At 51.4% G+C, this 141,138-nt stretch overlaps 1 protein-coding gene across 4 annotated transcripts; it reads left to right on the plus strand.

Annotated features, from left to right (window-relative positions):
* The first annotated feature begins 22,798 nt into the window (after positions 1-22,798).
* LPIN1 (lipin 1) lies at positions 22,799-118,046 on the plus strand. Of its 4 annotated transcripts, none has more exons than XM_037812665.1 (22): positions 22,799-22,869; positions 57,212-57,412; positions 58,512-58,607; positions 61,662-61,969; positions 62,997-63,119; positions 65,153-65,260; positions 70,450-70,579; positions 72,707-73,019; positions 74,030-74,123; positions 74,770-74,960; positions 75,681-75,774; positions 76,452-76,521; positions 94,705-94,782; positions 94,909-95,001; positions 98,627-98,706; positions 103,691-103,817; positions 105,173-105,321; positions 105,729-105,815; positions 112,289-112,441; positions 112,557-112,671; positions 113,378-113,481; positions 115,930-118,046. In XM_037812665.1, the coding sequence occupies exons 2-22, from the start codon at positions 57,221-57,223 to the stop codon at positions 116,087-116,089; spliced, it is 2,865 nt and encodes a 954-aa protein (XP_037668593.1). In that variant the 5' UTR covers positions 22,799-22,869; positions 57,212-57,220; the 3' UTR covers positions 116,090-118,046. The 4 variants fall into 4 exon arrangements, with proteins under 4 accessions (XP_037668593.1, XP_037668594.1, XP_037668595.1 ...); XM_037812666.1 differs by having other exon boundaries at positions 65,156-65,260; XM_037812667.1 differs by lacking the exon at positions 94,705-94,782.
* Positions 118,047-141,138: the final 23,092 nt, after the last annotated feature.

A 141,138-nucleotide genomic window follows, 5' to 3' on the forward strand; every position in this document is an offset into this window, starting at 1 on the left:
ACATTCCCATCTTTTGACCTCCAACTTTCCTTCTGGTGACATATATGACTCTGAGCTTCCCCTTTCCACCTCATTCACACACCATTCGGCACTGTTAGTTATTCTCACATCTTGCTACCAACACCGCTGTTCATTTCCAAACATTTAAGTTCATCTAATTGAACATTCTGCTCATACTAAGCAACCACTCCCCATTCTTAAGCCTCATCCTATATCTTGGTACCTTGTATTTCATGTCTATGAGTTTACATATTATAATTAGTTCCTATCAGTGAGACCCTGCAATAATTGTCCTTATGTGTCTGGCTTATTTCACTCAGTATATTGCCCTTGAGGTTTTGTCATCAACCCATTTTTTTTTTTTTTAAATATGGTTTTGTTCACTCACCATACATTCCATCCCAAGTAAATAATCGATGGTTCTCTGCATGGTCTTACATTTATATGTGTTCACCACCTTCACCACTATCTATAGAACGGCATCTACATTTCTTCCACAAGGCAGCAGGGAGAGTCAAAGAAGGTAGAGAGGCAAAAGAAAGAGGAAAAAAAAATGACAGCTAGGAAGCAGCAAAAGGAAAAATAACCTTAAATCAAAGTAGAATAAAGAATCAGACAATACCACCAATGTCAAGTGTCTAACGTGCCACCCCTATCCCCCCCTCTTATCTGCATTCACCTTGGTATATCACCTTGTTACATTAAAGGAAGCATAATAGAATGTTTCTATTAGTTACAGTCTCTAGTTTATGCTGATTGCATCCCTCCCCCAGTGCCTCCCCATTTTTAACACCTTGCAAGGTTGACATTTGCTTGTTCTCCCTCATAAAAGAACGTATTTGTACATTTTATCACAATTGTTGAATACTCTAGATTTCACCAAGTTACACAGTCCCAGTCTTTATCTTTCCTCCTTTCTTGTGGTGTCTCACATGCACCCCACCTTCCTCTCTAAACCGTATTCACAGTTACCTTTGTTCAGTGTACTTACATTGTTGTGCTACCATCTCCCAAAATTGTGCTCCAAACCACGCACTCCTGTCTTCTATCACCCTGTAGTGCTCCCTTTAGTATTTCCTGTAGGGCAGGTGTCTTATTCACAAAGTCTCTCATTGTCTGTTTGTCAGAAAATATTTTGAGCTCTCTCTCATATTTGAAGGACAGCTTTGCTGGATATAGGATTCTTGGTTGGCGGTTTTTCTCTTTCAATATCTTAAATATATCACACCACTTCCTTCTTGCCGCCATGGTTTCTGCTGAGAGATCCGCACATAGTCTTATTAAGCTCCACTTGTATGTGATGGATCGCTTTTCTCTTGCTGCTTTCAGGATTCTCTCTTTGTCTTTGACATTTGATAATCTGATTATTAAGTGTCTTGGCGTAGGCCTATTCATATCTCTTCTGCTTGGAGTATGCTGCGCTTCTTGGATCTGTAATTTTATGTCTTTCATAAGAGATGGGAAATTTTCATTAATTATTTCCTCTATTATTGCTTCTGCCCCCTTTCCCTTCTCTTCTCCTTCTGGGACACCAATGATATGTACATTATTGTACTTTGTTTCATCCTTGAGTTCCCGGAGATGTTGCTCATATTTTTTCATTCTTTTCTCCATCTGCTCCTTTGCGTGTAGGCTTTCAGGTGATTTGTTCTCCAGTTCCTGAGTGTTTTCTTCTGCCTCTTGAGATCTGCTGTTGTATGTTTCCATTGTGTCTTTCATCTCTTGTGTTGTGCCTTTTGTTTCCAGAGATTCTACTAGTTGTTTTTTTGAACTTTTGATTTCTGCCATATATATGCCCAGTGTTTCCTTTACAGCCTCTATCTCTTTTGCAATATCTTCTCTAAACTTTTTGATTTGATTTAGCATTAGTTGTTTAAATTCCTGTATCTCAGTTGACGTGTACGTTTGTTCCTCTGACTGGGCCATAACTTTGTTTTTCTTAGTGTAGGTTGTAATTCTCTGTTGTCTAGGCATGGTTTCCTTGGTTATCCAAATCAGGTTTTCCCAGACCAGAACAGGCTCAGGTTCCAGAGGGAAGAAATATTCAGTATCTGGTTTCCCTGAGGGTGTGTCTTAGAAAATTGCTCCACCCTTTGATGCCTCAGGTCACTGTGCTTTTCTGCCCAGCAGGTGATGCCTGTTAGCCTATAATTCTTGACTGGTGTGAAGAGGTATGGCCGTGTTCCCCCAGGCTCTGGGGTCTGGTTCTGAATGGAAAGGGCCCCACCCCTTTCCTCCTAGAGAAGACAGAGCCCCCAGGTGGAGGTCATTAGCATTTCAGTGGTCTCGCTCTCTGCTTGTGCTGTCTCCACCCTTCCCCAAGTCACAGCCCTGGAAACTGAAAACGACTGGGGCTTTCTCCACTGAGCCAAAAAAGAAACAGATAGTCCCCTTCAGACCCAGTCCAAGGGGACCCTCCGGCTCTCCAAGGTCAGTCGTCACCCAAAGCCTCTGTCTGTTTTTTGGGGATGCGTACCTGTAGTGAGCAGTTCACACTCGCTACTTAAAACCCCAGTTGGGGAGGCGGGGCAAGATGGCAGACTGGTGAGCTGTATGTTTTAGTTACTCCTCCAGGAAAGTAGGTAGAAAGCCAGGAACTGCGTGGACTGGACACCACAGAGCAATCTGACTTTGGGCATACTTCATATAACACTCATGAAAACGTGGAACTGCTGAGATCAGCGAAATCTGTAAGTTTTTGCGGCCAGGGGACCCGTGCCCCTCCCTGCCAGGCTCAGTCCCGTGGGAGGAGGGGCTGTCAGCTCCAGGAAGGAGAAGGGAGAACTGCAGTGGCAGCCCTTATCGGAAACTCATTCTACTGATCCAAACTCCAACCATAGATAGACTGAGACCAGACACCAGAGAATCTGAGAGCAGCCAGCCCAGCAGAGAGGAGACAGGCATAGAGAAAAAAACAACACGAAAAACTCCAAAATAAAAGCAGAGGATTTTTGGAGTTCTGGTGAACATAGAAAGGGGAAGGGCAGAGCTCAGGCCCTGAGGCGCATATGCAAATCCCGAAGAAAAGCTGATGTCTCTGCCCTGTGGACCTTTCCTTAATGGCCCTGGTTGCTTTGTCTCTTAGCATTTCAATAACCCATTAGATCTCTGAGGAGGGCCCTTTTTTTTTTTTTTAATCCTTTTTTCTTTTTCTAAAACAATTATTCTAAGAAGCCCAATACAGAAAGCTTCAAAGACTTGCAATTTGGGCAGGTCAAGTCAAGAGCAGAACTAAGAGAGCTCTGAGACAAAAGGCAATAATCCAGTGGCTAAGAAAATTCACTAAACATCACAACTTCCCAAGAAAAGGGGGGTGTCCGCTCACAGCCATCATCCTGGTGGACAGGAAACACTCCTGCCCATCACCAGCCACATAGCCCAGAGCTGCCCCAGACAACCCAGTGTGACGGAAGTGCTTCAAATAACAGGCACACACCACAAAACTGGGCGTGGACATTAGCCTTCCCTGCAACCTCAGCTGATTGTCCCAGAGTTGGGAAGGTGGAGCAGTGTGAATTAACAAAGCCCCATTCAGCCATCATTTCAGCAGACTGGGAGCCTCCCTACACAGCCCAGCAGCCCAGAACTGCCCTGGGGGGACGGCACTCACCTGTGACATAGCACAGTCATCCCTCAACAGAGGACCTGGAGTGCACAGCCTGGAAGAGGGGCCCACTTGCAAGTCTCAGGAGCCATACGCCAATACCAAGGACTTGTGGGTCAGTGGCAGAGACAAACTGTGGCAGGACTGAACTGAAGGATTAGACTATTGCAGTAGCTTTAAAACTCTAGGATCATCAGGGAGATTTGATTGTTAGGGCCACCCCCCCCTCCCCGACTGCCAAGAAACACGCCCCACATACAGGGCAGGCAACACCAACTACACACGCAAGCTTGGTACACCAATTGGACCCCACAAGACTCACTCCCCCACTCACCAAAAAGGCTAAGCAGGGGAGAACTGGCTTGTGGAGAACAGGTGGCTCGTGGACGCCACCTGCTGGTTAGTTAGAGAAAGTGTACTCCACGAAGCTGTACATCTGATAAATTAGAGATAAGGACTTCAATTGGTCTACAAATCCTAAAAGAACCCTATCAAGTTCAGCAAATGCCACGAGGCCAAAAACAACAGAAAATTATAAAGCATATGAAAAAACCAGATGATATGGATAACCCAAGCCCAAGCACCCAATCAAAAGATCAGAAGAGACACAGCACCTAGAGCAGCTACTCAAAGAACTAAAGATGAACAATGAGACCATAGTACGGGATACAAAGGAAATCAAGAAGACCCTAGAAGAGCATAAAGAAGACATTGCAAGACAAAATAAAAAAATGGATGATCTTATGGAAATTAAAGAAACTGTTGAACAAATTAAAAAGATTCTGGACACTCATAGTACAAGACTAGAGGAAGTTGAACAACGAATCAGTGACCTGGAAGATGACAGAATGGAAAATGAAAGCATAAAAGAAAGAATGGGGAAAAAAATTGAAAAAATCGAAATGGACCTCAGGGATATGATAGATAATATGAAACGTCCGAATATAAGACTCATTGGTGTCCCAGAAGGGGAAGAAAAGGGTAAAGGTCTAGGAAGAGTATTTAAAGAAATTGTTGGGGAAAACTTCCCAAATCTTCTAAACAACATAAATACACAAATCATAAATGCTCAGCGAACTCCAAATAGAAGAAATCCAAATAAACCCACTCCGAGACATATACTGATCACACTGTCAAACACAGAAGAGAAGGAGCAAGTTCTGAAAGCAGCAAGAGAAAAGCAATTCACCACATACAAAGGAAACAGCATAAGACTAAGTAGTGACTACTCAGCAGCCACCATGGAGGCGAGAAGGCAGTGACATGATATATTTAAAATTCTGAGTGAGAAAAATTTCCAGCCAAGAATACTTTATCCAGCAAAGCTCTCCTTCAAATTTGAGGGAGAGCTTAAATTTTTCACAGACAAACAAATGCTGAGAGAATTTGCTAACAAGAGACCTGCCCTACTGGAGATACTCAAGGGAGCCCTACAGACAGAGAAACAAAGAAAGGACAGAGAGACTTGGAGAAAGGTTCAGTACTAAAGAGATTCGGTATGGGTACAATAAAGGATATTAATAGAGAGAGGGGAAAAATATGACAAACATAAACCAAAGGATAAGATGGCTGATTCAAGAAATGCCTCCACGGTTATAACGTTGAATGTAAATGGATTAAACTCCCCAATTATAAGATATAGATTCGCAGAATGGATCAAAAAAAATGAACCATCAATATGTTGCATAGAAGAGACTCATCTTAGACACAGGGACACAAAGAAACTGAAAGTGAAAGGATGGAAAAAATATTTCATGCAAGCTACAGCCAAAAGAAAGCAGGTGTAGCAATATTAATCTCAGATAAAATAGACTTCAAATGCAGGGATGTTTTGAGAGACAAAGAAGGCCACTACATACTAATAAAAGGGGCAATTCAGCAAGAAGAAATAACAATCGTAAATGTCTATGCACCCAATCAAGGTGCCACAAAATACATGAGAGAAACACTGGCAAAACTAAAGGAAGCAATTGATGTTTCCACAATAATTGTGGGAGACTTCAACACATCACTCTCTCTTATAGATAGATCAACCAGACAGAAGACCAATAAGGAAATTGAAAACCTAAACAATCTGATAAATGAATTAGATTTAACAGACATATACAGGACATTACATCCCAAATCACCAGGATACACATACTTTTCTAGTGCTCTTGGAACTTTCTCCAGAATAGATCATATGCTGGGACATAAAACAAGCCTCAATAAATTTAAAAAGATTGAAATTATTCAAAGCACATTCTCTGACCACAATGGAATACAATTAGAAGTCAATAACCATCAGAGACTTAGAAAATTCACAAATACCTGGAGGTTAAACAACACACTCCTAAACAATCAGTGGGTTAAAGAAGAAATAGCAAGAGAAATTGCTAAATATATAGAGACGAATGAAAATGAGAACACAACATACCAAAACCTATGGGATGCAGCAAAAGCAGTGCTAAGGGGGAAATTTATAGCACTAAACGCATATATTAAAAAGGAAGAAAGAGCCAAAATCAAAGAACTAATGGATCAACTGAAGAAGCTAGAAAATGAACAGCAAACCAATCCTAAACCAAGTAGAAGAAAAGAAATAACAAGGATTAAAGCAGAAATAAATGACATAGAGAACAAAAAAACAATAGAGAGGATAAATATCACCAAAAGTTGGTTCTTTGAGAAGATCAACAAGATTGACAAGCCCCTAGCTAGACTGACAAAATCAAAAAGAGAGAAGACCCATATAAACAAAATAATGAATGAAAAAGGTGACATAACTGCAGATCCCGAGGAAATTAAAAAAATTATAAGAGGATATTATGAACAACTGTATGGCAACAAACTGGATAATGTAGAAGAAATGGACAATGTCCTGGAAACATATGAACAATCTAGACTGACCAGAGGAGAAATAGAAGACCTCAACCAACCCATCACAAGCAAAGAGATCCAATCAGTCATCAAAAATCTTCCCACAAATAAATGCCCAGGGCCAGATGGCTTCACAGGGGAATTGTACCAAAATTTCCAGAAAGAACTGACACCAATCTTACTCAAACTCTTTCAAAACATTGAAGAAAATGGAACACTACCTAACTCATTTTATGAAGCTAACATCAATCTAATACCAAAACCAGGCAAAGATGCTACAAAAAAGGAAAACTACCGGCCAATCTCCCTAATGAATATAGATGCAAAAATCCTCAACAAAATACTTGCAAATCGAATCCAAAGACACATTAAAAAAATCATACACCATGACCAAGTGGGGTTCATTCCAGGCATGCAGGGATGGTTCAACATAAGAAAATCAATCAATGTATTACAACACATTAACAAGTCAAAAGGGAAAAATCAATTGATCATCTCAATAGATGCTGAAAAAGCATTTGACAAAATCCAACATCCCTTTTTGATAAAAACACTTCAAAAGGTAGGAATTGAAGGAAACTTCCTCAACATGATAAAGAGCATATATGAAAAACCCACAGCCAGCATAGTACTCAATGGTGAGAGACTGAAAGCCTTCCCTCTAAGATCAGGAACAAGACAAGGATGCCCGCTGTCACCACTGTTATTCAACATTGTGCTGGAAGTGCTAGCCAGGGCAATCCGGCAAGACAAAGAAATAAAAGGCATCCAAATTGGAAAAGAAGAAGTAAAACTGTCATTGTTTGCAGATGATATGATCTTATATCTAGAAAACCCTGAGAAATCGACGGTACAGCTACTAGAGCTAATAAACAAATTCAGCAAAGTAGCGGGATACAAGATTAATGCACATAAGTCAGTAATGTTTCTATATGCTAGAAATGAACAAACTGAAGAGACACTGAAGAAAAAGATACCATTTTCAATAGCAACTGAAAAAATCAAGTACCTAGGAATAAACTTAATCAAAGATGTAAAAAACCTATACAAAGAAAACTACGTAACTCTATTAAAAGAAATAGAAGGGGACCTTAAAATATGGAAAAATATTCCATGTTCATGGATAGGAAGACTAAATGTCATTAAGATGTCAATTCTACCCAAACTCATCTACAGATTCAATGCAATCCCAATCCAAATTCCAACAACCTACTTTGCAGACTTGGAAAAGCTAGTTATCAAATTTATTTGGAAAGGGAAGATGCCTCGAATTGCTAAAGACACTCTAAAAAAGAAAAACGAAGTGGGAGGACTTACACTCCCTGACTTTGAAGCTTATTATAAAGCCACAGTTGCCAAAACAGCATGGTACTGGCACAAAGATAGACATATAGATCAATGGAATCGAATTGAGAATTCAGAGATAGACCCTCAGATCTACGGCCAACTGATCTTTGATAAGGCCCCCAAAGTCACTGAACTGAGTCATAATGGTCTTTTCAACAAATGGGGCTGGGAGAGTTGGATATCCATATCCAAAAGAATGAAAGAGGACCCCTACCTCACCCCCTACACAAAAACTAACTCAAAATGGACCAAAGATCTCAATATAAAAGAAAGTACCATAAAACTCCTAGAAGATAATGTAGGAAAACATCTTCAAGACCTTGTATTAGGCGGCCACTTCCTAGACTTTACACCCAAAGCACAAGCAACAAAAGAGAAAATAGATAAATGGGAACTCCTCAAGCTTAGAAGTTTCTGCACCTCAAAGGAATTTCTCAAAAAGGTAAAGAGGCAGCCAACTTAATGGGAAAAAATTTTTGGAAACCATGTATCTGACAAAAGACTGATATCTTGCATATATAAAGAAATCCTACAACTCAATGACAATAGTACAGACAGCCCAATTATAAAATGGGCAAAAGATATGAAAAGACAGTTCTCTGAAGAGGAAATACAAATGGCCAAGAAACACGTGAAAAAATGTTCAGCTTCACTAGCTATTAGAGAGATGCCAATTAAGACCACAATGAGATACCATCTAACACCGGTTAGAATGGCTGCCATTAAACAAACAGGAAACTACAAATGCTGGAGGGGATGTGGAGAAACTGGGACTCTTACTCATTGTTGGTGGGGCCACTCTGGAAGTCAGTCTGGCAGTTCCTTAGAAAACTAGATATAGAGTTACCATTCGATCCAGCGATTGCACTTCTAGGTATATACCCGGAAGATCGGAAAGCAGTGACACGAACAGACATCTGCACGCCAATGTTCATAGCAGCATTATTCACAATTGCCAAGAGATGGAAAGAACCCAAATGTCCTCCAACAGATGAGTGGATAAATAAAATGTGGTATATACACACGATGGAATACTACGCAGCAGTAAGAAGGAACGATCTCGTGAAACATATGAGAACATGGATGAACCTTGAAGACATAATGCTGAGTGAAATAAGCCAGGCACAAAAAGAGAAATATTATATGCTACCACTAATGTGAACTTTGAAAAATGTAAAACAAATGGTTTATAATGTAGAATGTAGGGGAACTAGCAGTAGAGAGCAAATAAGGAAGGGGGAACAATAATCCAAGGAGAACAGATAAGCTATTTAACGTTCTGGGGATGCCCAGGAATGACTATGGTTTGTTAATTTCTGATGGATATAGTAGGAACAAGTTCACAGAAATGTTGCTATATTATGTAACTTTCTTGGGGTAAAGTAGGAACATGTTGGAAGTTAAGCAGTTATCTTAGGTTAGTTGTCTTTTTCTTACTCCCTTGTTATGGTTTCTTTGAAATGGTCTTTTATTGTATGTTTGTTTTCTTTTTAACTTTTTTTCATACAGTTGATTTAAAAAAGAAGGGAAAGTTAAAAAAAAAAAGAAAAACAAGGAAAAAAAAAGATGTAGTGCCCCCTTGAGGAGCCTGTGGAGAATGCAGGGGTATTGGCCTACCCCACCTCGATGGTTGCTAACATGACCACAGACATAGGGGACTGGTGGTTTGATGGGTTGAGCCCTCTACCATAAGTTTTACCCTTGGGAAGACGGTTGCTGCAAAGGAGAGGCTAGGCCTCCCTATGGTTGTGCCTAAGAGCCTCCTCCCGAATGCCTCTTTGTTGCTCAGATGTGGCCCTCTCTCTCTGGCTAAGCCAACTTGAAAGGTGAAATCACTGCCCTCCCCCCTACGTGGGATCAGACACCCAGGGGAGGGAATCTCCCTGGCAACGTGGAATATGACTCCCGGGGAGGAATGTAGACCCGGCATCGTGGGACAGAGAACATCTTCTTGACCAAAAGGGGGATGTGAAAGGAAATGAAATAAGCTTCAGTGGCAGAGAGATTCCAAAAGGAGCCGAGAGGTCACTCTGGTGGGCACTCTTACGCACACTTTAGACAACCCTTTTTAGGTTCTAAAGAATTGGGGTAGCTGGTGGTGGATACCTGAAACTATCAAACTACAACCCAGAACCCATGAATGTCGAAGACGGTTGTATAAAAATGTAGCTTTTGAGGGGTGACAATGGGATTGGGAAAGCCATAAGGACCACACCCCACTTTGTCTAGTTTATGGATGGATGAGTAGAAAAATAGGGGAAGGAAACAAACAAAGGTACCCAGTGTTCTTTTTTACTTCAATTGCTCTTTTTCACTCTAATTATTATTCTTGTTATTTTTGTGTGTGTGCTAATGAAGGTGTCAGGGATTGATTTAGGTGATGAATGTACAACTATGTAACGGTACTGTAAACAATCGAAAGTACGATTTGTTTTGTATGACTGTGTGGTATGTGAATATATCTCAATAAAATGAAGATTAAAAAAAAAAAAAAAAACCCAGTTGGAGCTCAGCTGAGCTATATTCGCTTGCTGGGAGAGAGCTTCTCTCTGGCACCACGAGGCCCCGCAGCTTGGGCTATGGAAGAGGGGGTCTCATGACTTGGATCCGCAGGTTTTACTTACAGATTTTATGCTGTGTTCTCGGGCATTCCTCCCAATTCAGGTTGGTGTATGATGAATGGATGGTTTTGTTTGTCCCCCCGCAGTTATTCTGGATTATTTACTAGTGGTTTCTGGTTTTTTGTAGTTGTTCCAGGGGGACTACTTAGCTTCCACTCCTCTCTATGCCGCCATCTTGCCCCGCCTCTCTCCCTCATTTTTGAAGGACAGCTTTGCTGAGTAAACAATTTTTCGCTGGCAGCTTTCCTTTTTCAATATCTTAAATATACCATACCACTGCTTTCTTGCCTTCATGGTTTCTGATGAGAAATCAGCATTTAGTCTTATTGAGGATCCTTTGCTAGTGACAAATTGCTTTTCTCCTGCTGCTCTCAGTATTCTCTTTTTCTTTGGCATTTGACATTCTGATTATTATGTGTCTCAGAGTAGGTCAAATAGGTTTTATTCTGTTTGGAGTATGTTGATCATCTTGGACACGAATATCTATGTCTTTCATAAGAGTTGGGACATTTTGGGCCATTGTTTCCTCAAATGTTCTTTCTGCCCCTTTCCCTTTTCTTCTCCTTCTGATACCCACGATGCATATGTTGTGTGCTTCGTGCTGTCACTCAAATCCCTGAGACCCTGCTCAATTTTTTCCATTCTTTATCTGTTCTTTGGACTGTATGATTTCAATTGTCCTGTGTGCTAGTTCACTAATTCTTTTTTCTGCTTGTTCAAATCTGCTGTGAATGTACCTGGTGTATTTTTAATCTCCGTTGTTATGCCTTTCATCCCCATAATTTGTTATATTTCTTTTTAAACTTTCAATTTCTTCTTGATGTTCACATTATCTTCTTAATATCCTTTAGCTCTATATCCATCATTAATTTATTTCTATCCATATTTTCCTTCATCTCCTGGAATTGATTTAGGAGATTTGTTTGAACTTCTTTGATTAGTTGTTCAAAATTCTGTCTGCTCTGAATTTTTAATTTGTTCCCTTGACTGAGCCATATCTTCCTCTTTCTTGGTATGGCTTGTAATTTTTGCTGATGCCTGAGTATCTAACTATTTTGGTGAGTTAATTCTGGAAGTCAGTTTCTCCCTCTTGCCTAGGGTTTTATTGTTGAGTGGCTTCAATGTTGAAACTTGGTCTAACTTATTCTGGAACTTTGGAACAGCCCCTGTTTAACTGTTCAGGTTTTCTAAGCTCTTCTGCACCTGATTCTTGCCCTGGAAATGCGGTACAATTTTTAAGATTGCCCTTTTGTGGGCAACTGTTTCACTTCCAGGAGAAAATTCCTCTCCTCTGATCCTTCCCCAGGGATCTTGATCTGTTTGTTTTTGTGCAGATTTTCTCTCCAGCTCCTATGGTTTGTTTAAATTATCTTTTTCACTCAGGGCCCCCCTTTTACACTGTTCAGTTCTGGGTCCCCCCCATCTTACAGCAGTTCAGTTTAACTCCCCCACCCCACTTTTTTCTGTGAGGTTTTTCTGCCTCTGATTTCTTCCCCACTAGAGTCTCCTGCCCCGGGGAGCCAGCTGGGGTCAATCTATTTTGTGTTACTTGGTCCAGCAGAGACTGGGTGGGTGTGCGCACCTCTTGCCGACAGTCCTGCAGCTGACTCTTTCCACCGGGGCCCTTCTGTGTGCCGCGTCCTGTGCTGCGTGCACTCACCCTGCTCCCTGCGCCGGGGTCCCCGGACCTGGGTAAGGTGGGCTCTGCCTCGCCACTGCACGTGGCTCCAGGGTCTGCACCGGGCTGGAGGGACCCGCCTGCTCCTCCCCGTGGCCCCCAAGCTGCTGGACCGAGGAGGGGAGCAGCCGGACTGGAGGGTCCAGGATGCAAATCCCCTTCCTGATTTGGGTGTTTTGCTTTTCCTTTTCCTTCCATTCAGTGTTTATGGGGTCCTTCTCCAGGCTCTTCCTCCCCCAGAGTTCCCAGCAAGTGGGATTTTCCTTTTAGTAGCCGGTTCTGAGGGGGCACTTTTCCAGGGGAGGTCTTATGGCACCATGTTGATGACATCACTTTACATTTTCGAAACATTTTTGCTGTTTCAGTATAAAACTCTGGATGAACTTTTTTTTCTCTTAGGACTTTTAAGTTGTCATTCTAGTGTCTTCTGGCTGGCTGGTTTATGATAAGGTGTCTGCTGTAATTCTTACTTTGTTCCTGTAATATATTTTTTTCTCTGGCTGCCTTCAAGATTTTCTCTTCACTTTTGTTTTCAATAGTTTGGTTATGATATACGTAGATGTGTGTGTCTGCATGCATGTGTGAATGCATGTTTGTGTGTTTTGATATTTATCCTGCTTGGTGTTCTCTGAACTCCTTGGATCTATGTTTCTCTTTCTGTTATTGATTCTGGAAAATTCTCAGTCATTATCGTTGAAAACATTTCTTCTTCCCTGTTCTCTCTTCTTCTGGTACTGTATTCTAATATTCCACATGTTAGAATATTTGCTATTGTCCCACAGCTCTTAGATGGTTATTTGTTTTTTGCTTTTTTCCTTTGTGTTTCAGTGTGTGTCATTTCTAATCACCTACCTTCGGCTTTGCTCGTTCTTTCCTCACCTGTGTTGAGTGTATTGAAGATCCCATGGACAGTATGTCCCGGAGCAGAAACCGAATGTCCAGTTGTCTTTTCCAGTTTGAATTAGAGGTCTCCATCCAGCTCAGGAGTCTTGGCCTTCTCTGCGCCACGCACCCCTCTGGGAATCCAGCAAAGCCCAGGAACCCTTCTCAGAGTGATAATTTTACATATGTAAAATAACCGACATAAAAAATAAAGGGAACCAATTATATTGAAATACAGTTTTCAAAATACTAAAATAAAATAAATTTTGGAACAGCAATATATGTGCCTCTTTGTTCATACATTAAGTATCCAGATGTAGCAGGGGTCTGACAACAACCGTATTTTTAAGTGGTGATGCGTATATACGATATTGCAAGGTACCTTCTACCTCTTTGGTGGTGAAAATATCAGATTTTTTGTTGGTCACAGTTTTAGCCTATGTTCACAGTTGAAGGAAACTACTAAAATTTCAGTTGGTGGCTTGTGAGATTCAGATGCAATCATTCCTCCATTTGAACCCATGGACTCCTGCTTTCTGTCCACGGAAGCCCCGGATTCCTGCCTCCGGGCCTCGTCTGCAGGGTCCTGGATGTCCGGCATCAGACTCTGCCAGGGAGCCCTCCATTCCCAGGGTGGTGTCGGGCGACTTAATAACCTCCTCTCCTGGAGCCGAGCTTCCTCCGTAGTCGGCAGAAATGACCAGAGAGCCTGCCTCCGCTGTGCATGTGAGGAAGAGGGCCGTGCGGGGCATACCTGCCTCTCCGTGGGGCACACCTGCCTCTCCGTGGGGCACGCCTGCCTCTCCGTGGGGCACGCCTGCCTCCGCTGCGCTCGTGGGGAGGAGGGCCGTGCGGGGCGCACCTGCCTCTCCGTGGGGCACACCTGCCTCTCCATGGGGCACACCTGCCTCTCCGTGGGGCACGCCTGCCTCCGCTGCGCTCGTGGGGAGGAGGGCCGTGCGGGGCGCACCTGCCTCTCCGTGGGGCGCGCCTGCCTCTCCGTGGGGCACACCTGCCTCTCCGCGGGGCGCACCTGCCTCTCCGTGGGGCACGCCTGCCTCTCTGTGGGGCACGCCTGTCTCCGCTGCGCTCGTGGGGAGGAGGGCCGCACGGGGCACACCTGCCTCTCCGTGGGGCACACCTGCCTCTCTGTGGGGCGCACCTGCCTCTCCATGGGGCACGCCTGCCTCTCTGTGGGGCACGCCTGTCTCCGCTGCGCTCGTGGGGAGGAGGGCCGCACGGGGCACACCTGCCTCTCCGTGGGGCACGCCTGCCTCTCCGTGGGGCACGCCTGCCTCTCCGTGGGGCACGCCTGCGTCTCCGTGGGGCACGCCTGCCTCTCTGTGGGGCACGCCTGTCTCCGCTGCGCTCGTGGGGAGGAGGGCCGCACGGGGCACACCTGCCTCTCCGTGGGGCACGCCTGCCTCTCCGTGGGGCACACCTGCCTCTCCGTGGGGCACGCCTGCCTCTCCGTGGGGCACGCCTGCCTTTCCGTGGGGCACACCTGCCTCTCCGTGGGGTGCGCCTGTCTCCACTGCGCTCGTGGGGAGGAGGGCCGCACGGGGCACACCTGCCTCTCCGTGGGGCACGTCTGCCTCTCCGTGGGGCACACCTGTCTCTCCGTGGGGCACACCTGCCTCTCCGTGGGGCGCGCCTGCCTCTCCGTGGGGCGCGCCTGCCTCTCCGTGGGGCGCGCCTGCCTCTCCGTGGGGCGCGCCTGCCTCTCCGTGGGGCGCGCCTGTCTCTCCGTGGGGCGCGCCTGCCTCTCCGTGGGGTGCGCCTGTCTCCGCTGCGCTCGTGGGGAGGAGGGCCGCACGGGGCACACCTGCCTCTCCGTGGGGCACGCCTGCCTCTCCGTGGGGCGCGCCTGCCTCTCCGTGGGGCGCGCCTGCCTCTCCGTGGGGCGCGCCTGCCTCTCCGTGGGGCGCACCTGCCTCTCCGTGGGGTGCGCCTGTCTCCGCTGCGCTCGTGGGGAGGAGGGCCGCACGGGGCACACCTGCCTCTCCGTGGGGCACGCCTGCCTCTCCGTGGGGCACGCCTGCCTCTCCGTGGGGCACACCTGCCTCTCCGTGGGGTGCGCCTGTCTCCGCTGCGCTCGTGGGGAGGAGGGCCGCACGGGGCACACCTGCCTCTCCGTGGGGCGCGCCTGCCTCTCCGTGGGGCGCGCCTGCCTCTCCGTGGGGCGCGCCTGCCTCCGCTGCGCTCGTGGGGAGGAGGGCCGTGCGGGGCACACCTGCCTCTCCGTGGGGCGCGCCTGCCTCTCCGTGGGGCGCGCCCGCCTCTCCGTGGGGCGCACCTGCCTCTCCGTGGGGTGCGCCTGTCTCCGCTGCGCTCGTGGGGAGGAGGGCCGCACGGGGCGCACCTGCCTCTCCGTGGGGCACACCTGTCTCCGCTGCGCTCGTGGGGAGGAGGGCCGCACGGGGCACACCTGCCTCTCCGTGGGGCACACCTGTCTCCGCTGCGCTCGTGGGGAGGAAGGCCGCGTGGGGCACACCTGTCTCCGCTGGCGGCTCCAGCTCCTCTGAGAAGCTGGTGCCCTGCCGGGGCTGCCTGTGAACGACTCGTCAGAAATCCTCCTGTAGGTCCAAGATGCACGTGCCCTGTGCCAAACCACACTCCGCGGCGAAAAGTGTTACAGCCTTAAAAACGCATGAGAAAGTGGCTCACTATTCTTCTTATGTAGAACTTGGGTTCCAAAGATGATAACCAGAATTAGGGTGTCCACTTATGTGTGAGTGTGTGTGGGTGTGTGTGGGTGTGTGTACATAAGGGCCAAAACCAAAACCTGAGGGTCTTCGCGCCCACATCTCAGCGTGTATTCAGCAGGAAGGCAAGGCTCACGCAGGGGAAAGGCCCAGAAGGAGGCTGCTGGCGGCAGCGCTCAGCTCTCCTACTTCCTCTTTAACAATTTCACTCCTTCCCAAACTTGCAACCTGTACTTCACTCAGCAAAACGCATCGCCCCTTGTCTCAGTTCTGCAACCCCATTGCCATTTGAGCCCCCTCCGGTTTCCATGCTGCTAAAGAAAACAGTCCTTTCTGCCTCCCAGTGTTATGTCTGAGAGCAATTGTTGTAAATATATTTTCTCCATCTTGTTGTGTTTCCAGGGACATTTTAGCATCTCTTATACATTGGAGCCTGGGCAGCTGCTCACAAGACTCTGTTCTTACTGCAGCAGGTGTAAGTTTATGGCCACAAAGGGGCACGTCTACACGCCCACACGCCACACCCATGCCTACATGCACACGCATGTGTGCATACACACGCACACACATGCCCACATGGTCTGTGCACACTCATGCACACACACTGGTTGCACACACACATAATTATCCAGTTGCATTACCCTATAGCTGTGCTTTCCCTCCAACAAATGGAGGCCCATAGCCTGTTGCCACTGCCAACAGAGAAACGTAACCACTCTGAGTTCCATTTTATAAAAAATATTAATGGAAGGAATCCAGTAAATCTCCTTTTAAAATAGGTGATCAAAAACTCAAGTTCAGAGTTGTTAGCGGTCTTGACCAGTAAGTGGCAGGGCTGGGACTTACTACTTTGTTCTTTCTACTTACCATACTTAATGAGTCTATATAGGAAAAATATGGTGTGTTTGGCCATGAATTGAAGGGACCAGTTTGTATTGAAATAGATAACCACAAAGTTATATGGCGTTCCGTTCAGCATTCCAAACCTTCTGTTGAAGTAGGAGGGAGCCGGTGAGGGGTCACGTTTTCCCCTTTGCGAGTGAACTCACGGGAAGAGGTAGGGATTGTCCTTGTTAACTCCCTGGCCCGTGCCAGCCAGGCCTGCAGAGTTTCTCCAAGTTGCCCTCAGCTTTCAGCCTTGGCTTGGCCAACCAAGAAGCCATGGAGGCCCGGGTCCCATGGACAGTCTGGTGGGCAAGCAGTGGAGCGACACCGGCACCGTGCGTTCCGTTTTTAGACAGGGGGTCTGAGGGGCAGTGGCCAGAAGGCTCCGAGCATGATCCTCCGGGCACCTAAGAAGAGGAAACGGTGTCCCCCCCCAACTTGGCTCCTTTGGGTGTCTGCCATTTTATTTGTGATCTTAATGTTTTGCTTTGGGTTAAAGGAAACTGTAATTTAGCCTTCCCAACTAGGAAAGGACACGTGCCAGCACCCAGGGAACTGACATGAGCTAACTTACTCAGCCAGCCCATCGCTTCTTCAGTCACTCAGCAAGTTCCGTGGGCTCCCTGTGGACCTGCCACACAGGACGCCGTGAACGAGGGGGAGGATGGGAACTCGTTCTTGCATTCGCACTGGCCGAGGAGACCTGAGGGGCGTGTGCGGAAACTTAGCTCCACCTTGGAAAGTTGTTTCCCGACAGGCAGCTCCTTCGGAGGTGTGGGGAGGCACCGGTTCCAGGCAGGGGAGGAGCCACCACTCTCCAGACACACGGAGCCGTCAAACCCTCAGCCCCAAACGCATCATCCTGCTCCGTCCCTCTGCTGTGCCTTTTCACAGCCAGAAACATCTCCTCCCACTCCACATCCGTCAAGTCTTCTCATTTCAAGGCAAGTCTGATGCCACCTTCTTTGGAAGGTACCCCTAGTAAATAATGCTGGTAATCGTAATTGTCACTGCTGTGACTGCAGCACTCACCAAGCGTGAACCATTTACACTGTGCCAGGCATTGTGCTAAGCGCTTTACATATCTTAACTCCTTCAGTCCTCCAGACAATCCTATGAAAAACATATTTTTCACCCAAATTTTACAGAAGAGGCGACTGAGGGTCAGAGAGGTCACATAGCCAGCAGAGGCAAATCTGGAAATCAACCCTGGAGTTCAGGACTCCGAGGCCCGAGGCTGAGCCTCTCCTCCGTGCTGCCTCCCATCGGGAGCTGTCCTGCCTTCCGGGCACTTCCACCGCATTCTGCTCCCATTTCTCTTAAAGCGCCCACTTATATCCAGGCTGATGATGCTGCACCTGCTACTTATATTTTATACACTCAGAAGGCCTTGAAGGAAGGTGCTGTTCATCTCTCCGTCTCCGTCAGTGGTCGGCCCCCGCCTGGCGCACCCTCGGTGAAGGGGAGAGGACGTGAGCCGACTGAGGCAGTGGGGTTAAAGCACATCTTTCCAGGCCTTGACGGGCGAACAGGATTCCCAAGCAGACCCGTCTTCCATCTGCACTTGGAACTTCCTTTCTTGGCCTCAGGAGGGATTCCTGGTTTCCTCCCCATCTGTCTTCCTTAGAGCTCATTTGGAGGAGGAGATGGGAGAGCCAGTCCGACCGAAACAGAAATGACTGAATGTATCTTCCTCTGGCCTGCCCACCCAGGGGTCAAGGCTGAAACAGTGTACGTATTGATGGCTGGATTTTGGGAGGAAGAGGAGGAAGGAGCCTTGAGTGGGCCCAGGTGCCCAGGGTATGAGGAGACACGAAGGTGTCGTCCTTGCCCACCTGTTGATCCAGGTGATCTGCTGGAGGTTTAGTTAGTCCTGGGGACTGTCCCCGTGGTCATAGTGCCTGTGCCACATGCTCTTCTCTCACCTGGCTGAGCATGTGCCCGCACAGGTGTGCTTGGAGGGTCCGACACCGCCCTGCCCGCGTGGCTCTGGCTGGCCCCGAGGGGCACAGCTCTGCACTGTGAGGTGCGGGGTCCCGATTACCAGCAGGCAGCTTGAGCTGTGTCCGGAGCAGGCCAGGCACCCCGAAGGGCCCATTATACTACCAAGCATGAGATTTGTGTCAATTTGAAAGCTACATTTTTGTCTTTTTCTGTCTTTAAGTTTGAATTACTCATGTCCAGTGCTGACCTAGGAGCAGTAGATGAGGCGGTGTCTACAGATAGATTTGAAATGCTAACAGTGAGCATTTTCAAAATTGGCACTTATGAAAAATTATGTCATGGTTATGAGGTTATTGGAGTAGGACAATTTCCTAACATTTAGAATATTTTAAAATCACTAGTTATTTATTGCCTTTAATTTATGAAGAGCCTTCTCTGTACAACTTGACTCATTTATGCTTTCATTCCACTCCCTGTAATCCAGGACAAGGATGTTGGTTTTAGGAACACACAAAACATTAAGGAATGATTGTTCACATTTTAAAAATCATTCTTTGTTTTACTTCAATGCACCTCTAAATGAGAGGTGGCAGTTTACCCCTAAGTGCTTGTTTAAAAATCAGTAAATAATTGAAAAGAAAGCAGAGAAACCACTCTGAAATCTTAGCTACCTGATAAGTGAGAAATTGAAATAAAATATTACTATTTTTTGTCAAGGGGAAAATGGCATTTCATTCCAGGCGGCTTTTGATGGAGCCCTGTTGTGCCTGCCAGGCCCCCGCAATCGTGTCCAGGTGCTCCGGGGTCGAGCCTGTGACCCGGGTGGGCGAGTGGGTGTGGCGCTCGAGGGAAGCCGGCCCTCCCAGGGGCCCAGGCTGCCCGCTCTGCTTCTTCGTGGGTCAGCCCTGGCGGAGTTGGGGTGCAGGTGGAATGTGCTCCCGTGGGCAGCGCCTGGAGGTTGCGTCCTCCCTGGCAGGCCCACAGATGGTTCTGGGAGTCGTGTGGAGGTTACCGCAGTTCCTTGGTGAGAGCCCCCGAGGGTCTGCGTGGAGACGGAAAGAAAGGGATAGAACTGGTAGAAGTCCGACCGGAGTCGTGAGCCCCAAGATGTGCCCCGGAAATGCCCCCAGAGGAGGCACTGCTGGATTCGGGAGAGCGCAGCACTGGCCCTGAAAGCTCGCCAATTTAGAAACTCACTCTTTCTCGCATACCAAGGGTTATGAGATTTGGTGAGGCTGATGCACATGAACAAAGCTCAAAAGAGACTTATTCAAACCAGACAGCAAGTTTTAAATTTACAATGAAAAATGGGACGGTAAGGCAGACCAGGCTTGTGAATTGATCTGGTATCTCCAGGAGGTCACTATCCAGGAAGTCAACTCCAAGGCGGCTTGGAGACCCTGGAGGCAGGACTAAGGGATATGTTTGGCCTTGAAACCCAAGGCTCCAGTGGCCTGCTGGCCGCCCTCCCAGCTGGAAGGCCCAGGAGCTGCAGCCATCTGGGGACAGTGGGTTTGCATCTGGCTCCGTCTGTCTGCATCGCTCCGACTTCTCCCTCCTCTAACACGCGCTGATCCTTCCAGACCTGCCCAGGCCCACGAGCCATGGTGTCTCTTTACGGAGATTCTGCACATCCTAGGGACATTCCATTGTGTATCGACTTTTTAAAATGTATATGATATTTATATGATGTTTTGGCTTTAGTTAACAGAAATTTTAATTCAAACTGTTCTTGACAATAAGGAACTTTATTATTTCAATTAATTACAAGTTCCGAGGAATGGTGGGTTCAAGGATTTGTTGCTGCAACAGCTGATGCCACAGGTTTTAAGCCCAGCGTGCCCTGCAAGGAGACGGGTTCAGAGGAGGAAATGTGGAGGTGCAGGGTGGCTCGGTTTTTATCGATTGAGGTGCGACCGGTTGAAAATGTGGATCTGCAGTTTGGGGGAAAACTGGCTGAGCACTGGAAAGTTGGTCCTAATATTTTGATATTGCAGACTCCTTTGAGAATGTGGTGAAAAGTAAAGGGCCGCTCTGAAACAATGCACGTTCTTACACTCAGACAAACATTTATGTACAATCTCAGACAGCTTGTGGGCCTTTTTGGGCCCTCAGGTCTCAGGTCAAGAACCCTAAAGTGGTCACGGGGTCACAGAAATTTGAACTTTCCAACATATGCCCCCAAGGAGTGATTCAGACCCTGGAAAAGAACCAAGAAAACAAGGGAGACCCACACCCTCAACATAAATAGAAAACAGAACACACACACAAACACACACTTCCAAAACCCTGTCAGCACATAAAACCCCATAACCTGCGACGTGTGGGTGCTGGCGCAGGGGTCCCCTGGCTGGGAGGGGGTCTGGTAGCTGCTTGAGCAGTAGTCAGTGAGGTGAACTGGGCCAGGGCCGGGGTCCACTGCCAGCCTCTCCCCCTGACCTCTCTGGGGTGGGCTTTTGGAGCCGAGGGGGCGACTGGCCAGGAGCAAGGCCTCCTGGGTTCTTGGCTTGCCTCTCGCCTCCTCCCCTCCCTGCGGACACCGGGCCTCGCAGCCGCCCTCGCCCCTCCGCGGGCCCACAGCCGGGGCTCGGGCTCCCCTGGTGGCTCTCGGGGCCGCCTCTGGTCCCACCAGGCAGGACCACTGCACCCCACCCATGGCCCCGGAGCGGGGCGCCCGCCTGCAGCCCGCCTTGGATCCAGCAGATCCCCAGGGCTTCCTCTGACGTGCCCCCAGCCCCGGCAGAGCCCCTTTAACTGTGTGGGGGGTTGCTCTGGAGAACGGGGCCCCCAGGACGCTGTGGCTGCTGCAAGTGGAGGAAAGCGGGGGAGTTCTCCGCTAGAACCCGGCGGAGGAGGGTTCCTGATCTGAGGCCACAGAGCCGCGACGCAGGGGTGGAGGAGCCCCGCGGGGCTCGGGCGTGCTCGGCGGGCGGGGTCCTCCGGCCCCCTCTCCGGGGCCCCCCCCCCGGGCCTCCCTCCCCGGGTCTCCCCCCCCCCCGGGCCTCCCCCTTCCCCGGGTCTCCCCCCCCCCGGGCCTCCCCCTTCCCCGGGTCTCCCCCACCCCGGGCCTCCCCCCCCCCCGGGCCTCCCCCCCCCCGGGCCTCCCTCCCACCCGGGCCTCCCCCTTCCCCGGGCCTCCCCCCCCCCGGGCCTCCCCCCCCCGGGCCTCCCTCCCCGGGTCTCCCCCCCCCCGGGCCTCCCCCCCCCGGGCCTCCCCCCCCCGGGCCTCCCTCCCCCCGGGCCTCCCTCCCCGGGCCTCCCCCTTCCCCGGGCCTCCCCCTTCCCCGGGCCTCCCTCCCCGGGTCCCGCCCACCCGCTCCCCTCCGACCGTGGGATTGGCCAAGCGCGAGTCGCCCGGGCGGCGGGGCCCCTGCGGGGGACTCCGGAGGGCGGCTCGCGGGCGTTTCCTCTCACGGTCTGTCCGGGAAAGGCTCCCCTGCGGGACTAGGTGTCCTCCGAGCCCGGGGGAGGCCCCTGCAGCCCGCCCGGCCCCGCGTGTCGCCCTTTCGAGCGAGGCTGTGGGGGGTTACGTGTTCGGACCCGCCGTTTCCGGGTTTTACTATTTCAGACGTACCTGAAGCCGCCCGAAGCGGGACGTGGCCGCCTGGAGACCCTCCCCTCAGGGCCGCCTCCGGGTCTGGTCTCGGGGCGCCGCCTGTGCGGGGGCTTTCCCCGCGGCGCCCCGGCCGGGCCGGCCCTGGCGCGGAGGACCCGGAGGCCTGACCCGGCCTGCAGGGCCCTCAGCCTCGGCCTCGCCGCCCGGGACCCCAGCGCCAGGGCCGGCCGCGCGGGAAGCGGAAGCGTAGCCCGAGGGCCCAGCCCACGGCAGAGCAGGGTCCGCGGCGGGACCAGGGCGCGGGCGCCGCGAGCCCCCCTAGCGCCGCCCCGTCGGCTGCGCCCCGCGCGACAGCCGCCGGCCCCGCCCCGCAGGCCCCGCCCAGCGTGACAGCCGGAGGCCCGCTCGGGCTTTGCTCCCAGAGGCGGCCCCGCCCCGCCCGCAGGCCACGCCTTCCAGCAGGATCCGCCCCCGGAAGGCCCCGCCCCGCGCCGACAGCCTGCGTCCCTCTCAGGGTCTGCGTACAAGGGCGGCTCCGCCCCTCCGCTGGCCCCGCCCACATTCACCGCCCCACAGTCCCCCGCCCCGCCCCCTCCGCATGCCCCGCCCCCTCTCGCCCCCAGCCGGCAGCCCGCCGCCCGCTCCGGGTCAGCATACAAGGGCGGCCCCGCCCCTCCTCTGACTCCGCCCCTCACGCCCCGCCCCTATCCCCGCCCCCTGCCGGCAGCCGGCCGCCCGCTCCTGGTCTGCGTTCAGAGGCGGCTCCGCACGCGCGCCGGTGCCGGACCGTAAGTGGATGCTCTTCCCGCTGCCCCCGCGGCCGGAGGCTGGGGAGGGGACGCAGTCCTCGGGCGGGGGCCCGGCTCAGCCCCTCGGCCTCGGAGGCCTTTTCGGGGCCGTGCCTGGAGGGGGGAGGCGGAGACCCACCCGGGCGCCCGGCGGGCCCCGCGCGCTCCCCCGGGTCTCCCCGTAACGCGCGGCCAGGCGGGGCTGGCCTTGAGCGGGGAGGGGTCCCGGGGCGCTCGCGGCGGAACCCCGAGACCAGCGGGCGAATTCTGTCCAGGAGAGGGGCGCTCCGGCCACGGCCGTCGGGCCTGCAGCGTCTCCGGGCGGAGTCAGGGCCCCTGCTTGGCGCAGGGGAGCCCGGAGCGCGGGGGAGCCCGGGGCGCGGGGTGAGGACCGGGGCGCGGGGGAGCCCGGAGCGCGGGGGAGCCCGGGGCGCGGGGTGAGGACCGGGGCGCGGGGGAGCCCGGAGCGCGGGGGAGCCCGGGGCGCGGGGGAGTCCGGGGCGCGGGGTGAGGACCAGGGCGCTCGGTGAGGACCGGGACGCGGGGGAGCGTGGGGCGCACGGCTCTGAGAGGCGCTCCCGGAACCCCGGCTCTCCGGAGGCCTTGAGGGTGGCTCTCTGCTCAGCTTTCCTGTCGTTACTGGGTGTCAGGCCTACCCAGTGCTGCAGATGCTGCCGACAAAGGATTGTACTTGAAGAAGGCCTGGAAACCGCAGTATGAGAAATCATGCTTTGGAAAGCACATGAAGTGCCGTCTAGTAGAGTCCAGGTAACGGCTGGTGGTTCCTGGGGACAGCAGTTGCTGTAGGAAGCCTGTCAGCCCCGTTTGTGAGGACCAGACAGGAACCTTGAGCTGAAACCACGGGGGTGTTCATCCCGAGTGTTTCTACAATCAGCTGTTTCCCACCAGATGGTAGGAATGCTTTGGAAAAGTTAGACTTGTAACAGTTTTTTTTTTATTGGGGGTTGTGGTGGTTGGTGGTGATTGTGAACTTTACTGTTTACTTCTGTTCCATGGTTTGGGGGTCTTGTGAATAACAGGAAGCAATTGAGGATCGTAGAGTAATTGAGAAATACACATACTCTTCTTTTCCCTCCCAAATCCTGAAGCTCTCAGGATTGAAGTTAAGGTTTTGTATTTCAGTGATGCCTCATGTTTGCCAGCGGCTGTCCACATGGGTGGTGTTTGGGAGCCTTCACCCCTGCCCGCAGGTCTGGCTGCAAGGGGCAGTGGCGCCAGCCCTGGAGCCAGCCGGGCCGGAGCTCTGTGGGTCAGGCGGGCTGGCTGAGCCCCGGTTCTGCCTGGGCTGGGGGAGCCTGTGCGGTCCCCTCAGCACCCCAGGTTCCTCACTTAGGGAAGGACGGGCTGCTGCGCTGTCTCACCGGAGGAACTCGGGGCTCGTAGGGACTGGCGGTTCGGGCAGTGGCCGAGGAGGGGTTGGCCGGCCTGGCCTGCTGAAGGGGGTCTGTGGGCCCTGCCTGAGGGCCTGGACCACAGGGAAGGAGGGAGCTTTGGGGAGAGGGAGATTCTCCCCAGGAAGGGCCTGAGGTGGCCCTGCAGCTGCGACTCCGTGCAAAGGACTGGGATTTGTTGTTCCTCTGACCTTGGTGGAAACTGTGGCTTTTGTGTTACTTGGGGCAAAAGACCTGCCGTCTCCAAGCCGCAGATGCTTCATCTGTGGAATGAAGCCCGTGCCCACTTGGGGTCACTTTAAAAGTTGAGAGAGTGCACAGGGCTTCGGGGACGGAATGGTTTGGAGCCAGGACATGACTGCTGTTGCTATTTAAGTGAGGGACACAGTGTGCTGGGGCAGGAGGGCAGCTTTAGGGTTGGGACAGCGCTGCCTCGCTGGAAAACACCCCTCCCTGCTGACCCTCTGACAGGGTGGGCCTTCCTGGGTTCCTCCGGGGCTTCAGTGAGGTGGGCAGGGAAGGCTGTGGGGAGTGATGGGGTGGCTGTGCTGGAGGGGACACTGAGGCTGGTGCCTTGACCCCTTTGCACGCCAACTTCCCCAGTCGTCATAGCATTGGGGCAGGAGAATGCGCAGCTCCTCGGGGGTCAGCGTCGGGGCCTCTTGCTAAGTTCCCTTGCGAAACATGGAGTTCTGCTTTATCAAGCCCTGGTCCTTTCTCATAAAAAGCCCGTTATGAAAGGGATTTGTGGAGAAAGTAGTGGAGGAAGGCTGAACAGCCCCGCAGTGACGGCACCGCTTCTTCGTCCATGACAGGCTCCAGGTTGCTGAGATGCTGCTTTCTGGCTCTCGGGGGACGGTCTGGCGGGCTGGACACCTGGACGTGGTGGCGGGAACGCGCTGGCCCGAGGTGGTCCCGCGCTGCTGGCAGCCTGGGTGCTGGGAGGGTCTGCTGACCCCTGCAGCCACCGGCCCTGGTCCTGTCGGGGTCAGGAGAAACCACCTGCCCACCCTCCTTGCCCTCTTCTCCTCTCTCTGTAGGCGCCACGCCCTCTTCCCCTTTCCTCTGCTCCCATTTTTCCCAGCCGGACTTGAGCAGCAGCCGGGGCTGGGGCAGGTGCTGGTGGAATATTCTGAGGATGACAAACTGGTTTCCATTTGCAGACAGCTGTGGGCCTAAGCACAGGCCGAACGTTTTCAGGGTGCACGTTGGGACCCCCTAGTCCTGAAACCCGCCCAGTCGGCTGAATGAGGGAGGCAGAGGGAAATGAGTGGTCATACCCACCTTCAGACGTTGATTCGGAAGCTCGTTTTGGTTGTTTTGTGTGTGCTGGGCCCAGGGCGGGGGTCCGGCCGTGAGGGGCTGGGGTAGGAGTGGGGGTAGGGGGTCTGGCCGGCAGCACTGCCCCCTTCCTGGGGGTCCCTCACAGAAGGCCTTTCGCCCTTGGAGGGGCGGGACCGCACGTGGTTTCCGTTGTGGGTCCCAGTGAAACTGTGACAAAGGAGGGGCAGGTGCTCTCCTTTCCGCGAATCTCCCTCCACATTCCTGATCTCACCTTGGTTTACAGAAGACAGGACAGAAAGGTGTGCTCGCCCAGGACCCTTTTGGCAAAAGAGCTTCCTGCCGGTGAGCTCTGCAGGCTCCCAGGGTGCTGCGTCATCGTGGGGCTGCCTCTGGGCTCAGCCTGTGAGCAGACGGAAATTTATCAGTACCCTGTTGGAATGTCTATATACCCTTTTAATGTTTCTTTACCTTTCCTATTTTTGGAAAGTACAATTTAAATGGTTAATACGTGCAGAGCACTCTCAGGCCAGAGATTTAATTCAAAGCCCAAGTCTGAACAAGGCCTGAAACAATTTATAACCACAGAATTAGCACCTGACCTTTTCATTTTTTTACAGCAGTTTTGTTGAGATATATTCACACATCCTCCATTCCAGCCAAAGTGTACAATCCATGGCTCGTAGTATATTCACAGAGTTGTGTATTCATCACCACAGTCAATTTTAGAACATTTTCATTTCTCCAAAAAGAAAAGCCCCCCACCCCCTTTTCCCCCTTATTCCACACATTTAGCCTTCTTGTGGCACCTTTGTAACAACCAATGAAAGAATATTAAAATGTTACTTTTAACTATCATCCATACTTGGCATTAGTTGTATTTTCCCCCATATACCACCCTATTAGCAACACCTTGTAATAGTGACATACATTTGTTATAGTTGATGGACAAACATTCTTAGATTTGTGCTATTCAACACAGATAGCGTCGACCTCAGGGTTCTCTGTGTCATACAGTCCCATGTTTCCCCCTCTGGCTTTCCTTCTAGTGACATGCACGCCCCAGACTTCCCCTTTCAACCACATCATGCAGTCAGTTCATCACTGTTGATTATACTCACCATAATGTGCTCCCATCACCTCTATCCATCTCCAAACATTCACAATCAACCTAATTAAAATTCTGTACAAATTAAGCATCAGCTCCCTGTTCTCTACCCTCATTCTATCTCCTGATACCCTGTAGCCTAGATATTTTTTTAATAATTCAATTTTATTGAGCTGTATTCACATACCATGCAGTCATACAAAGCGTACCATCATTTGTTCACAGTACCACCATGTGGTTGTGCGTCCATCACCAGAATTAATTTTTAAACAGTTTCATTACCACACACACAAAAGTAATGAGTAAAAATTACAGTGAAAAAGAACAATTAAAGTAAAAAAGATCACTGGGTACCTTTTTTTTCCCCCATTTTTCTACTCATCCATTCATACGTTGGACAAAGGGGAGTGTGGTCCTTATGGCTTTCCCAATCCCATTGTCCCCCCTCATAAGCTACATTTTTGTACAATTGTCTTCAAGATTCAAGGGTTCTGGGTTGCAGTTTGATAGTTTTAGGTATTTACTGCTAGCTATTCCAATTCATTAGAACTTAAAAAGGGTTATTTATATTGTGTGTAAGAGTGCCCACCAGAGTGACCTCTCGGCTCCTTTTGGAATCTCTCAGCCACTGAAACTTATTTCATTTTATTTCACATCCCCCTTTTGGTCAAGAAGATGTTCTCCATCCCACGATGCCAGGTCCAGATTCCTCCCTGGGAGTCATATTCCGTGTTGCCAGGGAGATTCACTCCCCTGGGTGTCTGATCCCCTGTAGGGGGGTGGGCAGTGATTTCACCTGCCAAGTTGGCTTAGCTAGAGAGACAGAGCCACATTTGAGCAACAAAGAGGCATTCAGGAGGAGACACTTAGGCACAATTATAAGCAGGCCTAGCCTCTCCTTTGCAGCAACAGTCTTCCCAAGGGCAAGTCCCGTGGTAGAGGGCTCAGCGCATCAAACCACCAGTCCCCAATGTCTGTGAGCACATCAGCAACCATTGAGGTGGGGGAGCCCAACACCCCTGCATTCTCCCCCAGCAATGTTCACATTAGTGGTAGCATATAATATTTCTCTTTTTGTGCCTGGCTTATTTTGTTCAGCATTATGTCTTCAGGGTTCATCCAAGTTGTCATGTTTCATGATGTCGTTCCTTCTTACTGCTGCATAGTCTTCCATTGTGTGTATATATCACATTTTATTTATCCACTCATCTGTTGAAGGACATTTGGGTTGTTTCCATCTCTTGGCAATTGTGAATAATGCTGCTATGAACATTGGTGTGCAGATATCTGTTTGTGTCACTGCTTTCAGATCTTCTGGGTATATACTGAGATGTTCAATTGCTGGGTAACTCTGTATCTACTTTCCTAAGGAATTGCCAGACTGACTTCCAGAGTGGCTGAACCATTATACAGTCCCACCAATAATGAATAAGAGTTCTAATTTCTCCACATCCTCTCCAGTATTTGTAGTTTCCTGTTTGTTTAATGGCAGCCATTCTAATTGGTGTGAGATGGTGTCTCGTTGTGGTCTTAATTTGCATCTCTCTAATAGCTAGTGAAGCTGAACATTTTTTCATGTGTTTCTTGGCCATTTGTATTTCCCCTTTAGAGAACTGTCTCTTCATATCTTTTACCCATTTTATAATTGGGCTGTCTGTACCATTGTCATTGAATTGTAGGATTTCTTTATATATGCAAGATATCAGTCTTTTGTCAGATACATGGTTTCCAACAATTTTTTCCCATTGAGTTGGCTGCCTCTTCACCTTTTTGAGAAATTCCTTTGAGGTACAGAAACTTCTAAGCTTGAGGAGTTCCCATGTATCTATTTTCTCTTTTGTTGCTTGTGCTTTGGGTGTAAAGTCTAGGAAGTGGCCGCCTAATACAAGGTCTTGAATATGTCTCCCTTCATTATCTTCTAGGAGTTTTATGGTACTTTCTTTTATATTGAGGTCTTTGATCCACTTTGAGTTAACTTTTGTGTAGGGTGTGAGGTAGGGGTCCTTTTTCTTTCTTTTGGATATGGATATCTGACTCTCCCAGCCCCATTTGTTGGAAAGAGTGTTATGTCCCAGTTCAGTGGCTTTGGGAGCCTTATCAAAGATCAGTCGGCCATAGATCTGGGGGTCTATCTCCGAATTCTCAATCTGATTCCATTGATCAATATATCTGTCTTTGTGCCAGTACCATGCTGTTTTGACAACTGTGGGTTTATAATAAGCTTCAAAGTCAGGGAGTGCAAGTCCTCCCACTTCATTTTTCTTTTTTAAAGTGTTCTTAGCAATTTGAGGCATCGTCCCTTTGCAAATAAATTTGATAACTAGCTTTTCCAAGTCTGCAGAGTAGATTGTTGGAATTTTGATTGGGATTGCATTGAATTTGTAGATGAGTTTGGGTAGAATTAACGTATTAATGACATTTAGCCTTCCTATCCATGAACATGGAATATTTTTCCATCTTTTAAGGTCCCCTTCTATTTCTTTTAGTAGAGTTATGTAGTTTTCTTTGTATAGGTCTTTTACATCTTTGGCTAAGTTTATTCTTAGGTACTTGATTTTTTTAGTTGCTATTGAAAATGGTATCTTTTTCTTGAGTGTCTCTTCAGTTTGTTCATTTCCAGCATATAGAAACATTACTGACTTATGTGCATTAATCTTGTATCCTGCTACTTTGCTAAATTTGTTTATTAGCTCCAGTAGCTGTATGATCAATTTCTCAGGGTTTTCCAGATATAAGATTATATCATCTGCAAATAATGACAGTTTACTTCTTCCTTTCCAATTTGGATGCCTTTTATTTCTTTGTCTTGCCGGATTACCCTGGCTAGCACTTCTATCACAATGTTGAATAACAGTGGTGACAGCGGGCATCCTTGTCTTGTTCCTGATCTTAGAGGGAAGGCTTTCAGTCTCTCACCATTGAGTACTATGCTGGCTGTGGGTTTTTCATATATGCCCTTTATCATATTGAGTAAGTTTCCTTCAATTCCTACCTTTTGAAGTGTTTTTATCAAAAAGGGATGTTGGATTTTGTCGAATGCTTTTTCAGCGTCTATTAAGATGATCGTTTGATTTTTCTCTTTTGATTTGTTAATGTGTTGTGTTACATTGATTGATTTTCTCATGTTGAACCATCCTTGCATGCCTGGAATGAACCCCACTTGGTCATGGTGTATGATTTTTTAAATGTGTCTTTGGATTTGATTTGCAAGTATTTCGTTGAGAATTTTTGCATCTATATTCATTAGGGAGATTGGCCTGTAGTTTTTTTTTTTTTTTTTGGCATCTTTGCTTGGTTTTGGTATTAGACTGATGTAGCTTCATAAAATGTGTTAGGTAGTGTTCCATTTTCTTCAGTGTTTTGAAAGAGTTTAAGTAAGATTGGTGTCAGTTCTTGGAAAGTTTGGTAGATTTCCCTTGTGAAGCCATCTGGCCTTGAGAATTTATTTGTGAAAAGTTTTTTGATGACTGATTTGATCTTTTTGCTTGTGATGGGTTGGTTGAGGTCTTCTGTTTCTTCTCTGGTCAGTCTGGGTTGTTCATATGTTTCCAGGAAATTGTCCATTTCCTCTACGTTATCCAGTTTGTTAGCATACAGTTGTTCGTAGTATCCTCTTACAATTTTTTAAATTTCTTCAGGATCCGCAGTAATGTCGCCTTTCTTGTTCATTATTTTGTTTATATGGGTCTTCTTTCTTTTTGATTTTGTCAGTCTAGCTAGGGGCTTGTCAATCTTGTTGATTTTCTCAAAGAACCAACTCTTGGTGTTATTTATTCTCTCTATTGTTTTTTTGTTCTCTATGTCATTTATTTCTTCTTTAATCCTTGTTATTTCTTTTCTTCTACTTGGTTTAGGATTAGTTTGCCATTCATTTTCTAGCTTCTTCAGTTGCTCCATTAGTTATGTGATTTTAGCCCTTTCTTTCTTTTTGATGTATGCATTTAGTGCTATAAATTTTCTCCTCAGTACTGCTTTTGCTGCATCCCATAGGTTTTGATATGTTGTGTTCTCATTTTCATTCGTTTCTATATATTTAGCAATTTCTCTTGCTATTTCTTCTTTAACCCACTGATTGTTTAGGAGTGTGTTGTTTAACCTCCAGGTATTTGTGAATTTTCTAAGTCTCTGATGGTTATTGACTTCTAATTGTATTCCATTGTGGTCAGAGAATGTGCTTTGAATAATTTCAATCTTTTTAAATTTATTGAGCCTTGTTTTATGTCCCAGCATATGATCTATTCTGGAGAAAGTTCTGTGAGCACTAGAGAAGAATGTGTATCCTGGTGATTTGGGATGTAGTGTTCTGTATATGTCTGTTAAATCCAATTCATTTATCAGATTGTTTAGGTTTTCAATTTCCTTATTGGTCTTCTGTCTCGTTGATCTATCTATAGGAGAGAGTGATGTGTTGAAGTCTCCCACAATTATTGTGGAAATATCAATTGCTTCCTTTAGTTTTGCCAGTGTTTCTGTAATGTATTTTGTGGCACCTTGATTGGGTGCATAAACGTTTATGATTGTTATTTCTTCTTGTTGAATTGCCCCTTTTTTTAGTGTGTAGTGGCCTTCTTTGTCTCTCATAACATCCTTGCATTTAAAGTCTGTTTTATCTGAGATTAATATTGCTACTCCTGCTTTCTTTTGGCTGTAGCTTACATGAAATATTTTTTTCCATCCTTTCACTTTCAATTTCTTTGTGTCCCTGTGTCTCAGATAAGTCTCTTTTATGCAACATATTGATGGTTCATTTTTTTTTTTTGATCCATTCTGCGAATCTGTATCTTTTAATTGGGGAGTTTAATCCATTTACATTCAGCGTTATTACTGTGAAGGCATTTCTTGAATCACCTATCCTATCCTTTGGTTTATGTTTGTCAGATATATTTTTTCCCTCTCTCTCTTATTGTCCTTTAATGAACCAATATTGAATCTCTTTAGTACTGAACCTTTCTCCATCTCTCTCTCTCCTTTCTTTGTTTCTCTGTCGGTAGGGCTCCCTTTAGAATCTGAAGTAGGGCAGGTCTTTTATTAGGAAACTCTCTTAGCATGTGTTTGTGAAAAATTTAAGTTCTCCCTCAAATTTGAAGGAGAGTTTTGCTGGATAAAGTATTCTTGGTTGGAAATTTTTCTCTCTCAGAATTTTAAATATGTCATGCCACTGCCTTCTCGCCTCCATGGTGGCTGCTGAGTAGTCACTACTTGTTTTATGTTGTTTCCTTTGTATGTGGTGAATTGCTTTTCTCTTGCTGCTTTCAGAACTTGCTCCTCTTCAGTATTTGACAGTGTGAACAGAATATGTCTTGGAGTGGGTTTATTTGGATTTATTCTATTTGGAGTTCACTGGGCATTTGTGCTTTGTGTATTTATGTTGTGTAGAAGGTTTGGGAAGTTTTCTCCAACAATTTCTTTGAATACTCTTTCTAGACCTTGACCCTTCCCTTCCCCTTCTGCGACACCAATGAGTCTTATATTTGGACATTTTATTTTATCTATCATATCCCTGAGGTCCATTTCAATGTTTTCAATTTTTTTCCCCATTCTTTCTTTTGTTCTTTCATTTTCCGTTTTGTCATCCTCCAGGTTGCTGATTTGTTGTTCATCTTCCTCGAGTCTTGTACTATGAGTATCCAGAATCTTTTTAATTTTTCGACAGTTTCTTTTATTTCCTTAAGATCATCTATTTTTTTATTTACTCTTGCAATTTCTTCTTTATGCTCTTCTAGGGTCTTCTTCATGTCCTTTATATCCTCTGCCATGCTCTCTTTGTTTGTCTTTAGTTCTTTGATTAATTTCTCCAAGTACTATGTCTCTTCTGATCTTTTGATTTGGGTGTTTGGGTTTGGGTTATCCATATTGTCTGTTTTTTTCATATGCTTTAAAGTTTTCTGTTGTTTTTGGCCTCTTGGCATGTGCTTTACTTGCTAGGGTTGTTTTAGGATATGTGTGCTAATTTAAAGGCTAATCTCTTAATTTGTTAGATCTACAGCTTGGTGGTGTACACTTTCTCTAACTAACCAGTAGATGGCGTCTGTGAGTCACCTATTCCCCTCAAGTCAGTTCTCCCCAACTTTGTTTTTGTGGTGTGTGGGGGTTTGGTTCTTGTGGGGTCCAAGTGGTGCACTAACTTGGGTTGTTGTTGGTGCTGTCCGCCCTGAATGTGGGGCGTGTGTCTGAGCAGTTAGGGATGGAGGGAAGCTTTAATACTCAAACCTTCCAGGTGTTCCTGGAGATTTAAGGCTGTTGCAAGAGTCTGAACCTTCATTTCAGTCTTGCCACAGATTGCCTCTGCCACTGACCCACAAGCCCTTGGTATTGGCATATGGTCCCTGGGATTTCCGAGGTCCCTCTTCCCAGCTATGCCCTTCTAGGGCCTCTGCTGAGGGAAGGTTGTCTACATAACAAGTGCACGTCATTCCTCAAGGGAAGTTCTGGGCCGCCGGGCCGTGTAGGGGTGTTCCCAGCCTGCTGTAAGGATGGCTGTATGGGGCATGCCAGTTTCCCCCTTTTCGCACAGCTCTGCCTTCCCAACTCTGGGACAGTTAGCTGTGGGTGCGTGAAAGGCTGTTGTCCATGCCTGATATTGTGGTGTGTGCGCACGATGCTGGAAACACTTCCCATTGCACTGGGATTTTTGGCGTGGCTCTGGGCTGTGGCGCCGGCGGTGGGCAGGAGCCTTCCCAGCCTGCCGGGAAGATGGCTGGAAGGGGCGTGGGTATTTTTCCCTTTTGGCTCACCTCTGCCTTCCTCGCTCCAGAGACAATTAGCAGTGGGTGCACAAAGGCTACTGTCCACGCCAGATATTGAGGTGTACCTACAGTCCATTCCTGCTCGCTTCACTGTGCGGTTCTCACTGCCATATCCACAGCCGCTTTTGGGTTTGTTAAAAAAGAACTAGTCAGATTCCAATCGCCAACCCACAGTTTCCCCACACCTCAGCCTGGCTGCTGGATATTCAGCGGCTTACTCACTCGTTTCAGAATGCAGACTCCCAGTTTCACCAAGTGCACGGTCCCTGTGGATTTAGCAGACCTTGTCCAGCTGGTGCATCGCTGGAACTGGTGTTCTGGGTCACTTTCTGGCTTTTATCTAGTAATTTTCACGGAGGTGTTTTTTTGCCCTTCTGAAAGTCCCTGTAGTCTAGATTTTAACTTTATGAATTTGCTCATTATAGCTAGTTCTTACCGGTGAGATCATATAATATTTGTCCCTTTTGTGTCTGGCTTATTTCACTCAACCTAATGTCCTCAGAGTTCATCCATGTTGTCACATGCATCAGGACGTCATTCCTCCTTAAAGCTGAATAATATTCCATTGCATGTGTACTCCACGTTTTGTATATCCATTCTTCAGTTGAGGGACACTTGGGTTGCTTCCGGCTTTTGGCAATTGTGAATAATGCTGCTGTGAACATTGGTGTACAAATGTCTGTTCAAGTCCCTGCTTTCAATTCTTACATACCCGGTAGTGGGATTACTGGGTCATATGATAATTCTGTACTTACCTCCCTGAAGCACCACCAAACCGTCTTCCATGGTGGCTGGCACCGTTTTACATTCCCACCAGCGGTGAATGTGTTTTCGGTTCTTCCACATCCTCTACAACATTTGAGTTTTCTGCTGTTTTTTTTTTTTTATGATAGTGGCATTTAGTCGATACGAAATGATATCTCATTGTGGTTTTGATTTGCATTTCCTTAATAGCTAGTGAAGATGGCATCTTTTCATGTGCTTTTTAGTCTTTTGTATTTCCTCGTTGGAAAAGTATCTATTCTAACCTTTTGCCCATTTTAAAATTGGGTTGTTTATCTTTTTATTCTTGAGTTGTTGGATTTCTTTGTATTCTGGATATTAAATCCTTATTGGGTTTTCTCCTGTTGAGTCAGCTGCCTTTTCATTTCCTTGACAAAATCCATTGAAGCACAAAAGTATTTAACTTTGAGGAGGTCCCATTTATCTATTTTTTCTTTTATTGCTAGTGCTTTGAGTGTAGGATCTGAGAAGCTACCTTTTATCACTAGGTCTTGAAGATGCTTCCTTATATTTTCTTCTAGGAGTTTTGTGGTCCTGGCTCTTATATTGAGGTCTTTGATCCATTTTGAGTTACTGTTTGTATGGGGTGTGAGATAGGGGTCCTCTTTCATTCCTTTGGATGTGGCTATCCAGTTCTCCCAGCCCCGTTTGTTGAAGAGACTGTTCAGTCCCAGCTGAGTGGACTTGGCAGCCTTGTCAAAGATCAATTGGCCGTAGATATGAGAGTCTAATTCTGAACTCTCAATTTGATTCCATTAGTCAGTATATCTATCTTTATACCATTACCCAGCTGTTTTGGTCAGTATATCTATCCTTATGCCAGTACCATGCTGTTTTGACCACTGTAGCTTTGTAATATGCTTTAAAGTTAGGGAATGAGAGTCCTCCACCTTCATTGTTCTTTTTCAAGATGTTTTTGGCTATTTGGGTCCTCTTACCTTTCCAAATAAATTTGGCAATTGGCTTTTCCATTTCTGCAAAGTAGGCTGTTGGAATTTTGATTGGGATTGTGTTGAATCTGTAAATCAATTTGGGTAGAATTGACTTCTTTACAATATTTAGTCTTCCAATCCATAAACACAGAATATCCTCCTAATTATTTAGATCTTCTTTGATTTCTTTTAGCAATGTTTTATAGTTTTCTATGTATAGGTCCTTTACATTCTTGGTTTAATTTATTCCTAGCTATTTGATTCTTTTAATGGAGTTTTTTTCTTGATTTCCTCCTCAGATTCCTGATTACTGGTGTATAGAAACACCACTGAGTTTTGCGGGTTGATCTCATGTTCTGCCACTTTGCTCACCTTGTTTGTTAGCAGCGCCTGGTTTTTATTTGGTGCTTTTGTGGCACTTTTAAAAGCATTTTCAGTCTCTGCCTGACTTAATCCTCACAACAGCCTTTTGACGTGGGTGCTTGTAGGGCCCCCCATTTTACAGACAGAAACTGAGGAGCACAGAGACCAGTGACGTGCCCGTGCCCGCAGCATTGGTGTGCCCTCCTGTCTACTCTGTTATACGTCTCCTGAATTCACCCGGCTGATTGCCGCAGGAGTGGGGGATCCTGCAGAAGGCTTCTTAACAGAGGACCCTCGCTAGGATGGACGGGGGACGCCAGGTCTGCACGTGAGGGGTCTGCTAAGGGAAAGAACTGCCCCATGCTCAGTTAGTGGGTTAAGCAGGTAAGAGCCGCGAGTCTGTCTCCACCCTGGGCTCTTTCCGCAAGCACAGCTGGCCTCGCTGGGATCTGATGTCGCCAGACCCCAGCCCCAGGCCTTCTGCACTCCTTGCACGGACCAGGAACTCCAGTCACGTGGGTGTGTCCGGTCCGAGAATTTCAAAATCTTGAAGCCGGAGGAGCTGAGCGCTCACCTGTCCGACCCTCCCACCCCAGCAGGAATCCCTCCCCTACCCCTCCGTTATCTCAGCGGTTTCGGGGGTGGGGGGACCCTGAGATTGAGTGGAACCGAGTTTTCCATCCCTCATCTAGTTCTTCGCGGTCGTTAAAAATTGGTATTGGAGAAACATGTCCATGTGAAAAACAAAAGCAAAGCGCTCGAAAGGACACCGTGGGAGACTTCATGATGAAAAGTGGAAGGTCTCCTCCAGCTTTCCAGGCCCGGGCCAGGGGCAGTCGCTGGGAACCTTCTTTGGTATATAAATCGTTCCAGGTTTCTTTGTGCATAGAAAAATATATGCAAATGCACTTCTTTAAAAAGTGGGTTCTTATAATATGTATTTAATTCACACCTTTTTTTCACTCAATACTCATCTTCTCATGTTAGTATTTATGGAGTGTCTCTCCTTCACCCCGTTTTTTTAAACCAGCCTCATAATATTCCATTATATGGTGCAGATGGTCCCTTACTTATTTCTGATTTTCCCTATTACAGTCAATGCTGCAGTTAATATCTTCGTGCATAGATCTTATTGTATTTGTAGATAAATTCCTAGCAGTTAGAATTGTTAGTAAACTGTGGTTTACTAATACATGGAAAAACTGATGGATATTTCGACAATGTCTTACCAGCTTAGCCCCCCAGTGGTGGGAGGTGGGCGTGTCTTTCTCCCCCATTCTTCCTGCCCCTGGGGTTTGTATGAAATGCTTTGGCTTCTGGCCACGAGGAAGGTCTCGATGACTGAGGCTGAATGTCTTCCCATGTGTCATTGGCTGTGACAATTTCTTTCTCTGTGAACTCGGTATTTGTGCCGGTTTGAGTGTATTGTGTCCCCCAAATGCCATTATCTTTGTGGTCTTGTGTGGGGCAGAAGTTTTGGTGCTGGTTGGATTTGCTTGGAATGTGCCCCACCCAGCTGTGGGAGATGATTCTGATGAGATGTTCCCATGGAGGTGTGGCCCCGCCCATTCGGGGTGGGCCTTGATTGGTGGAGCTATATAAATGAGCTGACTCAAAGAGAGGAAAAGAGAGTGCAGCTGGGAGTGATGTTTTGAAGAGAAGCAAGCTTGCTGGAGAGGAACGTCCTAGGAGAAAGCCGTTTTGAGGCCGGAGCTTTGGAGCAGATGCCAGCTGCCTTCCTAGCTAACAGAGGTTTTCCGGAGGCCATTGGCCATCCTCCGGTGAGGGTACCCGATTGCTGAGGTGTTACCTTGGATGTTTTGTGGCCTTAAGACTAACTGTGTAGTGAAATAAACCCCCGTTTTATAAAAGCCTGTCCATCTCTGGTGTTTTGCATTCTGCAGCATTAGCAAACTAGGACAGTATTTCACCCGTTTTTCTGTTGGGTTGGTCTGAGGCCATCTGGACTGGACCTGAATATTCTAGAAGTGGATGGTGTAGCAGCACCTGTGGGGTTGTGAACGCTACAGCAGGGATTTGGAATTTTTGGCAGGAGTTCCAAGAGAGCGGTGTTTCTCGGAAATTAGTGAAGCCCAGAGAAGGATTATGCCAGTTTTGGACTAATTGCTGATTTCCCTAGCGTAGTGGCACTGCAGTTCTTTCTGGAAGCATTTAGAGCCGGGGCCCTCCCTGCCGTCCCTGTCTGTGCACCCCGAGTTTTCTGGGGTCCCACCGTCCTGGTCACTGCTGGAGGTGACAGGGCCCCTCTTCCCTCGGCTCCATCCCGGAGCCGAGCCACGATGATCCGAAGCCCTGGGTTGACTCAGAAGGGCTTTGGTGGGCCCTCGTGCCTGCTGTTTCCGGCTGCTCTTTGCTCTGTGGGAAGCATTGACCGGAACTGCAGGCTTTATTAAAGATGTAGAGCTTGCCCAGTGGATCTTCTTGCTTTGGACCAGAGCGTCTCCTGAAGAAACAGGCTTGGCAAGGGAGTCCCGAGTCCCAAGGCCACGGCTGACACCAGAGCTTGCTCTTGTTTATGAGGCTTGTCTCGGCTACCTGCTTGGGACGTTGTGGCCGTGGGCAGCTGGTGGACTGCCCAGTGTGGAGTGGACGGGAGACGGCTGGGCGAGCTGTGCTGCGGGCAGGGCCGGCGCCGTCTCTTGGCGCCCAGGCTGCTGTCCTCTTCCCTGCGTCATGCTGCATCTAACGGGGCTCCCCTGTTGGTCAGTCACATGTCGTCTGTCACCCTCAGCAACAGGGTTCTGCATTAAAGCTTCCTCTTTGCTGTCAGTTTATCACAAAATGAGAGCAATGCTGTTTATAAGCCAATTTCACCTCCGCGTCTCAGCATTTGGAACAGCCCCGGCTCGTCTGATAAACCTGCAGGGTGCACGGAGCCGGTCCGGGCGGTGGTCGCCGGGGTTGTGTCTTGGCTGGTGCTGGCCAGACCCCATGTCTGGTGTGACCTTGGGCAGCCTGGAAGGGGTCGCGGGGGCGGCCGGTGGGGCATGAGGGGCAGGTGAGGGTCGGCGTCGGGAGGTGGAGGCCACGGGGCAGCCGGGTGTTCTCTGGCTTTGGAGGCCCCGGGGAGAGAGGCGGGAGGCGGGTTTTGACGAAATTGGAGGAAGGAGGGCTTCAGCACTTGTGCCGGGCACGCGCTCTCGGTTTTCAGAAGGCGCCGACGGGCTTGGCCGCGGGAGTTAGGAGGGTCCCCGGGTCCTCACGCAGGGCCAGGCGGGCATGTGGGCAGGTGACCCCAGCGTCGTTCGCGGGGGCTGGGGGAGGAGGCGGACGGGGCTGCTGCCTGAGCGCTCACGGTCTCCTCGTAAGATTACGTGGCCCTTTGCTTCAGGATCCAGAAGTAACCACACCCGTTGCCGATCCGCCGGCCGCCCGCGGGCCCCGTCGCTCCGCGGAGCAGACTGGCCAGTTCCCAGCCGGATGCGGGCCTGGGGAAAGACAGGAAGCTATGAAAACGCACCCCGGGGATCCCTCATGCTGGACCCGCGAGGTGTCGCGTCCCGCGGCGTGTGGAGGATGCGCGGCTATTTGCACACACGGGCTGGGACGTCAGGCACGCAGGAGGCTTTGGGGCGTCACGTCCTGGGTTTGAATCCTTCTCTATCCCTTAACTAAGTGGGATTCCAGTGAGTTCCCTAAACTCTAAAGCTCTGTTTCCTTCTCCGTGAACTGGGAAAATAACATCCTTTGCATCATTATGGTAAACAGGTGAAAACTTCTGCCAACACCTTATAGTGTACCAAAGCTGATGGATATAAAAACGGGCAGTGGATTGAAAGGGTGAGAAAAGTTTGGAAACAGCCCATCCTGGCATGCAGGGAGGTGGGTGAGTACTGGCTGCCTCTCGTTTCCAGGGCAGAGGTGCAGCCGAGAGGTGGTTTTAAACGTCCGATTTAAGCAGCTGTGCCAAGTGTGTCCTCTCCTTGAACCCTGGCTGTGCGGCTGGGGTGTTGCCAGGAAGGCTCCGTCTCTGTGCCTTTCTTCACCTGCTGGTGAGCGCAGCGGGCAGGCAGAGCGGGCAGAGCGGACAGAGTGGGCAGCAGAGCAGGTGGGCAGAGTGGGCAGCAGAGCGGGGCAGAGCGGGCAGCAGAGCGGGGCAGAGCAGGGAGAGCGGGCAGCAGAGTGGGGCAGAGTGGGCAGCAGAGCAGGCAGAGCGGGCAGCAGAGCGGGGCAGAGCGGGCAGCAGAGTGGGGCAGAGCGGGCAGCAGAGCGGGCAGAGCGGGCCTTCCGCCCCAGATCCTCTGCAATTACTGTTTTCTCAGACTCTTGCCCTTTGTATTTTGTGGCCTATTTGTTGGCAAGAAACACCTTAGGAGCCTGTTACTTAAACTGTGTTCGTGGTGACTTTTGTTTGGGACCTTGTCTTTGCAAGCTTTGTTTCTAGAACAATTCAAATGGTTTTAATTTCTTCTAAGTTTTAAATGTCAGCACTTCCCCCCCTTATACCTAATATTTCTGGGCTTTTTACAGCCCCATCAAGTTCTTGAATTCCCTCTACAGCTCTTTGCCAAGTGCTGTGTTTTTGATTACTCCTGTGGATGGTGCACTCACTCCCTCTCAGGAGCCGGCTTCCCTTGGATGCCTGGTCTCTTGTCTGTGCTTTCCACCCCAGATCTGGAGCTGCCTCTGTACGCTCCATTTACGAGCCTGGCTCTGCTCTGCATGCTCTGTTCACTGGGCCCAGTTCTGCTCTTCACCTTCTGTTTACTGAGCCTGGTTCTGCTCTGCATGCTGCGTTCACTGGGCCCGGTTCTGCTCTGCAAGCTCTGTTTATGAGCCTGGTTCTGCTCTGCGGGCTCCGTTCACTGGGCCTGGCTCTGTCCTGCACACTCTGTTTACAAGCCTGGTTCTGCTCTGCACGCTGCGTTCACTGGGCCCGGTTCTGTTCTGCACGCTCTGTTTACGAGCCTGGTTCTGCTCTGTGGACTCCGTTCACTGGGCCTGGTTCTGCTCTGCACACTCTGTTTACGAGCCTGGTTCTGCTCTGCAGGGTCCATTTACCAAGCCCAGTTCTGCTCTACAGGCCGCCCAGCCTATCCGAGCCGTCCCCGTTGGCTTAAGGTGTGGACGAGGCAGGGCGCGTCCATCTGCGTCTCTCTTGCCCCTGCTGGCCGGACGGCGCCCTCCACTTCTCAGGGCTGGGGCCGGGCCGAGGGTGGAAGGGATGGACCCGGCCATGCCTGAGGTTCTTGGGCCACAAGTGCCTTCTCGTAAGATGGGGACGGGGCTGACTGGGGACCTCGGTGCAAATACTGGTCCCATCTCCGGTCACGGTTGCCTTTACTTGGTGACTCTTAGGCTCCAGTCACCATCTGTGATAATTTACCCAGCATTGAGCACCCTGTTGAACGTGTGCTGAGTGTTATTTGATGTTCAGATGGCTACGAGCTATTTTGCTCTTTTCATGGTGCTGATTTTGCTTGACTGGGCCGTGCCCGTTTGTACCAGTTTATCTCCTGAGATGGAGGAGGCAGCCCCGTGCCCAGGAAAGCACAGCAGACTCTCAGTGCAGCCCAGGCCCCCATCCGAGCCGGACCCTGTCTGGTGTGCTGCCCTCCGGCCTCTGGTCTCCTTCCGCGTCAGGGGTGGGGGTCCTGACGGTCAGCCCTGATGAGCTCGCGGGACCCGGTGGGGCCCCACGTGTGCAGGTGTCCGTGCCCCGTGGGACACCCCGAGACGCCTTTTTCCCTGCATTCCACCAGTAGCTGTGCGTTAATGTCTCAAGAGTAAACACTATGGGCTGGGGGTGGCCTGAAGGCTCAGCAGCAAGCTCTGAGAAGCTGGCAGCCACACGTGTCCTTTCTCGAAGCTCAGCTGCTCTCTGGTGATGGTGATTTAATCCTCCTCACCTGGGGCCCAGGTGCTCTGCCGCCAGGTAAGCACGTGCCCACCTGGGCTGCACCTGCGGCTTCCCCAGAGCTCGTGGAAACAGGGACGGTCTCAGGGGCCTGTGCTGAGGGAAGGCACGTAGCGGGGTGCCCTTCCCAGGGCCCGGGAGCCTCCTGTGCTCTGGACATCCCTCCAGGGTGAAGAGGGTCAGCCCCTGCTGAGCTCGGGGTGCAGTCGGAGCATTGTTCTCCGTGACTCTCCGTCTGCTCTTAGTCTCCCGGTGCCTGTGGGGTTGATGGCCCCACCTGGGGCAAGGTAGCCTCCTCCGCCGCTCGGAGCCGCGTCCCCCCCACCACGACCCCCACCCTGGCTTTGCCACAAATCGTCCCCAGAAGTGAACAAAGTTCACTGGGGCCCTAGTCCTTCACTCTGGGGCGTATGTTTGTTTTTTATTTGTTTTTGAAAGCTATTGATATTTATTTTGTGCTAAATGCTAAAAGTTGACAAGCAAAACAAGTGCCGTCAATTGTTTAGTGCAATAATAACCTATGTTAGAAATTTGCAAATGGTGAGGTTTTATGTATTTTTATAACATTTTCTTCTGTGTATCCTAAATATTCACATGCTTTGTTCGTTCATATAAATTGCAAGTATCTGTTTGAGAAACATCTTCTCTGGCATCAAATGAGCAGAGAAAAGCCTCTGGGCCGAGTTCTGGCAGACTTGGTGGTGTAACTATGAACAGTTGTGGGTTTCTTTTAAAATACTCTAATTGTTTCTTTTAACTGGTTCTTACATAATGTCAAAAGACCATTTCTGTCACTGTTGAAAACAGCTGTTGTATTTGTTTATAACATTGGACAGTGACTACTACAAGCTGCAAAAGATAGCGGTGCAGCGTGACACAGAGGGGTGTCGACATTTAAACCACGTTTCCCTGGGGTGGCTCTCTCGGGAAGCCTGTCCGTGTGTGCTCGGCTCTGGACAGTGGACGCACAGCACAGCCCTGAAGGCGGCTGCACCTCTGTGTCCTCCGAGTCAGCGTGTCCACCGTGCGGTCGGGGCAGCTTCAGGCAGAGACGAGGCCTCCAGCCGCACCCAGGGGCATCGGGGGCAGGTGCGGGGTCTGAGAGCAGCCCCCAGGTCTCGGGCTGCAGGGCCAGGACCTCATCACCACGTGGCCTCTCTCAACACGGCTCTTCTCAGCGAGTGGAGAAAGTTCACCTGGGGCTTTCCCCAAGTCCTGGGAGCACACACAGCCTTTCCAAGCCTTTCCAAGCCTCAGTGTCTCCATCTGTGCAATGGGCCGGGATCAGCCCTGCACCTTCCTCGCAGGGCTTCCAAGGAATTGCTTCCACTGTGTTCTCTGGGTTCTGAGAAGAGAGCGTTTAGAGTCACACTTTTTAAAGCCCTTTGCAATGGGTCACAGAGCTCTGGCTTTAGAAACCGGCAGAGCTGGGCAGACGCAGGCTCTGCCTCCTGGCAGCGGCCCGTGCAGCTCCACGCTGGGCGGAGGGCCGCACTCGGCCGCATTTGTCCCGGGGACCAAGCACGCCTGTCCCTCGTTTGCTCAGCACGTGTTCGTCCATGGAGAAAGCGCACGCTCCATTGTAACCGCGCTCCTTTGTGGCCGCGCTCCTTTATAACTGTCCTCCATTGTAACCGCGCTCCTTTATAACTGTCCTCCATTGTAACCGCGCTCCTTTGTGGCCGCGCTCCTTTGTAACTGTCCTCCATTGTAACCGCGCTCCTTTGTGGCCGCGCTCCTTTGTAACTGTCCTCCTTTGTGGCCGCGCTCCTTTATAACTGTCCTCCATTGTAACCGCGCTCCTTTGTGGCCGCGCTCCTTTGTAACTGTCCTCCTTTGTGGCCGCGCTCCTTTATAACTCCGCCTTCATAGCCGTTACAGCCGCACGTCTTTACAGCCGCACTCCTACCTGTACTCCAGGCTTTGACTTAGGAGTCACTGTTTGTGTAGTCCCACGGGATTGTTTCTTAATTTTTTTTCTAATAACATATATACAACCTAACATTTCCCCTTTCACCACATTCAAATATGTAATTCGGTGCTGTTAATTATGAATATAATTATGAATACAGCATTGTGCTACCTTCACCACTATCCATTACCGAAACTTTTCCATTGTCCCAGATAGAAACTGTGCATTTTAAGCCTTAACTCCCCATTCCTTACCCCTACCCTGTCCCCTGGTACCCTTTATTCCAGATTCTGACTCCATGAATTTGCTTATTCTAATGATTTCGTATCAGTGAGATCATACAATAGTTGTCCTTCTGTGTCTGGCTTGTTTCACGCAACATGATGGCTTCAAGGTTCGTCCACATTGTCACAGGCATCAGAGCTTCATTCCTTCTTACGGCTGAGTATTAATTCCATGTTACTTTACCACTGACTTTTCCAGCTCTGCAAGGAGTTCCGTTGGAATTTTGATTGGAATTGCATTGAATCTGTATATCACTTTGGGGTAGAATTGAAATCTTAACAATATTTATTCTTCCAATTATGAACAAAGAATTTCCATTTATTTAGGTCTTCTTTTATGCCTTTTAGCAATATTTTGTAGTTTTCTGCATACAAGTCCTTTACATGCTGGATTAGATTTATTCCTAGTTATTTGATTATTTTAGTTGCTATTGTAAATGGAATTTTTTCTTGATTTCTTCTTATTGTTCATTGCTAGTGTATAGAAACATTACTGATTTCTAGTAGTTACTGGTCTGTTTAAATATTCAGTTTCTTCTTGAGTCAGTGTAGTTTGTGTGTTTCTAGGAATTTATCCGTTTCATCTGGATTGTCTAGTTTATTGGCATATAGTTGTTCATAGTATCCTCTTTTGGTCCTTTTTATTTGAGTGGGGTTGGTAGTAATGTCCCCCTTTTCATTTCTGATTTTAGTTATTTGTGTCCACTCTCTTTTTTGTCAGTCCAGCTAAAGGTTTGTCAATTTTATTGATGTTTTCAAAGAACCAACTTTTGAATTTGTTGATTCTCTCTATTGTTTTTTTTTTTTTTTGGACTCAATTTCATTTATCTCCACTCTAATCTTATCTTTGTTATTTCCTTCCTTCTGTTTGCTTGGGGTTTAGTTTGTTCTTCTTTTTCTAGTTCTTCTAGTTTTGAGGCTAAGTTTCTGATTTTGAAATCCTTTTAAATGTAAGCATTTAGAGCTGTAAATTTTCCTCTCAGCACGGCCTTTGCTGGATCCCATAAATTTTGGTATGTTGTAATTTCATTTTTCTTTCATGTCCAGATATTTCCTAAGTTCCCTTGTGATTTCCTCTTTAATACATTGGTTGTTTAAGAGTACATAGTTTAATTTCCACCTATTTGTGAATTTTCCGCTTCTCCCTCTGCTGTTGATTTCTAGCTTCATTCCATTGTGGTCAAAGGAAATGCGTTGAGTAATTTCAATATGTTTGAGTTTTTGAGACTTATTTTGTGACCCAACATACGATCTGTGCTGGAGAATGAGCCACGTGCACTGGAGAAGGTGCACTCTGCTGCCGGGGGCGACGTGCTCCCCGTGTGTCTGTGAGGTCTGGTTGGGTTCGAGCATCGTTCAGGTCTTCTGTTCCCTTCCTGATCTCCCTAGATGTTCTGTGCATTACTGAAAGTGGTGATTGAGTTTTCTCAGTACTAAGGTAGAACAGTCTTTTCTTCCCTCAAGTCTGTCAGTATTTGCTTCACATATTTTGGGGCTCTGCTGTTAGGTGCAGACATATTTATAATTGTGTCTTCCTGTTGAATTGTCCCCATTATCAGTATAGTATGACCGTCTTTGTCCCTCGTAACAGTTTTTCATTTAAATCTATTTTATCTTGTATTAATATAGCTACCTCAGCTCTCTTTTGGCTTCTACTTGCATGGTGTATATTTTTTCCCATCCTTTCACTTTCAAACTACTTATGTCTGAATTTAAGGTGAGTCTCTTATAAACAGCTTAGAGTTGGGTCATGCTTTTTTGACCTTTCTTCCAACCTCTGCCTTTGGACTGGCGACTTTAATGCATTTACGTTTGAAATCACTACTGATGATGTAGGACTTCCTGCTGCCATTTTGCTATGTGTTCTTTTTTTTTCATTCATTGAGCATATTTTTATTGATCACCTACCATGTACAGCAGACAATGATCTAGGTGCTAGTGACACAGAAGACACAACAGACAAAAACCCTTCCCCTTACAGAGCTTGTGGCGCTTACGTTATAGTGAAATAAAGATAGGAAAACTAGTCCCTGGAGAAATAACCAAGCTAGGAGCCAAAGAACAATTCATCTAAAAAGGAACAAAAGTGATGTCCTATTACTTAAGTCAAAAAGAAGCAAATCCCTGAGGGGAACCCCAAAAGAGGGTTCTGCTGTGCTCACTGTCTCTCCCTCCCCATAACACCGTCTTACGACAGAGAGGACAATGGACGGGGCCTTTGAAGGGAAACACGGGAATTTTGAGTTTATCCCCAAACCACCAACATTCCCAAATAATAAAGCAATGGATGAATAAATTATTCTCACAAATATGAAATTCAGTGAAGGAGAACATAACCTGTAGGTAATCAAAAATAAAGAGCCATGAAGCTAGAATTAAAATATTTACAGCATATTAGTTTAAGATATTAAAATGAGAAAGTAGGAAATATTTTGCTTAGGAAAATATTTAATCCTTAGCCCAAAAAGTAATAAAATGGAAACTTACTATAAAGTAATTTGGCAATTTAAAAATGCAGGCAGATAATTTCTGATTTAAAAGGTTCTGGTTTTCTAAGCTAAGACAAATTTGAAACTATTTAGTCAAACTTGGTTTTATACAATTGTTTAATGTACAAAGATTTGTAGGAGTCTTTGGGCCTTCACAGAAGAGAACAGGGCTAGGAGGTTGTGAATGAAACAAACAATTCCAGAACCAAACAGAAATAAGCAAACTACATAGTAAGTTGCACTGAGAGAAAAATAAGCTACAGTAAAACCTCATTAATGAAAATTCGCTAGGGACAAGGTTGAGTTTGAATAGGTGAAAAATGTAAACCAACTGAGAAGAAAAACTATTTAAATTCTCCACAAAATACACATGTATATATTTCAAGAATAAACAGTAAATTGAATGTATCTAAAAAAAAGTGAGGCTTTCCAAGAGACCTCAAGGAAGGCATTTTAATATAATTGAAAAGAGTGATTGCTAATTGGCATATCAACTATAAATGGGTGCTTTTTAAAAAGAGTTTTAAAATAATTTCTTAAGTCCTTCACATAGGCTATTAATTTGCTTCTTGCTGTGTATTCTTTTTAAGTCTTAAGTCTTTGTCCCCCAATTCTTCTGTTAATGCCTCTTTCACATTCATTTGGTTTTTTCTGTGTTGTGCCATCTTGAGCCCCTTGTTGTTTCTGTCTGGATGTATTTTTCATGTATTTTCCTGTGGTTACAGTGGGGTTAAAATATAACATCCCAAGTGTATAACCGTCATTTGATTTGGTGCCAACTTGACTTGAGTAGCATCTGCATGCACTGCTCTAATACCCCTCCGTTCCCCACATTTTTTTGTACTTGTTAAAAATTATATCCTTGTACATCATATGCCCAAAGCCATAGATTTTTTATGGGTTGCATTTTAGCCCCTGTGGGAAGTAAGGAGTGGAGTTAATCCCACACAGTGCCACGCAGTAGTGCTGGCTTTTGTAATTACCCAGGTGGGTGCCGTTACCAGATGTCATTATTTCTCAGGCTACTTTGGGCCTCTGTCCAGTGTCCTCTCCCTTCTCTGGCGTTGCTTGTAGGGCCGGTCTGCTGGGGACAAATCCCTCAGCTGTTGTTTGCCGGGAGTGCCTTAACCTCTCCCGCATTTCTGAAGAAGTCCCGCTGGATGTGACCCCGGCTGGCAGGTGTTTTCCGTCAGCACTTGACGCCTGTCCCCCTCTGCCCTCCTGCCTGAGCAGACGTGTGTTTGTAATGCTGTAGGAGTGGGACAGGTCGGCTGGGTTGTGAGTCTCTATTTCCACTGTGTCTGTGGAAAAGTGTTCCAAGTCAGTAAAGCTGTTTTCAGTTTTGGAAGACAATCACCATGCAGATTTAATTGCCATGAAATCATTCCAGAAGCACCTGGCTTAATAGACCAGGGATAAGGTGAGCCTCCTGGCACATGGCAAACGCTTCTGGGGCTGCCGTGACGTGCCAGGCAGCTCGCGACAGGCTGAGCACCCCAAGATGAGCTAGAGCCTGGCGCGGAGGGCGGCTGTGTGTCCGTCCAGCCACCCAGAGCCTCCACGCGGACGGCAGGTGGCTGTGGCAATGCCATGAGAGCGCGGTGGCAGAGCTCTTGAAAGAGAGGGTGGAGGAGCAGAGAGAGAACAGTGAGGAAGAGAAGGACGTGACAGAAGTGGTGATTGTAAGAGCTGTGTTTGTTGTGGAGACGGTTCCGTGTTGGTTTTGACTTCTCTCATCACTGAGCCTGGGCTACGGTATTTCGATGTTGCGTACCATGCCGTCATTTTATTTCCAAAGAGCGACCCCAGTAGTAAAATGGAGAAATGATTGTTTCCTAGATAATGTGCCTTAGAAAACGTTCTAGCTGAGAGAACTGGAAAGGAAATTAAAATCGCTGGTACCTGCTTGTGTCATAAATGAGCAGAACAACTGGCTCTTGATGTGATGATTAAGGGGCTTGGTCTAAAATAGTTCAGATCCCACGTTTAGTTTCAATAATTGATGTGGTTAAAGTTGAACATGCTGTTTATTATTGACATTGTAAATAGGATGCCCAGTGGAAATATGCCTTGGATTTTTAGGCTCCTTTGTGTTTATCTAATTGGGTCTTAATACACGTGCCGTGGTAGTTTCTAACATGGGGAAGGTTATCTGGAAGATGGTAATCCAGTAGGATGTAGTAACCTCAGAAAGCATCATTCCAGAGGGTGAGGCTGGACGATTCCACATCAAAACATACAGCGTCAGTCACTGTGCAAACCCACTGCATGGCTGAGAGGGACCCAGTTTTGCCCAAGGATTTTTGCGAGGTTTGGTTCAGTTCTTCAGAGAGTGGTGAAATCCTGTGCACTTGGGGAGTGAAGCCAGGCAGGCAAAGTTTCTTGCCAGATTTGGAGATTAAAATCAATAGATTTGAAAGTAATTTGGTACGGGGTGGTGAACAGCCATGTCTCAAAGCTGCTCCACTGGAAATTTAAGCATTTTGTTTGTTCTTTACCGACTTTACTTCTCTTTTGTCACTTGAGGTATTTTCCTCTTAAAAGCAAATGCTGCATCGCTGCCTGGTGCTGTGGCATCTGAAACCAGCAGGGTACTGCAGCTTGTGTCGGGCAACTTCCTTGTGGGACTGCTTGCCTGGCTCTCCGTGTTCAGAGAAGTCAGATTGTCTCCTCGAGCCTTTGAGTTGGGAACTGAGGACGTGGAACCCAAGCTGGAGCCCAGGGGCTCTGCTCCTGTGTTTGTTAACTGTTTGCCTGGCATTTATTTGGGAGCAGGAGCGGACGGAGAGCCCTGGAGCCCCCGCCTGCTGGGGAGTGGCGTTCCCCTCCACCCCAGACTCTCTTTCAAAGATCTTTTTTAACCAAATGATATTCATCTCCCTGCAACAAGCACTGCAATGTTCTCCCTTTTGAAAAATTTCCAGTGACGCTTTGGAGTCCAGTGATCTCGAGAGGAGACGGTCGCAGGGCCGGGGGTCCGTGGAAAGCTGGGGGCTGCCCGTTGGAGGCCAGGGCCTCCGCTAAGCAGGGTTGAAGCTGAAGCCTGAGCTGTGGTCACCGGGTTCTCAGAGGCCAAAGGACAGCAGAGCCCGGGCACGAGGAGCGGGAGCATGATGACCAGGGAGCCCAGAGCTGGGCAGGGAATTGGGGCCTCCCCAAAGGGGCAGTGGATGGGGACGGCAGCGGAGCCGGGCCGAGGCCACCACTCAGAGCTGCAGAGCTTGGCAGGCAGAGGCCGGGGTCAGCGGGCCTGTGGGCTCCCCGGGCTCACCAAGGCTGAGAACCAGTTCCTGACCCAGCTCGCCACTTGGGAAGGGGCTCCCCCAAGCCCCCCGGGTCTGAAGCTCAGTGGCTGGGGGTGAGGCTCGGTCACAGGTCCAGGCCCCTTGTTGCTCGCCGCTGGCTTACCTCGGACCAGCACCGGTGGGCTCTGATGCTCGGTTTATCTGCAAGTGGAATTGTACCCTGGGGTACGGGCCCAGTGTTGGCGCTTTCTGTAAGTGGACACCCAGCGGTTCTCAGAAACCCCGTCTGGGCAGGGCTGTGGCAGCAGGGGCGGGTTACAGGTCCGAGGGGTCAGGCGGATGTGGTGGCACGTTTGGAGGAGCCTCGGTTGCCGAGCTGAGCTGTTCGTCCTTTAGAGAGTGGCACCGGTCTAGGAGGGCCTGGAGCTCTGCCGCATTTCACTCAAAAGCAGTTGAGGGCAGCAGTTCTCGGGGCGCTGCCTGGGGGCCTGTCCCCCTCGGCGTTCGGCTGGCAGCAGGCTCACGTCTGGGGGCCTCTCTCCATTGTGGAGGGGAGGCAGGGGCCATCCTGGGCCGGAGCGGAATCTGTTCTGGCCTGGTCGCTTGGCCTGTTTGTGGTGGCTGGAAGCTCCGGAAAGAGACTCCTGCTGCGTTTATCCTGTAGTGCTAAACCTAGCGGTTACTGCTGGTCTCTCCATTTCTTCGCTCCATTGCATCCAATCGTCACCTCCTGAAACGCCTCCTGCGGCGGCCCCAGGTGCCGCCAGCTCCTCCTGCCCCCGGCCCGCCGTCCTCCACCCGCCCTGGAGCGGTTCTTAAGACCCAAGTCAGATCCTGCGACTTAAAGTCTGTGCCCAAAGCCCTTCAGGGGCCTCCCAGGTGTGAGAAGAAAATCCGCGCCTCTCCCCGTCCTCCTTGTGATTTGACGTGAGCAGCAGGTGCCCCACAGCCCCTCTCCGTTTCTCTCCACTTCTGCGCCTCGGACCAGCTGCAGCCCCTTCCCGGCCCGGCTCCCCCGAGCTCCCTCCACAGCCGCTCAGCTCCTGCAGCCTCAGCTCACGTAACCCCTGGGAACACGTCTCCCCGGGTGTCCTCACTCAGGCAGCTCTTGCTTTCCTGGCTGTTCTCGCATCTCTGTCTTTCGCGGCGCTTACCGCCGTCCCCAAGTTCTTACTGTCTGCATTTCCCACGTTGTCGGTTATGTTTACTGCTGTAGCCCCAGCGCTGAGATGCTCAGAGACACACATTGAATGCACGCGTGACCTTCCCCCGTAAGCCTGGGGACACTCGTGAGGACTGCCGCCACGGGGACACTGCGAGCGGGTCTCGGGGAGGCGGGCGTCCCTGGGCCTGGGCTGCGGAGCACAGCTGTGTCCCCCAGGTCCCTGCAGGGCTCCGAGGAGCACGTCGCCAGGTGGGGCCCTCAACCCTGTCGTCTGTGAAGATTCAGAGTGCATTTCCTGCTTCAGAGACAGGTATTTTCAGGTCTGCAGATGACTTTAATGGACGGACTAGCTCCAGCTATCAAGGTATGCGAATCTGAGCTGAAGACACCAGAGCACTGCCTGATGCTTTGCAACAGGAAAACAGACGGCGCCGGTGGCTTCCTTCGTGAGCCACAGGCCTGGAAGGCGGGAAACCCGCGTCGCCTCAGCCGCTTCCTGTTTCTGGGCTTATTTCTGTGAATGAGGTGTTGGGGCAGCTCACGAGGATCCCGTGGGAAGGCCTTGAATTTCCTGCTGGAACGGGGAGGGATGAGCTGCCCTTGCTCAGGTGAGTGAGCAGCGTTTTGCTTACATTGCTAAAGCCCTGGGCCGGCCATCTCGTCACCGAGGCCGCGGGCAGCAGGCTCCTCACGCCGTCCAGCCTTCTGGATGTGGCCCTTGGAGCCGCAGGGGCGGCCGGCCCGGGGCTCTCCCTGCTCCAACGGCCGCGGAGGGCGAAAGGGGGCGCGGCAGACAAGGTGGGCACTGCCTGCTCCCCAACCTGGCCCCCACCAGCCGGGGGTCTCGGCCTTTGCTGCGTCGTTTCCTCATCCTGGGGTGGTGGCGAGAACCATGTGAGCACGAGGCCCCGCGACGGGGAAGCAGTTGTACGAGATGCCATCAGCATGGCCTGCAGATCACCGTGTGTGTGTGTGTGTGTGTGTGTGTGTGTGTGTGTGTGTGTGTGTGTGTGTGTGATTAACTCGAGGTGAGCACAGCGGGTTACAAGCAGGTTAACATCGAGGGGAGATTTGTTTCATAAAGTGAAACATGAGAAGATGCATCAGGGTTATGAAGAATCATTCTTTATATTGTGCATCTTTTCAGGAACCTCTTGCCTTGGAAAATGTCCGCTCTTTTGCTCCCCCTGCCCCTTGCTCTCGTTCTCCCGTGCTCTCTCACTCTCTGACTCACTCTCTTTCTCGCTCTCGTTCTCCTGTGCTCGCTCTCTCTGACTTGCTCTCCCACTCTCTCTCTTGCTCTCTCTCTCGCTCGCTCTCTGACTCCACAAGCCGGGCAGATGAGGTGGAGACAGCACAGTGGTGGTGTCCGTGGGAAGGAAGCAGCCTGTGGCCGTCTCTGCACGTCTTAGGGAGGAGTCTGCTTGTGTCGGCCTGTGGCCGTCTCGGGGTGTGCTGTGTCCACGCGGGGGGGGGTGTGCTGTGTCCACGCGGGGGGGGTGTGCTGTGTCCACGCAGAGGGGATGTGCTGTGTCCACGCAGGGGGGGGATGTGCTGTGTCCACGCGGGGGGGGTGTGCTGTGTCCACGCAGAGGGGGATGTGCTGTGTCCACGCAGGGGGGGGGTGTGCTGTGTCCACGCAGAGGGGGGTGTGCTGTGTCCACACGGGGGGGGGTGTGCTGTGTCCACGCGGGGGGGGGTGTGCTGTGTCCACGCGGGGGGGGGTGTGCTGTGTCCACACAGGGGGGGTGTGCTGTGTCCACGCGGGGGGGGTGTGTGCTGTGTCCACGCGGGGGGGATGTGCTGTGTCCACGCGGGGGGGGGTGTGCTGTGTCCACGCAGAGGGGATGTGCTGTGTCCACGCAGGGGGGGATGTGCTGTGTCCACGCGGGGGGGGTGTGCTGTGTCCACGCAGAGGGGGATGTGCTGTGTCCACGCAGGGGGGGGTGTGCTGTGTCCACGCAGAGGGGGGGTGTGCTGTGTCCACACGGGGGGGGGGTTGTGCTGTGTCCACGCGGGGGGGGGTGTGTGCTGTGTCCACGCGGGGGGGGGGTGTGCTGTGTCCACACAGGGGGGGGTGTGCTGTGTCCACGCGGGGGGGTGTGTGCTGTGTCCACGCGGGGGGGGTGTGCTGTGTCCACGCGGGGGGGGTGTGCTGTGTCCACGCAGGGGGGGATGTGCTGTGTCCACGCGGGGGGGGTGTGCTGTGTCCACGCGGGGGGGGATGTGCTGTGTCCACGCAGAGGGGGATGTGCTGTGTCCACGCGGGGGGGGATGTGCTGTGTCCACGCGGGGGGTGTGTGCTGTGTCCACGCGGGGGGGATGTGCTGTGTCCACAGCGGGGGGGGGTGTGCTGTGTCCACGCAGAGGGGGGGTGTGCTGTGTCCACGCAGAGGGGGATGTGCTGTGTCCACACAGGGAGGGGTGTGCTGTGTCCACACAGGGGGGGATGTGCTGTGTCCACGCGGGGGGGGTGTGCTGTGTCCACGCGGGGGGGGGGTGTGCTGTGTCCACGCGGAGGGGATGTGCTGTGTCCACGCAGGGGGGGATTGTGCTGTGTCCACGCGGGGGGGGGTGTGCTGTGTCCACGCGGAGGGGGTGTGCTGTGTCCACACAGGGGGGGGTGTGCTGTGTCCACGCGGGGGGGGGTTGTGCTGTGTCCACGCGGGGGGGGTGTGCTGTGTCCACGCAGAGGGGGGTGTGCTGTGTCCACACGGGGGGGGGTGTTCTGTGTCCACGCGGGGGGTGTGTGCTGTGTCCACGCGGGGGGGGGTGTGCTGTGTCCACGCGGGGGGGGTGTGCTGTGTCCACGCAGAGGGGGGTGTGCTGTGTCCACACGGGGGGGGTGTGCTGTGTCCACACGGGGGGGGGTGTGCTGTGTCCACGCGGGGTGGGGTGTGCTGTGTCCACGCGGGGGGGGATGTGCTGTGTCCACGCAGAGGGGATGTGCTGTGTCCACGCGGGGGGGGTGTGCTGTGTCCACACGGGTGGGGGGTGTGTGCTGTGTCCACGCGGGGGGGGGGGGGGGGGTGTGCTGTGTCCACGCAGAGGGGATGTGCTGTGTCCACGCAGAGGGGATGTGCTGTGTCCACGCAGGGGGGGATGTGCTGTGTCCACGCAGGGGGGGGATGTGCTGTGTCCACGCAGAGGGGATGTGCTGTGTCCACGCGGGGGGGGGGGTGTGCTGTGTCCACGCGGGGGGGGTGTGCTGTGTCCACGCGGGGGGGGTGTGCTGTGTCCACGCAGAGGGGGGTGTGCTGTGTCCACGCAGAGGGGATGTGCTGTGTCCACGCAGGGGGGGATGTGCTGTGTCCACGCGGGGGGGGTGTGCTGTGTCCACGCGGGGGGGGGTGTGCTGTGTCCACGCGGGGGGGGGTGTGCTGTGTCCACGCAGAGGGGATGTGCTGTGTCCACGCGGGGGGGGATGTGCTGTGTCCACGCGGGGGGGGTGTGCTGTGTCCACGCAGAGGGGATGTGCTGTGTCCACACAGGGGGGGGTGTGCTGTGTCCACGCGGGGGGGGTGTGCTGTGTCCACACAGAGGGGATGTGCTGTGTCCACGCAGGGGGGGATGTGCTGTGTCCACGCGGGGGGGGTGTGCTGTGTCCACGCAGGGGGGGAGGTGCTGTGTCCACGCGGGGGGGGGTGTGCTGTGTCCACGCAGAGGGGATGTGCTGTGTCCACGCAGGGGGGGATGTGCTGTGTCCACGCGGGGGGGGTGTGCTGTGTCCACGATGGGGGGGTGTGCTGTGTCCACGCAGAGGGGGGTGTGCTGTGTCCACACAGGGTGGGGATGTGCTGTGTCCACGCGGGGGGGATGTGCTGTGTCCACGCAGGGGGGGATGTGCTGTGTCCACGCGGGGGGGGTGTGCTGTGTCCACGCAGAGGGGGATGTGCTGTGTCCACGCGGGGGGGATGTGCTGTGTCCACGCGGGGGGGGTGTGCTGTGTCCACGCGGGGGGGGTGTGCTGTGTCCACGCGGGGGGGGTGTGCTGTGTCCACGCAGAGGGGATGTGCTGTGTCCACGCGGGGGGGGATGTGCTGTGTCCACGCGGGGGGGGTGTGCTGTGTCCACGCGGGGGGGGGATGTGCTGTGTCCACGCGGGGGGGATGTGCTGTGTCCACGCAGAGGGGGGTGTGCTGTGTCCACACAGGGGGGGGGTGTGCTGTGTCCACGCGGGGGGGGGTGTGCTGTGTCCACACAGGGGGGGGGTGTGCTGTGTCCACGCGGGGGGGGGTGTGCTGTGTCCACGCAGGGGGGGATGTGCTGTGTCCACGCGGGGGGGGTGTGCTGTGTCCACGCGGGGGGGGGTGTGCTGTGTCCACGCGGGGGGGGGTGTGCTGTGTCCACGCGGGAGGGGGTGTGCTGTGTCCACGCGGGGGGGGATGTGCTGTGTCCACGCGGGGGGGTGTGCTGTGTCCACGCAGGGGGGGATGTGCTGTGTCCACGCGGGGGGGGTGTGCTGTGTCCACGCGGGGGGGGGTGTGCTGTGTCCACGCGGAGGGGGTGTTCTGTGTCCACGCGGAGGGGGGTGTGCTGTGTCCACGCGGGGGGGGTGTGCTGTGTCCACGCAGAGGGGGGCTTGCGGATCAGCCCAAGTGCTTCATTAAACATTTGGGGGAGCATCAGGGCTTCTGTGTCCTCTTCTCCTGTGCGCGTTGCTAATGGCTTTCCGGGCTCCGGTCTGTTCTGAATTAGAATTACACTGACAGCTGTTTGCCCACAACTGCCTCGGTTTCTCATTTGTAAAACGAGGGGATGGATACCGTTTGGCAAATGGGATGGTTTGTTTTTTAACTTGGAAGGACACGGCTTGGTCCTCGGCCTCGAGGAGAGTGTGGCTTTGCTGAGTGACAGGAGAACCACGTGGGACAACAGCAAATCAGAGATGCGGAGCAGGAAGAGTGGAGCTGGGGCTCAGTGACCCCTGCCACCAGGGCCGGCGGGTGACCCCAGCGGGTGGGACGTGGCGAGCTCTTGGGATTGGGAGAGTGCGTTTAGCAACTCACCCGCGTTCAGCTGGTGTTAGAGGCCCTGCAGTCCCACGAGCCCACCGGAGGTCGGCGTATACAGAGGAGAGAGGGTCCGGGACTGGCCCGAGGTGCACATGTGGCTGCGGCAGGAGAGGAGACGGCGTGCAGGGGAAGCCGCCGAGATGGGGCCGCATCCTGGAGGGACTCGGAGCCAGGAGAGCGGCCGGCCCAGGCATCCGGCGCGGGGCGGTGAGAGGGCCCCGCTGTGCGAGCGGTGGCCAGTGGGCACCCACCCCGAGCGGGCAGCCGGGCATCCAGACCAGGGCCTCGCGCCGTCACTCCGTTTCTCCCGTCAGTGTCTCCCTTGAGACCAGCTCGTGGCCAGTCTGCTCCGCTGTCACGGCCACTGTGTCTGTCTGCCCGCTTTGGCTTGGCGTCCCCGTCTCCCCTGCATTTTCACTGTGAAGCTTTTCCTAAATCGTGGCGCTGAGGGTTGTGTGGTTATTGCTGAATCGGCTGGCTTCCTTGCGCAGTTTTCAAGACCCCACACTTCTCCCCAGCTCGTTCTCCCTTCCGGCAGGGCCCCCTTCATGCCTGGGGCTCTCCTTGCACGTGCCTGACCCTCCTGTGTGCGCTTTGCTCCACCGTCTTACCTGGAGGTGCTGTGCCGGCTCCGCTGCGCCACGCTCTTCTCTCTCCTTGCTCGTGGCTCCCTTCATGCTTAGCTAAGAGCAAAGGGCAGACACGGCCCTGATGTGGTTCAGTGACTGTGTTCTCCTCTGGCCCTGAGCCTGTGAGTCTGCAGGGGAGAGGCTGCGTCTTCTTGGTCCGGGCCCCACACCTGCCTGGTGCAGAGCGGAGCGCTGGACCATGGCCGCGGGCCTTGCAATTGCTTCCTGGGCAGGAAACGTGGCCCGAGCCCGGGCATCCCTGCAGCGGCGGGAGGGGACAGGGCAGGCAGGCCGAGCAGCCCCAGATGGAGGCCGCCCGAAGATCATTGTCATCCCCTCTCAAGTCTAGAATCGTTATTTCATTTCAGCAAATGTCAATAAGTGCCCACTCTAGCACAAGGAAGACATCAGAAGTACGTAAAAGACGGTCTTTTCTCAGGAGTCGTGAGGTTCGGTTACTAAAGCCATGTTGACAGTGGCAGAACAGGACGGGTGGTGGCGAGCGTGTTGAGGACGGGGTTCGTTTCCCAGGGCAGCCGGGGGCTTGAAACAGCAGAGGTTCAGTGTCTCCAGAAGCTGGGGATGAGGAGTCCCAGATGAGGGTGTTGGCCGGGCCACGCTCCCTCCCTCCTGCCCACAGCTCCCGGGGGCTCCTGGCACCCCTGTGGTTTCCGCACTCCTGGGGGCTCCGGGGCTTGTGGCCACCTCATGCCGTCCCTGTCCCCATCGTCCCCTTCTCACAAGTAAACCAGTCGTTGGATTTCGGGGCCCCTGATCCAGGGTGATGTCACCTTAATTACATCTGCAAAGGCTGTTTCCAAACAAGGTTACATTCCAGGTTCTGGGTGGACGTGAATATGGGGGTCGCCATTCAGCCCCCACACCCAGAATTCCAGAGCTTCTTGGAGTGGGGGCGTTTGGGCCCCAGAGGGTGGGGATTGTGGGTTTGCTGCTTGCAGGGAGATGTTGGGGTTGAAGGTGGCCATTGTGTGTCCGTTCTTGGGAACGCACATGGTCAGCGCGTGGCCTGAAGTGTGTGGCTGCAGCCGGCCTCCCCGGCAGTCACGTCAGCGGGCCTGACTTTGTTCTCTGCTCTCCAGGCTCAAACCATGAACTACGTGGGGCAGCTCGCGGGCCAGGTGTTTGTGACAGTGAAGGAGCTCTACAAGGGGCTGAACCCCGCCACGCTGTCGGGGTGCATTGACATCATCGTGGTGCGCCAGCCCAATGGGACCCTGCAGTGCTCCCCTTTCCACGTCCGCTTCGGGAAGATGGGGGTGCTGCGCTCCCGGGAGAAAGTGGTAAGCATGGGGCCCCCGGCCTGCGGGGTGGGCTCGCCGTGGAGCAGGGCAGTGTGCCCGTGGCTCCATGTGGGCGTCTGCAGTTGGAACGGCTGGTCACTAAATCGGGAGCTACCGGCTCAGATTGCTCTGGTTACTATGGCTGTGTAAATTGCTCCGAGATTTAGTGGCCTGGGCCAATTCTTTATGTCGTGCTGTGGGTTCTGTGGCTCAGGGTCAGGCAGAGCGCAGCAGGGACCGTGTGGCTGCTCTGTGCTGCCCGCAGCTTCTCCTGGGAGAGTCGGAGGCTGGGCCGGAACGAACAGCCCTGCACACGCACGTGTCTGGGGGCGACCCGGCTCTGGCGGCACCTCGGCTGGAACAGCTCCCGCGGCCGCTCGTGGGGCCTTCTCGGCGTGTGCTCGCTTGTGTGGGCCAGCAGAGCCCCCGAGAGGGGCAGCGGGATGGCCGTCCACTCAGGACCCGCCCTCAGTGACTTTCGGCCACTTCCCTCGTGCCTCACGCGTGGGGCAGTCACAGCCTGCCCGGGCCCCGGGGCGCCGGGTGGGCTCCACTTGTTGGCGTGCGTGGCCGGGTCCCGGAGGAGCTTGCGGGACCAGCAGGGTCGAGGTTCCATTTAGGAAATAAGAAATACTTGAAGGTAGGTTGTGTGTTTTGTGCCCTTACTTACCCTGGAGTTTGGAAGGGTGCCTCGTGGTCAGTCCTTTGAGTTCCGTTCAAGCGAGAGCTGCTAGCTCAGTGTCTAGAGGGGAGGGATCCTGGACCTCATTCCTCAGGCTGGGGGAGGAACCCTTGACCGCAGTGGATCCTGCGCTGCCCAGCGGTATGAGGCCCTCCCCGGGGCCGCTGTCTCCCGGCTGGGCCAGGTGGTCTTGGAGGCGCATTCGGTCCTGGGTTCTGAGGTTCTGTCCTTCGCGGAGAGCCCAGGACCCTGCAGCTCGAGCCGCCTCGTCCCCTGGGCCGGCCGCCTGGGCGGGGCACTGGGAGGTGTCGGGACGTGTGTGATTAAAGGGTGCGGTAGACACACGCCGCCCCCACGAGGTCTCCGGTTGTGGTGAAGACAGATTATTGTTTTCTTACAAATATGTTTTTTCTGCAGGTTGACATAGAAATCAACGGTGAATCTGTGGATTTGCACATGAAATTGGGAGATAATGGAGAAGCGTTTTTTGTTCAAGAGACTGATAACGATCAGGTAAGGGGAGCGGGGCTGAGATGGCTTCCTCGTGTGGCGCCTCGAGCGGTGGTCAGGGGACGCAGCGGGGGCCTGGGGGGAAGGCAGTGTCGCTGCCCGGCCGTGCGGCGACCGAGTGGGGCACAGCAGCCCCTTCCCCTACGAGGGCCTCTCCCAGGCAGGGGCCCTGGACCGCTGGACGCAGGGGCTGCACTGCTGCCCACAGCAAACAGTTACCGATGTGTCTAATTTCGGATGGCCAGGTGTTCTGATTTTTGTTCAGTGCGGGAACAAACAGCTTGCATTACTTTTTCGTTCGCGCAGAAGCCGTTGCTCGGTGAGGGCTTCTTGGGCCGGCTCCTTGTGGGAAGGTAGCCGGAGGGAAAAGAGGCTGCTCCAGGTGGCCGTCTCAGGATGGCTCCCGGCCCTGCCCGTGCTTGCTCAGCCCCACGCTGCAGCCGTCAGGGAGACCTGGCTGGTGTCCACGCCTGGGGGCGGGTCCTGACCCTACAGAGACCCCCTGGTGTCCACGCCTGGGGGAGGGTCCTGACCCTACAGAGACCCCCTGGTGTCCACGCCTGGGGGCGGGTCCTGACCCTACAGGGACCCCCTGGTGTCCACGCCTGGGGGCGGGTCCTGACCCTACAGAGACCCCCTGGTGTCCACGCCTGGGGGAGGGTCCTGTCCGTACAGAGACCTCCTGGTGTCCACGCCTGGGGGCGGGTCCTGACCCTACAGGGACGCCCTGGTGTCCACGCCTGGGGGAGGGTCCTATCCCTACAGGGACCCCCTGGTATCCACGCCTGGGGGCAGGACCCGACCCTACAGAGACCCCCTGGTGTCCACGCCTGGGGGAGGTCCTGTCCCTACAGAGACCCCCTGTGTCCACGCCTGGGGGCGGGTTCTGACCCTACAGGGACCCCCTGGTGCCCATGCCTGGGGGCAGGTCCTGACACTACAGAGACCCCCTGGTGTCCACGCCTGGGGGCAGGACCCGACCCTACAGAGACCCCCTGGTGTCCACGCCTGGGGGAGGGTCCTGTCCCTACAGGGACCCTCTGGTGTCCATGCCTGGGGGAGGGTCCTGTCCCTTAAGGGACCCCCTGGTGTCCACGCTTGGGGGCGGGTCCTGACCCTACAGAGACCCCCTGGTGTCCATGCCTGGGGGAGGGTCCTGACCCTACAGAGACTCCCTGGTGTCCACGCCTGGGGGCAGGACCCGACCCTACAGAGACCTCCTGATGTCCATGCCTGGGGGCGGGTCCTGACCGTACAGAGACCCCCTGGTGTCCACGCCTGGGGGAGGGTCCTGTCCTTACAGAGACCCCCTGGTGTCCACGCCTGGGGGAGGGTCCTGTCCCTACAGAGACCCCCTGGTGTCCACGCCTGGGGAGGGTCCTGTCCCTGGTGTCCACGCCTGGGGGAGGGTCCTGACCGTACAGAGACCCCCTGGTGTCCACGCTTGGGGGCGGGTCCTGACCCTACAGAGATCCCCTGGTGTCCACGCCTGGGGGCAGGTCCTGTCCCTACAGAGACCCCCTGGTGTGCACGCCTGGGGGAGGGTCCTGTCCCTACAGAGACCCCCTGGTGTCCACGCCTGGGGGAGGGTCCTGTCCCTGGTGTCCACGCCTGGGGGAGGGTCCTGACCGTACAGAGACCTCCTGGTGTCCACGCCTGGGGGCGGGTCCTGACCCTACAGAGATCCCCTGGTGTCCACGCCTGGGGGCAGGTCCTGTCCCTACAGAGACCCCCTGGTGTCCACGCCTGGGGGAGGGTCCTGTCTCTGGTGTCCACGCCTGGAGGAGGGTCCTGTCCCTACAGAGACCCCCTGGTGTCCACACCTGGGGGAGGGTCCTGTCCCTGGTGTCCACGCCTGGGGTAGGGTCCTGACCCTACAGAGACCCCCTGGTGTCCACGCCTGGGGGAGGTCCTGACCCTACAGAGACCCCCTGGTGTCCACGCCTGGGGGCGGGTCCTGACTCTACAGAGACCCCCTGGTGTCCACACCTGGGGGCGGGTCCTGACCCTACAGAAACCCCCTGGTATCCATGCCTGGGGGAGGGTCCTGTCCCTGGTGTCCATGCCTGGGGGAGGGTCCTGTCCCTACAGGGACCCCCTGGTGTCCACGCCTGGCGGAGGTCCTGTCCCTACAGAGACCCCCTGTGTCCACGCCTGGGGGCTTGTCCTGACCCTACAGAGACCCCCTGTGTCCACGCCTGGGGGAGGTCCTGTCCCTGTGGACCTGGGGGCAGTGGCTGCGGGAATCGGGGTGCCTGTGCCTGCATCGTGAGGTGAGGGGCCCCTCCACAGGTCTCCCTCACTGCAGAAGGCTGAGAGCCTTGTTTTCGGCGCTTGACCGCTGACCCGGGGCCTGTGTTTCTTCGTCGTCTGGCCCAGGGGTTCCTCTGAGGAGCGAGCCGCTGACGCCCCCCCCCAGCCTGAGGCTCAGTGTCTCAGACAGAGAGTGCACGTCTTTAGCATATTTGATGCTTTTTATACCAATTTAAATGAACAGCAGCATATTTCTGTTTATCCCTTTTTAATATATTTTTAATATAATATATTGTTAAAAGTTTTATAATCAACGGATTATGAATTAATAAAATGACTCCTATAATTTAAAAAATCCTGGTGAAGCCTTATCAAAAAACTATTGAACGTTTTTCTTCTGTTTTTAAGGAGATGGTCAACATCTAATTACAACCTCTGCTGCCATCCACAAACTTGGGTGTGCTCGGGCGGCACCCGGGGGCCCGTCAGGTTCTTTTTAAAATTGTTACTACCCTAGTTGAGTCACATTGAGAACACCCACCGTGCACCTGCCTGTCTTTCCTGCACACCTTCCACGCTGGAACGCAGAACTGAAGTCAGGCCCCAGGACAGTCTCAAACCCAGGCCCTCCTCCCGGGTAGCGCAGACAGACTTGAGTTGTGGGGCCTGAAACCGCATTGCTGCGTCGCTTTGCTCTGGTTCCACGTGGGGTCGGTGACCATCGGGGTTTAACGGTCTGCTGGTCCGGGGCCCCCGCAGGGCCGTCGGCCTTGTCCCTCCCGACACCCGTGCTCTGTCCCTCAGGAGGTGATCCCCACGCACCTGGCCACCTCCCCGATCCTGTCCGAGGGCGCGTCGCGCATGGAGTGCCAGCTGAAGAGGGGCTCAGCCGACTGGACGCGCGGCCTGGACCCCGGCGCCGCGGCCCAGGCGGTGCCCCCGCTCGAGGCCTCCTCCAGCGGCTCGCTCGTGAAGAAGAGAAGGAAACGGAGGAGGAAGCACCCTCGGGACAGCCTGAGGAGGGACGAGCCCGGCAACACGTCCGAGGATGAGGACATGTTCCCCATCGAGATGAGCTCCGACGAGGAGCGGGAGCTTCTGGACGGCGGCAGGTGGGTCCCTCGGCTGGGCACCTCCCAGGCCAGCGCGTGGACTCGTCTTAGAGAGCCGCCCTCCCCGCCAACTACGCATTCTCTTGTAATGCACTTCAGATTTGTTGTAGCTCATGACTCAGCTCCCTTGCTGAGAAATTCTGTTCAGAATGAGAACAACAAACGGGAGCTGAGAAGTGTAACAGTCCGTGAGCCAGGCCGTTTTCCCAGGACCGGCTTCTGCCTTTGGGCTGATACCTAGATTGGGGCTACATAGACGTGGACACGTGGGTAGACTCGGGGCTGGAAATGAAGGTGGATCCTGACCCGACTCCGCTGCGGCCAACTCTCCCCTCTTTCGGTTTCCATCAGGCCCACGGACATGGTAGAAAGCTAAGAAGCTCTCAGCAGTGCATTGAAATTCTGTTTGTATGTATTACTGTTTTGGTGAAAAGTGGCAGTTTTAAAAGATAGAACCCGCTTGTATGTTTGATATTTCAGAGTTTATGTATTTGGTGTAGTTTTGTTAACCTTGTTTATATCTTGTTAAAATAAAGCTGGAATGGGCATGTCAGGAGTACCCTCCTGCTTTATTTTTCAGAGTAGATTGTGGGGTTTTTATTTTTGGTTAAAAATAAAGGGAACTTGGCAATGTTACTCTCCCTAACTGCCTTCCCTGTGAGACTTCAGCTCAGGACCCGGTGGCTATTTCAGGAAACATCCGAGGTGCAGACAGACGGCCCCGGGTGGCTAGTGGTGCATTGTGCTCTGTGGCGAGCGCGTGGCCAGCTGGTCGTGCACTGTCTTGGAGCTCGCAGAGCGGTCGGCGCTCGGGGCACCCAGGACCCAGCAGGGCTCCCAGCACAGGGGCGGGTGTGCGTTTGCATCTCGCTTTCCCTCCCCGCTCACTGCCTAGAACCTGGCTGTGCGGGTCACAGAGGCCCTGTTTTCTGCAAAGCACTTAGAGGTAATCAAGAAACAGTTGATTGCTAAGTTGATTATGACTCTTTGCCAGGTGGTTCTTTGACTCTGAGTCTGTTTCTTCCAGAACTCTTCCTAATGATAAGCCTGCATTCCCAGATGACGTTCCTAAGGAACAGCTCTGCTCAGCCACGACGCACGCCCTGGCCTCCTACCCTGGTTCTGATAGAGACTGGTCATCCAGCCCCAGGTCAGTCAGTGCCCCAGGCAGTTACGGAGTCGTGTCTAATCAAATAGTATGATGCAGGCAGAAAACCAGAAATAATTAGGACTAGAAAAATAAAACATAGAGTGGTAGATGCAGACCAGGACAAAAACAGAATATGCAGATCATAAACTTCTGTACGTCATAATCTATCTGCCCCTGGCACTTAGCTCCCTGGAGAGGGGGGATAGTAAACGGAAAATAAATGCATGTTCAGTTTGCATAATGCTTCTTGTTAACAGAAGAAAACCATAGCAAAGCCTGTACCCGGTAAACTTGGCAGGCGCCACTGCGGTGATTCTATAGGAAGATGCTCTGCTGAATTCAAGAATACTTTACTTCTCTGAAATGGACTCACAAGTTGCCACTAGTGTAAACCTGGAAACATAGAGCTGTCTCAGTTTTGCCAATTTGCTGTACTAAAGACTCCAGAGACTTTTTAAATCAATGAAACCTGGGAAAGCCATATGACGCCCTTCTGTGCAGTTTTCTTTAGTTTTCAAATGGACCAAAGGACTGGGGGGGGAAAGTCAGAATAGTGATGCATTCTCCATGTGAGTGGTATTGCCCCCAATGGGGTGGTGAAAATCAGTTCTTGGAGCATACAAATCTTAGTTATTGCAATGGCTTGTGGGCCCTCAAAAGAGTCATGGAACATAAGCAGATATATACATACATATGGTTTTAAAATTTCGTGGTGGGAAGAGGAAGGCTTTTTGGAAAAACACGTCTTAAAAAAGCCCGTTGGGGGTGGGGGGAGTGGTAATGAGAAAAGGTTAGAGCAGGAGCCCTGATCTAAACGACAGTGATGCTCTCGGATGAGCTGTGCCCAGGGCTCAGGTGTCTCTGGTTTAAAGGGAAACACTTGAGCCCCGGCTGCTCTGACTTGTGCTGCAGGCTGTGTGCCTGACGCCCTTCTCTACGTGTCACTCCCAGTCCGGCTGGATCATGGTGGGCTCGTGGACGAGATGGCTGCAGGGGCCTGTGCTGAGGTCGAGGGTGGAGAACGGACGTGTCCCGTGCCGGTTCCCAGCCACAGCTGTGACAGTGCATGTCTGTGCACTGGGGGGCTTGAGGTCTGCCTGCTCAGGGACCAGCCCTGCCCAGTAGAAAGATATCACCATTTACACACTTAATTTAAAATATCTTGGTAGCCATATTTAAAAAGTAAAAAGAAACAGATGAAATTAATTTTAATGGTAGATTTTATTTGACTCAGCATATCCAAAATATTATCATTTTGGCAAGTAATCAGTTTTAAAAATCATTAATTGTATATTTCACCTTCTTGTTTTCATACTGAATCTTTGAAATCCGTTGCTTGCGATGTGGACCAGCCACACTTCAAGTGCTTGGTGGCCACACGTGGCAGTAGCAGGTGTGGACCCTTCCAGAACCTCACACATGTGTCCCCAGGCCTATGGACGAGGCCCCAGGAGGGAAAAGCACAGTACTCTGGAGCAGAAGTTACGTGGGATACTTAGAAACCACTGGTCAAGTGGACAGTCTGTTCAAAAACAAATACTAATTTTAAGAATTTAAAACAAATGATTTAACCTCAACCCTGGATTCATTTTTCTGTGTTTTGCTTTGTGTATCCAGAATGACTATGTCAGATGGAATTACAAATTAGGATAGATAGATTCATTTCTGTACTTGGAACAATGTATTTTCTTTGAGGAGGCAATTGACAGCACAAATGGTCAAGTCTTTGGAGTGTGCAGTTTGATTAAGCACGGAGCTGTGACCAGAGGAAGACATTCTCCTGTGGGTACACGGGTAAAGTAGAAAGTGAAATGGATATTTTGGCAACTTCCTGTTTTTGTGGTTCGGAAACATCATGGTGATTTCTTAGTGATTTCAGTATAGAGTCCTGTGCTGTTGTCAGATGCCTAAAAGTATTTTCATTTTCTTTCAAACCTGATTGTTGACAGTAGTCAGATAAACACCATGAGACTTCAGTTCACTGAATTGACCTGTGGGTTTTTCTTTCTTTGAATGTGTCACGCGGCACCCAGCAGCCTGGTGGATCGCAGAAGGGCCCCCCCCCAGCTGGCTGCCGGGGCCGAGGGAGGCCTTTCCAGCTCGTGTCCTCCGCAGTCATCCCACTTCCACTCCTCGGAAAGGTACGCGCGCGTCCCCTTTCCAGATGAATTCAGTAGTGGAAGGCACAACACTCACCAGATCACCGTAAGCAAATACATGCAGGTTATGGTTGCGTGAAGTCAAAATTTTGATCTCTCACAAACCTATTCTATCACTAACTGAATTTCTTATGAAGAAAATACATACAGTTTACATTCTCCTTTCATTTTAAGAAAATACATACAGTTTACATTCTCCTTTCATTTTAAGCATTTGTAGATTATCAGGTTTTTTCCTTAAGTACTAAATTTGATCCTTTGGAAATTATGGTCAAGTGTATATGGGCCAGTTTGGATGTATTATGTCCCCTAAAACGCTGTTATCTTTGATGCGATCTTGTGGGGGAAGACGTATGAGTGTTGAGTAGGCTGGAATCCTTGGATTGAGTGTTTCCATGGAGATGTGATTCAATCAACTGTGAGTGAAACATTTGATTGGATAATTTCCATGGAGGTGTTACCCCGCCCACTCGGGTGGGTGTTAATTGGATCACTGGAGTCGTATGAAGGAGCTCACAGACAAGGACCCGAGAGCAACTGAGAGTGACATTTGGAAGAGCAGCTGCAGCTAAGAGAGGACAAAATGCCCCAAGGGCAACATTCTGGAGAACACCATTTTGAAACACAACCTGGGAGCAAGGAGACGCCAGCCACGTGCCTTCCCGGCTAACAGAGGTTTTCCGAATGCCAATGGCCTTTCTTCAGTGAACGTACCCTATTGTTGATGCCTTACCTTGGACACTTTATGGCCTTAAGACTGTAACTTTGTAACCAAATAAACCCCATTTATAAAAGCCAATCTATATCTGGCGTTTTGCTTAATGGCAGCATTAGCAAACTGGAACAGTGTAATTCTGCCTAATTCTTTGGAGTGCTTTGAAACAACAGAATAATGATAGATTGTATGTCTAGGGTTGTTCAATAATAAGTTCACAAAGTAGTTTTATGATGTCTCTTTAATATAGGCCATTATTATTATAAATATTTAAATAGCTTTAAAGGCTTTCTGAATAATGGATTCAGACAATTTCAATGGCATTTGTAAAACAGAATTTTGGACCTTTACTTGGCATTTTCATCTGGTGCAGTTGTTTTGGGTTTCTGCCTTCACCCCTCAATTTTGCCCAGTTTTGACCTGCCTACATTGTGGGCTTAAATTGTTTATTTATAAATTTTAGCAAATGAAGCTATGATTCCTTTCTACAGAGAAAACTTTTTTCTTTTTGGTTAAACAACTAAATCTCAGGCTATAGTTCATTTGGAGGTTAAATGAGTAGAAAAAAGCCCCTTTTAAAATGAAGCCCACTAAGTTTTAAGCATTTATAAGTGATTTGCCTGATTGGGGCTGGCAAAAATACTGAAAACTATTATAAGGCTAATACTTACATTATTTGTGAAAATCAGCAACTTTGAAAGCTTACTTTTTTGAATAACCCTTTGAATTTAAAGTCTAATATTTGATAATGTGACATTTTGGGGTCACCTTTTTAATAAGCCACACTCAGCACTGGGATGTCTTCTGCAGCCTGAACTCCTCACTAACCGTTGGTAGAACGCACATGTGCATTTCCACACAGGATCCCGAGAAAGCGGGCGTGGCCAAGTGGTGGAACACACATGGGCATTTGCACACAGAATCCTGAGAAAGCAGGCGTGGCCGAGTGGTGGAACGTACATGTGCATTTGCACACAGAATCCTGAGAAAGTGGGCATGGCTGAGTGGTGGAACACACATGGGCATTTGCACACAGAATCCTGAGAAAGTGGGTGTGGCCGAGTGGTGGAATGCAAAGTGCATTTGCACGCAGGATCCTGAGAAAGTGGGCATGGCTGAGTGGTGGAACACACATGGGCATTTGCACACAGAATCCTGAGAAAGCGGGCGTGGTCAAGCGGTGGAACGTACATGTACATTTGCACACAGAATCCTGAGAAAGCGGGCGTGGCCGAGTGGTGGAATGTACACCTGCACTTGCACACAGAATCCTGAGAAAGTGGGCATGGCCGAGTGGTGGAACGCGCATGGGCATTTGCACACAGAATCCTGAGAAAGTAGGCGCGGCTGGGTGGTGGAACGTACGTGTGCATTTGCACACAGAATCCTGAGAAAGCAGGCATGGCCAAGTGGAATGCACACGTGCATTTGCACACACAATCCTGAGAAAGTGGGCGTGGCCGAGCAGTGGAACATACATGTGCATTTGCACACAGAATCCTGAGAAAGTGGGTGTGGCCGAGTGGTGGAACCTACACCTGCATTTGCACACAGAATCCTGAGAAAGCGGTGTGGCCGAGTGGTGGAACGCACATGTGCATTTGCACACACAGTCCTGAGAGAGTGGGCGTGGAGGAGGGGTAGAATGCGCATGTGTATCTGCACACAGAATCCTGAGAAAGCGGGCGTGGCCGAGTAGTGCAATGTGTATGTCCGTTTGCACGCAGGATCCTGAGAAAGCGGGTATGGCCGAGTGGTGGACTGTGCACGTGCATTTGTGCACAGAATCCTGAGAAAGTGGGCATGGCCGAGTGGTGGAATGCGCACGTGCATCTGCACACACAGTCTGAGAAAGCTGGTGTGGCCGAGTGGTGGAATGCACAGTGTATTTGCACGCAGGATCCTGAGAAAGTGGGCGTGGCCGAGTGGTGGACCGTGCATGTGCATTTGCGCACAGAATCCCGAGAAAGGGGGTGTGGCCGAGTGGTGGAATGTGTATGTCCATTTGCGCACAGAATCCTGAGAAAGCAGGCGTGGCTGAGTGGTGGAATGTGCACATGCATTTGCACACAGAATCCTGAGAAAGTGGGCATGGCCGAGTGGTGGAATGCTCACGTGCATCTGCACACACAGTCTGAGAAAGCTGGTGTGGCCGAGTGGTGGAATGCACAGTGCATTTGCACACAGAGTCCTGAGAAAGCAGGCGTGGCTGAGTGGTGGAATGCACGTGTGCATTTGCACACAGAGTCATGAGAAAGCGGGTGTGGCTGGGGGGGCCAGTGCTTGTTCGGTGGCACCTTCAGTGCAGGAGGCGAGAACTGCAGCTTCCTTAGGCTTTCCCGTAGGACTTGGTTTTTGATGAACATGGCTCTGACAAACTTCAGTGCCCTGGGGACAATCTATGGCTCGTGGCTCTTTGGGAAAAATCCGTGTGCTGTGGATCCTGGAGTGGAAAGCAGCAGGAGAACTGTGTTGTGCGTTTCCACCCTTTGAGCGCGGGGGTTGGCCAGTGCCGCCACCTCCTGCTTTTGTAGCTGATCCTCCGCTGGAACACGCCGGGGCACCCCCACGGGCACTCCCACGTTACCCACGGCTGCTTTGTGAGACACGGCAGAACTGAGTCATCTGACAGAGACCGTTTGACCCACAGAGACTAAAATATTTCCTCTCTGGCCCTTTTCAGAAAGTTTGCTGACCCCTCGTCTAGAGCCCTCCTCTAGAGCAGGGTAAAGTCAGTCGAAAGGGCTTACTTAATTTAGTGGCAGTGGGTAAGACAATTTATTGTTCCATAGCACTCGTAACGATGCTTTCGTGTGATAAATTATATTTTTTGTGATAAAGTTTAATAACCAGAGCTTTTTACACAGATGATCTGAGGAAGGTGGGGCACCCGTGGTAGTGGACTCTAGTGATGGCTGGAGAGAGGACGGACCCAGGTGCGGGTGCTGAGCCGTTCACGTTGGAACCTCCCTGTCCACAACTCTCCAGTTCTGGCAGTGCCGGGAAAGCATCGGCCCTTTGGAGAGAAGTTCAATTGTAGATGGGAGCAGGGGCAAGTGCAGGGTCAGTGTCCTTCTCGGGCTCCACAGGAACGAGCTCTCAGCCTGCACCCTCAGCCTCTCACCAGAGCAGCCTCATTGTAGACAGGTGGGGGGCAGGTGGTGAAGGGAGGGCAGCCCGCGCGTTCCTGTGTGACAAGGGTGCGTCCGGCCCGCGCGTTCCTGTGTGACGAGGGTGCGTCTGGCCCGCGCGTTCCTCTGTGTGGCCTGGGGGGTGTTCGGCCCGTGCATTCCTCCACGTCACGAGGGGGGTGTCCAGCCTGTGTGGTCCAGCAGCTCGGCCGGGAGACGCTGGATGGTTCATCACAGGTTGGGTAACTTCAGTGGGTGCTTCTCGTACTAACTGAAAAATTGCTTTTAGGCCCAGTGGAGTTTTAATCTAAATCAAACATATCAATGAGACCAGCGTGTCAGTGCAGGTTCTCTAGCAGGTTGTGTCAGATCTTTGACAGCGTATGCAGAGGGGAAACCCTGGTAGCTTTGCTCTTTGCTCTACTTGAAAACTGCGCCATCGTAATCACAGGAGAGGCAGTGAAATGGGACAATACAGATGAGAAAGGACCGAATGGGTTTTTGTTCTTGTCTGGATGTGAAATTTAGGAACCAGTGCAAATCTCTTGCATGCGTTGGTTGCTTCTGGCCAGTTGGGTTGGCTGATGGAGTCGCTCAGATCTCGAGAGAGAAAGTGTAGAGCATGTGGAGGTGAGGCCGAGAAGTGGGCCTGAGGTAAACGCCGAGGGGCCTCTGCACACTAGCCAGTCCCTGGGGTGTCCTGGGAGCCACTGCCCCTCCGGCTCTCAGCCTGGACGCCGCCACGCCAGCCGCTTGCTCGCGGCATTCGGCATCTGTGGTGACGTCGGGACGTGATTGTGCTTCCCCATTTTTAAAGCCACTGCTGATTTGTAAATATTTTAAACATGGATTATATGGGAGCTTGTCACAGATGACCAAGGCCCTTTTGCAGCTGCCTGGAAGTTGGAAGAGTTTATTTGAAAGCCGAGGGTGCAGGAGACGTGATGTTGGGGCTGAGGTGGGAAAGGGGGGTGGTTTTGAGGTAAGAACAAACATTTTTTTCCTTTGTCTTTTCATTACGTTTGTTTCCACTTTCCTTTTCTTGGCTCCTCTCTTTTCTCATCTTCTCTACCTTCTTTGAACTTGGCAGCAGGTTAGGGTGGGGTTAGCCTCACTGGGAGAGGCTTGCACATGGGCATACGGACACACAGACACACGGACACGTGGACACGTGCTGTATGGACCCCGTGGCTGCAGCAGGGATGTGGTGTGGAGCCAGCTGATAAGGGCGCCTTTTACGAGCTTTTTGAACCATGGATTTGGGCTAAAAATGTTTTTTAAAAGCTTATTTTCCCACTTTAATCGTGGGTTTGTGCTTCTTCAAGTCCCTCAGCCTCCCGGCCCTCGACGCCCAAAAGCGACTCCGAGCTGGTCAGCAGGTCCCTGGAGAGGGCAGCGCCGAGGAACAACCCAGAAATGCTCTGGCTCTGGGGGGAGCTGCCGCAGGCCGCAGAGGTAAGGGGGCTGCGCCCGCCACGCTGCGGGTCCCTGCGACGGCTCATCTGAGTAATGTGGAGTCAGAGTCATGGCGTGGCCGAGGACTGTAACTTCCAGCAACTCTAGGCAGGTAAACATGTAGCCGGTTAGCCAGGAGCACCAGAATCGCTTTTTTTTGCATTATCGATTTTATCAAGAGTTTTCAATTCCTTGGTGTGTTTTAAACATGCAAGGCAACCCTTACGTTAGCATTTCCACTTACATCGCAACAAAATGCAAATTAAATTTTCAAAAATACAGCGTGTACACAAATCTTGGCACACTGAAGCTTCCAGTCAAAATGCCTGGCGCTTGACTGTGAGACATGAGTGACAACTAGTGTGGGCCACTCGCTGGGCCTTGAAGCTGGGCCCACGGAGGCAGGGGCCGAGAGGGCTGAGAGCTGGAGTTTACAGGTGCCCATGTCCCTCACGGTGCTGGCAGTCAGGAGAGCGACAGAAGCTAATAGAGCAGAAATGGGAGATCTGGGCCTAACCAGTTAAGTTGGGGAAGTGTAAGGCTTTGATCCTCAGGAAGTATTGGACCCTCTCTGTTGATGGAGTCTGGAGTTGGCCCTGTCGGGGTCTCCAGAAGGAACAGAGAAGCCGCTGAGCGCAGCAAGGACACGGGAAGTGGACTGCCTGGGTCTGTCTCCACTCCCCACTTGCTAGAGGATGATCCTGGGCAAATCCCTGGACCTCTCTGAACCTCAGTGTCTTCATCTGTAAGATGTGAGAGAAGAATAGATCCCACTCAGAGTTGTCAGGAGACTAAATGATACCACGTGCAAAGCGTCTGGCACATGCCAGGCTGTGCCGCACACCTGCTGTCTGCCCGGAAAGCCCCTGTACCTGGGCCTCAGCGTCCCTGTCTGAGAAGTGCAGTGAGCTCCTGTGCAAGCACAGAGTGGGTGTAACAGATTGGGTTCAAAAAGCGTGAAGGGATATAGTCTCCTCTCTGAAGAAATTGTGTTTCCTCTTCTAATGTGGTACAAGCATCTTGGATTACGTTCTATTCCAAGCTTCTTTTTAAAAGACTCCAAGGTCCTGGGAAGGTGCCCCAGTCTCTTGCATCGCCGTGCGTGTTCAGACTGCGAGTGCGGGAGTGAGCGAGTGAGCGAGCGGAGGACGTGCCTGCTGGGCCAGGAGGGGCAGCCTCGTGGAGAGTGGGTCTGCTGCGGCCAAAGCTGTGGGTTCATTCCACTCCTAGGTTATATTTAGCTTTCTCAGAAAACGCTGACCTCAGTGCCCACAAGCAATGGTGCTGACCCAGCCAGCTCTTTATGATGGTTGCTGGAGAAATGGGGTGAGTGCGCTAACCCATCACTATTTCTAGCAAAACAGTTCTAACCCCAGGTCTGCTGTTGTATTATTTTCAGGTGATGGAAGCTGTGAAATTAAATATAGACGCAAGTGCTCTCTCCTTACTTTCTGACCCATGAGTTACATTTGAGTAAATCCTTTCCGTAGTTAGAAGTTCTTTATGAGAGGTAGAATCAGAAATGCAGTTTTCCCACTCATTTATTTGTTCTCTCCCATTTTTGGGGTGAACTTTATTGAAATGTAAGAGACACACAGAGCACTGTACAGTTCATGAATGTGTAGTCCAGTAAGTTTTCACGTTGTGAACGTATCCGTGCACTTGCACCCAGGTTAGGAAACAGGACGTGACCAGCCTCGGCAGCGCCTGCTCTCCCCAGTTACTGCTCAGCCTGCCGCCCCCGCCACGTCCCTCCCGAGAATAGGCACGATTGTGACTTCTGGCAGCAGAGATGAGTTTTGCAGGATCCCTCCACGTGTTTGTTTTTGTACAACACAGTGCTCCATCACGTGAATGTGCTTTCTGTTTTACTGGATGTTTGGGTTGCTGCCACTTTTGGCGACTGCTGATCTCACGTGCTTCTGTCTGGCAGTGGCTGTTGTGTAGGAAAGTTCGGTTGCTCTGGGGCTGTCCTGGGCGGGTATGGAAATCACCAGGTGTCTCCCGCAGAGGGCAGTGGATGGGAATGACCAGAGTGCTGGCGATGGCCTGTTTTCCTTGGTTAACTCGGTTTTTCTATTTGTTTTGCTCTGGTTTCTCTCCTCTATCTACCCTCCTTTGGTCTAGTCATCTCTACACAAGATGAAAGACTCCAGCCCACTGAGCAGCAGAAAAATCTCTGAAAAAACGTACTTTCAAGCCATACAGAGTGAGTCTTCAGATACCCTCAGCGACCCGTCCCCAGCTTCGGCCGGGGGTCCTGCTGGGCAGTCACTCCTCGGCCGGGACAAGCCCCAGGTGGAAATGCAGTTTGTGAATGAAGAAGATGCGGCGGCCATGGCAGCAGCAGCTCTGCCTCTACCTTCCAGCGAGGAGCCCAGGCCCCAGGCTGCTGGCGTTGCCCAGACGGCGAGCAAGACGGATTCTCCTAGGAAAAAAGGTGGGGATGCTGGGGCCATGCCAGTTCTTATTCCGAATGGGGGCAGCAGTATCAGGCTCACTACCAATTGATAGATGACGGCTGTTTCCATCAAAGGCTCAGGATGAGGCAGAGTAGAAACTGAACTCTGACATCCACCATGTTCAGCCTGTGAGCTTTTGCTGAGCACACTAATTCTTGGAATCTCAGCCACAGAACCTCAGATGGCTGGCGGCACTGGGGGTCATGTAACCCACCTCCTCATTTCACGGGCTGGGGAGACTGAGGTCCAGAGGGGTTAACGTGCTCACAGCCCTTGGCCAGAAGTCCTCTTGGTCACACTGTGGGGCTCATAGAAATGAAGTTTCAGGAGTCCACTGTTAGCTGGTCCTGCTCGTCTCCTTCCTTGCCCACAGCTGCTCTCTCTGGCCTGTTGCCCGGTTCCAGTCTCCTCACACTGTTGGTCGTCATTTCAAATGATCAGGAATGTGCTCCTCGAGGTCGAGAACCTTCTCTTAGATCACAGGGCACAGTGAGGTCCATGGCTGCCAGCTTAGTGGGTGGGACGTTTGTGAGGATGTGAAAAACAAGCTTTGCTGGCTGTGCAGCTTTTTGGGGTTTTCTAGAACTGGGTGAGTCAATTGCAGCATTTTCCTCCAAAAGTAAAGAGGAAATCTAAACCCTGCTGCTCGGTGACTGGCAGGCACGATGTAGGGTGCCACTCTTTTTCTGGAGCATTGGTGGGGAAGGGCTTAATGCATCTGTTATCATGAAGTGACTGCTGACGATGATGATGATGGTGATGATGACAGGGCGCTACAGGCAGGTCAGTGAGGCTCACACAGCCGGTGGGAGACGAGCCTCCGGGCTCCCTGGCCGTGCTGCACGGCAGACGTCCGACGTGGGGCTCTTGGTGAGCACACCCACACAGTGTGCTTAAATGCTGTTTCCAGAGGTGCAGAGAAGTCCACAAGGTGGTTTCTGGAGGAACAGCTTTCTGAGTGCTGGGTCCGTCTGCTCTCTCGTTTCAGACAAACGAAGCAGACACCTCGGTGCGGATGGGGTTTACCTGGACGAGCTCACGGATATGGATCCTGAAGTGGCTGCGCTGTATTTTCCCAAAAAGTACATCTTTATTTTTATTCCTCCTATCATTTTCTATAAAGTGAATATTACACTGTGTGAATCCGCTTTTCCTTATGTTCGGTTATAAAATGAGCGGGGACGGGGGCTCCCACTTTACCGTGAAGTACACCAGTGAGGAGAATCGGCTCTGTGTGCACAGACAAGTGTGGGCCGTGCACGTGGCTGGCTGGAGTGCAGGCCCCAGGCTCTCCCGTGGCGAAGCTCCTGTCTGCAGTGGTCAGTGGACCACGAGCCAAAGAGCGGGCAAAGGTGGGCAGCTGCAGGGCCCGTTCCCCCTCCAGGAGAGCCTCCGCCGTGGCCCTCGCGGTCCCTTTGCAAGTCCTGTGTTTGCAGGAGGGGCTGGTTTCTTAGAGGACAGTGACATCCTGTGGACGCTGCTGGATCTTCAGTTTATTTTGCGTGGGTTTGGGAAGGGAGCACAGAGATGTAATAGGCTAAAAGAATTATTTTGTGTCCTAAGGTGAATTTATGTTATTTCTGTCCTTTGTTGAGGTGCAAAAGGAGAAGTTGGTCCTTTGGTGAAGTCATTTGCTGTTCTCAGGGGTTGTTAGAGAGCATTTTGATGCCAGTGAAAGAACCAAGAAAGTTAAAATCCTCAGAACACTCTCCCTGTTTTTCCTCTCAGTGGGGACCCTTCTGGGCTCGCAAAACACGGAAATGACAGTGGCTCCAGGTCAGCCAACCAGTCCCCGCACTCCGTGGGCAGCTCCGGCGCCGACAGTGGCATGGAGAGCCCCTCAGACGGCACACGAGACCTGCCGTCCATCGCCATCTCCCTCTGCGGGGGCCTCAGCGACCACCGGGAGATAACCAAAGGTGCGGCCGCAGCCCGGGGGGCAGGGCAGCGGGGTTTGCAGCCACGCGCCCTCTGACCGCAGCTGCTCAGCAGGCCTGGACGGGTGGCGGCAGGTGCAGTCCTGCCCCGGCCTCCGAAATTCCCTCCTCCCCGAGCAGCTCTCCGCCCGGCTGCGGTTAACGAGCACACACAGCTCTGTCGCTTCAGGACCCAGGCGTGCCTGGTTTGCGGCAGGCTGTCCTGAGTTCTGTTGGCCACGGCAGATTTGTGGGCTGGGGGCACCCAGTCGTTCGTGGCTGGACAGCGCTCGCTGGACACGGCTGTGCGTCCCGGTTCCGCCCGTAGCCTGGGAGCAGAGTTGGGGCATTAAAGCACAGCGCTTTGTGGGTGGGTGGTTGTCACACTCATGTCACCAGTGGGCGGCTGAGGCCAAACCAGTAGCGGAGCCGCAAACCAAGGACATTTGTCTTCAGAACATCTGCTTCTGCAGGGGCCTGCATGTATACATGCTATTTCCACACACCGACTCCCTGCATAACTGTATATGCCCCAAATAAGGGGTCGTCCCCCTCGTATCCTCAGACACTGCCCCAAACAAACGGAATCCCCCTCTACAAATGCATGGTCCAGAACTGACCTCAGTGGGCATGTGTTACTCTCAGCAAACATTTGTGGTGAGCGAGTGAAGTGTGCCTCTTTTTTTGAAGCTAGTCTCCTCTTTTGCTGTTTGCCTTCAACAGATGTATTTCTGGAACAGGCCGTATCATACCAACAGTTTGTGGACAACCCTGCCATCATCGATGACCCCAATCTTGTGGTGAAGATTGGGAATAAGTAAGTGCCTCCTGAAGGTCGACTTGGTGGGGGCACGGCACAGTTTCAGCTCCATTTTCAAATACAGACACCCAGATGTGAGGCCTTAGAAATAGACACGATGAGGTCCTTGTTGGACTTAATTGTCATCTGGGTCCCCTGCGGCACTGGAGTGCATGGCTGGGTCCTGTGGATCTCAGTATTCGTCTGTACGAGAATTCGTCATCGAATTTGTAGCATCACGATGCTTGGCCTTGGGGCTCGGACCCCACAGAGCACAGGGCAACTGCCTGCTCCACCCCCTTTAAAACTTTATTTGAGGGTGAGGGAGGTGCAGGCATTTTTGCGGAATGTTAGGGAAGTTTCTTCCTGAGATGAAGCTGGGTTACCTTAGGGTGCCCAGGTGTCTTTTCCTCAAAATGTGGCAGGAAGTGCCCCCGGCACGCCGGTGGTTTGGTGCCGCAACTGTGGTGGAGCTGGGGCTGCACCTGGCAGCTGCGGCGTCTGCGGCTCGTCCTCTGGCTGCGGCCAGTGGGGCTGGTGCAGGAGCGGAGCCCCCGGTGAGGGCTGGGGCCTGGGGAGGCCTGGGGGATGTTGGTGCCACTACTGGGTTCTCCGAGGACCTGGCTGGAGGCCTGGAGCTTCCTCTGACTGCTTCTCCTGACAGTACAGACGTTCTGCCTGTTGTTTCCCCTTAGATACTACAATTGGACGACGGCCGCTCCACTGCTCCTGGCAATGCAGGCTTTCCAGAAACCTTTGCCAAAGGTGAGCTCTAACTTGAGAAAGAAAAGGGGCACCAAAAATGATGGATGGTTTCGTATGGGTGGTTGGCATTTAACTTCTGTGTTAGAACCTGTAAGCTTGATTGCATTGTGCTCTTCTGAAGTTCTTGGGCATAAACTTGAGGAGATTCAAGGCTGTGCCTCTTGCTCCTTGAATGTCCTCCCTGCTCCCCTGGTGCTGGCCGTGCCCCTGACACCTGCCCCTGACACCTGCCGTGCCCCTGACACCTGCCGTGCTGGCAGCACAGGTGGGAGGAGAGCGGACGGGGCCTGGACGGAGGGGCCGGTTGGAGGGGCCGAGCGCAGGGACGCCGTTCCTCAGGCGCCAGGGGCTGGCCGGCCCGCCAGGGAGCGCGGGAAGACGGGGCTCCTCCTGCCGCACCGGCGTCTGGACGCAGCTTGCTGGCTTGTCCGCGCTGCGCTGCCCTGCTCGGCTGTACCCTCCGTAGCGCCGAGCGCGCTCTGTGCTGCCCGGGAGCTCAGGGCCTCCTCCAGACCCAACTGTGCCCAAGTCTGTCTCTTACTCATCGCTCACGTAGAAACAAGGGCCACTTTTCTCCTGGTTAAGTTAATGGTTTAAGGGAAAAGACAGAAATGTTGTTAATTAAAGCCGATCTTTTAAGAATAATCAAAGTACTTGGTTGCCATTGAATTGATGTTATCTCTTACCTGGAAGAGCTGTACTTGTGAGGAGGTTGGACCCTTGTCTGGTTCTGACTGCCCATGTGGTGCTGTCACTCTGGCTGCAGAGTGAGCTGGGATCTGCTGGAGTCGGTTCTCCTACCTTTCAAAGAATCCTGACTCTTGGCTCTTCTCTCTTCACATGAATTTTAGAATCAGTTTATGGGGTTATGATTAGAATGTCTTTGGATTTATAGTCTAATCTGTGGGAAATAGCCATATTTGTTACAGTGACACAACACTGATTAACATTTTATTTTCACTGTTTAGTTGGGTTTTCCTCTGTGACTTTTGATACTGCTTTGTAAGTGCAGTGGATTCACGATGGAGTAGAAGAGAAATTGGAGGCGGCAAGTCCAGACAGTTCTTCCAGAGAGTCTTTCTGTAAAGGAAAGAAAACAGTTAGGATATAGTGCTTTAGCTGTATTATTAGAATTGTTTTTAACTAGCAGTACTTATTACTTATCATCGGGGATATTGGTCTGTAACTTTCTTTCCTTGTGGTGTCTTCACCTGGCGTTGGTGTAAGGGTGACACTGGCCTCATGGGACGTGTTGGGTAATGTTCCGTCTGTTTTTTTGGGAGAGCTTGAGCAGGACTGGTATTAGTTCTCCTTGGAATGTCTGGAAACTCCACCAGAGAATCTATCTGGTAGGGGCTTTTCTTTTTTGAGATTTTTTTTTTAACTGCCATTTTTATTGGGACATATTCTCATACCTTATAATACAAAGTATATAGTCAGTACCTCCCAGTGTCAGCACCTAGTTGTGCAGTTGTCGTCACATTTAATTTTAAACCATTTTCTTTGCTCCAAAAAGAAAAATAACAAATAGACATAAAAAAGAAAACCCCAAACACTCCATGGCCCTGCTGTTGGCCCCAGCACTGGTTGGACAACTTGTTACTGTGGGTGAAAGGACATTAAGATGTTACTGTTCACTGTCTGTAGCTTGCGTGGGGGACTTCTCCCCACAGACCAATCGATTACTAACTCTTAGTACAAGTGTCGTACATTTTGTACTATTCATATTTGTGGTGTTAATCTTAAACAACACCCACCTCAAGGTTCACTGTTTATACAGTCCCATATTTAAACCTCTAGCTTTCCTTTTGTGACATACATCACTCTAAACAACCCCTTTCAACCCAATTCACCTACAATTCAGCACTGTTACTTATCATCCCAATAACAAGCTGCCATCACCTCTATCTGTTTCCAGACATTTAAGTTGAACCTTGTTAAAAATTCTGTGCATTATGGGCAACCGCTCCCTATTCTCTAGCTTCAATCTATCTCTTGGTAACTGTTTTTCTGTTTTATGACTATGAGTTTATTTATTATATTTAGATCATACAGTTAGTTCATAATCATATAGTATCTGTCATTTTGTGTCTGGCTTATTTCACAGTGTTGTGTCCTCAAGGTGTGTTTCAGGGCCTCATTCCTTTTTACTGCTGAGTAATATTCCATCGTACGTGGACACCACATTTTGTTTATCCATTCATTGGTTGATGGACACTTGGATTGTTTCCATTTTTTGGCAGTTGTGAACAATGCCGCTGTGAACATTGGTGTGCGAATGTCTGTCTGTGTCCCTGCCTTCAGATCTGGGTATGTAGTGAGCAGTGGAAGTGCCAGGTCATAGGGCAGCTCAGCAGTTTCTTGAGGAACCAACAAACCGTCCTCCACAGCAGCTGCACCAGTTACGCTCCCACCAGCGGTGAATAAGTTCCTGTTTCCCCCCATCCTCCCCAGCACTTGTAGTTTCCTGTTTGTTGAATAGCAGACATTCTTACAGGTGTGAGATGGCATCTCATTGTGGTTTTGATTTGCATTTCCCTAATAGCTAATGAAGATGAACATCCTTTCATGTGCTTTTAGCCATTTCTTATTTCCGCTTTGGAGAAATCTCTATTCGTGTTTTTTGCCAATTTTATAATTGTTGAGTTGTAGGATTTCTTTCTGTGTACTGTATATCAAACCCTTATCAAATAAAGATTTCCTGTTATTCTCTCCCATTGAGTTAGCTGTCTTTTCCCCTTTTTGATAAAGTCCTTTGAAGCACAGAAGCATTAAAACTTGAGGGGTTCCCATTTATCTATTTTTTTCTTTCATGGCTTATGCTTTGGGTGTAAGGTCTGAGAAGCTACCTCTTATCACTAGGTCTTGAAGATGTTTCTGTACATTTTCTTCTAAGAGTTTTCTGTGTACAAGTCCTTACCATCCTTAGTTAAGTTTTTTTGTTTGTTTGTTTGTTTTTTAAATCTTCATTTTATTGAGATATATTCACATACCACGCAGTCATACAAAACAAATCGTACATTTGATTGTTCGCAGTACCATTACATAGTTGTACATTCATCACCTAAATCAATCCCTGACACCTTCGTTAGCACACACACAAAAATAACAAGAATAATAATTAAAGTGAAAAAGAGCAATTAAAGTAAAAAAGAACACTGGGTGCCTTTGTCTGTTTGTTTGTTTCCTTCCCCTATTTTTCTACTCATCCATCCATAAACTAGACAGAGGAGTGTGGTCCTTATGGCTTTCCCAATCCCATTGTCACTCCTCCTAAGCTACATTTTTATACAATTGTCTTCGAGATTCATGGGTTCTGGGTTGTAGTTTGATAGTTTCAGGTATCCACCACCAGCTACCCCAATTCTTTAGAACCTAAAAAGGGTTGTCTAAATTGTGCGTAAGAGTGCCCACCAGAGTGACCTCTCGGCTCCTTTTGGAATCTCTCTGACACTGAAGCTTATTTCATTTCCTTTCACATCCCCCTTTTGGTCAAGAAGATGTTGTCCGTCCCACGATGCTGGGTCTGCATTCCTCCCTGGGAGTCATATTCCACGTTGCCAGGGAGATTCACTCCCCTGGGTGTCTGATCCCACGTAGGGGGGAGGGCAGTGATTTCACCTTTCAATTTGGCTTAGGTAGAGAGAGAGGGCCACATCTGAGCAACAAAGAGGCATTCGGGAGGAGGCTCTTAGGCACAACCATAGGGAGGCCTAGCCTCTCCTTTGCAGCAACCGTTCTTCCCAAGGGTAAATCCTGTGGTAGAGGGCTCAACCCATCAAACCACCAGTCCCCTATGTCTGTGGTCATGTTAGCAACCATCAAGGTGGGGTAGGCGAATACCCCTGCATTCGCCACAGGCCCCTCAGGCTCTACATATTTTTTTCCTTGTTTTTTTTAAACTTTTTTTTTTTAAAATCAACTGTACGAAAAAAAAAAATAAAAAAAAAACATACAATAAAAGAAGATTTCAAAGAGACCGTAACAAGGGAGTAAGAAAAAGACAATTAACCTAAGATAACTACTTTACTTCCAACATGTTCCTACTCTACCCTAAGAAAGTTACCTAATATAGCAACATTTCTGTGAACTTGTTCCTACTATACCCATCAGAAATTAACAGACCATAGTCATTCCTGGGCATTCCCAGAATGTTAAATTTACCCACGATAGCTTATCCGTTCTTCTTGGATTATTGTTCCCCCTTCCTTAATTGCTCTCTATTGCTAGTTCCCCCTACATTCTACATTGTAAACCATTTGTTTTACATTTTTCAAAGTTCACATTAGTGGTAGCATATAATATTTCTCTTTTTGTGCCTGGCTTATTTCGCTCAGCATTATGTCTTCAAGGTTCATCCATGCTGGTCATATGTTTCACGAGATAGTTCCTTCTTACTGCCGCGTAGTATTTCCATCGTGTGTATATACCACATTTTATTTATCCACTCATCTGTTGAAGGACATTTGGGTTGTTTCCATCTCTTGGCAATTGTGAATAATGCTGCTATGAACATGGGCGTGCAGATATCTGTTCGTGTCACTGCTTTCTGATCTTCCGGGTATATACCGAGAAGTGCAATCGCTGGATCGAAGGGTATCTCTATATCTGCTTTTCTAAGGAACTGCCAAACTGACTTCCAGAGTGGCTGAACCATTATACAGTCCCACCAACAATGAATAAGAGTTCCAATTTCTCCACAACCCCTCCAGCATTTGTAGTTTCCTGTTTGTTTAATGGCAGCCATTCTAATTGGTGTGAGATGGTATCTCAATGTGGTCTTAATTTGCATCTCTCTAATAGCTAATGAAGCTGAACATTTTTTTCATGTGTTTCTTGGCCATTTGTATTTCCTCTTCAGAAAACTGTCTTTTCATGTCTTTTGCCCATTTTATAATTGGGCTGTCTGTACCATTGTCATTGAGTTGTAGGATTTCTTTATATATGCAAGATATCAGTCTTTTGTCAGATACATGGTTTCCAACAATTTTTTCCCATTGAGCTGGCTGCCTCTTTACCTTTTTGAGAAATTCCTTTGAGGTGCAGAAACTTCTAAGCTTGAGGAATTCCCATTTATCTATTTTTTCTTTTGTTGCTTGTGCTTTGGGTTGTATGTAAAGTCTAGGATAGTGGCCCTGCCTAATACAAGGTCTTGAAGATGTCTTCCCTACATTATCTTCTAGGAGTTTTATGGTACTTTTCTTTTATATCTGAGATCTTTGGTCCATTCTGAGTTAATTTTTGTTGTAGCGTGTGAGGTAGGGGTCCTCTTTCATTCTTTTTGGATATGGATATCCAACTCTCCCCAGCTCCATTTGTTGAAAAGACCATTATGACCCAGTTTTAGTGACTTTGGGGGCCTTATCAAAGATCAGTCGGCCATAGATCTGGGGTTCTATCTCCGAATTCTCAATCTGATTCCATTGATCTATATGTCTATCTTTGTGCCAGTACCATGCTGTTTTGACAACTGTGGCTTTATAATAAGCTTCAAAGTCAGGGAGTATAAGTCCTCCCACTTCGTTTTTCTTTTTTAGAGTGATCTTTAGCAATTCGAGGCATCTTCCCTTTCCAAGTAAATTTGATAACTAGCTTTTTCCAAGTCTGCAAAGTAGGTTGTTGGAATTTTGATTGGGATTGCATTGAATCTGTAGATGAGTTTGGGTAGAATTGACATTCTTAATGACATTTAGCCTTTCCTATCCATGAACATGGAATATTTTTTCCATCTTTTAAGGTCCCCTTCTATTTCTTTTAGTAGAGTTATGTAGTTTTCTTTGTATAGGTCTTTTACATCTTTGGTTAAGTTTATTACTTAGGTACTTGATTTTTTTAGTTGCTATTGAAAACGTGGTATCTTTTTTCTTGAGTGTCTCTTCAGTTTGTTCATTTCTAGCATATAGAAACATTACTGACTTATGTGCATTAATCTTGAATCCCGCTACTTTGCTAAATTTGTTTATTAGCTCTAGTAGCTGTATCGTCGATTTCTCAGGGTTTTCCAGATATAAGATCATATCATATGCAAACAATGACAATTTTACTTCTTTTCCAATTTGGATGCCTTTTATTTCTTTGTCTTGCCAGATTGCCCTGGCTAGCACTTCCAGCAGAATGTTGAATAGCAGTGGTGATAACGGACATCCTTGTCTTGTTCCTGACCTTAGAGGGAAGCTTTCGGTCTCTCACCATTGAGTACTATGCTGGCTGTGGGTTTTTCATATATGCTCTTTATCATATTGAGGAAGTGTCCTTCAATTCCTACCTTTTGAAGTGTTTTTATCAAAAAGGGATGTTGGAGTTTGTCAAATGCTTTTTCAGCATCTATTGAGATGATCATTTGATTTTTCCCTTTAGAATTGTTAATGTGTTGTAATACATTGGTTGATTTTCTTATGTTGAACCATCCTTGCATGCCTGGAATGAACCCCACTTGGTCATGGTGTATGATTTGTTTAATGTGTCTTTGGATTCGATTTGCAAATATTTTGTTGAGGATTTTTGCATCTATATTCATTAGGGAGATTGGCCGGGTTAGTAGTTTCCTTTTTTGTTAGAATCTCTGTCTGGTTTTGGTGTTAGATTGATGTTAGCTTCATAAAATGAGTTAGGCAGTGTTCCGTTTTCTTCAATGTTTTGAAAGAGTTTAAGTAAGATTGGTGTCATTTCTTTCTGGAAAGTTTGGTAGAATTCCCCTTGTGAAGCCATCTGGCCCTGGGCATTTATTTGTGGGAAGATTTTTGATGACTGATTGGATCTCTTTGCTTGTGATGGGTTGATTGAGGTCTTCTATTTCTTCTCTGGTCAGTCTAGGTTGTTCATATGTTTCCAGGAAATTGTTCAATTCCTCTACATTATCCAGTTTGTTGCCATACAGTTGTTCATAGTATCCTCTTATGATTTTTTTAATTTCTTCGGGATCTGCAGTTATGTCACCTTTTTCATTCATTATTTTGTTTATATGGGTCTTCTCTCTTTTTGATTTTGTCAGTCCAGCTAGGGGCTTGTCAATCTTGTTGATCTTCTCAAAGAACCAACTTTTGGTGGTATTTATCCTCTCTATTGTTTTTTTGGTTCTCTATGTCATTTATTTGTGCTTTAATCCTTGTTATTTCTTTTCTTCTACTTGGTTTATGATTGGTTTGCTGTTCATTTTCTAGCTTCTTCAGTTGATCCATTACTTCTTTGATTTTGGCTCTTTCTTCCTTTTTAATATATGCATTTAGTGCTATAAATTTCCCCCTCAGTACTGCTTTTGTTGCATCCCATGGGTTTTGGTATGTTGTGTTCTCATTTTCATTCGTCTCTATATATTTAGCAATTTCTCTTGCTATTTCTTCTTTAACCCACTGATTGTTTAGGAGTGTGTTGTTTAATCTCCAGGTATTTGTGAATTTTCTAAATCTCTGATGGTTATTAACTTCTAATTGTATTCCATTGTGGTTAGAGAATGTGCTTTGAATAATTTCAATCTTTTTAAATTTATTGAGCCTTGTTTTATGACCCAGCATATGATCTATTCTGGAGAAAGTTCCATGTGCACTAGAGAAGTATGTGTATCCTGGTGATTTGGGATGTAATGTTCTATATATGTGTGTTAAATCTAATTCATTTATCAGATTATTTAGGTTTTCAGTTTCCTTATTGGTCTTCTGTGTGGTTGATCTATCTATAGGAGAGTGTGATGTGTTGAAGTCTCCCACAATTATTGTGGAAGCATCAATTGCTTCCTTTTGTTTTGCCAGTGTTTGTCTCATGTATTTTGTGGCACCTTGATTGGGTGCATAAACATTTATGATTGTTATTTCTTCTTGTTGAATTGCCCCTTTTATTAGTATGTAGTGGCCTTCTTTGTCTCTCAAAACATCCCTGCATTTAAAGTCTATTTTATCTGAGATTAATATTGCTACACCTGCTTTCTTTTGGCTGTAGCTTGCATGAAATATTTTTTTCCATCCTTTCACTTTCAGTTTCTTTGTGTCCCTGTGTCTCAGATGAGTCTCTTGTATGCAACATATTGATGGTTCATTTTTTTTGATCCATTCTGCGAATCTATATCTTTTAATTGGGGAGTTTAATCCATTTACATTCAGCGTTATTACTGTGAAGGCATTTCTTGAATCAGCTATCCTATCCTTTGGTTTATGTTCGTCAGATATATTTTTTCCCTCTCTCTCTTATTGTCCTTCAATGAACCAATATTGAATCTCTTTAGTACTGAACCTTTCTCCATCTCTGTCTCTCCTTTCTTTGTTTCTCTGTCGGTAGGGCTCCCTTTAGAATCTGAAGTAGGGCAGGTCTTTTATTAGGAAACTCTCTTAGCATTTGTTTGTGAAAAATTTAAGTTCTCCCTCAAATTTGAAGGAGAGTTTTGCTGGATAAAGTATTCTTGGTTGGAAATTTTTCTCTCTCAGAATTTTAAATATGTCATGCCACTGCCTTCTCGCCTCCATGGTGGCTGCTGAGTAGTCACTACTTAGTTTTATGTTGTTTCCTTTGTATGTGGTGAATTGCTTTTCTCTTGCTACTTTCAGAAGTTGCTCCTCTTCAGTATTTGATAGTGTGAACAGAATATGTCTTGGAGTGGGTTTATTTGGATTTATTCTATTTGGAGTTCACTGGGCATTTGTGCTTTGTGTATTTATGTTGTGTAGAGGGTTTGGGAAGTTTTCTCCAACAATTTCTTTGAATACTCTTTCTAGACCTTGACCCTTTCCTTCCCCTTCTGTGACACCAATGAGTCTTATATTTGGACATTTTATCTATCATATACCTGAGGTCCATTTCGATTTTTTTTAATTTTTTCCCCATTCTTTCTTTTGTGCTTTCATTTTCCATTGTGTCATCTTCCAGGTCACTGATTTGTTGTTCAGCTTCCTCTAGTCTTGTACTATGAGAATCCAGAATCTTTTTAATTTGGTCAACAGTTTCTTTAATTTCCATAAGATCATCTAGTTTTTTTATTTAGTCTTGCAATGTCTTCTTTATTCTCTTCTAGGGTCTTCTTGATATCCTTTGTATCCTATACTGTGGTCTCATTGTTCATCTTTAGTTCTTTGATTAGTTGCTCTAGGTACTGTGTCTCTTCTGATCTTTTGATTTGGGTGCTTGGGCTTGGGTTATCCATATCGTCTGGTTTTTTCATATGCTTTATAATTTTCTGTTGTTTTTGGCCTCTTGGCATTTGCTTAACTTGATAGGGTTCTTTTAGGATTTGTAGACCAATTGAAGTCCTTATCTCTGTTTTATCAGATCTACAGCTTCGTGGAGTACACTTTCTCTAACTAACCAGCAGGTGGCGTCCACGAGCCCCCTGTTCTCCACAAGCCAGTTCTCCCCTGCTTTGCCTTTGTGGTGAGTGGGGGAGTGAGTCTTGTGGGGTCCAATTGCTGTACCAAGCTTGCGTGTGTAGTTGATGTTACCCGCTCTGTATATGGGGCGTGTGTCTGGGTGGTCAGTGAGGGGCGGTGGCTCTAACAGTCAAATCTCCCTGGTGTTCCTGGAGTTTTAAAGCTGCTGCAATAGTCTTATCCTTCAGTTCAGTCCTGCCACAGTTTGTCTCTGCCACTGACCCACAAGTCCTTGGTATTGCTGAATGGCTCCTGAGACTTGCGAGTGGGTCCCTCGTCCAGGCCGTGCACCCCCTGGTCCTCTGTTGAGGGATGACTGTGCTATGTCACAGGTGAGTGCCGTCCCCCCAGGGCGGTTCTGGGCTGCTGGGCTGTGTAGGGAGGCTCCCAGTCTGCTGAAATGATGGCTGAATGGGGCTTTATTAATTCACACTGCTCCACCTTCCCAACTCTGGGACAACCAGCTGAGGGTGCAGGGAAGGCTAATGTCCACGCCCAGTTTTGTGGTGTGTGTGGATTATTTGAAGCAGTTCTGTCACACTGGGTTGTCTGGGGCAGCTCTGGGCTATGGGGTTGGCAATGGGCAGGAGTGTTTCCTGTCCACCAGGATGATGGCTGTGAGCGGACACCCCCCTTTTCTTGGGAAGTTGTGGTGTTTAGTGAATTTTCTCAGCCACTGGATTATTGCCTTTTGTCTCAGAGCTCTCTTAGTTCTGCTCTTGTCTTGACCTGCCCAAATTGCAAGTCTTTGAGGCTTTCTGTATTGGGCTTCTTAGAGTAATTGTTTTAGAAACAGAAAAAAAAAAGATTAAAAAAAAAAAAAAGCCCTCTCTGCAGATCTAATGGGTTATTGAAATGATAAGAGACAAAGCAATTAGGGCCATTAAGGAAAGATCCAGGGGGCAGAGAGATCAGTTTTTCTTCGGGATTTGCATTTGAGCCTCAGGGCCTGAGCTCTGCCCTTCCCCTTTCTATGTTCACCAGAACTCCAAAAATCCTCTGCTGTTATTTTTGAGTTTGTCGTGCTTTTTTTTTTTCTATGCCTGTCTCCTCTCTGCTGGGCTGGCTGCTCTCAGATTCTCTGGTGTCTGGTCTCAGTCTATCTATGGTTGGAGTTTGGATCAGTAGAATGAGTTTCCGATAAGAGCTGCCACTGCAGTTCTCCCTTCTCCTTCCTGGAGCTGATGGCCCCTCCTCCCACAGGACTGAGCCTGGCAGGGAGGGGCGCGGGTCCCCCGGCCACAAAAACCCACAGATTTCGCTGATCTCAGCAGTTCCACGTTTTCATGAGTGTTTTATGAAGTATGCCCAAAGTCAGATTGCTCTGTGGTGTCCAGTCCACGCAGTTCCTGGCTTTCTACCTACTTTCCTGGAGGAGTAACTAAAATATACAGCTCACCAGTCTGCCATCTTGCCCTGCCCTTGGCTGGATCCTTAGTTAAGTTTATTCCTAGGTACTGCATTCATTTAGTTGCTACTGTGAATGGACTTTTTTTCCTTAATCGCCTCCTTGGTTAACTCGTTCCTAGTATATAGAAACACTACTGATTTTCGCAAGTTGATCTTGTATTCTTCCACTTTGCTGAATTTGTTTATTAGCTCAAGTAGCTTTGTCATAGATTTCTCAGGATTTTCCAAATATAGGATCACGTCATCTGCAAATAATGAGAGTTTCACTTATTTTCCAATTTGGATGCCTTTTATTTCTTTCTCTTGCCTAATCGCTCTGGCTAGAACTTCTAGCATAGTGTTGAATAACAGTGGTGACAGTAGGTACCCTTGTCTCGTTCCCAATCTTAGGGAGAAGGTTTTCAGTCTCTCACCATTGAGTATGATGTTAGCTGTGGGTTTTTCATATATGCCCTTTATCATGTTGAGGAATTTTCCTTCGATTCCTACCTTTTGAAGTGTTTTTAGAAGGAAAGGATTCTGTATTTTGTTGAATGCTTTTTCAGCATCAATCAAGATGGTCATGTGGTTTTTCCCTTTCGATTTTTTAGTGTGTTGTATTACATTAATTGATTTTGTTGTGTTGAACCACCCTTGCATGCCTGGGATAAACCCCACTTGGTCATGGTGTATAATTCTTTTAATGACTGTTGGATTCAATTTGTACATATTTTCAGAATTTTTGCATCTATACTCATTAGAGAGATTGGTCTGTAGTTTTCCTTTCTTGTAGTATCTTTGTCAAATTTTCGTATTAGAGTGATATTAGTGTCATAGATGAGTTAGGTAGTGTTCCCTTTTCTTCAATTTTTTTTGGAAGAGTGAGCAGGATTGGTATTAATTCTTCTTAGAATGTTTGGTAAAGTTCTCCTGTGAAGCCATCTGGTCCTGGGCTTTTCTCTGTAGGAAGCTTTTTTGATGACTGATTGAATCTCTTTGCTTGTGATTAGATTGTTGAAGTTTTCTATTTCTTCTTGAGTGAGTGTAGGTTGTTTGTGTGTTTCTAAGAACTTGTTCGTTTCATTGAAGTTGTCAAGTTTGTTGGTTACAGTTGTTCATGTGTCCTCTTAGGATCTTTTATTTTTCATTGGGGTCCGTGGTAACGATCCCCCCCCATTTCTGATTTTCTTTATTTGCATCTTCTCTCCTTTTGCCTTTGTCACGCTAGCTAAGGGTTTGTCAATCTTATTGATCTTCTCAAAGAACCAACTTTTAGTTTTACTGATTCTCTCTTGTTTTTTTGTTCTCCAGTTCATTTATTTGCACTGTAGTTTTTGTTATGTCTTTTCTTCCACTTACTTTAGAGTTAGTTTGCTGCTCTTTCTCTAGTTTCTTCAGTTGTTCAGTTGGGTCTTTGGTTTTAGCCTTCTTTCTTTTTAATGTAGGCACTGAGGACTATTAAATTTCCCTGTCAGCATTGCCTTCTCTGTATCCTGTAAGTTTTGATATGTTGTCTTCTTGTTTTCATTCGTCTCCAGATATTTCCTGATTTCTCTGCAATGTCTTCTTTGATCCACTGATTGTTTAAGAGTGAGTTGTTTAACCTCCATGTATTTGTGAAATTCTGGTTCTTCAGCAATTATTGATTTCTAGCTTCATTCCATCATGATCAGAGAAAGTGCTTTGAATAATTTCAATCTTTTTAAAATTATTAAGACCTGTTTTATGCCCCAGTATGTAGTCTACCCTGGAGAATTTTCCATGAACACTTGAGAAGAATGTATATCCTGCTGTTTTAGGGAGTAACAATCTATATATGTCCGATAGTTCTAATTCAGTTTTTGTGTTATTTAGGTTCTCTGTTTTCTTACTGATCCTGTCTGGTTGCTCTATCTATAGAAGAGAGTGGTGTGTTGAAGTCTCCCACTATTATTGTGGAAACGTCTATTGCTCCCTTCAGTTTTGCCAGTGTTTGCCTCATGTACTTTGGAGCTCCTTGATTGGGTGCATGAATATATATATGTTTGTTATTTCCCCTTTTATTAATATATAGTGTCTTTCCTTGTCTCTTGCAACCTCTTTGTGTTTAAAGTCTATTTTGTCTGATATTAGTATAGCCACCCCAGCTCTTTTTGATTATTGCTTGCATGGAATGTGTTTTTCCATCCTTTCCCTTTCAGCATAGTTGCATCTTTGGGTCTAAAATGAGTCTCTTGTAAACAACATATAGATGGATCATATTCTTTTTATCCATTCTGCCAATCTGTGTCTTTTTATTGGGAAGTTTAATCCATTAACATTCAATATTATTTCTGTAAAAGTTGTCCTTACTTCAATCATTTTATCCCTTGGCTTTTATTTGTCAGATCTAGTGTTTCTCTCTCTCTCTCTTTTTTTATCCCTTTAGTAGTTACCCTTACTGATAAACATCACTTCTATGCTCTCCTCCAAGCCTCTCTTCTGTCTTTTTTTTTTAGCTGACAGAACTCCCTGTACTAGTTCTTGCTGGCCTGGTCTCTGGTTAACAAATTCTCTCAGCATTTGTTTATCTGTGAAAATTTTAAGCACTTCCTCACTTCTGAAGGATAGCTTTGCTGGGTAAAGAATCCTTGGCTGGCAATTTTTCTCTTTCAGAATCTTAAGTGTATCATACCACTGCCTTCTTGCCTCCATTTGTGCTCGATGTGTAGTCAGTGCTTAATTGTATTTGACTTCTCTTGTAGGTGGTGAGTTGCTTTCCTCTTGCTGCTTTCAGGATTTTCTCCTCTTCAGCATTTGACAGTCTGATTCATATGTGTCTTGGAGTGGGTCTATTTGGATTTATTCTATTTGGAGTTTGTTGGGCTTCTTTGATTTGCATATTTGTGTCTTTTATAAGGGTTGGGAAGTTTTTCCCAGTTATCTCCTCACATAATCTTCCTAGCCTTTTACTCTTCTCTTCTCCTCCTGGGACAGCAATGATTTTTATATTTGTGTGATTCATATTGTCCATAATTTCCCTAAGGTTCAATTCAAATTTTTCCATCTTTTTCAACATTTGTTCTTTTGTGAGTTTGAATTCAGTTGGTCTGTCCTCTAGTTCATTTATTCTGTCTTCTGCCTCCTTAAATCTGCTGTTGTATGTTTCTAGTATATTTTTAGTTTGATCCACTGTATCTTTAGAGATAGACATGCTATCTATAGATAGAGCTCCTATTTTTCTACGTATTCTTTCAAATTTTTCTTTTTGCTCTTCTTGTGTCTTCTTGATGCCCTTTATCTCTTTAGCTAGCACATTGAAGTTATTTAGGAGGTTTGTGTGTACATCTTTGATTAGTTGTTCCAGATTCTGTGTCTCCTCCGGCTTTTAAATTTGGTCATTTAGCTTGTCCATATCTTCTTGCTTCTTCATATGGTTTTTGATTTTTTGCTGGTTTCTTGGCATTTGATTACCTTGATAAGGCTATTTTGGAAGTCGGTCTCCCTTGCTCCTCTAATATTTTGTTTTTGCTTGGGTTTGTGTTGAAGGTCTCCTTTGGCCCTTGGCTTGTCAGTTATTCCCAGCCAAAGCAAGGCTGGGACCTCACATAGGGGGTGCAGCCCTTTTCGTAAGTCTGTTAGAGGATGGGCAGAAAAGCAGTTTGCCAGACTGCACTTTCCCCGTCTTCCCAGCAGGTGGTGCTGTTGGATCCCTCTTCCCCTCAATCCTGCTTCTTCCCGGCTGTGGCAGCCACCGGGCACAGTCCACACCAGGTGAAAATCCAGTCAAGGCTGGAGGCCTCCCTGTGCCCTGCTTTTCACCAGCCAGCGAGACCCAGGCTGGTGGGCATCTGTGGGCCTTGGAGGTGGGGAGGGTGCTTGGTGCTGCGGTGTGGCCCTCTTGCCCCTCATGTACATGGTGAGCGCCCTGAGCGCCCGTCTACAAAGGAGTGGGGCAGCGGGACCCAGAGTGTCCTCTCGCTGGCCAGCTGTCAGGTCAGCTGTGCCCTGTGTCCCCCTCTTACCGGGGGAAGGGTCCCCCAGTGTCCCCAAGTCCAGGTGCCCGCAGCAAGGTCTGTGGATAAAACGAGTCTTCTGGCTCCCAGGCGGGAACTCCAGGCTGCGGGACTGAGAGGCTGACCACCCCAGCTGGCCACCAAGGTGGGAGAGCCACTCCTCGGCCACCTGAACGACCAGTGTGCGGTGGCAGGCCCCAGGGGAGGCTGTTATCCAGCACACTCACCCTACCTCCCAGCCGTAGCCTCTCCGCTTTTCCTTCAGGTCCTCCCTCTACAACACAGAGCCCCTGGTCCCCGAGCCCGGAACCCCTGCTTTGGACGGTTTGTGCCTGTGCATCGGGGGTTTGTGGTGGAGGAGTGGGCTCTGCCTGTCCCATTCCTCCATCTTCCTGGAAGTCCCTCTTGTTGGCAGTTGTTTTTTTTTAGCATTTAACTGTTTTGTCCCACTGTCTTCTGGCCTCCAAGGCTTCTGATGAGAAATCAGCACTTATCTTACTGGACCCCCTTGCAGGTAACATGTTGTTTTTCTCCTGCAGCTTTCAGTCGTCTCTTGATTACCACGTGTCTGGCCTTGGTTCTCCGCGTTTGTCCTGTTTGGGGTTCACTGGGCTTCTTGCATATGTGTATGCATGACTTCTGTAAATTCATGGGCTTGTAGCCACTGTTTCTTTCCCCTTCTCTCTCTCTTCTCCCTGGACCCCATGGTGTGTATATTGGTGCACTTGATGGTGTCCCACAGGTGTCTTAGGCTCTGTTTTCTTTTTTAAAATTCTTTTCTCTTTTAAGTCCTAGCCCAGATCACTTCAGTTGTCTTGTCTTTGAGATCACGGATTCTCCTGCCAGCTCCCATCTGCTGTCAGAACCCTCTGGGAACTTTTCATTTCAGTTATTGTGGTCTTCAACTCCAGTAATTTTGTTTGGTTCCTTTTTAAGATTTCTGGCTCTTTACTGAGATTCCCATATTGTTCATCATTGTTTTCCTCAGCTCCTTTAGTTTCTTTCTCCGTGTTTTCCTTATCTCCTTGAGCATGTTGAGGATGATTTTTTAAAAGTCTTTGTCCCGTGTGTCTGAAGTCTGGTCCTCTTTGTTGATGGTTTCTGGATTTTATCTTTTCCTTTGGAAAGGGCCTCGTTTCCTGTTTTCATGTTTGTCTTGTAATATTCTGTTGCGCACTGTACATTTTCTTATTTTAAAGTGTGTGCTCTGGGATTTAGTCCCTGAGCTGTCTGTTCCTTAAGTTTGTACACACCTGGTTATATGATGTTAGATGACAGAGATTTCCTTCAGGACCAGGAGCTCACAGAGACAAACCAACCAAAGTGAAAGCCCCTTTCGTGGCCTAGGCTGGTAATCTCCAGAGCTCCACCTGCCTTTGAGGAAGGTCAGCCTGAGCGACTGCGACGCGCAGGATCCTCTGTCTTTTCTGAGTCTGCATCGTCTCAGGCTTTGCTCGCTGGTGGCCCTGCTCACAGGAGTTCAGGCTCCCTCAGCTCCCCATGCGGCCCACCTCCTCCCTCCCTGGGATCCCTGTTCTGCAGCTTAGTGGAGGCTGTGCTTTGTCCCAGGCCGCTTTGACTTATTTATTTCATACACCGTTCGTTTCGGGTTCGGTCACTCAGGCCCCCCAGGGTGTGCGGCGGTCACTCTGCTCCCACAGGAGCAAGGCCGGATCCCCCGCTGGGCGTGCAGGCAGCCCCACCCGGCGCCACGGGCTTTGCCTACTGTTCTTCAAGCTGCATTTTCCTGGTCTGGCACTTGCTCAGTTACTGTGACCCTTCAACCGTTTCTGGAGTTTTTAGGAAGAGGGCTCTGCCAGGTTTTGCTAGATGTCCACGATTAGGGGGGCCATCGGCACCTGGAGCCCCTTGGTTGACCAGAACTAGAAGTCTTTGATCCACTGGATTTTATTTTGGGAGTAATGAATGGTTCCGATCCATTTGGATTTTATTTGAGTGCAGTGAGTGGGGTATAAGGAACCAATTGCTTGTCGAGCCACTTAGGATGCTTTTGGCTGCCCGAAACAGAATGACCAAAAGGCTAAGGCAGTAGGGTTTATGATGTTACATCGTAAGAACCTCCGCAGTCAGTAGCTTCAGGTTTTATTAATCTGGCTTAGTTTCTCTGTGGATTTCAGCTCTACCATCACTTCCTCGCACAACCACATCTGGAATAGGAGGATGGGGCAGCCTTCTCATATCCCGTCGGCCAAACATTGGCCACGAGACCGACCCTAAACCAGTTTGGTCAACGCAGTGTAATGACGTGAACAGCCTGGGCTGGTTGAGGTTCACCCCTGGGGTTGAGCCCAAGCCCTGAGCAGAGTTTGGGAGCTGTTGGTGAGAAATTAGGGGATAATGCACGTGGGGAGGCCTCTGACAGGTCCCAGCTCAGCAACTTAACTATTGCAATGCCTTTGGTCAATATCCCTTTTCCCTACGCATCAGATATTAAATTTCTGTATAAGTTTGGACTTATCCGGACTTTCTCTTCTGCTCCATTGTTAATGATTATGCAGTTCCCACGCTACTTGCTTTAAATTGCTGTAGCTTTTAAATATATTTTGATATTTGGTAGGGCTTGTGCCTACTTAGACCTTTCTCTTTCAGAATTTTCTTGGTTATTCTTTTTGGTTTTTGTTTTCAAATGAACTTTAAAATCAGTTTGTCTAGGTCTGAAAATAATCCTGTTTTTTTCTTATTTTTTTCTTTTTAAATTTGGATTTATGGATGAGTTTTAGGGACTATAGGAGAATTGGCATTTTATGAATTTTCCTATTCATGAGCAAAAAGAGTGCACATGGTTTGCATTTTAGCATATTCAGAGTCTCTTTTGTGTCCAGGATATTTTACTTATAAAAGGAAGCATACTTCAGGCTAAATAGGTGCATTATTTATCTGTCCACTTACCTGCAACCTAAGTTGAAAGACTTGCTCTTTCTGTCATTACTAATTGAGGTTTAAGTTTCTTGATAGCTCTATAAACTGAGGAAGGGAAGTCAAATAATATTTACCTTGGTCCTGGAATTAGTCCTCAAGTAGATGTGTAGTACTTTGGAAATGCTTAGAAAATTATTAATTAGTATTTAATCTTACCCCCATCAAACTTTCATTTATTTTAAGGCAAAAGTCTAGGAGTATGAATTTTCTTTTTAATACTTGCGATTTTAAATCAAATGCCTCTATTAATGTTCAGTTTGTCAAAATTTGGAAATTTACATTTAATTAAATGAGCCTAAACATTTTATCTTTTGTTAAAAACTGTTTTATCCTGTACTCCATATTAATCATTTCATCTTTAATTTTATAATCATCATATTGAGGATAACAATTACTATGTTAAAAATAAGCTGCTTTAATTTGAAAGCTCCTGGTGTTACTAATCGCTAATGATTTTTTAATGCTTTCTTTTTCTGTTGTTGTGTTGTTTTTTATTTGTTGTTTGTTTATTCCTTTAACATCTTCTTAAGTCTTCATGCTTAAGTTATCTTAATGTAATTTTGGATGCCATTAGGTTTTGCTTCTCTAAAGTTTTTAATCCACAAACAGTATGTTGCACTTTCCCTGATTTTTTTTAATCTTACTTTAATTTGCACGTGTGTTTTTTTGGTTTGGATGTGCTGAGTTGACCTTTTTTTGGCTCCATTATTTATGTTGCCGTCCGTTTGAAACAGGCCACTGTGGAGTCCATCGTGAGGGACAAGATGCCCAGAAAGGGCGGCCGCTGGTGGTTTTCGTGGCGTGGAAGAAACACCACAACCAAAGAGGTGAGCACACGGACAGCCCGTGCTTCTCCTGCGCTCGGCAGACTGTGGTTCCGAGTGCCGGAGCTCTCAGGCTCCTCTCGCCCGGCACTGGGTGTCCACGGGCTGCTCTGTGAGCGAGCGGGAAGCTGGGTGCACGCCCGGCTCTGCCACCCGTACGCTCGGGGCCTGTGTGCGCGTATCCCCTGCTCCAGAATGCCCCCTCGTCTGCAAAAGTGCAAAAGGAAAGGATTTAATGTGACAGTTATGAGCAAGCATCCTCTCAGCTTTAAGGTTTTAAAATTAAATATCTTCTTGCTGCTTATAAGGATAATTTTAATACGGTATACTTGCAACAGCAGACTAATTCTCATTTGTCATTTCACTTAAATGGCATGACTAAATATACATGGTTTCGTTTCCCTCTATATAAACGTCTATAATTTTTGCAGGTCTCCTTTTTCTTGACCCCTCAACCCATTTCTTGAAACACTTCCTTTGCTTGGCTCCCATGCCAGTGTGTTCACCTGGGTCCCATCCTCCTCCTCCCCTGACTAAGCCCCTCTAGAAGACCACTTAATTTTGTGTTTCATTAAGAGCTGGCTTAGGGCCTTCTCTTCTGTTTTCCCTTAAGCTCTTCGCAGGCAGTCTGCTGAAGACTCCATTTAATTTCCAACCAGACCTTCCTCGGCTCTGCAGGCTCCTTCCCACGTAGCCCCTGAGCAGACGTCTCCTCTTGGGTGCTCAAGGGCGCTTCAGACTCACCATTTCAAACACTGAACTCCTGGTACTTGTGAGTTCTTCCTTTACTGGGGCCATGCTCAGAAAATGTGGTGTCCTGTTTTCGAAAGCTGCCAGAATGCAAAATACCAGAAATGGGTTGGCTTTTACAATGGGCGTTTATTAGGTTGCAAGTTCATAGTTCCAAGGCCGTGACAATGTCCAAATTAAGGCACCAAGAGGAAGATACTTTCTCTGAGGAAAAGCTGCTGGCATCTGGGGTTCCCCTGTCACATGGGAAGGCACATGGCTGGCTCTGCTGAACTTTCTCTCCTGGGTTTAGCTTCTGGTTTCAGCGGCTTTCTCTAGTGTTTCTGGGCTTCTCTCTTAGCTTCTCCTGGGAGCAAACTCTGGATTACATATCTTAGCTTCTCTCTAAAATGTCTCTCTCAGCTTTTCTTGGCTCCTGTGGGTCCCCCTTGCTTCTCACAGGTTGTGTTGCTTTCGGCTTCTGATTCCAGTGGCTTCTCTCTAAGCATCTGGGGGTCCTCTCAGCTTCTTTGGAGCAAACTCTGGGCTTCATCTCTTAGCTTAGCATCTCCAAACATCTTCCTGTCAGCGTCTCTAAGCGTCTGGGTCTGTGCTGGCCCCTGAGCTCTCCTAAGTACTCCAGTAAACTAATCAAGACCCACCTTGAATGGGTGGGGCCACACCTGCATGGAAATAATGTAATCAGAAGGTCTCACCCACAGTTGGGTGGCTCACATCTCCGTGGAAACAACCTAATCTAAAGAACCCACCCATAAAAAGTCTGCCCCCACAAAACTGGATTGAAAGAACATGGCTTTCCTGGGGACATAGTAGATTCAAACCAGCACATGCAGGTGTCACTGCCCATCCACAGGCCAAGTGCTTGCTTAGCCTGGATGCTCCCTTTCTGGTCACTCCCCACATTTAGTCCGTTACCGAGTCCTACCAGTTTAGTACCCAAAATGCTTCTCAGTTTTGTCCATTTCTCTCCACTTGCCTTCGCACTGCCTGCCCCCCAGGCTTGCTTCCACACGGGCCGTGTGTGTCCTTGCTTGTCCTTCTCCTCCATGCTCGGTGCTGTGGTTGGCTGGGTCTGTTTAGGGTACCAGTCAGCTCTGCCAGCCCTGCTTGAAAGCTTGTCCTGGTTTTCCGGGGCTCTCAGTCAACACCAGCATCCCTGACGTGGCCTGCGGGCTGTGTTCTGCCCCCGCCCCCTTCTGCCTCACCTTTGCCATTTTCTCCTGCATCTGCTGGAGCTTCCCTGGCTGAAAGGGGTGTTCACCGCAGGCCTCCGCCTGGGCCACTTCTCTCTGCCTCGTTGCTCTTGGGCCTCTGCGCCCTCTTCCCTTAATTACAGGCCGCTCAGCAGCCTGGCCAGGCCTGCCCTCCCAGCTTCCGTCGTCCTGGAGCTTTTCCTTCGTGAATCTCACCTGCGCTCGTGCGTGTGGTTTTGGGTTGGCATCTCTCCTGCTCTCTAGAGGTGAACTCTGCGATGGCGGAGGCCTGCGGTGCGCCGTGGCCCGTCTTGGGGCCAGGGTAGGGGTTTGGCAGATGTTTGTGGGGAGACGACGCAGTGTGAGAAAAGCACCAGGACAGCGGTTGGTTTTTGTAACCGTGAAGGAACCCCAGTGGGACTCGGTATGTGTGCTGTTGGTTCACAGGAGTTTAGTCAACATTAATTGTTCCTTGACATTTTCTGTCAGCAATCCTGAGCTTTACCGATTGTCCTGTTTCCTCCGAGGGTATAAACAAGCTAGAGCAGACACGTGTACTTTGCTTTGGGGCAACTTAAAGTACAACAGGCCTTTCTAGTTGCCTACTAGTGAGCAGAATGTTCTAGAATTTAAGGCAGGAGGCTGTTTCAAAGACATTTGTATTGTAGGTTATCCAAATTATCACTAGTATGCACTGAGGGAAATGCAGTCATGAGATTAAGTATCTCATAAAAGAAGTGAGTGTTTTAGTTTCGATAGATGTATCTTCCTGAACTATCTAATGGAGAAATGTGGCGGCAACTAAGTTACCTTCTTCAATTGATGGATCAGAATGACTGGGTGTGTCATCACGCCGACGGTGCGCTTATAAAAAGCTAAAGGCACTTAAAAATAGTTTGTAGTTATCGTGTGTTGACAATCACCTCTTATTTTGTTTAATAGTCGTTTTTTTTATTAAAGCTGTGCAGTGGAAAACAGTAACCTACCTGCTGAGCCAGTGGCCACAAGTAATGAGATTTAGTCTCATTCGCTTTGTCCTCTGACGTTTCCCTCTGGCCTCCTACACTCAGAGCGAGCGTCCTGCTCTTCCCGGCCGGCTCTGGGTGCCCGTCGATCCCAGCAGCAACCCTGTGGGATCGTGTTGTCACCCCGTTTTGCGGAGGACATGACTGGCCCAAGGTTCATCAGCTGCAGGACTGAGCCTGGGTCTTCTCCAAGAGATCTGAGGCTCTTTCTATACCTCAGGAGCATTTTCTATGAAGAAAATGTGGTATTGCAAAAGAGAAACCACTTTTTCCCAAGCAAAATGTGGTGTGAAAATATTTCCAAGCATTTCTATGAGCAATTATAAGAAAACATTTTGAAAGCCCTCAGGTATCCAAGCAGGCCTTGATAAAGCATTTGTATAAGCTACAGTGATTAAGGAGTTTGATTTGGTGCCACAAACACTTACGGATAACAGACTCATTTTTGTCAAAAATATTTCTCAGCTGAATTTTATATTTCTCAGCAAGGGATTAACTAGAACCTGCCCACACGGCTGTCTCCAGGGCTTCCCAGGGCCGTGCCGGGGGCGCGTGCCTCTCTCTCCTGGCCCAGGGGAGCCACTGTGGACCATGAGCTGTTACTTTTACTCAGACCCCTTCCCTTCAGTACTGTCCCTGACTTCCTCCTTTCTTCTCCAGGAAAATAAGCCTGAGCAGTGCTTGGCTGGAAAGGGCCTCAATACCGGAGAGCAGCTGCCGCAGCTTGGCAAGTCCCCCAGGTACAGTGCCAGTTCCCCGGGGGGCTGCAGCCCACCTGCGGGCCTGGCCCCGCCCTGCCCTGCCACACCTCACCTGGCGCAGTTCATTCACCGTGGTTTCTCATTAGCAAAACGAAGGTGGTTGCTCCTAGGTCTCCAAACCGCACGGTAAATGTGAGGGTAGGTGAGATGCTGTAGCTAGAGAACGTCTCGTGTTGGCCGCCCTCGGTGGTCAGAGGACGTTGACAATGAACCACCGCCTGGACGGTGGCGCAGGGCTCCCCTCCGAAGGAGCTTTCTCTGTCCCAGTTCGCTGGGACGCGTGTTGCTTCTGGTCTGATGTGGACTCATGTTGGTGTGGCCTGGCATGGCCTGGTGTGGCATGGCGTGGCGTAGCGTGGCCTGGCGTGGTGGGGATGAGGTTCTGAGCACACTGCCGGCCCTGGTGCTGTTGCCTTTGGGGTGGGATGTGCATGGGGCGGCGGCGGCCATGCTGGGGACCCCATTGCTGGGCCGAGGCCGTCACCTGCTGGGGCGGGTGAGCGGAGCCACAGCTCGAGGCTGCTCGGGGTGAGAGCCACATCCTTTTCATTTTTCTATTGTGGAGGCAAGCCGCTGCCTGCGCATAGTAGGTGTGCACGCTGCTGAACTGCTGCAGGACGGACGAGCTTCTCCCAGTGTCTCTTCACCAGTTTATGGGAGACGCAGGCCGGCTGCAAGCCCCCCTGCCGGAGCGCCCGCTCGCTCTGCATGTATATAGTTGTGCTCATTAGAGAAGTTGTAGGTTTACGTAAAAATGATGCATAAATCACAGAGTTCCCATGGACCACTCTATTATTAACACCTTGCATTTGTGTGGTATGTTTGTCACAATTCATGAAAGAACATTTTTATAATCGTTATCAACTATAGTCCATGGCTTACGGTAGGATTCACTGTGTTGTACGGTTCTATTTTTATTTTTAATTTTTATTCTAGTAACATATACATCCTAAAATCTCCCCCTTTAACCACATTCCAATATGTAATTCAGTGCTGCTAATTACATTTACGGTGTTGTGCCACCGTCACCACGTAGCTCTATATTTTAAAGTATTTTATTTCTAGAATTCATTGTGGGAAAAAGAAACACAGGCATTATTGCATGTGGCGGGTAGGAAAACTCTGATTTCTTTCCTGTTTTCTGCAGAGAAGAGTAGGGTGTTGGAGTGGGCAGGGCTTTGGAAAATGGATTTTGAACTCAACGATGGCCCCAGGCGGCTTCAGGTCGTGCCCCGTCCCCCTGCCGCCCGGTCCTGACGCGCCCACAGCCTCACAAGGGCAGGCAGGGCGGTGGGTGAGCTGCTGTGTTTCCGTTCTCTCCATACCGCCATCTCTGCCTCCTCCTCTCGGGAAGGGCCTGCAAGCAAGAATACTTGGTGGGCTGGTTTGAATCTGCTAGGTACCCTGTAAAAGACTATGTTCTTTTAATCCACTCTTGTGGGGGGCAGACCTTTTGTGGGAGGTTCTTTTGATGAGATTTTTTCCATGTGGATGTGACTCGGCCCCTTTGAGGTGGGTGTTAGTTGGTTCACTGGAGTCCTTAAGAGGCTCAGGGAGAGAGAGAACTCAGAGCCAACACAGAGAGGTGCTTGGAGATGTGGACAGAGGACGTTGGGAGATGCTAAGCTGAGAGATGAAGCCCAGGGTTTTTCCTGGAGAAGCTAAGTGAGACCCCACAGATGCTTAAGGAGGAGCCACTGGAATCAGAAGCTGAAAGCAAAGCAACCCAGGAGCAAAGGACCAGCAGACACCAGCCGTGTGCCTTCCCAGCTGACAGAGGTGTCCAGATGCCATCAGCCTTGCTTCAGTGAAGGTGTCCTCTTGTTGGTGCCTTAGATTGGACACTTATGGCCTTTAACTGTAAATTTGTAACCTAATAAATCCCCTTTAAAAGCCAATCCATTTCTGGTATATTGCATTCCTGCAGCTTTAGCAAACCGAAATGCTTGGCTCCGTCCCAGCCTGGAATGTTGAGTTTGACTTTGGGTGACCTTGAAGGGAAAGGCAGGTGTAAGGTGAGCCCAGCTGGAGTGGGTTGCCCTTTGAAGGGAGCAGCACAGATGTGGTTCGGAACCCTTGACCTTGGGCAGATGACCTGACGAACCTGAGCAGAGAGAAAGGAGTTACGCTGCCGCACAGCACGCCGGGAGGAGGCTGCCAGAGAGGGGAGCTCGCGAGAAGCCACACGAACAAAGATCCGAAACTGTGTGTCCAAACAGCACAGGGATGTCCTGCTTTCCGGGGATGCTTTTGAAGAACCCTCTTTGTCCTAGCAATAATTTCCAAACGTGAGCTGTGGCCCCGTGCGGGTGTCAGAGCCGGGGCCTTGTCAGACAACCCCCGTGAGATCTTTCCTTCACGTGTGAGGCCGGGATAAGAGGCTCAGCTCCGCTTGTTTAATCTCATTTCGTCCTCACCACAGCTGTGTGCGAAGGAGCCGGGCAGGTGACAGGTGCCGGGAGGGGACAGGTGGGAGGGCAGGTCTGGGGTGACCTGAGGACACCTGCTCAGGCTTAACCCATTCAGTGCAGGGTGTTTTAAAAAATATTCTGTGGTCACAAAGGATGTCTGGCCACTTCAGCCCGCGATATGCTGTGAGAAGAAGGAACCGCGGACGTCAGCCGGCCGGACAGAAGCGCCCAGCGGCCACATCCCTGCTGACGTCGGTGCCCTCACCTGGGGTGTGGCGTCCGGGAGCCTGGCAGGTGAGCCGGACGGAGCAGCGGCACACTTCCGTGGCGCCTTCTGAGCTGGCGCATTGCCTGCTAAATCAGAGAAGCCCTCAAGACTGTTCGCCTTCCTGCCTTAGTCATGCTACATCTCCTTGTCAGACCTGGAAAATGAAGAATTGACTCTTGTGAAAAGGAATTGAGACTTTGGAAAGTATTAACATAAAGTTCTCTCGAGAAGTGTGAATCTTCTGATATCAACATCTTAGACTTTTAGTGTCCTTGAGGAATTACTGGATTCATATATTTGCCTAAGAAAAGTGTGGGAGTGTTTTCCTAACTGAAAGGCTTGATTGGCGGGACGGCCCCTGACGCCCCAGCTTGTCACCAGACAAATAATTAAAATGCCATTTCCGAATCGTGCGCTGACAAGTGCTAACGCAGGTGTTGGCAGGAGTTTGTCTGAACATGGATTCTCGAGCGATGTGAACCCCTTTGCTTTGCTCCGTTGCTTCTTGCAGACGCTGTGAAGCAAGCACCGTCTCTTGAGCTCTCGGAAGTGTGGGGGCGTCCTGCACGGGAGCCCGTCCGTGCCATGCAGGGGTAAAATCCGACTGCACCCTCACAGGAGCTGCCAGCTGCTCATGCAGCTCCCTTGGTTTCTGTGCCCGTGTCCCCGCCAACACTGCAGGCTGTGCAGTTCGCTCATGTATTTTCTAAGCAGCACTTGGGGGTAGCGTCGGTTCCGCTTTGCCCCGGTGTCCCTGAAAGAGGCATCTGCTGTCCCTCTGCTTCGCTCCACATTTTGTCTCCAGTTAGGGAGACTGCAGCTTCGCTCTGTGTTTGCTTGACAGGGGCTCTCCCACCCAGCTCCACGACTAAAATGCTGAAACCCACCAGGTGCTGGGTTTTAAGAGCCGATCCTGCTCATCGGAGCCTCAAATGGCAGGACTGGAAGGGAGTTTGGGGGGGCCGTGTCATTTTCCAGGTGCCTCTGAGGCCCCCTGAGTTCTCTCGCCACGAGGCCTCCGCTGGAGCTCAGCCACGTCTCCCTCCCAGGAGGCTGTCGCAGCGGTGCGGTTGCAGCTGGCTCCTCTGCGTTTCAGGACAAGGAAACCAGGGCTGGGGGGAAAGCAGGGAAAGCAATGAAGCCACGGGTCACCAGCCAGCGTCCAGCCTGACCTTCCCGACTCGGCCGGTGCACCCCGCTGTCCCTTGGCACGCGGCGTGGCCCGGCCCCTGCATTCCGCTGTCTCCCTTCTCACTGGTGGTCTCGGGCCGGCAGCTCCCACCCTGGTGCAGCTGCTCTCCGGCATCCCCATCACTGCCTGTGCCCCCTGGGAGCAGGTGTTGGTGAGCTCAGCCGCTGGCTCCTGCCCCCGGGGTGGCTCACGCCAGGGATGGGAAGACCGGGCCCCCCAGTGCGGTGGAAATAGGAGGGTGGGGCCTGCATGGGCACCCCGCTCGTGTTCCCCAGAGCGGGGCGGTGCTGGGACAGCGTCCCGAGTGCACAGATGTGGACAGAAGACGCTGCCCTGCCCGGGGACGGCCGACAGTGTTCTGGGGGAGGGAAACGGGGCAGGGGGCAGCTGACAATCGGGGCACCCACGATGGGAGGTCGGGCTCACCCAGCGAGGAGACCGAGGGGGCCCACGCTGTGAGTCTTGGTAAAGGGCCGTGCCGGGCCGGGAGGCAGCGCGGCTGCGGAGCTGGGAGGCCATCAGCCTGCTCCGTTCCGTCTCTCACACGTTTGTTAGGCGCGGTGGGTAGCGCGAGGCGTCTGAGGAAACGGGCATGCGGAGCAGAGCAGCACCACTGGCCTGCGACCCCGTCACGCAGGATTTTAATTGAGAGAGGAATTAATTATTGATATGTTTTCCATGAGCTATTTAAAGGAAACGGACACGGTTCACACCCTCCACCTCTACTTCCCAAAGCTAGAAATTACCGAGGAGTCGGGCACTGTCCGGTGGACTCTCAGCGGGCGGGTGGCTTGGTGGCCCTCACTCGGGCAACAGCGTGGGTTCCGGAGGGGAACGGCTGAGACGTCTGCTCTAAGTCCTAGGAATGCTCCGGTGTTTGTGACTGTGTCGTTGGTCTGGGCTTGGGGCGCGTCCCCCCCGGGCAGGGGCTTGGCTCTCCCTGTCCCTGTTTGCGTGTGGTGGCTGGTGAGCGGGCGAGGGGAGGGGACGGCGAGGGGCATGGAAGGCTGCACAGTGGCCGGTGTGGGGCCGTCCACCCTCAGGGCCTCCAGGTGTGCTGTCTAACTGGCGCCGTGTCCCCGTGTGTCCCAGAATCAAGCACGAGTCGTCCTCCAGCGATGACGAGCCCGTGGCCGCCAAGCCCCCGCACTCGGGACCCCCACCACTGGCGTCCGGCGTCGGCTACAAGAAGACGCTGCGGCTCAGCTCACAGCAGCTGGTGAGTGCCTCGGGGACCTGCCCAGCTCCCAGGCCAGCGGCCCTCAGGGTCGGGCAAGGGGTCTGCTGCCCCCACCTCCCGCACCCCCGTTTCAGTATCCGAGTGCCTTCTGCCCTCATTTTGGTTCCGCACCCCAATATCACGTCCCCTCTTCCTTCCATACTGGAGGCTCCTGTTGTCCACCTGTCGGAGGAAAGCATTCCTAGTGGACTGGTTTATCCCAAGGCAGACAGCTCGGAGCTCTCTCAGGGGTGTTTCCACCTGGAGAGAGAGGCTGCGGCAAATGCTTCCCCTGGATTCGTGGGAATCAAGCCGCTGGGGTGGGATGTAGAGGGCTCCACACGGGCCGGGCATCACATGCTCACAGGCCCTTTTTGAGAAGGTCCCTGCCCTCAACCCTCTTCCCCTGACTGGTCATCGAGCAGATATCCCTGTCCCTTTGCCAACGGCATCTTTTCTTATCCTCAGAGTTAGTGGACCGGGAGATTTGGTTGCAGTGGGTTTAGTGTAAAGATGGTGGGTCCAGACCACCACTGGTGCCACGTGGGCGAGGCCCTCGGCCACTGCCCTCAGGTCGTCTGGCTCCCCCAGCTCCTCCCAGCACCCCAGGTTCCCCAAAGCAGCCCCGGCTCCCCCACCTCCCCTGGACTCCCCAGTTTCCCCAGTTCCCCACGGCACCCTCGGCTCCCCCCCTGGCACCCCCGGTTCCTCCCAGTTCCCCACAGCACCTCCGGCTCCCCACCGGCACCCCCGGTTCCTCCCAGCTCCCACAGCACCCCGGGCTCCCCATGGCTCCCCCAGGCTCCCCGTGGCAGCCCCCCATGTCGGGCTGCCGTGTCAGCCTGCAGAGTCAGCGTCCTTCAAAGACAGAAGAGAGGCACAGCCGCCCAAGCTGATTTGCTCTTTGAATCTGGTGTGGTGTCTGTGGGTTTAGACTTACTCCTCTGGATATTAATGGGGAAGAATAACTGAGACTGTTTTTTTCAATTTGTCTCAGTACAGTGATCATTAAAAACTCGGCTTTCTGGAGAAGCGTTTTCTCGCTTGATAATTTGTCCCCCAGGTCATGAGCCTCAGTGTTTAGTCCCGGGGACGTGGGCCGGCCTCTGGTGAGACGGGGTCCTCGTGGCTGGTCGTCCGACCCTCTGTGATTCTCACGTGGAAAGGCGGGCGCAGGCCGGCAGGGCCCTGGGTGGGCTTGCCCGGTGTGACTCCGAGAGAGCCCCCGTCTCCCAGGCAGGGAGAGCGACGGGGGCTGTTCCGGTGGCGGAGGGTGACTCTTAAGGCCAGTCCTGCTCCTGTTGAACAGAAGCCCGTGGCTCTCCCCACACATGGACAATGTTGGTGTTTTTCAGAAAAGCTTGAAGCTGAAGAACGGCCCCAATGACGTGGCGTTCAGCGTCACCACCCAGTACCAGGGCACGTGCCGCTGCGAGGGCACCATCTACCTGTGGGACTGGGATGACAAGGTTGTCATCTCCGACATCGACGGAACCATCACCAGGTGTGCTGCGTCCGGGCCTGCTGGCCCTGGCTGCTCTCCAGCCCTTCTCCTGCTGGCTTCGGTCCGGCTTCCGGGGCTGCAGCTCTAGTGCCCTGAACCGAACAGGCCTGCAGGGGGATTGGCTGGAGTTCCTGACAGGGTGCTGCGGCCTCGCTGCCCGCCCGGACGCCCCTTTCCGAGCGGCCCTTCGCGGCACTTGGTGTGACCCTGCTGCCGGCGAGGTCAGCGAGCCTGTCCCCCCCTCAGCTGGCACAGCTTTCCCAGGTGGCAGAGCTGCGCGCCGCGGCCTCGGGCCTCCACCCAGAGGCGAAGTCCCGGTCTCACCGGTGTCTTTTCTGAGATGTCTGTGGCGCCATGAGCATTTCCACTTTAGTTTACATGTTTCTCTTATTTCCCACCCTGTTTAGATCCGACACTCTTGGCCACATTTTGCCTACTCTTGGGAAGGACTGGACACACCAGGGGATTGCGAAGCTGTACCACAAAGTGAGCCAGTAAGTGCGGCCCCCGCCTCTGCCGCTGCATGCCCCCTCCCCCTGCCGCTGTGTGCCCCCTTCTCCTGCTGCTGTGTACCCCCTCCCCCACCACTGCGTGCCCCCTCCTCCCCGCTGCGTGCCCCCTTCTCCTGCTGCTGAGTACCCCCCCACCTGCGGTGCCTCCCCCACCCCCACCGCCCTCTCCCTCCCTCCCCACACTCCACCACGGCCCCTCCCTCCCTCCCCTGCACCCCGCCGTGCCCCCCACTGTGCCGCACCCGGGCTCGGATTAGGCTCAGAGCTCTGCCTGCAGGGGTGGGTGCGGGACCCTGAGTGTGGGGGAAGCCCAGCATCCCCAGATTTGATTCCTCATCTAAACAAGATGGGGAACGGAGGTGGGTGGACGTGGACAGGAGAGCAAGGAAGGGGGCAGTGATGGGGGGCCCGGGGCTCGGTGCCCTCTGAGGACAGCCACAGGCGCTGGAGGAGAAACGATGGAGACCGTGCCTTGGGGGAAGGCACGTCTGCAGCCACGGTAGGTCCCCCAGTCGCCGCTCTGGGCACGCCTGGTCCATGGCCGAGCAGGAGAACACTCCGGAAGTGAAGCTGCCACCTCGGCCAGGCACAGGGGCTGCTGTGCTTAGATCTTACAGGAGTCCTGAAAGCGAGTGTGGGGCGTTTCTCCTTTTGGGAATGAAACGAACCCAGAGAGTTAAAGGGCTTTGTCCAGATTCCCACAGCTGCCGACCGGCGGAGCTCAGGGCCCTGCTCGCTCCACCTTTCAGCGTGTCAGGCCTGCTGTGTGAGGCCCAGGAGCCGGCCTGGGGCAGGGGCTGTTGGACCTGCCATGCTCACCCCCGCCCGTGCAGGCAGGGACACTGGGCTATTGCCTGTGCTCTGTGGACAAGACAGATACATTTTCCTGGACTTCGTTCATTCATTTACGCGGCATCGGAGCTGCATCCTGCGTGCTGCTGTGGCAGGTGCTTGGATGTAGTGAACTGTATGCGTGCTCTGGCTTCAGGGCCTTCGTCGGCGGCTGGGGTGGCCCAGAGAGGGGTGCACTCCATCCCTGCTGGGGTTAGAAGCTTCTGATTTCTTCTTAGATGCCCAGCTCACTGGACTAACCTTATTTTTTCCAGATTTCATCCTTAAAAAATTTATAAAAGTAATACAGGCTTCTTTCAAAGAGAACAAATGAGGCAAATATTACAGGAATTTAAAAGTACAAAGCTTGTACCTTCTCTCTGCTGCCCTGTCCCTAAGCTGAGCCTTCCCTGGAAGTAGAACAGCCATCGGCGATTTGGACTTCAGGACGTCCTGTCCACGGCACCACCCTTGTGTTCTTGATAATGTCATGATTTTCTGTTTCATGACTTGCAAGATTTACCTCATTCCGTTCAGTGGCTGCACACAAGTCTATTGTGTGGGCTGTGCGGATGCACCACGCTTCGTTTCACTGGTCCTCTGGGGATGGACCTGGATTTCCAATTTCTTCACCATTTCGAGTAGTGACGCAATAAGCATTTTGCACAGAGTGTTTAGTGTATAAGATATTCACACACTTGGGGATGAAGTGCTGTAAAGTGGATTTCCAGAAGCAGAGTTGCTGGGCTGAAGGAGGGGTCCACGTAAAGGTTTGATTGGCGTCAGCGAGTTGCCCTCCGTAGGTTCCCCACCTGCACCCCGGAGCCCATGCCTGTCCAGGCCCCCTCCCCCCTCTCAGGGGGAAAACTGCACTTACCTTTAGCCAAAAGAAAGCCTCCAGGATCAGGACACTGAGCAGCTTGGCCTGATTCATTTTGGGCTTAGAACAGGAATCTAGTCCTGTCCTTTCTGTGACAACAGCGTAAATGCATAGTTGCATTTTTGTCTCGATCTGTGTGTCTCGAATTTTCCCAGAAGAGGATCTTCTTGCTAAGTGAAGTGTAGCTTGCCGGAGCACACCTGATGGGTTGGTTCAGGGTGAATGTGGACTGCTGGTCAAGGCAGCGGGCACTTCTCGTGTTACCCTTTGGCCTTTGCTTGCTCCCCGGCTTTGCCGTGTGCAGTCGGGTGCCTCGCGGTGAGTCAGGTCTCCCGGAGCCCTGGGCCAGCCCTGCAGTGCCTCTTCCTGGGGGTCCATCTTGGGCCCCTGCAGCAGCCTGGGTTTCCCACTCCTTCCTGCCCTTGCTTCTGGGCAGGCATCTGCCTGACATGCCCGGCCTGATTTGGCCTCTCAGTATCTTGTTTATCCTCAGTTGCCCAGCTTGGATGTGGCAGCCTCACAGAGCGTTTCCGAGGCCTCGTCTGCTGTAATCTCTTCCTTCTCTGGGCTGCTGGGCCCTTCACTATTACCTGTTACCTGTTACCCAGGTGTGCTCGCCGTGGTCCTGGGGTGGGGCTGGAGCACGGGGTGAGCCCCTGGCTTCCCTGGATGTCAGTGAACCCTGGGCAGTGTCTCGCAGGCACCGCGAGTCGGGCAGAGCCTGTGGCTCCCCATCCCCTCCTTCTAGGCCATTCTTTTGACGTGGGCTTTGTGACGACCAGAGAAGGGCTTAGTGTACTGGGGCTCGAATGGGCCACTTGTGCCTTACTCTGCTCCCTGAGGATCTGGGCACCTCCTGAGTTGTAGGCTCTGCTGTATTTAATTTAATAAATTACATAAAATTTAATTTATTTTGGCTGAGTCTGATTACTTGTTTGAGTACGGTCAGCCTGGGAGAGATTATCTGTGGCTGATATTCACCTGATTCGTATAGGTTGTTGATTTAAAAAGAACTATATAAGTGGAAAACACTTGAAACTCCTCCAGTATTCAAATATTTTCAGTTTCTAGAAGGAAAGTAAGGAAGGAGTATTTCCTAATATTTCTAGATGGGGGGAAGGCTAAATCTGGATCATAATTGGCTCTAGTTTTCTACCTTATTTGGTGCATATTGTTACTTTCACGTAAGGGAAGTCAGTGACCCCTGAGGTGGCTGGAGTGGGTGGCTGTTCAGGGCCTCCACAGGTAAGTTGGTTCATGTCAAGCCGGAAACACTGAAAATGGGAGATAATCACCAGCAGACGGCTGGGACCCATTTCCTTCTCTCGCCCACAGCGGGGACTTCTTTCCTTCCCCTTGTGATGGTTCCGGGGCGGGTTCCACGCCCAGCTCTGCCCGGGAGGCACAGAAGGAGCCTCGGGGAGCGTCGGGGAGGACGGTGGGTGTGGGGGCTGCCGTGTGGGGGGGGCTGCGGAGGGACTGTGAGGGGCTTTGGGGGGCTGTGGGGGGCTGTGGGGAGGCTGCGGGGGGCTGCGGGGGGCTGTGGGAGGCTGAGGGGGGCTGTGGAGGGTTGAGGGGAGGCTGCGGGGGGCTGTGGGGGGCTGTGGGGAGGCTGTGAGGGGTTGTGAGGAGGCTGCGGGTGGCTGTGGGGGGCTGTGGGGGGCTGTGGGGGGTTGTGGGGAGGCTGCGGGCGGCTGTGGGGGGCTGTGGGGAGGCTGCGGGGGGCTAACGGGCTGCGGGGGGCTGCGGGAGGCCGTGTGAGAAGCTGCAGGGGGGCTGTGGGGGGCTGTGGGGTCTGTGGGAGGCTGCGGGGGGCTGTGGGTGGGGTCTGTGGGGGCTGCGGGCAGCTCTCCTGCCGTTGGCTGCCCGTCTCTGTGGGGCGCCCTGCACTTTTGCTCTGAGCCTCCCGTGGGGTCCTTGGGAGCGTCTGAGGCTCCCACCTGCTGCCAAGTGTCCGCTCACCTGGACGTCCCGGAGCTGATGTTCCAGCTCAATTTAGCAGTGGCCTTTGAGGCCTAACACTTGCTTGGTGAGAACAACTCTGTGTCTTGATCAAATTCAGAAGCATATTTGAAAATCAAGTTTTGAATAAAATTGGCATCTCAGACCCCTGCAGATGGCAGCTTTTAGGACTTTGATGGGAAGAGCTATATGTGGAAATAGTGATTTTTTTTGATTTGGCATTAAGTAGAGAGCTAAAGCACAAAGACGTCTAACTGAAAAGGTGATTTGATTTTCAGATGCATTCCCATGTTCTAAACAAGCTGATACTTCCAGAATCTTTTTGTCTGAAAACTTTTCTGTTTCTTGGTTTTAAAGAAAGCTTCATTAAGGCAGAGGCAAGTGCTTTGGCCCCCGGAAAATGCCCGAGGTGGCGCGGTGCTCGGCGAGGACGGCAGGGGGGACCGGCTCCTCCTCGGGGGTCCGGCCCGGCCGCGGCGCTGGGACACAGCCGGAGCGAGGCCAGGCGGCCCCGCGGGGACTGGGAGCGGCCGAGACGGACGCCGGGGTCGTGGCTCCGGTGACCGGGCCGGGCGCGCCTGTGTGTGTGGAGCAGGCGCCGCTCTGTGCGCGCGGGAGGGACGGGCCCGCCGGCCGGGGGGTGGTCCAGGCAGGGGCAGGAGCGGTTACGCCGGGAGCCGGGGAGGCGGGCGCAGCGGGCAGGGGCCGGGGCCTGTTGGCCTCCTGGGCCCCAGCAGAGAATTAATTGTGTCCTGAGAGGGATGGCAACCATGGGGGGCTTAAATTTAGAAACTTAAATACTTTTAGGTCCTGTGTGGAGACTTGTTTGGGGTGGGAGTGAGGCTGAAGAAACGGCCGGGGAGGCCAGGGCTGCGGTGGCTTGGGCCTTGGACGCGAGGACGGTGGCAGGGGCTGGCCAGGGCTGCTGTCGATGGTGGAGCCGAGAGCACAGGCTGGGGGCAGGAGAGGGGGTGGTCCTGGGGTCGTGGGGGGCAGGAGAGGGGGGTGGTCCTGGGGGTCGTGGGGGGCAGGAGAGGGGGGTGGTCGTGGGGGTCGTGGGGGGCAGGAGAGGGGCGTGGTCGTGGGGGGCAGGAGAGGGTGGTTGTCCTGGGGGTCGTGGGGGGCAGGAGAGGGGCGTGGTCGTGGGGGTCGTGGGGGGCAGGAGAGGGTGGTGGTCGTGGGGGTTGTGGGGGGCAGGAGAGGGGGGTGGTCGTGAGGGTCGTGGGGGGCAGGAGAGGGGGGTGGTCCTGGGGGTCGTGGGGGACAGGAGTGGGGGGTGGTCCTGGGGGTCGTGGGGGACAGGAGAGGGGGGTGGTCGTGAGGGTCGTGGGGGGCAGGAGAGGGGGGTGGTCCTAGGGGTCGTGGGGGGCAGGAGAGGGGGGTGGTCGTGGGGGGCAGGAGAGGGTGGTTGTCCTCGGGGTCGTGGTGGGCAGGAGAGGGTGGTGGTCATGGGGGTCGTGGGGGACAGGAGAGGGGGGTGGTCCTGGGGGTCATGGGGGGCAGGACAGGGGGGTGGTCGTGGGAGAAGCGGGGCCAGGGGCGGCTCCACGCCAGGGTCCGGGAGTGCCGTTTGCCGAGACGGGGAGGAGCTGGCTGGGCGCGCTCCGTTCGGAGAGTGTGTGTGTGCGATACGGTCACATGTCTGACAGGTGATGTGGACTTGCAGTTGGATGTATGGGCCTGGAGCCTAGGAGAGAGACTTAACTGGAAATATAAACTTGATAGATAGAAGTGTAAAGGTGGACTTTAAACCATTTTAATATACTTTATTTAATTCACTGTACTCAAAACATTTAAACGTGTAATCAGTGTAAAGATCATTAATGAGATATCTTATGTTTTTTTATGCTGACTTTAAAACCTCATATGTGTTTTATACTTGTAGCACATCTCATTTTGGACACTGATTTTTGACAGTTTAAAGTGAGATGTAGTCCTCCTGAAGCAGTGGAGCTGTGTTTAATGAAAACATTTTACGTGGCATCAGTTTAAAGTGTGGTTGGAGCCGCGGAAGTGGGACTGGGGGTCCTCGGCCTGGCGCTCAGCACCTCCAGCGTGCAGAGGCCAGAGAGAAGGGGAGCTTGCCCGTGAGGAGGCGGGAGCTGGGGACGCAGGGTCGGCTACGCCAGATGCTACCGAGAAATTCAATCCGAGGCCTGAGCATTGGCCACGGTATCTGCAAGATGGATGTCCTCTTTACAAGGGCAACGAAGACGTGAGAAGAAAGCCTGGTTCGAGTGGGTTTAGGAGAGAAAGCAGAGGGAAGATGAAGTGAATATGAATAATTCTTTGCAATAGTTTTGCTGTGAAGGGCGAGAGAAGGGCTGTACTGGAGAAGGTCTGAAGAGGTGTCGTTTGTTTGTTCCTTTTGGGTGGCAGTGGTGACCACGTGTTTTCCTTTGCTGGTAGGAATTGTCCAGTAGAGAGGGAGAACCAACGGTGTGTGGTGAGGGGGCAGCTGGGGGGTCCCGGGCACAGACGGGCCCTTAGCTGGGAGCAGGTCGACCAGTCGGACGCCTCCGAACCTGTTTCCCTCACAGTGAAACGGGGAAGATCCCGACAAACAGTGTAGTCACGAGGTTTAGAGCAAGTGGTGAAAGTGCTTAGTAAATGCCTTTCATCTTCTTTCCCTATTGAAAATAAGATTTTGTGTAACGGGGTTGTTATTTGCAGTGGTGCTTACAGTGACTCCGTTTTTCATGAACAGGTATCGGTCAGGGTTTGTGCATACAGAAGTTTCCCTCTTATGGAGCCTTGAATTGGAATATTTTGTCTTCTCCAGGAATGGATACAAGTTTCTCTACTGCTCCGCGCGTGCCATCGGGATGGCGGACATGACCAGGGGGTACCTGCACTGGGTGAACGAGCGGGGGACGGTGTTGCCGCAGGGGCCCCTGCTGCTGAGCCCGAGCAGCCTCTTCTCTGCCTTGCACAGGTAACAAATCCGTATGGAATTTTTGGATATAGGAAAATGTTCTCCGTGCCCTGGCGTCTCGGAATTAACGAAGTACGTCCTCTCCCTCTGATACATTATTTGTTTATTTTAACAGAGAAGTGATTGAAAAGAAGCCAGAAAAGTTTAAAGTCCAGTGTTTGACAGACATCAAAAACCTGTTTTTTCCAAACACAGAACCCTTTTATGCTGCTTTTGGAAACCGACCGGCTGTGAGTAGTAGATTGGATATTTATCAGCTCCTGAAATTACTCTCTTGTCTGACAGCCATCACTGTAGCCTGGTAAACAGCCGCTTGCCCACCTCTAAAGGAGAGGAGACTGTGAATTATTTCATGCCTCTGGTTTTCTTTCAAGCTGGGCAGGTTGATTTCATTTTAAAGCTTGAGATATGGACTAGCAACTCCAAATTCCAAATTACTTGCTAAATAAATAAGACAGACAGGAGTGTTAATAGAATTAGACCTTTTCTCCCAGGAGGGAACCACGAAGGGGAATTCAGAATCTCAATATTTAGGATATTGTGTTGTTTCATGTTAGGAAGCAAATGCTTTGAGATTTTGCATGTCCAGTTCCTGGAATGCTCAGGTCCTAATTGCCTGATTAAAATGTTCTCTTACTTTGAAAATCAAGGCAGAGGAAACAGGCCCGAGAGTAACGGCAAGGAGAGGTAGCGTTGCAGCGACGTGCTTGTCGTCTGCTCTTTCACCCAGTTCTTACCCAGATGAGACATGAGGCCCAGGGGGGAAACCGATCTAATAGTTTGACCTCAGAGTGTTCTTTCTTTGAACCACTGGAGGGGCAGCCCCGGTTAATGAAAATCTTAGAATATTGCATCAACTCAGAAGTACCAGGCATTTGTTGATACAGTGATCTCTCTTTTCTAATTAACTCTTTAAACCACCTTCACCAACTATAGGATGTATATTCATACAAGCAAGTAGGAGTGTCTCTGAATAGAATATTTACCGTCAATCCCAAAGGAGAACTGGTCCAAGAACACGCAAAGACCAACATCTCATCGTGAGTGTTGTGAATGTTTGTTATTACTGTATTGTTTCCGTTAATGCTTCCCCTTAATCTTGGCGTGGTGTTTTTATGGTTTACAGGACTCTTTTTTTATCCTTTGCTGCCTATATTTTAATCTTTAATTCTTATAAGGAAAAATATATTTTCATTTCTTATTTCTTTTCCAAAACCTAATTTTTGGCCAGTTTTAATTGAATCAGATTTCCTCCGGCTCTAAAATTTAAACTAGTGATTAGATTTTGCCTTGGAAGGGAATTGGATGAATTTGAAAAGTTGTGGTTTAGAGTTACATGTTAGGTTTGAAAGCCTAGCAGGTGAATTAGAGATCTGTCCAGGTTGAAATGTCTTCATGCAGCTGTGTTTAAGGGTGAGGAACTGTGCATCTCTCGACACACCGGCCTGTGAGGACGTCTTACCAGGAACGGCTGTGCTGCTGGGAGATGATCTTTCATGGTTTTGGTCAAAACCCGATTTCCCCATGAAAATGTAGGCTCAGTCGACCTGCGGCTCTCGTGAGCGGCTGTGGAACCACTCGAGATCCTGTCCCGTCTCTGGGCTCCTAACTTCCTGGGATGGCGAGAGCTTTCTCGCTGGAGGGGTGCGCGGGGAGTGCTGACCGTGGCCTCTGCTTGTCCGTCCCGGGTCTGCCCGCGATGGGCCCAGCCTGTGCTGACCTGGAAACAGCCTCTGCCCGAGGACCCCGGGGGCCTGGGCGGGGCGTGGGGGTTCTGCGGGTGTCCTCGAGGGCCAGGGTCTCTCCAGAGCAGGTGCTCACCTTCAAGGTGACCCTTGTTCCAGTTGGAGTGTAATTCAGCTTAACTGGGGCAGTTCCAGGCTGGGAGCCCCGGGCCTGCCCCGGACAAGCCCCCCCAGGTGTGTGGGAGAGGGGTGAGGGGCCGAGAGACGGTCAGGCGCAGGCTGCTTTCGGCCTGGTGGGACCACCACAGGCGCTGAACCCCTCTCCTAACTGGTCCTGGCAGCTTGCGCCCTTGTTTTCCCAAACGGCCACCCTGAAAGCGTCCTGGTTCCATCTCCCCATCGCCCCCAGGCAGCACATTCCCACACGGAAGGGCCTCCCCAGGACGGAGAAGATCTGGTTTCTGTCTCTGCCTGGCCTGGGCTGGGTCTCCACACGGGAGAAGCTTTGGGGCGCCCGACTGTCCCCATGGGCGCAGGGCCTTCCCGGCACTGGCCTGGGGGTGTCCGTGGCCGAGCCAGGTGGTGCCCCCGACACTGTCCCTGAGGCGCCAGGTGAGCAGGGGCCTGGGGCCGCTCAGCTCCGTGTCCTTTATTTGTGAGCGTGGCCGGGGTTTGGCACGTCTGGGGTTGGCACAGCCGTGGTGCCTGGGGGCCTGGATCCCAGCGGGGAAATGGCTTTCTGTGGGGGGACCCGCCTTCCCCAGCCACAGAACTCAAACAAATGGGCCTCAGAACTGGGAGGGTTTCCACAGCTTGTTGATTTTAAGCCTCAGAAAAGACATAGTTCTTGCTTATTTGGAGATATTTTTCCCATATTGTGCAAGTAGTTTTTCTTATGAATCCTTCGGAGGTGCTTTATTAAAGACACACATTCATCCTTAGGTAATGAGATATTTTATGCCTCTGAACGTACTGATTCCTGGAGCTTGGATTCTGAAAGTGCCTTCTAGGTTCTCAGCAGGTTGGAGCTGGGAGGGGACACGGTGGCTGTGGAGATGGGCCTTGTGTGTGGTTCCTGCAGGTCCGAAGATGCTCAGTGTAGCAACTCCTTCCATCGTCAGGCCACAGAGCGGGCGACGGAGTCACTAACCTGGTCCCCACCCTGTGCTCTGTCCCAAGACAGAGATGAGGGGCCCGAGGCCCAGAGAGGGCAGGTCACCTGCCTGAGGCCCCCAGCGGGCCCCAGGCCTTCTGACCTAGCCAGGGCCTTTCCCCTAAGGCTGAGAACATTGTCAGGAAGGCTCCCGGGTGCCCTGAGTGGGCATCGTTTGGCTTACGTTGTCGTATTTAATGCTCACCACTAACAGTGTGGCCGTTTCCATTACCTGCTTTCACCAGGGAGGGAATGGAGGCTCAGAGCGCATCCTTTTCCTCAGGGTCACGCAGCTGGGATGAGGCAGAGCCGGAGGTCAGAACCCGGGCTCGGGGCCTTTCCCTCGTGGTCCCCGGATGGTCTCAGCAGTGGCTCTCCCTCCTGCCCGCTCTGCCCCTCACCATCTGTCTCTGTCTTTCCTTCCTGGCTTCCTCTCTGGCTTCTCCTTTACGTACTTTTTTTTGGTGTCTTCACTGTTTCTTCTTTGTCATGTGGGGTGGGTGGGCAGCTTTGGGGGCTGGCCTGCGTCCTCCCCACCACGCGGGCTCCAGCGTGTGGCCAGGGTCCCTTGTCTGGGTCGCTCGACGGGTTGCTCGTCCGGGTCCCTCGTCCGGGTCCCTCGGGCAGTGACGGTTCCCTCTCCCCCCCAGGTACGTGAGACTCTGTGAGGTGGTGGACCACGTCTTCCCGTTGCTGAAAAGAAGCCATTCTTCAGACTTTCCCTGTTCAGATACGTTCAGTAATTTCACATTTTGGAGAGAGCCGCTGCCGCCCTTTGGAAACCAGGACGTCCATTTGGCCTCCACATAGCATGTCCGAGCTGCTCCTGCCCTCGACGCTGCGGCGGCCACCGCACATTAAAGGATAGGTTTGGGGGACGTGGAGCTGGAGTCCGCAGTCTGCCGTGCCCTCATTTGCTAAGAACAGAAAGGATTTGGAGGAGGTCTCCCCCACGCACCCCAGGGGTGACCTTCCAGGGGAGAGGGGTGTCTCTGTAGGAAGGAATTGCCGGGTGAGGCGGCTGGGTGTGCCCTAGGTGAAGAGCGGGCGCGTTTCCGTTAACTGCGACGCCTCTGCAGCCACCTGCCTCACGGGGAGCTCGGGCAGGGTCGGGCCGGGGGCGCTGGGCCTTGCTGCACGAGGTCCCTGCTGTTTGCTGCTGCCCTGGCTCTCGGGGTACCTTCCTCTCCACTCGTCAGGTTGGCGATGCCCGAGGGCTGTGTTTCCCCTCCTCCCTGCGGCTGGAGGTGGCTGCTTATGCCCTGACGCAGCTCTGGGGACATCTGCCAGGAAGTGCCAGGCCCAGCCCCGTGCCCAGCGGCACCTTCGGTTCCGCCGGTGGCAGCAGCGGCCTTGAGGTGTCTGCAGCGGCTCTGCTGGCGGCCGGGGCTGGAGGGTCCTCGAGCAGGGTCTGTGCCACGGGACAGTGACATTGGTCCTAAGAAAATAGTGTCAGCAGGTTTAAATTATATCCTTAGGTGTTATTTATTCCGTTACTCTGATTGAGTTGTTATAAATATCTTAGACATATCCTATTACAACTGCTATTAATGCATTAAAAAAATACACGTTGGACTGTCCACAGAGCCTTATTCTGTATATCTCATAAGACCGATTCTTTTGGAATTTAAGAGTGATACTTTTCTTCTCCTTAACCTTTTTCCCTCAAATTAAGGGCAAATGGATAAGTAGTAGTTTGAGTGACATTATGCCTGGAGGGGCCTTCATGTGTTTATTAAATTGGCTTGTAGATGGACAATGTGAAAAGTGAAAGAATTATTTTAGTGAAAGATTTTGCTTTACTTTTTGAAGTATTATTTTTTTAGTGTTCTACTCCAGTGACTGAAATATTTTCATATTTAAAGAGCATTGTTAGAGCCGTAGAAGAGAACAAAAGTGGAACAGTTTACTGAACGTTTACTCTTTCCGTGAAAGACGCCCCAGCAGTGCCGCCGGCGCCGCGATGGTTGGGGCCTGGTGTCCACCCGCGACGGTGCGTGTCCGAGAGGCTGCGCTAACCCGACAGGCTCAGTGCCACGGCGCGTCCCAGAGGCTGCGCTAACCCAACAGGCTCGGCCCCTTGGGGCTGCAGTGGCCGCCTGGACTCCTCCCAGGTGAGGGATTTTGGTGCGAATTCTGTCGTGCACCACGTGTGGCTCACAGGCTCTTGGAGGTGTCCCGTTTCTCCTGGCGCAGGGAGTGCATAGAGGAGCCCTCGGGCAGTTTGTCCGTCTCAGGTCGGCCGGCTGCAGTGCATGCTGCACATGAGACTTGGAGCACGCAGCTTCGGATGCCTCGTTTCGATGTACCGTAAAATCGCAGCACTGCAGGCCATCGCATCGCCTGCTCTCTGAAAGCCATGCTCAGGGCTGTGTGACATTTCACCTGCAGCTTCTGGAAACCTGATCCACACACGGACCTCGCTCACGCACGTTCGCACGCATTTCTATCACCCAGCAGCCCTGCAGCTCTGCACTGGAATGCCACGTGTGCAACACACACCGCAAAGCCGGCCTGTGGGAACACAGCACTCCTTAGCAAAGTCATTGTGTGTGCACCCAGGCGATGAAGAAAAATGCTTACTGCACAACCTTCAAAGTCTATTCCCTTTTCAATTTAAGCCTTAGATTACCATTTAGGTAATTTATGTATGACTTCTGATCTGCATTTGTATATGCCAGTGCAATGATAAAAATCACTGTAAAAGTTCATTGCATTCTGCTGGATGCAAAGTTAGAAAATACAATAAATGAGACTGATGAAAGAATTCTCTTTCAAGTGTGTGAATTTTAAATTGTTCTTCGTAAGTTAAGTTGCTGATTTTCTAGTGCGTGTTATCAAGCATGTTGTTTTATTCTCTATTAACAAAAAAATTCAAGGAAACAAACCGTTCAATATTTGGTGTGTGTAGATTTAAGGTGGTAAAACTCCCACTCTGGGCACTTGGGAGGGAAGGGGCCAGGGGAGGTCCACTCCCTGACGGGCTTGGTGGGCGGCTCAGGGCAGGCCCCAGAGCTGGGTGCTGGGTCGCCTGGGCCGGGCCATGTCTGATGTGAGCCGGGGCAGGAGGGCCCTGGCCTTGCACCCACTGTCCTTGCTTTTCTGACTCTTGTCTTCTCTCTGGGACACTCCAGATTAGCTTTTCACTTCTAACCAAACCATCAAAATCCACGACTTGTTTGTGCATATAAGCTGAAAACTCGTCCTTCCTATTAGTTCCGTGCACCACGGCCTGCCACATCCCGCTGACTCACCGCAGCAGCCCAGTGTCAGGGGACACACGGCAGGCGCTGGCTCCCCCGGGTGTCGGGACGCACGGCAGGCGCTGGCTCCCCCGGGTGCCCGCCTGCCTCCCTCGTGGAGCCAAATCCAAGTCGGTTTGTCTCTGGGCACTGTAGACCCAAGGCTCACGAATCTTAGAACTAGCCTTGCATTTAGTTTTCGACGTCCTGGTCCTATTCCAACTTGTCCTTTGGTTTGTGGACTCTTTTACCCAAGAAATACAAATTAATCTTGCTCTGCCTGCAGCCCGCCACCCACACCTCGGGGCCCTTCATCACTCTGGTCCTCAGGGTCACCACAGCTTGCTCAGCCCTCGTCACCAGAATATTTAAAACCAGACATGGCACCACCTGCCTCAGCGCTGCTTCCACGGGGAGGCCGGGGACGGCAAGGATGTGGCTGCCCTGGTGCACACCGGGGACAGAAGAATAGTTGTTGAGGAAAGTTAGGCAGGCTCCATTTTTTAAAAAAAAAATCAAGAAATAAACTTTCTGGAATCTGATTTCCCTCATTCTAGAAGTCCCCTGACCAGCTGTTCCTGGAGAGCTGCATTGCACCGTGCATCACATCTTACTCCGCTTTGTACACCTGTATCCTATCTTTGGACTACAGGAGTGGAGTGGGAGCTTCCATGGGGGTCGGGGGGAGCTTCCTGACTGTGGCCCGGACTAGGAGGAGGTGGTTAGAAGGCCGCCGTGTTTCCCCCTTCCCACCTCGGACCTTTCCAGCAGCCGCAGCAGTAAGGGCGCTGGTGAGTGTCCATGGTGCAGGGTCTGCAGCTCGGCCGAGGGCTCGGGGCCTGAGGGAACAGCACAGGACCCTGCAGACGCTGACCCTGTTTTTCTTGGCAGCACAGTTCGCAAACACCTTTGCGCGTGGACGTCTCCCGTGGGACAAGCTTTGCTTGGAGACAGCGGGTTTGGCTCAGAGGACGAGGAGTCACGGGCTGCCGGCTGGAGGGGTGCATGGCCGGGGGCAGCGCAGCTTCGGGGAGCACAGCCGGGCTGCACCGGCCCCTGCTCACCTGGGCCGTGCGGAGGGGCAGGCGGCTGGGTGGGAACACATTTTGGCCCCTTTGCTGGCCTTGGCCTCTGGCCCTGACTCACCACTGCTCACGGCTGACCTTGAAAGTGCCCGAGGTGGGGGGACGTGGGGCAGGGCCCCCACGGGAAGGCCCCGGAGAGGAGACGGCCCGGAACCCTGTGCGGTCCCGAGGTGTCGCCGTGGCCCTGCCCTGCTGCGCCCGGCCAGGTGCCCCGATCCCAGGTGAGCGGCCGCGGGGCCTCCCTGTGTCCTCTGGGGGGAGAGTGCGTGGGGGGCGCAGCCCCGGGCCTGGGTCTTCACTCCACTCTCCCAGCGGTGGCAGCCGGAGGGAAGCCCTCGCACCCACAGCGCTTTCCATGAGTTTTGCAAGCCAGGGGCCTCATCCGGTGACTCATTCTGCCTTTTGTGCACCGGAGATGTGGTTAAGTTTCACGTTGGAAAGTAACCACTCTGCTGCTGGAATCCGAACAAGTTGCATTCATTTTGCAACAAAGAAATGTAAATGCAAGAGAAGCCAGTCGTAGTTTTGTTCTGATTGTAAAAACATCCTTTTCTGAGATGGGTGACAGAGCCAACCTAAGAAATGGTTTACATTTTCAAGTATCAATTCCTTTGGGAACTTTGTATTTTTCCTTCCAGCGTGGCTTGAGAGTTTTGCTTTTGTTCTTTGTCTTCTTGATTTATGCTTAAGGGATGTTCTAAAAATAAACAGTATTTGTTGATTGAGTGTAGTTAACCTCTGATTTACTGATAGAGATTTAATTTCTGGATAAAAAGTGGTGTTCTGGTTTTCATGCAGTACACAAAGGATGATGACATAGAATAAATTTCTTGTACAGTAAAATATTTTTTAATCTGAACCGCCATAAAAATCAGCTCATGGTGTCTGAAGAGATGCATTTTTTGGGATTAAAGCACCTGTGTCAAGTGAACAAATGCTAACGGCATTGTGAAAGCTGAATCGGAATTGCGTTTGCAGACTGGTGTTTTATTTGGGACACTGAAGTTTTGCTGCACAAAGGATGCCAGAATGGAAGGAGAGTCGGGGTCTAGGGGTGGCAAATGGTTTTACAGACATAAAAAGGAAGTTAGCTTGACTCATTTTCTGGACAGGGTTTGTCCTCTTGTGGCAGGTTTAGGGCAGGTGGGCTTTACTTTGAATTGGGTTATCTGAGTCAGCTGCCTTGGAGGGGATTTCAAATGTCAAAAGATAAAGAGGAAATTCTAAAAGGGAGGTAGGGTATGGATATGTTTTTTTTGTTTTTGTTTGTTCGTTTGTTTGCTCTGAGGAGTCCCCAGGGCTTTTTCTGTACTATTTTATCAACTTCCCCTGTTTTGGTCAAGCCCTTGATTATGAAGTCCTGACCAAAGTTGCTAGTCTCTCCTCGTCTATTTCACAGATTAGCTGAAGTTTGAAATTTTTGTCCTCCCATTCAGGCTGGTTTTGTATCCTCAGATGTATCATTTGTTGCTACATAGTGGCTACATAGTAGCATTTAGGAGTAGAGAGATGCAGCAATGCTGGAGGGAGATTATGAGTATGATTAAGAGGATGGCAGGTGCCCCTAAAGGACATCTCTGAGCCAAGGCTCCCAATACCAAGTCTGTTCAGATTTGGGGTGTGTGTGAGTGACTCGGCTGCTTCTCCTGCCCGGGCTTCCACTGCCCCTGCTCGGTGAACCTCCTCTTGACCTGCATGGACGCACAGCACTGGGCCCCACTGGCGCACACCTCCGTGGGAAGCCAGAACAGTCTGATGCCATGTGGTTTTGTAGAGCCATTTTGCGAAGTTCTGGTATTTCCTCAGCTGCTGAGCCGATGGCCTGCCCTCGGTGGGCGATTATGCCCAAGCTGCCTTTTCTGATGCCATCTGGATCTTACGGAGCAGCTCCCAACACAGGGGAGCACTGCCCAAAGACAAGAGGGGCAGTTCTGAGAACACAGCACCCCATGCGTTTAGCCTGGGCTATGGGCTTTCCATGACCCCTTTAGAGCTGTTTCTAGTCTGGCAATTCTCTCCTCACGAGTTTTTGTGGTATGGGAAGAGCACATGAGACCCTTCATCTGAAGCTTATCATAAAGAGCCATTTGGGGGACAGCATAAGATAACAGGAACTAACCCAATTTATGGTAGTGCTTTTTGGCTGTGTCCACACACAAAATAATGTACTTGAAGGACTTAACAGGGGTACTTAGTACACTGCTTTAAGGAATGGGATATTGGCGTGTGGAGCTACTGGGGTGTAAACTCCAAAAGGAGAGTCACAACTTAGTCCCATTTCACTGACAACTTACTTTGCCTAACCCTTCAGCCCTCCAGAAATTTGTGCTTTGAGTGGAATAAATTCTTATGTTACTGAAACTTTGGGGTGCTTGGAGAATAATGGTGTCTCTACAGGGGATCTGGGCCTTCCAGTGAGCTCCTGGCTCCTGAAAGTGAGAGGAGTCTTGCTGCATAGACACTGAACGTCTCCTGTGCCCTGCAGGGTGCTCACAGCTACCTGCGTGGTTTCCAGTAAAGCACCACGGTCCCTGCTGAGAGGCCTCATGGTGATCCCACTCTCAGGGGCTCCTAAGGCTCAGCCCGAGTCGTTCCAGAAGGGAGAGCTGCCTGGGTGGAGTGTGGGTTTCCTGTCGGCCAGGTCCACAGGTGTATGGGCTGGGCCCTAGAGGAATGTCCTTGTTATAGGACTAAGGTAGGGGGGCCACAGGCCTAGCAGTGACCCCTATTAGTTTCATTTTCTCTATGTTATGTTAGAAGGACAAAGGACTTGTGTTCAAAGTGGGAGCACACAGGGCAAAGAGGAGATGAAATCATGGGGAAGGTGGGGTATTGGGGAAGGAGCTTGGGCGTCACAGGGGTATATGATAAATAAGAACGTTTGGACAGTGAAATGGAAGAGACAGAGAAGAAGGTAAGGAGAGTCGGGTGTGTCTTAATCCCTGATCTTGGGCATCATCTGTTTGTTCCGATGTCTTTGGCAGGAGCTGTCTAATCAGACGCCGTTGCTTCTGGAACCCTCGTGTCAATTTTAGCCTGCAATCCGAAATGGAGGGAACCTCCTAAGGGCTCGAGCGTGTGTTAGCTGCGGTTTCGCTGCTTTGGCGGTTGGTAGCCTCGATGACGTCCGTCTGGGTAGAGTAGCCTCTCGCTGCCGTCTCCTCCGGCGGGTCGGTCCTCCCGGCTCTCCGGCCAGGTCGGTGGGTGGTGGGACGGGCCCACGTGCTTGGTCCCTTACGGTAATGGTCACGCTGCTGCAGGCGGAGTCCGCTGACGTGGGGAGATGAGCCTCCCGGGTCTCCCTGTCGGAGCTCACGGGGGCCGGCCGGTGTCCCCGAGGGGCTGAGGGAAGACCCCTGGGCCGAGGAAGAGGGAGGGACTCCACTAATTGGCTAATTTGGGTTTTAAGACACCACTGGTTCCTTCTACCTGTCCTGACAATTGCGGATGGGACGGACGGTGAAGCTTGTGGTTGATGGTTTCCGAGGCCCCTTGGAAGGTTCTTGATCGCAGCTCCCAGGTGGGGAAATGGAGTCTAAAGGTTTTAGAGCCACTGGGGGGGGGCAGTAGCCCTGGGACCAGGGAGAGCCTCTCTCCATCCAGAAAGGAGACAGATGATAACAGGGGTTTATCTGTTTCATAGGACAATTTTTTTCCTCAAACTTAAGTAATGTACAGATAGTCGTCTTCAAAATAGTACAGTATTGACCTAAATTATTTTTATGTAATTTTATTTAAATATGTACAAATATAAAACTGTAGTGCTTATACAGTTACAAAAACAATATGTAAATTTAGTACAGATAAAACTGTAATACTAATAAAATTCAACTTTGCATGAACGTATGTGGTGGAAAAGGCATTTGGGTTTATAACGTATGTACTTGTGTCTCATATTTGTCCCCTTGGCTCTTCTGACTTTGGAGTGCAGCGGCTCACCACCTGAATTGTTATCACGAACCCCGACTTCTGTGCAGGAATGTACTTCCGTGGCTCATCTCCGCGACGGCCTGAGAATGTTGCATATCCCCACACCGCAGACGGGGACCCCACAACCGGGGTCCGGTAGGAACGGACGCCCACCCACTCTGGGGAGGTGCCCAGGCCTGGCCCCCGGCCTGAGGCGCCCCCAGGGCTCACCTTCCGTGGAGCACAGGCCCGGTCCCACTCCCCCACCTGCGGGGCAAGAATCTACCAAGAGCTGCATGTTTTAAGGGAGGTGTGTGGGCAATTTTATTTCTAGGGAGTGGCTTTAAACCACTTTCAAATATACAGTTCAGTATTAATTACATTTACAATATTGGGCGACTGTCACCCCAACCTTTTCAACACTTCAAACAGAAACTCTGCACCAATTAGGCTGTAACCCCGTCTTCCTCTCCACCCACCCCTGGCCCCTGGCCACTAATACGCTAGCTGTCCGTGAACTTGGCTGCTTTTAGGTGTTTCATATGAGGGAGATCACACAATATTTGACCTCGTGTGTCTGGCTCATTCCACTGAACATGACATCCCCAGGCTCGTCCTTGTCGCAGGGATCAGAACATCACTCCTCTGGCTGGGTTGTGCTCCGTGGAGGTTGCACGCCATGTTTGTTTATCTGCTTCCACCTTTTGGCGGCTGTGAGTGACGCTCCTGCAGGTTTCTTTATCCAGAGCCCAGCACACAGCAGGTGCCTAGGCACTGCCGAACCCTGGGATCAGGCCATTGCTGTTCAGCCTCTGAGTACGTCTCCTCGTCTATAGAGCAGGGCCGATATTCCTTCATTGGGCTGTCCTGCAGATTGACAATGATTGTGTACATAAAGTGCCTGGTATAAAACATGTATTTATTCAATATTAGATTTCCTTCTACTGTATTTTGTTTTCAAACTGGTAAGTGGCCTTGTTGCCAACAGATGTCTTCCTCCGAGCACTGTTGGCCGGGAGACCTGTGACAGGTGTGTGCTGTGCCAGTGTTGGCCAGCGGCCACTGCCTCACTGTGCGGAGAGGCTCGGGAGACGGGCTGAGTAAACCCGGGCTCTGACCTCGTGTTCCGGGCAGCGACAGCTGGGGCCAGGGAGGGCCGTGTGGGGAGTGACCAAAAGCACATTCTCTGCAGCCGGACTGTGTGGTCAGTTTTCTTCACTTCTGAACTTCAAAATGGTGCTGATGCTTGCAGGTTGCGAAGATGAAACGAGTTAACGATTCTGAACACTTTGCAGGATCTGCTACCCTTACGGTAAGTGCTGCGGTGAATCGTGTTGGCTGTTGTTATTTTGAGACTGTCATGTGTGGTTGAACAAAGAGGGGCTCCTACGGAAGCACCCAGGCCGGGCAGAGACAACACCAGGAACCGCAGTCCACGAGTCCCTGCGCTGCCCTCAAATGTGAGGCCAGACTTGGGGAAACCGGCTCTGGGGTCTGCTGAGGTGCGCTCCATGGCAGGGTGTCTCGGCGCCCCTGCAGCGGGCTTGCGGGGTGTCTCCTGCAGCGGGCTCGCGGGGTGTCTCGTCGCTCCTGCAGCGGGCTCATGGGGTGTCTCGGCGCTCCTGCAGCGGGCTCGCGGGGTGTCTCGTCGCTCCTGCAGCGGGCTCATGGGGTGTCTCGGCGCTCCTGCAGCGGGCTCGCGGGGTGTCTCGTCGCTCCTGCAGCGGGCTCACGGGGTGTCTCCTGCAGCGGGCTCGCGGGGTGTCTCCTGCAGCGGGCTCGCGGGGTGTCTCGGCGCCCCTGCAGCGGGCTCGTGGGGTGTCTCGTCGCTCCTGCAGCGGGCTCACGGGGTGTCTCGGCGCCCCTGCAGCGGGCTCGCGGGGTGTCTCGGCGCCCCTGCAGCGGGCTCGCGGGGTGTCTCGGCGCCCCTGCAGCGGGCTCACGGGGTGTCTCCTGCAGCGGGCTCGCGGGGTGTCTCCTGCAGCGGGCTCGCGGGGTGTCTCCTGCAGTGGGCTCGCGGGCGTCTCGGCGCCCCTGCAGCGGGCTCGCGGGGCGTCTCGGCGCCCCTGCAGCGGGCTCGCGGGGTGTCTCGGTGCTCCTGCAGCGGGCTCGCGGGGTGTCTCGGCGCTCCTGCAGCGGGCTCACGGCCCACGTCTCTCCCAGCCCTTCTGGAAAGGCCTGCGTTGGCCCGAGTTCCCAGCTCCTTGCTTCTCCCTCAAGACAAAGCCCCGTGTTCTCCGCGGCAGGCCATGATGCTGCATTAAACATGTTATGGTCGTTGAAACACAGTGGCATCCTCCGTCCGTGTGGCCTCTGCCCGCTGTGGCTGTGGGGCACTGACCCTCGGCACTTGAACGCAGTGGACTCTTGACCCTCTTTCCCTGACACCCCATTCCCCCCAGGGAAGCTAAGGTTCCCGTTTCACCCTCTCGTGGGCCTCTTGTGAGCCCCCGTTACCTGCCGAACAGCCTGGGAAGGCGCTGCCAGGTGTCCTCGCTGGCGGAGAAGGGCCTCAGCCGGGAGAAAAGCTGCCGCGTCCACGGCAGGAGGAGCCGTGCGTGGATGAGCGTGTCTGCGGCCGGGGCCATGGTTCTGGAAGGGTTGTTGGACGCCGGGCACTGCGACAGGTGGGAGGGAGGGAGGCTGCGCGGCTGACGGTGGACCCGGGACCCCGTCCTCTGCCCCAGCTCCGCACGGTACCCTCACTGCGCCGTCTGGGTGTGATGGGCCAGGACCCCAGACACAGGCTGTCCACCGCCCCCTGAGGGGTGGCCCATCCAAAACGGCCTGGAAGATGCTGTCTCCAATTGTCGCCAGCCGAGCAGGGATGAGCCTTAATCAGGCGACTGGAGACCTTTAAAGCAGAAGAAGTTCAGATGCGGTCACGGTGCAGGACTTGCTGGGAGCCCGTGGGAACCGGGGTGGAAGGACCCAAGGGCTGTGGGCCAGGGCGCCCCACCCAGGGAGTCGCCCCATCTCGGTGTCTGGTGTGGAGCCGCAGGGGCAGACCCGCCGGCTGCAGTGACGGGGAGAAGCGGCTGCGCCGGCACAGAGGAAGGCACGGGGACCCCTGGGGCGGTATGTGGAGCCGAGGCTGCGCCCCCCACCTGTGCTTCCCAGGTGACTCGGGGGTCCCCCGGCAGCACTGCAGGGGGCAGGGGGCTCTGCAGGTGGCGGCGACCCTGCGTCCCAGGTATGCGTGCGCGTCGTCGAGTGCGTGTCCATGTCGGGCCCCGTGACTGCCGGGTCACCGCCCGCTTGGCCACCCTGGTCCCTGCCGTCTGCCCCGGCATCCTCCCGCCCCGGCCCCCAGGACCCGCGGCCTCCTGACACCCAGCACCCACTGGCCACGGCCAGCACAGGCGTGACCTCCACCTAGACACTTGGGAGTGAGCTTTTGAAAACGCGTCAGAACAGCTCCCAGGGATCCGTGTTCCAATCGGTGCTTGCCCACGGTCGTCCATATTTTTTCCTGGGGCTGAGTAGAGACGGGAGCAGCATCTGGGGTTAGGGCCCCTGCAGGGCTCCTGTTCCCCGCCGATAAGGGACGGACTGGCCTGGAGTCTGTGGTTCTCAACATGCTCCACGGGCCTCGGGCATCACCGTCCTGGGAGCTTTGAAACCCCTGAATCCAGATTGGGAGGCCGTGGCTGGAGCCTGGAGCTGAGAACCTGGCTCGGAGGCCCTTCCGGCAACAGCTGGGTTCTGCCCTCCTCTGGGGAGCTCAGCTCAGGGCCAGCTGGGTGGGCTGGGGGCACGCAGCGGGGATCAAGCCCCTCCAAGGCATCCCCTCTGGCCGGTTACTCGGTTTCCATGGGCTGTTTGGTTTACGTGGGAAAGGCCTGGTATCCTGGCAGCGGCTGCATCAGAAACAGACCCTGGTTGTCCCTGAAAGTCCCTGGAAAGGGTCCCTGTTGGCCGCACCTGGAGGGCAGCTCTGTGCCTCTGCGAGCGGACACTGTCCCGCCCGCTGGCTCCTGGCACAAAGGGGCAGGGTGCACCGGCCTGGCTGCCCCAGCTGCAGCTGGCAGCCCGGAATCCCTGGGTGTGTGCCTCGGCCCGAGGAGGGGAGATCTGTTCCCTGCTCCTCTGGACAGGTTTGTGGCTCCCCGAGAAGGTCGCCTGCAGGGCTGTCCGGGGCCGAGCTGGGACGTAGTTTCTTGGCCCAGCGAGCGGCTTTAGCGTTGGCATCCCACGGCCACACCTGGTCCGAGGCCTTGCAGGCTGGCAGCAGGGACAGCACAGTGCGGCACGGCTCAGAGGAGGGGGAAAGGAGAGCTGTGGGCACAGGTCCAGCGGACGCAGGCGTCTTGGGTGTGGTGGGCCTGGGGCGGCCAGACACCCTCCTGGGCTAAGAGGTGGCCTGTCACGAACAGGAGGTAGAAGGGAACTCCAACAGCGTAAACCCCGTGGTCCGATGTCTGCTTCGCTGGGTGGGTTTTCCCGGGTCTGACCCGAGAGCTGCCCAGGGAAGGGTCAGGACAGATGCCGTCCTTGGACAGACAGACGCCTTCCCTGGATGGACAGACTGTTTCTGGGAAGACGTGATGTGGGGTCCTGCTGGCCTCTCTTCCCCTGCACCAAGGGCTGGGGGTCTCCCTGCCTTGGGGAGGCCGGGTGGCGGCTGCTGCCGAGCCTGGCTGGTGGGGACACTCGGTGGGGACGTTCGTCCACGAGCAGAGCTGGGAAGGGAAGAGGGCGAGCAGCGGAGCCAGCAGTCGGGACGCAGATTCAGACACGTTTTAGAGGCAGAACCAGGGGAAAACCAGGTTTTCTTGTTGATTAAAGTGGAAGCAAAAAGCAAATGAAGAAACGAAGAGTGTCTGCTGCGTCTCTGGGTTAAACTAGCTAGACGGTCCGGGCAAATCAACTACCGGGGAGGCCAAGGGGAGACGCACTCGGGGCGAGTCAGGCCAAGGATCAGGTTTGGACGATGTAAGGCCCTGCGGACTCTGGCACGGGGTCCACACACCAGGACCATGAGGAGGACGAGGGACAGCGATCGAGGAGGTTTGCTGTGAAGGGGAGCAAATGAGGGGCACGGGGTCAGGGAAGGCACCTGTTACAAAGCAGTTTAAATAGTTCCTGGAGTCAGCACAAGTGTCAAAGCAGAGCCAATCTGAACCCCACACCAGTGTTTCTTAATATTTTTTCAATTGTTGCTTCTATTTTTATTTTGAAAAAATGTGAAGTTACAGAAGCGTTGAAAGAATAGTACAATTAAGGTCCATATACTTTTAAAATGTTTCAGATGTTTATAATTTATTAAAATTATAGATGATACTATCATGCACATCTTGTATATTCTTGTCTACACATACATATTTTTTCCTCCGTTATGAAATCTTGGAGGTAGAACTGATAAGTCAAAGGGCAAGTACCTCTTTACGAGTTTTGAGATACAGCATATGTGCCCTCCTGGAAGATTGCAACTGTTTATACTTCCAAGAGAAAGTCTGTAAATTTGTTTTCCACCAGGATCCCCCAATATTATTACCATTTTCCCATATATTTGCCAACATATTTGAAAATAGTATACTCTTTTAATATGCATTTAGCCACTTAAAAATGTATCTAGGAAACTGAAAATAGTATACTGAAATAACTTAATTTCATTGATCAAAAACTAACAAGGCTAAGTTAAAGCAGAATGTTAAACTCTGCCCTTGACTACAATTTAAGCCATTATGTGAAAAAACAGGAACGGGAGAATACCGCAAGGAAACCTCTCGGTCGGGCGTGGAGAACGTCCTCCTCCGGTTTTGTCTGCGGAAATCATCCATGTGTGTCGGCGGCCGTTCTTCTGACCCCTCCCGTGGGCCGAGCTGGGGGCCGGGCGGAGACGCCCCCTGTGAGCTGGAGGCCGGTGTGGGGGTCCCCCTGTTAGCCGGCTCAGCCGTGCCTGCAAGGACAGTCCCGCCCGGCCGGGAGTGTCGCTCCTGCACCCCCGTCCGCCTTGGCCGGCATGGGGTCCTGCTGGCGTACCCCGACTCTGGGCAGCTTCGGCTGTGCTCATCCTGGAGCTGCTCCCACGACTCTGGCGTTTTCTGGTAACGGCTCCTTGGGGGCTGTGTGCCTGTCCTTCACCGGCTTCATGTCTGCAGTTGACTCATCCTGTCTGTCTGTCTGTCTCCACTGCTGCGGAAGCTGCGTGGGGATTGGGCCCTCGTCCCGGCGTGGGGACGGTGCCCAGGATCCGGCACGGCTGGAGACAGGACGGGAAACGCTTCGCAGACCCTCAGCCCTGTGGGAGCCGCGCTCTCCCCGAGCCGATCTCTGCCGTCGGACGTGCTTGTTCTCCCCGGAGGAGCCGGACTTTGGCTTTTTCCTTGCCTCAGTGTCCCTAAAAGCAGGTGGCTTGGCCTGCAACATCCGTGGCTGAGGGCTCTAGGACCTGCCATCTCACGCCCGACAAAAACGTGCCCTTTCGCCTCCCTCTGCCGGGCTCTGGTTACGCGGCGCCTGCTCGCACCCTGCAGAGGCCCCGGAGCGGAGCAGCTGTCCTGGGGGGGGGTGCAGGCTTGTCCAGCCCACAGCCGTGGGGTCTGGTGCTGCCCCTGCTCTCAGCATGTCCCCCAAATTGACGGAGGGCCCCCTCGAACCTCTCAGGCGAGGAGTTGCAAAGGGCCACTCAGAGAACAGGGCGGAAGGAAAGGCTCTCGCTGCTGCTGGGCCTGCAGCCTTCCTGGGTGCTGGGCGCCCTCGGGCAGGTTCCTTCCCCTCTCTGAGTCTCTCTCCTGTCTGTCAGAAGGAGCGGCAGCCTCTCCTGAGCCCACCATGTGAAGGAGACAGTGTCTGCACAGTGGCGGTGCCTGGCGCGTGGTGAGGCCGGGGCCCTTTCCCGCAGGGCCCGCTGCCGCCTGGGGCCTGAAAATCTCGGGTGAGAGGATTTACCGTCCGTTTCTGGTCATTTCCATCCTCTTGTTACAGCATTTCAGGAGCAGCTCTGTGTGTCTCCCCCAGCCCGGGCGCTCTGCAAATGTCTTTCTAGGTCACCTCGGAGGGTCCGGAGCCCGAGTGCGAGGAGGGAGGGCCTGGGCCGGCAGACCCTGTATGGGGCACGCTGCTGGACGCCACCCCGGGGCCTCTGGGTCCCACGGCCGCTGACTCCCGGGGACCACATCTCTCCTGACCACGTGCGTTTTCCCTGTGGCCGTCGGGAAAAGCAGCTGAGAGGCACCAGGAGCCACAAAGGGCTGAGGTCTGCTCGTGCCGGAACCTGGGATTGCAGAGGTTGCTGACGTCGGGCTCCCTCCAAGTCTGCACCTGCTCCTTTCTCTTTCTTAGAGGGTTTATAGCAGCTTCTGTTCCTTTATTCATGAGGTGAACATTCCTTGAGTACATAACTTATACATGGGACACATCCAGGTGAGGACTGTGCTTTGTGGTGTTAAAATAAAATGTGAACAAAGCCTCTGGGTGTACAGAGGAGGGAACAACAAAATGGTGATGAGCTGGGGGCAATGTTTCACAGAGGCAGTGATGTTGGAGATGGGCCTTGACGGTTAAATAGGAGTTCACCTGGAGGGGATGACCTTCCCAGCCAGAGAGAACAAGGGAATAAAAATATTGGAAAGGTTCAAAGATGGAACAGATCCTGGTGTGTTTAGGGATGATGAGAAGAGTCAAGGACTTGTGCAAATTTTGCTTGAGAATGGGAGTATGGCTGTGTAGGTGTGTTCCCATGTTTGGGGGCAGAGTGTGTGGGGGGTAGAAGGGGGCGGACAGGGGAGGGGTATACAGGATCCAGCCTAAAAAGACCTCATGTGCTTGAATACCACCAGAAACGTGGGAGGAAGACACGTCCTCGGATGAGACGGGAAACAAGGAGCTGGCTGGGGAAGGTGACCTGGTAGCTTCCAGCTCCTTGGGGCGGTCAGGGCGGCTGAGGCGTCTTCGCGTCTCCTTGAAACCTGGTGCTTGTCTGTGCAGCGTGATTGCTCTGTTCTTCCAGATGTGGCCCCTCCAGCGAAGCCATGTGTGCGGTGAGAGTCAGAAAGGACTAATGACGAGCTTGTCATCTTACAGAGGTTGACAACAGCAGACAGGGTGTTACAGGTTCTGGGCATTTCCAGGGAGCTGTCCCTAAGCTCAGCTACTCTTCTCACTTTTGCATTTACTTTTTTCTACTCTGTTGGGTTCATACAAACATGTTACCAAAAGGCAAGTTAGTTAAGCCTTTGTCCAGGTGTTTGCTCATCAAGCATTTACATTCCGGGCATGACTGCAAGCCCCATGAATTGGTCAGTTCCTGCCCTCAGAGAAATTAATCACCTCCCTGAACCTCAGTGTATTAGTTAGGGTTCTCTAGGGAAACAGAACCAACCAGACATATCTGTAAATACGAGATTTTATAAAAGTGTCTCACGCAACTGTGGGGATGCACGAGACCAAATTCCGTAGGGCAGGCAGCAAACTGGCAACTCCAATGAAGATGTTTGATGAACTCCTCAGGAAACGCTTTGCTGGCTAGCAGAAGAAGTGAAGGTCCTCTATCTGTTCCCTTTAAAGTCTTCAACTGATTGGATTAAATCCAGCTGATTGCATTCTCTCATTATGGAAGACACGCCCTTCGTCCACGTTATCAGTCAGCTGCAGCCAATGGACTGATGATTCAGTAAACCAGCCTTCTGGATTATTAACCAGCCACAAACGTCCTTGCAGTAACGGTCAGGCCGGTGCTTGCTGGACCACACAACTCGGTGTGATCATCTGGCCAAGTTCAAGTTGACACGTGAACCTAACCGTCACACTCAGTTTCCCATCTGTAAAACTGGCAGAGAAATCCTCACCTAACAGTAATGTAGCATTCAAAGGAGATAAAAGGCCTGTAGAAGCGTCTGGCTCATCGTAGGTGCAAAATATGATTGTGTTTCCCACACGCTCACTGAGGCCGTCTTCCTCCCTGGCTGGGTCGGGGAGCAGGTGTTGTTCGCCGAGCCGGCAGCAGAGGGCGCCCACGAGCCTGCTGGATCCAGGGCTCCCGGACTCCCTGTCGTCCTCCCTGCTGTCCTCTGCTGTCCCTCTGTCGTCCTCCCCGTCCTCCCCGCCATCCCTGCTGTCCTCTGCTGTCCTCTGTCGTCCTCCCCGCCATCCCTGCTGTCCGCTGCTGTCCTCTCTGTCGTCCTCCCTGCCCTTCCCGTCCCCCCCATCCTCACCATCCTCCCCGCTGTCCTCCCTCCTCTTCCAGGCTCGTCTTCCAGGTCCCCGACAGAAAGTCCCACAAAGCACTGCGTGTGTCAGCAGATTCCTGGAAGGTCACGCTGAGCAATGAGGGTTCCTGGGTGGGACTGGCGCGCTCTTTTTTTATTAATTTATTTGTTTTATTTCTTTTCTGCTGTTTCCTGGTCTCTGGACGCCTCACTGGCAGCCTCTTGGCCGTGGTCACCTTCTAGCCTCTCCGACTGCTCTGTTTCTGCGTCCTCGGCAGGCCCTTCTGGCCACGGCAGGATACGCAGGGCGGCTGCATCCCGGGAGCGTACAAGCATCCAGCCCTGTCCGTAGTCGCTGCTCCGCGCACCCCCCACCCCCCGAGCCGAGCAGGTGGGTCCTGGGCCCAGACCGCTCGTCACTGTGACCCCAGGTGGTTCCGGGAACCAGGGGCCGGGCCCCGTGGCCTCCAGCGTCCTCCTCCCTCTGCCGCCACACACACCACTCACAATGTTTCATACTGTTGGTTCTTCCAGGAACCACCCGAGAGGGGGCAGCAGTTTTTGTGGCAGGAATCCAGGGTTCCAGTTTGGCATCCTGAGCCATTGTGCGTGGTAGACACCGGGACCACGGACACGTCTGCAGAGTTTGAGGAACGTCAGTCACCCGGCAGAATGAGGTAGGGGCCAAGAAAGCGTCTTTCTGCTCTGCCCACCTGTTTCAGTTTCCTCATTGCTAAAGCAGATACCACGCAATGGGGCGGCTCAGACAACAGGAACTTATTGGCTGATGGCTTTGAGGCTGCAAGAAGTCCCAAATCGAGACCTCGGCAAGGCTGGCTTCCTCCCAGAGGCCAGCTGTCTGGTGCTGGCTGCTGGCCATTCTTGAGGCTCCTTGGCTTGCATTTTCATCTCCCGTCATGTGGTGATGTCCTCTCCTTTCTAACTGCCCTTTTCTCTTTACAAGGCCTCCAACAATCTTGATTAAGACCCACCCTCACTCAGACCACAAATGGCACCTTCAAGAGAGGTTCTATTTGCAGCGGATTCATACTCATAGGAATGCAGAATAAGATCAAGTCTAAAATGGGGTGCATAATTCAGTCTTTCACTGTGTGTTCTTGGCCAACGGTTAGATGCTCCCTTCTCTCAGATTGCCTTGGATGAGTTACCTTGGTTTGCCAGGGCTGCTGTGACAAGTGCCACACAACGGGTTGGCTTGAACAGCAGTTATTGTCTTATGGTACCGGAGACTAGGAGTCCAAAGTTAAGATGGTGCACGGCCATGCTTTCTCCTGGAGCTGACGGCGTGCTGGGGCTGGCCTGCTGCCACCCCTGGGGTTGCGTGGCTGTGTGATGGTTGGTTCGTGTGCCAGCTTGGCTGGGTTATAGTGTCTGGTTGTTTGGTCAAGCACGCCCGGGCCTGGTTGTTACCTTGAGGATATTTTGTGGATTTAAATCATTGGTCTGTTGATTGCCTCTATGGCTGGTTGCATCTGCGGTCCACAGGGGAGCCTGCCTTCAGCAGTGAGGGATGTCCCATCCGATCACAGCCCTCCAGGGGGAGGTGATGGTCTCAGCAGCCAGGAGGAAGAGTTTCTGTCTCAACTTCATCCAGCCACCTGCTCCTGGGGAATTCATCCAAACTCACCAACGTTCCCAACTTATGGGTCCCCCTGGGAAATCAGTGTCACCAATGAACTCCCAATTTGTGGGCTGCCCTATGGAATTTGGGCTTGCCAATCCCCATGGTCACATGAGCCAAATCCTATAATTTCCTAGTATTTACATGTGCATCCGTCAGTTCTGCCTCTCTGATGGCCCCTGGCTAACAGGGCTCGCCTCCCTGCCTCTTATTTCCCGATGATCCTTCTCTTCTTGGGTCTGCTCTTCTGGCCGTTCTGACTTGCAATTTCTCCTGACCGACTGCATCCAAATTTCCTCTCCTTATAAGGTCTCCAGTAATATGATGACTCACCGTGATTCAATGTGGCCTTAAATAGTAATCACGTCTTCCAAAGGTCCTGCTCACGAACGGGGTCACACGCACAGGAGTGTGCATCAGGAGCGTGTGTCAGGAGCATGTGGGAACCGGAGGCCACTCTGGAAATGCTTGGAGGCTCCGTGCTCTTCCAGAGTAGCCTCCAGCAGTGGCTGCCTGGTTTGGGGATACAGAAGACCCAACAGACCCCTTTCCCCCCTGTGGACAGCACTGAGACTGCAGTAGCTGAACCCACATCTCGCTTAGCTTTCTCCACTGCCCTGTCCCACTTCCCTGTTCTCCTAAAGGGTCCCCCTCAGAGCACTCGCAAGGATCCCTGTCTTAGGTGCTGCTTCCAGAGAATTTGACGCAAGATAAATAGGCTGTGGGAGCACAAGGCTGGGGACTCAGGAGTCTTCCGAGAGTGGGTCTTGAAGGATGAGTAGGAGTTCAGTTGTGGGGAAGGGCATTCTAAGCGGAGGAAGCAGCATGAGTGAGCACGGAAGGTCACGTTCCATGCGCCTGGAGTGTGGAGCAGTGTTCCCGGGCTGGAGTGGGTGTGAGTGGAGGGAGGGGTGGGCCGGCACCTGTTTGCAAAGGTCCCGGTAGAGACTGCGCCTGCGGGGAGCTGCTGGGCTGCTCGGATCGCGCTGCCAGAGGTTGGCTGCTTCTGGCTGGGGCAGTGGGGGGAGCGGGCGGGGGCCCCTTGTCACCCAGCAGCCCCCCAGGCTCTTCCCCGGGGTGCGTTCCAGGACTCCACAGAGCAGCGAGGTGAGACGAGCTCCGCTGACCTCCCATTGGCCAGACAGGCCGGAGTCGGCGAGCCTCGGCGCTGCTTCAGGGGCGAGATTCAGGGAGGGGAGCTCTTGGTGGCAAAGTTTTCAACCTACCACATTCTGTTTAAAAGTGTGCATGTGGGTGAGTGTGTTACCTGGTGTATGTACGTGTTTGTGTAATATTTTCTTCTAAAGTAACGCTGTCGCGCCCTGCCTTCTGTGGTTGACATTGCGTTACAGACATTTCCCCATGTCAGATGATTCAAGTCAGATGATTCTTGAAAACATACTTTTATTATTCTTTGTAATAAATAACTATTTTTTTTTACTGTTTAGATTGCTTCCATTTCTTTTTTTTTGTTATTAAAGATAACATTATATTGAAAATTCTGGAATATAAATCTTTATCCACATTTCTGATGATTTTCCCAGGACAGATGCCCAGAAATGAATTATGGATCAAAGAAGAAAATATTAGTAAGGCTTTTGATACTTATTGCTGAAGTGCTTTCCTGGTGTTTACTCTCCCACAGCTTATATTATGACACTGTCAAGAGCATTGGGTGTTTTTTAAAAAAAAGATCAATTAAGTGAAAAATGGTACCTTGTTTTAATTTGTATTCCTTGTTACTGGCAAGGATAAACATTTTGAAAATGCTTATATTTCTTCTGCAAATGTCCTTCCCATTAAAAAAAATGACGTGCATTTGCTTTGTGTGCCTCACGCAGTGTTAATGTGGTTTGTAGATTCTGCTCTAGGTTGCAGGTGTCTGTCTTACCTCCGAGGGCTGCCGGATGCAAGAACCGAGAGCGGGCGGCTGCACGCAGCACTGTGTGGTCTCTCAAGTCCGGGGGCTGAGAGCTGACCGAGGCGGTGGCAGATCTGGGGGCCCCGGTGCTCCTTGGCTTGTGGCCGCATCCCCTCAGCCTCCGCATCCGTCTTGAGGTGCTCCTTCCCCGCGTCTCCATCCACTCTCCTCCTCGGAAGGGCACCGGCCCCTTCAGTTGCTGCCCAGCGTGACCCCATTTTACACCACCTCTGCGGTGACCCCGGCTCCCAACAAGGCCACATTGTGAGGTTCTGAGAGCCAAGACTTCAAACACCTTTTGGGGACATGTTTGAACCCCTACAGATGTCACTGGCCTTTTAATTTTGCTTAAATTATATATAGATATATATATATATGTTTAAAATTTTACACGTTGAGTCTGTTTTCTTGTTTTATAACATCCGTTTTTATGCTTGTGTCACTCTGGATCCATCTCCTAAGCGGGTTAATGCCCGGCTCTGCCACCTGGCGGGTTCTAAGGGCCTCCTGCCTCTGCGGTCAGGGCTGGCAGGGAGAGTGGCCCCTCCGGGGTCCCTGGCTCCGGAGCCCCCTTGTACTGGCACCGGGCAGACAGTGAAGGACCACGGAGCCTTGGTGCCCCGGGCTGAGGCTGGAGGAAAACTGCCCCCACATTCTCTCCTCCCGCCATGCTGGCCCGAGCCGGGTGGGGAGAGCCGCTCTGTGGAATCACCAGGCACCCCAGTGGCCTGTCCTTCCCGTGGGATAACTGGCATCCCAGGGCTCCGAGGCTGATGTGCAGCAGTGAGTTCTTGGAGCATTCCAACGGGGCACCCAGAGACCCTCGGGAGGCAACAACACTTGGTGTCTTGATGAAGTTTGCCCCCAAAAGTGAGGCAAAAACCAGGCACCAGCAATGGAAATGCAAGTGGTGCTGGAGATCCTCTTTTGCATCCATGGAGATCTGAGTTTGGTTTCTTGGCCGACACCGAGAGGGAATGTGATTATAGGGAAAAGGGGGTGGGAGGTTAGAGCCAGTCAGACTTGGTTCAAATGCCCTCTCTGCCGCGTGCCTGGTGGCTTTTCACAAGTCATTTAACCTCCCTGAGCTTCTGCTTCCTAATCGTTAGGCAGAACCTACACTGATACTGCACTTTGCTCGGGGCACTGTCGGCTAAGGCGTGAGATAATGCGTGTCAAGTGCTTGTAAATCATAGGTTCTCAGCAAATGCTGGGTAATACTTTTATCCAGAAAAAGGAAAACATTCTATGAAAGTGACGGCATTAGAAATCCTGGCAATTGGCGAAAGCTTCAGGGATGAGTTTTTGGGACACCAGGTGGCTGCTCTGAGTGTCTTCAGGAGATTGGGGTGCAGGGGTGCAGGGCTGGGGGTGCAGAACCCGGGGTAAGTGCTGCACATGTTTCTAAGCATCCGTTTTCTATTAAAGCCCAGCGCTCTGTAATGGAGGAGGGTGTAAAAGTCACAGGAACCGGCAGGATGACGCGCGAGGCTCAAAGAAGTGGCCCCTGGTGGAGGCTCCGGGGATAAGCGCCCGGAGGTCTGAGAGCTGCTTCCTGACCACGATGGCTTCTCCGGAGGAAATGTCGGAGCAGCTCTGGGCAAGTCGAGGAGCTGCCCAGGGGGGAGAGCGCCTGCTGGGCAGCCATGCTGACCGCTCGGGAAGGGGCCTTCTGGACAGACAGATGGAATGGCTCCGGCATCCGGCTCAGCTCCCTGCTTGATCATAACCTCCTTGTGCTTGAACAGGATTTCTCGTTCCTCCAGGCTCGGGGTGGGCTGGACTTCCTGCCCGTGGGGTGCTGTGCCACGTGCACGGACGTGCGGTGTGAGCAGCAGTGGCACGTGGCACGGCCGAGCAGACGCCTGAAGAGCCATTTCCCTCCATCCAGCCCCAGGAACCCCGGAAACAGGGAGGTGGGGCTTCCCTCGGCCCGGGCCCCCGAAAGACGACAACAGTGCCGAGGTCCCCACGTGGCGAAAGTGAGAAGCAAACCGTGATTGTTTAAATCACTCAGCCTTTGGGGTTTCTTTCCTGTTCCTGCGGCTTAGCCAAGCTTATTCTCACCGCTGTGCTGCTTGGGGACAGACTCCGAGAAGCAGATGCCTTCTTTGGCCCACAGGTCGTCACAGGGTGATGGTCCCAGGTGCTGCCCCCCAGGCTGCTTCCTTTCAGGGCTCCTTGGACGTGCCGCGGGCCTGGCCAGCACGGCCTGCTGGGGGGTGACTGGGCCGCAGGTCCCATTGCAACCCGGCTCCAGTCAGGCCATCCCGGAGCAGAAAGGCAAGGGACAAACCCGGGGGGAAGGGCTCTGCTAGGTGTCTCCCTGCGTCATCTCTGATGGTGATAGCAGCCTGTGCAATTATTAGGTTTTCTCCCTTTGTGATGAGGAAATTAGATTTCAAAGAAGTTGAGTAACGTATTCAAGGCCACAGAGCCAGCAAGTACCCAAGTTGCATTACCACTCGGGCGGAGGAAATGAACCGTGACAGCAAATTGGCCTCATTCCCAGTCTAAGGTCGGTATTTTTCCAGAGTGCAGAGTCCCATCGGATTCGTTCCAGGGAGCGTTTTCTGACCACCGAGCCTAAAAGCGTCTTGCCCCCCACCTCTGCATCATCACTTTTTCCACCGTGTGTTTTCCTCCTTGGCACCTGCTTATTTAATGTCTGTCTCATCCAATGGACGATAAATTCCTGCATAGCGAGAGCCGCACTGGCTCCTAAGTGTGAGCTGGTGCCATGGCCCATCCCTGCTGGCACAGGAGGCAGGCGGTAGCTGAGGATGCTGTGTCCGCACACGGGCCCTATGGGGCCCGGGACCCCCGGGGAGGGTGGTTAAAGGCACGGTCTGAACCAGGCCCCCTGGGCTTGCTGCTCACAGCCCCCGGCCCTGGGGAGGCTGCTGAGCCGCTCTGGGCCTCATTTTCCCCGGTGAACGGCAACGCTGGCAGCTGCTCCCCTGTGCAGACTGGCTGGTGTGTAAATAACCGCTGGGCACGCGGGGAGTGTGCAGTGGGTGTTGTTCTTATGGGTGCAGTTGTTCCTGACGTGTTGTTAACCCGGGGACAGATGGGTGACAGGCCGGCGTGGCGGAGCCTCTGCAGACCCGGAGGCGCTAGGCTCCGCGGCCCACCGGCCGGGCCACCTCGGGCAGGCCCTGCGCTCTGAGTGTTCCCTCGACTATGACATGGATGGACGGCGCTGCTGGGGGCAGTGGCCACGTGAGAAGCTCGGTGGTCTCGGTGAGGGGATGGACAGGGCTGGGGTCTGCACGGACCCCTGCACAGTGCTGCCAGGTGCCTGCGGGAGGACAGGTGATCTCGGAACAGTGGGCGAGTGGAGGTGGTCTCGCCGAGTGAATGCGGAGAGGGGACGGTGCTGCCCTTTCCGCTGAGGGCTCGCTGGGGGTCTGCTGGCGACGGGGTTCTTGGTGAGGGGGGCAGTTCTGGCCCCGAGAGTGGGAATTTGGTGATTTTGCCCTTCTCCTGGGACGTGCTTGTGGGAAGCAGCTCTCAGCTGATGCACGTGCAGGAGCCTCCAGCTCAGAACTGACTGTGAAGGAGCAAAGAAATGAGAACCATGGCTCCCGAAAGACTCCCTAAGGACTGCGGCATCTTGACTTATCAGACCAACTGGATCAGTTCATGCTTTTCCTAAAAAGAAATTGAATCGAACCACTAATAGTTCTATCATGCTTGCTACGGGGATATTTCAGTTGGTTACCTGAGTTCCGGGGGAAAATAGTCGTGAGCGAGTTTTTGCACCTCACCTGTGCAATTAGACCTCGGTTGGTCTTTTTCTCTGGTCGAATAGATTAATCTGTTCCTTCTATAAGAGGAGCTGTGAGCTGAAACACTCCATCAGACTGCGAGTCTGCTCCCTACGCCGTGAAATACCAGCTTTATTGGTTCCGTTCTGCATGACATTGTGCAATAATGAAAAGCACATTGTGTGATCAAGATACGGCCGATTTCAAGACACACATTTCCAACTGGCCTTCTGGATTATCTAAGCATAAATTACGTAGTGACAATGGAATAACCGAACTGTTATATACCCAGAACAATATCACTATTATTCACTTAAGACAAAGGCCACGAGATGCCTCTGGTATGTGCAATAAATTATGGGTCTTTGTGTAACTGCCACGTTTCCCAGCCTTCATTCGGTAATTTGGAGATGGACGCATCAGCAAATCTAGATTTTAATTAACCTTGACGGTGATCACAGTGTAACTCTTTTGGTAAATAAGAGGGAAAACTTTATTGCTATTTTATTTCTTGGTAAATAAGAGAGGAAAAAACTTAAAGGTAACAAAATTTGCAAATTAGCTCTAAGCTACTTCCTTATTGGTAAGTTCTTATCCTATTTCAGAGAGATTGTGGGGAAAATTATGGATCAAAATTCTGTGAGTGAACGAGACGGTTCCCGAGGTGAAGACATGGTCTTCTGACGTGGTCTGGGCTGGAAAGTGGCACCCCCTTTCCTTTGCAAGGCCTTTCTGTCATCACAGTAAACAGGACAGAAGGCTAAGTAGAAACTCAAGTGACTTCAGAACTCTCCAGAATCAGAACTCTGGCACCGGTGCCACGGTCCGTCAACAGCATCTTCTCTTGCTTCCTGGCACTGTGAATGCAGATACTCTGTTTGCAAAGACCATGAGGAGAAAGCTTGCAGGAAATCTTAGATTGTCTAACAACTGTAATGTGCCAGTTTGAATGTATTGTGTCCCCCAAACGCCATTATCTTTGATGTAGTCTTGTGGGGCAGACATTTTGGTGCTGGTTGGATTTGCTTGGACTGTGCCCCACCCAGCTGTGGGTGATGACTCTGATGAGATATTCCCATGGAGGCATGGCCCCACCCATTCAGGGTGGGCCTTGATCAGTGGAGCCATATAAACATGC

Source organism: Choloepus didactylus, chromosome 20, assembly GCF_015220235.1.
Source record: "Choloepus didactylus isolate mChoDid1 chromosome 20, mChoDid1.pri, whole genome shotgun sequence".
Taxonomy (NCBI): Eukaryota; Metazoa; Chordata; class Mammalia; order Pilosa; family Megalonychidae; genus Choloepus; species Choloepus didactylus.

Coding starts and splice junctions, on each gene's coding strand:
- LPIN1 (XM_037812665.1), top strand. CDS start 57,221: ATGAACTACGTGGGGCAGCTCGCGGGCCAGGTGTTTGTGACAGTGAAG. Junction 74,124..74,769: donor GCGCTGTATTTTCCCAAAAA/GTACATCTTTAT, acceptor TTTTCCTCTCAG/TGGGGACCCTTCTGGGCTCG. Junction 105,322..105,728: donor ATCGACGGAACCATCACCAG/GTGTGCTGCGTC, acceptor CACCCTGTTTAG/ATCCGACACTCTTGGCCACA.